The 139,393-nt window shown below is 55.3% G+C and overlaps 3 protein-coding genes, 1 long non-coding RNA gene and 1 other non-coding gene across 20 annotated transcripts; 2 read left to right on the top strand and 3 right to left on the bottom strand.

Annotated features, from left to right (window-relative positions):
* Positions 1-1,814: 1,814 nt before the first annotated feature.
* On the bottom strand, positions 1,815-6,469 carry LOC123464808 (odorant-binding protein 2b-like). Its single transcript, XM_045162427.1, has 8 exons — positions 6,363-6,469; positions 4,230-4,341; positions 3,980-4,075; positions 3,648-3,781; positions 3,314-3,384; positions 2,665-2,775; positions 1,937-2,038; positions 1,815-1,879 (listed from the first exon to the last, which is right to left on the bottom strand). Exons 1-8 carry the CDS (start codon positions 6,467-6,469, stop codon positions 1,815-1,817), a joined length of 798 nt encoding a protein of 265 aa, XP_045018362.1.
* A 21,684-nt stretch (positions 6,470-28,153) lies between these two features.
* Positions 28,154-39,669, bottom strand: LOC102406285. Its single transcript, XR_327880.4, has 4 exons — positions 39,419-39,669; positions 38,774-38,961; positions 37,964-38,266; positions 28,154-29,561 (listed from the first exon to the last, which is right to left on the bottom strand). It is a non-coding gene; the product is annotated as an uncharacterized LOC102406285 (long non-coding RNA).
* A 23,752-nt stretch (positions 39,670-63,421) lies between these two features.
* Positions 63,422-73,810, top strand: GBGT1 (globoside alpha-1,3-N-acetylgalactosaminyltransferase 1 (FORS blood group)). Of its 3 annotated transcripts, none has more exons than XM_025261965.2 (7): positions 63,422-63,547; positions 64,639-64,827; positions 65,410-65,475; positions 70,562-70,609; positions 70,693-70,728; positions 71,446-71,580; positions 72,520-73,810. In XM_025261965.2, the coding sequence occupies exons 2-7, from the start codon at positions 64,757-64,759 to the stop codon at positions 73,202-73,204; spliced, it is 1,041 nt and encodes a 346-aa protein (XP_025117750.2). In that variant the 5' UTR covers positions 63,422-63,547; positions 64,639-64,756; the 3' UTR covers positions 73,205-73,810. The 3 variants fall into 3 exon arrangements, with proteins under 3 accessions (XP_025117750.2, XP_006062243.2, XP_025117749.3); XM_006062181.3 differs by having other exon boundaries at positions 63,428-63,547; positions 64,728-64,827; XM_025261964.3 differs by lacking the exon at positions 63,422-63,547 and adding an exon at positions 64,065-64,638 and having other exon boundaries at positions 64,728-64,827.
* An 11,621-nt stretch (positions 73,811-85,431) lies between these two features.
* RALGDS (ral guanine nucleotide dissociation stimulator) lies at positions 85,432-127,985 on the top strand. 14 transcript variants are annotated; one of them, XM_044926605.2, is made up of 18 exons: positions 85,432-85,833; positions 113,763-113,873; positions 115,098-115,291; positions 116,095-116,154; positions 116,829-117,022; positions 117,352-117,650; positions 118,652-118,867; positions 119,080-119,183; positions 119,625-119,709; positions 120,925-120,993; positions 121,394-121,480; positions 121,939-121,971; positions 122,302-122,423; positions 122,595-122,690; positions 122,958-123,159; positions 123,301-123,543; positions 124,894-125,008; positions 126,934-127,985. In XM_044926605.2, exons 1-18 carry the CDS (start codon positions 85,447-85,449, stop codon positions 127,107-127,109), a joined length of 2,793 nt encoding a protein of 930 aa, XP_044782540.2. In that variant the 5' UTR covers positions 85,432-85,446; the 3' UTR covers positions 127,110-127,985. The 14 variants fall into 14 exon arrangements, with proteins under 14 accessions (XP_044782540.2, XP_044782535.2, XP_044782539.2 ...); XM_044926600.2 differs by having other exon boundaries at positions 116,709-117,022; XM_044926604.2 differs by having other exon boundaries at positions 116,059-116,154.
* On the bottom strand, positions 117,875-117,947 carry TRNAY-GUA. Its single transcript has one exon. It is a non-coding gene; the product is annotated as a tRNA-Tyr (tRNA).
* Positions 127,986-139,393: the final 11,408 nt, after the last annotated feature.

Genomic DNA, 139,393 nt, shown 5'->3' with positions numbered 1-139,393 from the left:
CCATGACCCCCGGTCGGGCTCCCGGCGTGATGGTCTCACACCGTTGCAGGGAGAGTGGGGCCAGGAGAGCTGTCACAACAGAAAGTGGACATACGCCACCAAGGCCTGCGATGGTCTGGGCCCCAGGAGCCCCCACACTGGTGAGAGGCTCACACCGCAGGGGGACCCCTGCCCAGTGTCTCCTTGTCAGGAAGGAACACTCCAAGTGCCCAGAACCTGGTATCTCCGCGTGGGGCCTGCTGTGTCCAGGAGGGCCTGGGAGAGCTGGTAGCCCCCACTGGGGACTGGTGGGGCCTGGGACTCGGGGAATCTCACCGACCCTGTGTGGAGGGACCCCTTGTCCCCAGTCTCCAGGGAGGCTGGGCTGGGATCCTCCTCCCACCACGAGAAAGGAGACCATGGTCACCATCAGCTGGCTGTCAGGAGGCACATTGCCAGGCCCCAGGGGGATCTGGGGAAACTGCGGGGTCAGCGTCAGAAGAAGCCAGAAGGTCCCTGCTGACACAGTCCCCTGCCCAGGGGCAGCGCCTGTGTGCAGCCAGGCCTGGGTGGGAGGACCAGCAGAGTCGTCCGGGTCTGGGGCCCAGTGTCGGGCCATCCTTGTCCTGTGAGCCCGGGCCAGCCTGGCCCCCTTCACTCCCACCTTGGCCTCCAGCTTGTGGGGGTCCGGGGGGCCGGGCGATCCCCACCTTCACACACGTCCCCACCTGGGGCTGGGGCTGACCCTGCCACCCTCACACCTTCCCCCAACTACGGGACCACCCAAAGCCTATGCTCCTGGGCATCAGACCCCTCCCCCCAACCACACAACCACCCAAACCTGGGCTCGTAGGTATCACAGCCCTCCCCCTAACCACGGGACCACCCAAACCTGTGCTTTTGGGCATCAGGTCCCTCCCCCAGCCACATGACCACCCAAACCTGAGCTTGTGGGCATCAGACCTGCAGAGACCCCCCAGGACCTCGGGCAGAACTGCCAGCACCCACCTCTCCCTGGACCCCCAGGCCCATCGGACAGAGACACACACCACGGGGACCCAGGACACGAGCGGGTCGTCTGGTCCTTCCTGCAAGGCTTCCACCTCCCTGTCCTCCCCTCTCACCCCCCGAGGGGCCCCACAGACAGGCAGAGCCCCTGGGGACACTGAAGCCTTTTATTTGAAGCCAGGAGAGAGGAGGGAGGGCTGGGCGAGAAAGCAGGGCAGGGAAGCAGGGGGTGGGGAGGCCCAGGTCCCAGGGGCTCCTCCCACGTCCCGCAGGATGGCGGGTCCTGATGGCGCTGCCGGGGGCTGCCGTGGAGCCTGGTGCCCCCTGCCCTGGAGAGGAGGGGAAAGGTCATGGAGGAAGGGGGCAGACAGGGCTCTCCCTGCCCCCAGGGCTGCAGCGTCGGGGGCGGAATGCACCTTCCGCCTGGTGCACAGCCGGGCGGGCACAGACATCCCGAGTTACCCAACAGTGAGCCTTGAGCACAGAGAGGGCGCCTGGGTGGAGTGCAGCCCAGGAACAGACCCTGCAGGGCGGGGCCGGCCGGAGGGGCCCTCAGAGCAGAGACGCCACCTCCTGGCCACGCAGGGTCCCTCCTGCCTGCCCTGGGGAGCCCGGTGGACCCTGACACCCCATTGAACCGGGACCCTCGATTGCTTCAAGGACCACTCACCCTAGTCACTTTCAGGCTTGCAGCTTTCTGTAGAGACCAAGACAAAGCCAGGAGTGAGAAGACGCCCCGCACAGGGGCCCAGACCCCTCACTGCCCGCAGCCCGGACGTGGGTCACGGAGACCCAGAGCGGGGTCCCCCAGGGCTCCCTGTGACCCATCACAGCGCTGATGTCTCCCCACAGAGGGGCTGGGGAGGGGTGGGAGGGGACGGAGGGAGGGACCCTGGGCGTGAAGAGGATGCAGAGGGGACCTGGGGGTGCCAGAGGGCCGGCCCCTCACCTGTCTGCTCAGGTGTGAAGACGTCCTCCGGGGACAAGCCCTTGCGCTGGACGAATTTCTTAAAAGCCTCCAGGGCCTCTGGGTTCATGTCGGGATTCCTACCTGCAGGCCAGGCGCCTGGTGAGTCAGGCCTCAGGGGATACCCAGAAGCAGGGTCTGTCCCAGCTCCCAGGGAGGGCGCAGGGCAGAAGGGCTCAGTCTGGGGTGGATGCCGAGCAGGTGCAGAGGAGATGGGCCCCTCCCAGCCAACAGGTCCGGGGAAGGAGGTGGGGAAGCCCCAGGGGACACCCAAGTCCCTGGGGGCTCCAGGGGGACCCAGGCCAGATTCCAGAGCCACCTGCAGGGTCAGACCCCTGACCTGGAAGGGCTTCTCTCCCAGAGGAACTGCGCTCCCTCTGACCAGAAAACCCTGGCCTTCACCCCCCGTGAGGGTCCCTGCCCCAGGAATTCCTCCGTCAGCGCTTCCTACCTCCCCCACACTGACCAAGCCCTGGCCCGAGACCCCAGGAAGCGGGACTCTGCATGTGCAGTGACCCCTGGGGGTGGTCAAGTCCCAGAAGGAGCCTGGACTGGCTGCCCGGGCTGTAAACCGTGCTGGGCGCACACGGACTGCATGGTCTGTATTCTGGAAACAGGAGTGACCGGTGCGGTTCCTCTGGCTTCTAGAGGCAGAGGCCTTGGAGTGGGTCAAGACACGGGGATCCGAAGGCAGGAGGACGGAGCCTCACCTATGAGCTTCCCCACATGGACCGATTTCCCCTGGCGCTGGCCTTCGCAGTAAAGGATGTAGTGGCCCTCAACGGGCAGTTCCAGAATGTGCATTTGCTTCTTGCCGCCATCTGAGGATGGACAGAGAAAACGCGCCTTGACTGTCTCAGTTCCTAGAGAACATACTGGAGACCACAATAAGGAACTTTCTGGAACATTTGGACTTCTTGACACCCTAGCCGTACTCAGCTCCCTGTCATCCAGGGACCCCATGAGCCTGTGCCCAGGACATGCTGCTGCCAAGGCCCGACCCTGGGGAGGAGCCTCCTCCTAGGAAAGTCTCAACAGGAGGTGTGGAGTCAGAGGCTGGAGGGTTCGCATGCTGGGCTGGACCCTGCAGGCTCCAGTGGCTTTCCCACGTGCTTCCCCATCCCGAACCTTGCTTCCCTGTGGAGGACGGCCAGGACCACCCAGAGGAAGTGGGAGGTCCCTTCATCCTGCTGTGGACAGACCTGTCCCATCTGGTGTCTGGTGTCAGGACGAGACCCCTGGGAAGGGAGGGGTCAGACTCTCTGAGTGGGGTCAGGGTGGGGACCCCGGGCAGCAAGGCCCCGTGGGGAGGGCGAGGCCAGGGCTCTGCTTGCGGGGCGGGGACGGGCAGGGACTCACTGGAGCTGTATTTGCCAGGCTCCCCGGTTGGCTGCACCCTTGTTCTCTTCTCATGGCAGCGGGCCTCCTTCCTGGGACACACAAGGAGCAAAGGAGCCACGCTCCGCAATCATGCCCAGGCCCGCCTGAGCTCGCCTGGCACGTGGGCCTCTTGCCCAGCGTCCCCCAGATGGCACTGTCGACCCCTGCCGCCCAGGACTCTTTCCCCTCGAGGTCCAGGGGACGCACATCCTAGCAAGCACCCCGACCTAGGGTGGGAAGAGGTGTCCTGAAGGGCATTTACTGGGAGGGGAGGGGACCGCAGGACCGGGGCCGGGGGTGTGGCGACACGTACAGGAAGGTGAATATGAGTTCCAGGTCCCCGCCGCCCAGAGCCGTCACCGTCACAGGGGACACCTTCCTGGGCCTCGTCTCCTTAGGCAGGTTCTCATCGGTCACCATGGCCTTCACATACCAAGTTCCTGCGATCTGAGCAAGATGGGGCCGTGAGCCTCCAGCGTGGGGCAGGCCAGGTTCGCGTCCGCACCCACCACCTGCCTCCCCCAGTGCAGGCTGTGCTCCAGCACGTCTGCACCCCGGGTGTTGGTCAGAACAACCCGGCGTGCAGGGCTCCTGGTGCTAGACAGAGGCAGGATGCCCATCTTCTTCGGGGAGCAGGCTCCACACCCGATGCGTCTTCTCTGCAGAGGGTGTAGCCATGCCATCGGGGGTCCCAGGAGTCGCTTCCCTGGGCCCTGAGATGGAGCTGTTCCCCGGGCAGTCCTGGGCCAAGCAGGGGCCTGACTGAGAGGCAAACAGAGAGCCCCCTGCTCCCCGACCCCTTCCTGTGGGGAGCCCGGGTCCAGAGCCCTCCTCCTGAGATGGGCCTGGTCACGCGGTCCCCACGGGTCACAGCCTTCCCCTCCACCAGGCTCACCTGCTGGGGCTCCAGAGGGCAGGATGGGGGGTCCTGGGCCCTAAGGGCGGCGAGCAGGCTGAGGGCAATGGGCAGGAGCAGGGCCTTCATCTCTGGGTCTTTGAGCTCCCAGCTACCGGTGGGTCTGGGGGTCTGGGGGAAGTTGTGCCCGCTCCACACGAGGCGGCTGTTTATACCCGGAGCACCTGGCACGGACCCCGCCCCACCCACCCAGCACCCCGGCCCAGTCCCCGTCAGGGGGGCGTGTGTGTGCTCAGCGCCAGAGTCTGGGGAGCAGGTGCCCCAGAGTAAATGACGTGCAATGCTGTCCCAGGTCCGCCTCCCAAGGGTGCTGGCTCAGAGAGAGCCGCCCGGAGGACAGTCAGCCGGGGAGTGAGGGGCGAGGGGGCCACGCAGGTCTCTGCCCCAGCCCAGAGCAAAGGGCAAGGCTTCCTCCCCTCCTCCACCGCGCCCCTCCCAGACCCCTGGGCTGGGATCTTAGGCGCATTCTCTGGGAGCCCTCCGAAGGGACTGAGCTTCAGAAGGGACGTGTGGGGTGTGATTTGTGGAGTCCCAGGGTCCCCAGAGCCGACTTCTCACCCACCTGGCACCCCTGCCCGGGCTGGTCCCAGGCCTGGGAAGCAAACCCCGGATCCTCGTGGGACTGGGGGCCCTGGTTTATGACCTGGGGTCAGTCTGGATATCTCCTCTTCAGAGAGTGTCCGACCCCAGGGCCCCAGAGGAGGATCCCAGCCTCTCAGCCCCTCACTCCGGACCCCGAGGAGGGGCTGGGTTTCCAGGTGAACGCGTGCTCTCCTCCCAGTGGGGCCCTCGTTCCTGCACACGTGGGTTCACCAGCCGTCTGCCCTGCTGCATCTGCAGTTCCCCAAAGTGCGGGCTCTGGCCACGTGGTGGGCGGTCACTGGATGTTTGTGGCTAAAAGAATAAACTAGTGAATGTGTCTCTGGGGCCTCAGAGGCTCCCCTTCTGAGGGGAACGCACACTTCTGTGGCTCTGGGTCCCGTGAGCCGTGGGAGGACCCATGAGTGCCGGCCCCTGGGCACGTAAGAGGCTCAGCGAACCTGGGCTCTGCCTTGCGTCCTCCTGTCTGGAGTGGGACCCACACTCATGCCACTTCCTGACTTCTTTCATCCTTCCAGAACCCCGACCACCCAGAACTTCCCCTCTCCCATCAGCTTTGACCCCCGTGTCCCTCCAGGACAGGACTCGCAGCCTATTCCATTTGGATAAATGGGCTGAGTGAGGCTCAGGGGTCCAGGCTGAGCCTCCCTGCTCCTGCCTCCGTTAGCCTCAGCGCTGGCTGCCCCCTAACAAGATCCTGGCCTCCCTCCTCCCTGACCGTGTGGGTCCTGGGTCTGAGTCACCCGCTCTGAGACCCATGCTGACCCAGGCCCCACAGGCAGGTGCTGGGGACACAATGGCATCTTTGTGCCTTGTTGGCCCAAGGTTGGACATGGCTGAAGATGGTCCGCCCCAAGTACTGGCTCAATAATAATAATCAGCCTCTCCATAACCCCCAGGGGCCGCACGGAAGGTGCTGACGGGACCCAGTAATTACTGCATCTGGGAAGGAACTGCTAAGCACAAAGTCCACCCTCCCTGGGAGCGGGAAAGGGCGGGGTCCTTGCTAAGAGCCTGACCTTAGGAAGCAGGCTGGTGTCTCCAGATCTTGAGAGGGCTTTTCCTGTTCCCTGTTCTCCTGCACGTTCCCCAGGGAACCTGGGTCTGGGTTGGTACCCGAGAGTCCCTGATCTAAGCGTTTATGACAGTGACAGACTTCGTTCAGGCCTTGAGGGAACCCTGGACACAGGCAGGTCTCCCGGGGAACGGGCTGCCCGGCCCCGCCCTCTGCGGGGGGCAACCCAAGCCCTCCAGGCCCTCCGGTCCTCCACCTCGGCGCTGTGCCCTGGAGGGCGGAACCCTGCCCAGGTGTCCAGCTGTGTTCTTCCTGGATCGTGGAGGGGCGTGCGTGGGGGTGGGAGAGGCGGCCGGCCATGGGCACTACCCCTTGACAGCGTCTCAGGGACTGTGGTCAGCGCCGCCCCGAACCTTCAGTTCCAGAACTGACCAGAGTGGATTTACTGTGAAGCCTGAGTGCATTGGAGCAGGGTGAGTGGTGACTGTGGGACTGACCTGATGGCCACCCTGCAGCTGGAGTGCGTGGCTCCTGCACGCAGACCGGACGCCAGCTTCCCGCCTCCACGCCCACACCACTTCTTCTGGGCCTCCCCGATACACATGGGTCATAGCCAATGAGCAGTGAATGAACACGCCCAGTCCGCATGGAACGGAGCTCAGGGGCTACATACCTTGGGCTTCTCACTCCGCAGTGGGACAATCTGACGTGATCGCACCCATTTCTCAGAGGTCCTCAGGAAGACTGAGTCCCAGTTGCCCACAGCGAGGACCTTCTCATTAAAACTCCCTTTATTGCGTTTTCTACCTCCCCATCTGGGCTTCCCTGAGAGCTCAGTTGGTAAGGAATCCGCCTGCAATGCAGGAGACCCCGGTTCAATTTCTAGGTCAGGAAGATCTGCTGGAGAAGGGATAGGCTACCCACGCCAGTATTCTTGGGCTTCCCTGGTGGCTCAGCGGGTAAAGAATTCGCCCACAATGCGGGAGACCTGGGTTCAAGCCCTGGGTTGGGAAGATCCTCTGGAGAAGGGAAAGGCTATCCACTCCAGTATTCTGGCCTGGGGAATTCCATGGACTGTGTAGTCTGTGGGGTTGCAGAGAGTCGGACACGACTGAGCAAACTTTCACTTTCACCTCCCGGTCTCACCTGACCTCAGATTTCTGGCTTCTAGAACTGGGAGAGAATGGAATTTCTCTGTTTATGCTGCAGAGTTTGTGGCACTTTGTTACAGAAACTCTAGGAAACTGACACAAGCTCTACCATTAAATATTCTGTCAGAATATAAGTGGACTAAATATGCAAATATAAGTGGACTAAATATGCAAATATAAGTGGACTAAATATGCAAAGTACAAGACAAAGATGGCCAGGGTGGATTAAAAGTCACGATACAGCTACATGTTGTTTTTCCAAAACCTACTTCAAATGTAAAGTAGTTGGAAGTTAAAATGCAGAAAAAAGTAACATAATTAAGATAGCTAAGTGATTCCAGTGCCAGCTGTGGGTGGACTGCCTCTGTAACCCAGCACCTGTCCCCACTGCCAGCTCGGCAGTGACGGAGCTGGGCCAGTGGGCATTCCTCCTTTGCTCCTGCCCTGAGTTAAGCTCTGTTGGTAGGAGGCTGAGGATGAAGGGGCTTCCTTCCTGGTTCCAGGGTGCTTCCATTTGATCCTTCTTCTTTCTCCTGCTGTATGGCTAATGGTGGCACCAGGAAGGGATGTCCACAGCCACTCACCACACTGAATACAGGGGATGCTGGCACCCCCACCAGTGGGCTCCAAGTGAGTCCTGTAGGTGCTCCAGCCTATCCCCTGGGAGGGGAGAGGGCCCTCCTGCTTGCTGGTCTCAGCCTGCATTTCCCTGCCTGCTGGCCACCGCCCAGACCATGAACCAGCTCTGGTCCAGGGCAACCCAGCAACTTCTCCATCCTTTGGGTTGCATGCTCCCTTCTCCCACAAGGTTGGGCCCCAGCCCTGGGGAGGGGGCTCCCCCAGATTTTGTACTTCTTTAGCTACTCTACTTCAATCCTGGGCTATGCTTCATGGTTCTTATTTATTTATTTATTTTATTTAACACCAAAACCATTTTGTATCGGGGCATAGTGGATTAACAATGCTGTGATAGTTTCTGGTGAACAGTGGGGAGACTCAGCCACACACAGACACGCATCCAATCTCCCCCAAACTCTGCTCCCATCCGGGCGACGCTTCATGCTTCTTCATAGTTAATTGTTCATTCTACAGACCATCTCTGCTCAGTCTATTGTATGGCTTCTGTATCCTGATTGAAGGCTGATTCATATAATTATATATTATTTTAAGAGGTGATAAGTGCTAAGGTGGAACAAGTGGAGTTGGCCGTGTGGGGACAAGGGAGTAGTTTATACTTTAAGTGGCAGGTCCGAGACAGCAGAGTGACCTTTGGACATTGAATAAAGATATTGGAGGAAGTGAGCCATGAAATCACCAGGTGGAGAAGCTTCCAGGTGGAAAGATCACCCAGGGCCCGTATTCAGGTGGGAGAGGATTGGTTATGTGTCAGGAACACTCAGGAAGGCAGGGGGCTGGAGCCCTGGACCACGTGTGAGTGGTCCCCGGACGACACCTGGACCACGTGTGAGTCGGAGCGGGGGAGGGCTGGGCCTGATGGCGTCAGATGTGCCGGCCACCACGCAGACTTTATCACTTACTCTGAGGAATGGAGATCCTACGGAGAGATTTTACAAAGTCAGAGACTGACTTTTGGATTCAAAGGGTCACTCCAGTTGCCTCCTTGAGGATAGAATTTGCGAAGGGGGCTGGCAGAGAATGAAGGCATAAAGGCAGAGGAATCAGTCAGAAAGATGCTGCTTGTAATCCAGGCCAGAAGGGTAATGCGCTGAGGTCCACCCAGCCATCAGGGAATCACAGGGTGAGGACCTACGCACCCACCGTGAACAAATAGAGAACCGGTCAAATTTGTGAAACAGTCTCTGTTTTTAGATGTTGGCCCACAGGCAACGCAAGGCTGCGATCCCTGGGAGGGAAAAGCTCTGAGTCAGAGGGGAGATCCAACACTATAGCCTGGGGAGGCCATCAAGGCAGAGCACAGCACAGACCAGGGTCTGGGGCATCTGCGACGACTAGAGGGAGATGACAAAGTACTGGAGCAGAGAAAGCCGTGTGGAGGAAGAGCTCCAGAGGCCTGCCGAGGATCTCACTGAAGGCCAGTCTATATTCTGATCAGTATGAGCTGAAATCTTATTGTAGTTTTGACTTACATTTCTCAGCCTCCCTGACGGCTCAGCAGGTAAAGAACCCACCTGCAAAGCAAGAAATGCAGGAGACAGGGGTTTGATCCCTGGATCAGGAAGATCCCCTGGAGAAGGAAATGGCAACCCTCTCCAGTATTCTTGCCTGAAAAATCCCACGGATGGAGGAACCTGGTGGGGCTACCATCCAAAGGGTCGCAGAGAGTTAGACATGACTGACTGACTAAGCACAGTAATTAGAAAAGATTTCTGAAGTGAGAGAGTGTTGATGATTACACAACCTTGTGAAGATACTAAAATCCACCGAATTGTACACTGTTAAAAATTCAAGAGTTTTTTTTTTTCATGCAGTTTCAGATTAACAGCAAAATCAAGGGGAAGGTGCAGAGCTTTCTCATAGACACTCTACAGCACATGATATAGCCCCCTGGCCTCAGTATTTACCCAGGGTGGTAAACATTTCATGACTGATAAGCCTACATTAACATGTCATAATCACCCAAAGTCCATAGCTTGCCTTCGGGCTCACTCTTGGTGTTTGGACAAACGTACGGTGTGTATCCATCACTAATATCATGCAGTCTATTCTCAGCGCCCTAAACATCCTCCCAGCTCCTGCCCCCACCAGTCTTTGGCAATCACCAATCGTTTTACCATCTCCCTGATTTTGCCTTTTCCAGAATGTCATATCGATGGAATCAAACCATGTGTACCCTTTCAGAGAGGTGTGTGTCACTTAGTCACATGCATTTAAGATTCCTTCACAGCTTCATGGCTCATTTCTTTCCAGTGTTGAACAATCCTCCTTATCTGTTTGTACTGCAGCTTAATGTTGAATAATATCCCATTGTCTGGATGGACCACAATTTAACAGTCCATCCACCTACTGAAGGACATCTTGGCTGCTTCTAAGTGTTGGCAATTTTGAATAAAGCTTTTATAAACATCCGTGTGCTGGTTTTTCCGGGGACATAAGTTTTCAATTCCTTTGGATAAATACCAAGGAGTACAACTGCTGGATCACATGGTATGAGTTTGTCAGCTTTTGCAAGAAACCACCAAACCATCTTCCAAAGTGGCTGCACTACGTTGCATTCCCACCAGCAGTGGTGAGAGTTCCTGTTGGTCCACACCCTCCCTGGAGTCTGTGATGTCTGTATTCCGGATTTTGTCCATTCCAGTGGGGGTGTTGCTGTTGTTCAGTTGTTAAGTCATGTCCAAGTCTTTGCAACCCCATGGACTGTAGCCTGTCAGGCTCCTCTGTCCATGGGATTTCCCAGACAAGAATGCTGGAGTTGGTTGCCATTTCCTTCTCCAAGGGATCTTCCCAACCCAGGGATCGAACCCAAGTCTCCTGTGGTTCCTGCATTGGTAGGCGGATTCTTTACCACTAAGCCACCTGTGCTTCCCCAACAGGGGTGTAGTGGTATCTTATTGTTGCTTTAATTTGCATTTCCCTGCTGACATAGGATATGGAGCATGTTGTTGTTCTAGAAAGTGCTTAGTGTTTTTTTATTTTTTAGAGTACAGCTGATTTATAACATCACATCCGTCTCTGCCATCCAGCAGGGCCCATCGGTTACACACACGCATATGTATTGTGCTGTGCTACGTTGCTTAGGCATGTCCCACTCTTTGTAACCCAATGGGCTGTAGCCCGCCAGACTCCTCTGTCCATGGGATTCTCCAGTTAAGAATACTGGAGTGGGTTGCCATGCCCTCGTCCAGGGGGATCTTCCCAACCCAGGAATCGAACCCAGGTCTCCCGAATTTCAGGCGGAGTAGCCTAGCCCTTCTCTGGGGGATCTTCCTGACCCAGGAATTGAACCAGGGTTTTCTGCATTGCAGGCGGGTTCTTTACCAGCTGAGCTATCAGGAAAGGCCCACATACACATACAGCCACTCTTTTTTCCAATTCTTTTTCTGTATAGGCTATTACAGAGTACTGAGAAGAGTCCTCTGTGCTATGCAGCATATCTTTATTAGTTCCCTGTTTTATATATGGAAGTGTGCATGTCAGTCCCAGTTTCCCAGTTTACCCCTCCCCGGCTCTCTGCTTTCCCTCCTGGTAACCATGTTTGTCTTCTCCATCTGTGTCCCTATTTCTGTTTTGTAAATAAGTTCATTTGTACTGTTTTTTTTTTTTTTTGAGAAGGAAATGGCAATCCACTCCAGCATTCTTGCCTGGAGAATTCCATGGACAGCAGAGTCTAGGGGGCTGTCCCATGGGGTTGCAAAGAGTTAAAATTCCACATGTCACAATATCATATGATATTTGTCTCTGACATGTTTCACTCAATATGACAATTTCTAGGTCCATTCATGTTGCTGCAAATGGTGTTATTTCATTATTTCTAATGTCTGAGTAGTATTCCATTGTATATATATATACATATGTACCACATCTTCTTTATCCGTTCATCTGTTGATGGACATTCAGGCTGCTTCCATGTCCCGGCTATGGTAAATGGTGCTGCAGTGAAGAGTGGGGTCCACGTATCACTTCGATTTGTGGTTTTCTCTGGATATACGACCAGGTGGAGTATCTTTTCATGTGTTTATTTGCAATCTGGATCTCTTCTTCCGTGAGGTGTCTGTTAAGATCTTTGGCCCATTTTTTAATAGAATTGTTTGTTTCCTTATTGTTGAGTTTCAAGAGACTTTTCTTTTTTAAAAACTTTTTTCTATCAGTCCTTTGTCAGAGGTGTCCCTGAAATCTTTCCTCCTGGTCTGGCTTCTCTTCTCATTCTCTCATCCTTGTCTCTCACAGAAAGAAATCCAGCTTACCAATTATTTCCCTCATGGATCGTGCCTCTTGTATCCACAAAGTCATCACCATGCCCAAGCTCATCTAGCAAACGATGGATGTGGGTGTGGAGGGGCTGGGCTCCCAAGCCTAGGATTTGTCAAAAGCTGGCCCTGGGAGGTGACTAGGACAAGTTTGGGGTCCTTGGAGGCTGAGGGAGGCGGCCCTGGGGGCGGTAGCAGAGTGTGTGTGGGGGAGTCCTAGGCTGCTCCACAGGGAGCCTTGGGGTGGGGGGCTTGGCGGGGGCTGGGGTGTTGGGGGAGTGGCTTTGGCAGGTCCAGGAGACTAGGCTCCTCACCTCCCCGACCCGGACGGCACAGGGGGCTGTCCCCTTCGTGGACCTGGAGCTGCTGGGATCTGTGGTGGAGGGCTCTCTAGGATGTGGGTCTGAGGGCCAGGCCGAGGGGGACCAGCCTGAGGGGGACCAGCCTGAGGGGGACCAGGATCCTCAGGTGTAGCGCAGAGATACCCTGCTCTGAGCCCTGAGCTCTCAAATCCCGCTCTGAGAGCCTCCCACCTCCCTGGAGGCTGGACTTTGGGCCCCTCTCAGCCTGGAGTGAGCGGAAGCTTCACAAAGCCTCCGGCCAGGCCGCGGGCTGGTGGGCTCAGAGCTGCCTGCAGAGCTTCAGGAGACTGGTCTACGCTGGACCCCAGCCTTTGCTCAGGTGGCACCGCTGGGGAGGGAACTGAGGCCCCCGCAAAGTTGGGGAGCACAGAACTGCCCCAGCAGCTCCAACCTGACCCCGGCCTCAGCCTCCTCCTCTGTCATCAGAGAGGGTGGGGCTGGGAGCCCCCTCCCCTGAGACCGGGGCCTGGGGCAGATCCTGTCCTGTTTCCGGGTATGCTCTGCCCCTGCTGGTCACTGTCGGTAATGCAGCCTCAGAAGGGACCCTGGTGGTGGTGGGCTGGGCCTTTCAGGGGAACATGAGGAGAGTGGGGTGTGAAATCAGAGACCCACCTGGGAGGACTCCCCCATCCCAGCTCCGTCCTCTGCATCTTATATTTATTGGGAGTTTGATGCACAGAGCTTATCTGTCCCACTGGCTGTGGGGGGGGAAGCATGGCCAGTGGGAGAATTTTCTGGAGGGGGTGGTATTTGAAGCCAGCTGTAAGAAAAGGGGAGGTCTGGATGGAATTGGAAGGAAGAGGGTCCCATGTGAGCAAAGTCCAGGAACAGCCCCCTGCCCCAGCCCGCACCCCCGACACGCCCGGGGTCTGTGCCCTGTCCTTTCTCAGCAGTGAGCGCACAGCTGGGCCCTCGGGGTGCCCTGGGCTGACTCCTCCCACTCTGATGGAAGGAGAGCCTAAGGAGCCTTTTTGGGGGTCCCTGAGGCCACATAGGGGCTTCCCTGATAGTTCAGTTGGTAAAGAATCTGCCTGAAGTGCAGGAGACCCCTGTTCGATTCCTGGGTTGGGAAGATCCGCTGGAGAAGGGAAAGGCCACCCACTCCAGTATTCTTGCCTGGAAAATTCCATAGATTGTATAGTCCATGGGGTTGCAAAGGGGCCACATAAGAGGGGAGGGGAGGGAGCTCCCCGCCTGTCTCTCGGGCAGCTCCTCCCCAGAGACTATCCTTCTCCAAGGGAGGAGCAATGTCTACCTGTTGTAAATGGTAAATGCAAGTCCTGATATCTTATTAAAGCCCAGGCTCCGTGAGAGCCGAGCAGCTGCGATTTTGCCCTTTCACTCCCTGTGTGTTTTTTTAATCTATTTTGATGGATGATGATTACTCTACAACATTGTGATGGTTTTTGCCACACATCAGCACGAATTGGCCATAGGCATACATATGTCCCCTCCCCCCGAACCCCTGCCCCCACCCCTGTGTTAATAACACCACACAGAGACTCTTAAATCTGTCTCTGAATAAAGACATTTGCAGGATCAGCTGGGTTTCATGGGCTCTCAGTGCACCTTCCACGGGTTTTCTCTTCCCCTTCACAAGTTTATGTCTCTTTGTCCTTCTGTCTGATGGACACAGTCCAAGGACACCGAGGGGCCAGTTCTGCCCCAGGCTTCTGTGCAGGAGTCACAGTAGTTGACTTGTTCGGTAGCCTTTGGGCTTTCAGGGTTCTGACCGCAAATACCAGGTGGGACTTCAGCGAATTTAAGCAGAAGCTGCTCAGGAGGAGGACCCCGCAGCTCATACAACTAGCAGGAACCTGGGCGATCGGACCAGAGGGTGAGCGGGATCCAAGGGGCAGAAGTCACAGGACACCCAGCCCAGAAAGAGCCAGGTCAGCAGCGTGTCCTGGGCCACAGACGTCACTGGTTAAGGCGTGCACTCTGTTAGTTTCCTGACAGCACCCGACTTTGCACACTGGGCCTCCACACTGTGAGAGCATAACTGTGTGTTATTTTGTGTGTGTGCACACACACATAGACACACACACACATAGACACACATACACATACATAGACACACACACACATACATAGATACACACAGACACACACACACATAGACACACATACACATACATAGACACACACACACATACATAGATACACACAGACACACACATACATAGACACACACACATACATAGATACACACAGACACACACACACATAGACACACATACACATACATAGACACACACACATACATAGATACACACAGACACACACATACATAGACACACACACACATACATAGATACACACAGACACACACATACATAGACACACACACACAGAGACTCACACACACACACATACATAAATACAGACACACACACATACATAGACACACACACACACACACACACACACAGAGGCCACTCTCCTGCCCACAGTGAGCTTGTCATCTCAAGCTGAATGGTGGTGCTGTTCAGTCTCCAGGTTGTGTCTCTGTGACCCCATGGACTACAGCACGCCAGGCCTCCCTGTCCCTCACCATCTACTGGAGTTTGTCCAAATTCATGTCCATTGAATCAGTAATGCCATCCAACCATCTCATCCCTTCTGTCGTCCCCTTCTCCCATTTTCAATCTTTCCCAGTATCAGGGTCTTTTCCAATGTGTCGGTTCTTCACATTGGGTGGCCAAAGTATTGGAGCTTCAGCATCATTCTTTCTGATAAATATTCAGAGTTGATTTCCTTTAGGATTGACTGGTTTGATCTCCTTGCTGTCCAAGGGACTCTCAAGTGTCTTCTCCAGCACTGCAGTTTGAAGGCATCAATTCTTTGGTGTTCAGCCATCTTTATGGTCCAACTCTCACACCCATACATGACTGGAAAAACCATAGCTTTGGCTATACGGACCTTTGTCAGGAAAGTGATGTCTCTGCTTTTTAATATGCTGTCTAGGTTTGTCATAGCTTTTCTTCCAAGGCTGGATTACCCACTGAAAAGCCTACCCGGTGACTTGAAAACATCTCCTGCCTTCAGTCCTGCGAGGCCTGGACCAGCTCTTCCCAGAGACCACCCCCACCCCGGCCTTTCCTGAGCCCTGCCCCTCGTGAGTGGACACCCAGACGCCCTCCTGAAGGGGCTGACGTGCTCCACTCACACCATCTGCCCGCAGACCGGCACACCGGCTCCTCCTCGGGCTCCGGGCAAAGCCCGTCTGCTCTCCTTCCCGGCGCTAGAGCCGCCAGCCCCACGGCCCGTGGCCTCTCCGTCCACCTTCAGACCCCGCAGCGCCCCGTGGAGCCCCCGGGTTGTATCCTCTGACTCGGCCCACCCCCACGTCCTCCCTGCCCGGCCCCTCCCGCCCCCTCCCCATATCAGGGGTGATGGCACTGGGCCCCGGATCACCAGGATCGTCTCCGTCTCATGCTGAGCTGCTCGGCCCACTGGTCCAGCCACACCTTCAGGTCTTCGCCACCAGCCTCAGCTGGGCCTCGACTGGCCAGGAAGGGCACACAGGTGGCGCTGCCAGGACCAGCGAGAGGGATGGTTCCAGGGCCTCTCAGGGGGCAGTGCCCACGCCAGGCTGACTGCATGGAGCAGACGTTCCTTCCTGCCATCTGACAGTGAGGAGGGGCCACTGTGTGTGAGGAGCCACAAGGGGGGGAGGACACACAGAAGGTTTGAGCCCCTCGGGAGCAGTGGGGGCACCTCCCAGGAGGGGAGCCCCGGCCTCGTCGTGACCTCAGGGTGATGCGCCCCCAGCAGAGGGGCTGCATGGTCAGGGGGAGGGGTCATAGAAGGTTCTGGGGTCTGGGGGGATGGGACCACCCACCACTGGAGTCAGAGCTGTGCAGCGTTGGAACAGTCTGGAGCCTTCCCCTACCTGTGCACAGGCAGACACACTCACACAGACACACATGCACATGGACAGACGTACATACACATGTGCACATGCATAGGAGACACACGGACACACTCACACAATACAATATGCACACAAACATACACACACTCAGACACACATATCACACAGATGTACATGCAGTACACACATACATACACACTTGGGCAGACAAGACACCATCCACACACATGTACATCCATACGCACAGAAAGGCACACATGCATAGACACATGTGTGCACAGGCAAACCCAGATGCACACATGTCACTCACACACACACGCACACACACATATGCACAAACACCTGCACAGGGCATGATGATGCCATTTGCACTTGGGTGGAAAGTTCTGGGCACAGAAAGGCAGAGGAATGGGGGCTGGGGAAGCGAGACCTCTGTGTTTCTGTCCGTGGAGTCGCCCCAGCACCTCGGAGCTGGAACCAGGGAGGAGCAGTAGCGATGGGGGAGGAGGTGGATTTGGGAGGAGGGCAGATGGCTCAGGCTGCGTGGGGAGCAAAGAAGTTTCCAGAGAGTCAGCGAGGCCTCTCGGGTCCACATTGGGGTACTGACCAGAGCACAGGAAGATCGATTCAGGCTGCGAGGGGTAAGGGGGTGAAGTAGGCCTGGTGGGCCGCCTGGAGGAGGTGCTTAGAGCTGACCTGAGGCTGCACTGGGGGCTCAGGAGGTCTGGGGATATCGGGGCATCAGCTCCAAGGTGGGAGCTGGAGCCTGGACAGGGACCAGCTCTCCAGGGGCCTCGAGGGACCAGGGTGCGTCCAGGCTTCCCGGGGCTGGTGCAGTGCAGGCCGCAGGGCGGGAGAGGGGAACACAAGGAAGCCGCTGTCTTATCTCCTGGCTCTGAACCCAGAGGCACTGCTTCCCGTTCTGATAACATTCTCCTCCCAGACAAGGCTTCTCCGGACTTGTCCGACCCAAGAGTCACGGGAGCTAATGACACAATTGAGAACCTCCATTCACGGGATCCAAAGAAAATGATGTCTCCCCTCCCACCCCGCTGGACTGAGGGGCCTTTGTGAAGGGGAGGGGGCGGGGCCCGCCAGTCCAGGGGCAAATGGGTGACCCCAAGGCCAGGCACCCCCAGAGCAGACACGGGGACCCCGGCCAGGCAGCTGTTCCTCCTGACGGCCTGGCTGGGTCTGCTGTCTGTGCTGAGGGCCCAGGGGCCCCAGCTGACCCCCACCAGTGCTCAGGAGGTGAGGGGCTCTGAGAGGGTGGGGTGGGGGGATGAGGCTGGCCCAGGTCAGGAGCCTGCGCTGGGCTAGGGTCCCAGTCCTGCTGCTCCTGCCCCGGGCGGACTTGCCTGAGTCCCCTGTCTGTGTCTTCAGGGACGTCTCTCACACAGAGGAGGGGTGCTGGGTGATGCCAGGGCGAGCCCAGTCCCCTGTTGGAGCATGGTGTCTTCCTGCCCACCCGGAGAGGGAGCAGGCTTAGGGAGCCTTTGGGGCAGATTTCCATCCACAGTGGGTCCTCTCGGCCTCTTAATCCTGGTGAAGTCACGGCCAAGGCGGGGGTGGCCTTTCTAAGACGTAGTTCCCTCAGAGGTCAAAGTCATGGCTTGCAAGGAACTTTGCATATCTCAAGCCCTTCCGTAAACATAAAGAATATTGTCCCAATTATATTTTGCAAGGCTTACTACATTTAGGGTCAGTATTAAAGATCACACACATTATTATCAAGCATGTTAAAACCTTGGAAGAATAATGGTGCAAGTGGAAGAGTATTTGAGGTTTGCATGTGTCTAGATGCCACCCACTCTCCGGTCACTACTGAGCTTCCCTGGGGGACTGTCACAGTCTCACCTTCTCAGGGGCCTTGGCGCCTCCTTGGCACATCCAGGGATGCGACCTGGATGTCCCCGAGACTCGAGCCTGTGCTCCTGGCGTCCCCAATACCTGGGCTCCTGGGTAGTGTCCAAGGCCCCCCCCACCTTTTCTGACCCCTTACTCCCCACGTCCACCTTCCCTCTCTCAAAGATGGTCAACTTGATGGCTTCTTGTCCGTCTGGGTCTAAGGACCCAAATTCCTCTCTCCTTCCCTTTTTCCTTATTAAATACCCGTATCTGAGTCCTCCCTCTTCCCCACCCATGAAAGGACTACACTCATTCAATCCTGAGAGTCATCCTCATTCTCCCAAGAAAGTGAGCTCCAGGACCCGAGGATGAGGCTGGAGCTGGTGCTGGGAAACCCAATGCTAGTCACCAGTCCTGCCCCAAACCCAAGGACTGCCAAGCACATGTGTGCTTGAACAGAACTTGAACAGTTCAGAACAGAACTGCCCTGGGTTTCAGGGGATGGGGTTTGGCAAGAGCAGTGGTTAGAGGGCTTGGGGCCCTCAAGTATGTCAGGACAAAGAAAGGTCTGGCCATATGGTCACAGTAATTCCTATGTCAGGTTTCTCAATGACCTAGAAAATGAATAGAAAAATGAATGGTAGATGAATGGACGGTGGGCAGAGGAATGTGAGAATGCAAGGGTGCATGGACCCATGGACGGGTGATGGATGGATGGCAGGTGGATGAAAGGACGGTGGAAGGGTGGGTGGATAGGGGAAGGATGGGAGGATGGTGGGCGGATGGATGGATTAATAGATAAATGAATGGTGGGTGGATAGATGGATGACAGTGGATGGTTGGATGGTAATGGTTGGATGGTGGATGGATGGATGGATAGTGGATGTACGGTGAAAAGGCAAAAGGGTGGTGGATGGACGGATGGACGGATGGTAAGCGGGTGAATAGACGAATAAATGAACAGATAAACAGTTGGAGGGAGGGATGGTGGATGGATGGGTGATGAACACATGAGATGAGATGAATAGACAGGGGGTGGATGCCTGCGAGACCAGGGCTGATAAGGCACACGTGGCACCTCTAAGGCCACAGTCTAAACTGACTTGACCGTCACTGTGAGCTCTCTGCACACTTGCTCCCTCCTCTCCTCTTGCTTTGCTTGTTGCTTCCCCCCTTCTGAATCCAGAACTGTCCCACTCTCAGGGGTCTAGTGCCTCCCACATCTCCACTCGATGGGCTCATCAGCACCCCCTCCTCAGGAGGTTAGGGCCGAGGCAGTCTCAGTAGTTGTGGCGACAGGCTTAGCTGCTCCGAGGCAAGTGGGATCTTCCCAGACCAGGGATCAAACCGGTGTCCTTTGCATTGCAAAGTGGATTCTTAACCACTGGACCATCAGCCATGTTCAGTCGCTTCAGTCATGACTGACACTTTGCGACCCCATGGACTGTAGCCTGCCAGGCTCCTCTGTCCATGTGGTTCTCTAGGCAAGAATCCTGGAGTGGGTTGCCATTTTTCATCTAGGAGATCTACTCCAGGGGACCTTCCCAACCCAGGGATGGAACCCCCGTTTCCTACGGCTCCTATGGAGCCGTATCATTGCAGGTGGATTCTTGACTCCTGAGCCATTGGGAAAACCAGGAGCACCAGGGAAGCCCCCAGTCATTTTATATTTTCCTCTCAAAAGCTCTTATTACAGACATCCTTTCCCCCCAGCTTTTAGGAGCACGGTATATAAAGCACTGGGTCAGAACCCTAGATATCCCCTGGGGTAAAGAAGCTTCACCCCCTGCCACCCTTCACCTTCGTGATGAACATCAACCCTGCTTTGCAAATTAGAATGCATATCATGTGAGTGCCCTTCTCCCCCGCCAATTCCTGGGGTCTGCCATCCTGACCTTGGGGCTGTTGGCCCTTCCTGAGCTCCGGAGCCAGGCAGCAGCTACCGGGGTCGATCCTATGTCTTCTACAAGGTTTATATGCTGGCTCTCCTGGCAGACTCCATGGGAGTAATGATGGTGGAGGTAATGAAAAATAAGGCCAAGTCGCCATCATGGACTGAGAAGGGACTAAGCCCCAGTTACCTGGGAAGTGCTTCACAAGCCTTGTCTCATTCGCACCTTGCAGAGCTCGGCACTGCGGGTTCGTGGGAGGACCGCCCTTACAGGCTCTCACTCGTGCTGGAAATGAATGGTTAGCTAGGCACACGGCAAGACTTCGGACTGGCTTCCACGGAGACGAGGAACGGAGGCCTCTCGTCCATAGGACAGGTGGGCCAGTGGTCATCCTGATGCGCCCAGTGGACCCCCCGGCAGGCTCATCCTGCAGCTCAGCGCTGTAGGTGGGACAGGTGGAGACAGGCTCGGGGCTTCACCATCGCAGGTCAACAGCCCGCTGGGATGGTGTTGGGTGCCATCAGCAAGCTGAGCTCGTGTTTCTGATGATGGACCCGATGGTGCAGTTCTGAAGGTCCTGTAACGAGAGGCTCCAAGCCCGTGTCCTTGTGGGGGGAGGGCAGCCAGTCAGGGCAGTGACCTTTGCAGCAGCTCCTCCCCACCCCCACCCCGGCCCCCCGCACGTTCCAGGTGCTGCTCTGTGCCTCCCTGGGCTCTGGAGACACACAGGTAAAGAAGATGTGTTCTCACCCCAAACCTTCACAGCCTCCTTGAGCGACAGGTGGGCAAGCTTGGTCCAAGAGAAAGGCCAGTCCTGCTGCCTGAGGCCTCATGGGGCTTGAGATGGGGGGACTTCATCCAGGCTGAGGTCTGGGGGAGAAGAAATTTGCAAGCTTCCTCGGATAACTTGTGACCATTCGTTCTGCATGGCCAAGTCGGTGCTGGCTGGGGACGTGGATGGGGGAGGCCACAGATGTCCACACGCTTTAGAAGAGCAGGACACCAGAGCATCCGAAAGGCGACAGCAGGGGCTAGTGTTGGAACCATCCTCTTGTTTTGTTTGAGCAAAGATGCTGTGGAATTCCGGGCCAAGGTCCTGGAAGCCTTGGGGAGGGTGGGGCGCTGAGGGGCGCTGACAGGGCAGGAGCCTGGCTGGGAGGATGAGCTGGAGATGACCCCTGGGTTGAAGGAGGCAGGCTGGGGACACAGCAGGGAAGGAGGAGGCCCTTTGTTTGAGAAGCCAGGGCCCAGCCCCTCCAGACTCTGGGACACTTCCATCACCAGACGTGGGCTCCACGGTCACTTCTGTTTTCCAAGAAGCCAAGCAGATGCCTTCTGTTTAAAATGCCCTTCCAGGAACTATCACCTGGGAAATTCCAATCCTGTAAGTGACCACTGGCTCAGCCCTCAGACCACTGGAGGGCCGGATCTCCAGGTCTCTGGAAGATGGCATTCCCATCGGGATGTCAGAGGGGACACCCAGGCCCTGAACGTGAGAGACTGGGCTTCTCTATCCCCTGAAAACCTTAGCTCTCCACAGGCGGGTGGGGGCTGGCAGTTTTCTGTCCTGCGCTCAGATCTGTCAGTCCCCTGGCTGCTCCCAACACTGGCTCGTGGTGCTTCTACACCGCACCTGAGAACCAACTTCCTCCAGTTTCCTGGAGCCAGGAGCTCCATTGCCAGGCCACCCCCCGCCCCCGGCGTTGGCCTTTCTCACTGAGGCTGGCCCTGCACCCAGGCACAGGACCCCTGTGCTCTCCCTACTTACCAGGTCCCATGCTTGGGGGACACGGCACCCTGTCGGCACAGTGCCTGCCATCCCCCCTTATTTCATCCGGAGACCCAGCCAGGAATTCTGGGCGCCATGAGTCAGCTGCTCACCTGCTCCCTGCAGCATTTGGGAGAACCCACAGGGATGAGCCTCCAGGAAACTTGGCTGCTGGCAGCCCTGCTGGGTCCAGTAGAGAGGGGGCACCGTGCCTGGTCCCCGCAGCCCCCAGCCACTGCCTCCCTCCACGGGGCAGCGGGAGCCTGTCCCCTCCTGACCTCAGGGCTCCCTGCACAGGCCTCCCTCCTCCCTCTGGCCGCCCTCCTTCGGGCTCCGGGACCCTCTCTGACCCCGTGGGCCCCAGTGAGTCTGATCTGCGTCCCTTCCAGGGTGGAGACCCATCATCCAAATCTGGTTCGTCAAGGAGAGGATGCAGACCCTAGCCTACTCCAAGGACGTGATGGACAGCCAGCACTTCCAGATGATGGCGCTCTTTGGTGAGGGGCTCCATGGCAGGAGGGGCCGTTAGGACTGCAGCCTGGCCACAGAGGGCCTGCCCACCTCCGCGGGCACCTCTGGTAACAGCGCTCAGCCTTTGGGTCAAACTGCATTGCACCCTGTTCACTGATCGGGGCGTGTGTGTGCACACGCGTGTGCGTGTGTGTGCACACGTGTGTGCATGTGTGTGTGCATGTGTGCATGCATGTGTGTGTGAGCCTGCACTGTCTGCCACCATCACTGTCAGCTGACCTCTCTTGGTCACTCTTTTTAAAAAAAAAAAATTTATTTTTGGCTGTGCTGGGTCTTTGTTGCTGCATGGGCTTTTCTCTAGTTGGAGTATGGGGGCTTCTCACGTGGGATCCTCCCGGACCAGGAATCGAACCTATGTCCCCTGCATTGGCAGGCGGATTCTTTACCACCGAGCCCCCATGGAAGCCCTCCTGGTCACTCTTCATCCCCCCTCCCCATGATCCTTCCAGCATCCTGAACCCTCAGGCCCTGGCCTCCTCCCTTCCTTCCCTGGACCCACACCGCTCACTGCCTCGGCCTCCCTTGACACGTTTCAACACCCGCGACTTGCTACCAGCCCCCCCTTGCCAGCACCTAACTCGGTGTCTTTCCCGCGGGTTCATCGCAGATTCCTGCCCCTTACAAGCCGCCAGCCTGCTGGATCTTTTCCTGCCAACCTTGCCCCATGCCCACTTTCCTTCCTTGGCATCACATCCCTCCCAACTCTGCACCTGCTGGGCTCTGGGATGGCCCCTGACACTTGTCTTCCCCTGGTCCTGGCTGGTGAAGCCCGCCCTGGGAGCCCAACTCTCGGCTTCGTGTGCAGCCGTGAGCAGGGCAGAGGCCAGGGCCACGCAGGGGCTGGTCTCGCCTTCACAGTATCACGACAGACCACAAGGGCCCTCAGGGACGCCCAGACCCCTCCCCGGGGTCCCCGAGTCGCCTCGCTCCTCCCTGCTCCAGGCGGCATCTCCCAGGTGCCTTCTCTCACCGTCCACCCCTGCTTTCCTGTGCAGGACAAACCTTTACCCTGAGCAAGGCCCCGTCCATCCCTGGATTGCGCACGCCCCGGGCGGATAGAGCTGGGAAGGCCTGGATGCGGGTGCGATGTGCCATTGCCCGCTGGGAGGGGCGTGGTGGCAGCTTCTGGGTCCCTGGCTCCTGCAGGGAGAGGCGCCCAGGCAGCTGGAAGGGCAAACGCCCTGGGGGGCCGAGGGCCGCAGCGAGAGACCAGCTGATTCTAGGATGCGTGTCTGTAGGGGGTGGGGGTGGGGGAGCTCCTGGCCATGCTGGGGAAAATGGGGGCCCCCTCAGGAGGGACTGGGGGGCTGGTTCAGGGTGAGGATGATGAGATGGGAAGGTCACGGGACCCTGGAGATCAGGCACAGAGAGCTGGGGCCCTTTTTATTGGAGTGGTACCTCCCACCCCCACCAAGCCATCAAATGCTAGAGGCCCTTCCTCCGAGGCTGAGGAAGACAGGACATAGGGAGGAGGTGTGTCTGGGGGCTTCCCCACCACCCACCAGCAGAGCAATTCTCTGCCCTCCAGGACCAGGGGGCAGGTGGGCCCCGTTGCCTTTGGAGCCTTCAGATAAGGGGACCACCCCAGGCCCCCCATCATGCGGGCGGCCCCGCCCCAAGTGGCACTCACACGCACCTTGTGCCTGAAGGCTCTGGAGGGCCCCACCTGTTTGGAGGCCTTGGCAGGGCAGGCTCCAGCCTGGGTTGTCCCTGGGGACAGTGGGCAGGTGTCCTCTCCATGCCCAGAGGGCCCTGGCTGAGACAACGGCCCTCCCGACACGGGCTTGGTCAGTGGGCCTCAACTTCCCAGACCCACCTTCACGCATCTCCCCTGCAGGCTGCACCCTGGATGAGAACCCAGAGGTCCTGAGAATCTTCGAGGGTTTTGTGGAACACAGAGGGTGGAACAAGACAGAAATCATCCACCCAGCTCAGGCTGGTAACGGGAATGTGTATGTATTTCTTCTGACCTTTTAGCTGTGATTTCCTAAACCCAGGAAGTGACTTTTGGCCTGTCCTTCCTCCTGTACCGTGGTGACCACGTGGAAAGCCTGGAGCAATGTACACGGCCCCTCACCGTGCTATCTGCAGGGATCTGTCAGTTACACCGTATTTCCTGGTGCACAGCAGCAGCTCAGGATGCAGAATCACAGGGACCCTGCAGCCCACCTCCTCCTGGCGGTGCCTCCGAGTGACCTGCGCCCCTTTCCTTTCAGAGTCAACCCCCCGGTACCCCTCAGTCTGAGTGCCCAGGCTGCCCGTTTTCTCTCTGTAGCCATTCCCTTCTCCACCCCCAGTTTTGCCCTCTGTAAGATGGGTGTAGGATGTTCTTTCCTAGGCTTCTCTGTGAAGTTGGTCTTGATCCTCTGAGACCCACAAGGAAGAACTCCCCGTTGCGTGTCTTCTCAATAGAACCCCCGAGGTAGGGTCTGCGTCCGTCAGGGGAGCTAGACAGTGTTTTCCTAGGGGACTGGTTAGAGTTCCCCTTTTGGTTAGTAGATGAGCTGGGCTATTTTTTTTAAATGAATGATAGTGTCTTTTGTGCATATTCCCTGCATGATTGCTTTTTTCTTTTTAAAATCTAAACATCTTTATATAAGGCATCAAGCCACTTTGCTTGTGACATGAGGCACAAATATCTGTCCCAGCGGATGATTTGTTTTTAATTTATGTGCTTTACCTTTACATATTGTCAAGATGTCAGTTCTTTCCCAATCTGTTAATATCTATACATTAACATAGCCTTTATAATACCTCAGCAGACATCTCGGGGAGAAACTGATGTGATGACTTGAATATTGACATAAAAATACAAAGGCTGAGGACACGCAGGATGATCTTGAAGAAGACAGCGGAAGGCTCCGCCACCAGCATTCAGACTTACGAAGCTCCAGGAACTGGGGCAGTGGGCAGGGACAGGCACACAGCAACGGGAAGGATGGGGTCCGGCCCAGACCCACACAGGGGGACGTTTGTGACTCTGACCAGCCTGATGAGGGAATCCACACCTAAAGAGCAGACTCTGCACCCTTCCATGGAAATGCAGTCCAGCACAGACACACAGGCATCGTGCTTGCAGCTGAGAGGGGCACTGCAGGGCAGTGGGAGAGGACGCTCTCAATAAATGGTCCAGGTCCACCTGTTCCTCATTTGGGAAAAAAAAATTCATCTTGGCTCTTACTTCACATCATAAGTAAAGATCAAGGTGGAGGCAGTGATAAGAGAACAGACTCTGTATGATTTCAATACCTGTAAGAACACAGGATTTGTGCACCTTGTTTTCTGTCCCTGGATATGTCAGTGTCTCCTACTTTACAGTCTATGGGAACTTGAATAGAATCTGTACTCTACTGTTGCGTGACGTTTGTATAAAGCTTAATTATGTTGAATCGGTGCATGTGCTTTTCAGGCCTACCATATCCTTCTATGTCTCTGTATATTTATTCTAGTAATTTTTGGGAGTTTGACGTTAATACTTCAACTAAAAATCTTAATTTATCTACTTTTTAAAAAATAGTAATATATAGTGGAACTATACTAGTTCTATATTTTCCAAGTCTCCTGTAAATATTAAATGTGTTATCATAATTTCATAATTTTAAAAAATTAAAATAAAAAGCTTTTAGAAAGGTTTTATAAAACAATGTAAAATGATGAAATACTAGATGTCAAAAAATCAGGTGTGAACACTGTAAACACAGCATGGCCTTAATTAGGCGAAATAAAAGCACAAATACTTAAAAAAGGAAAGACTGAGGTGGACATGAGATCTGAGTGTGAGAGTTTAAAACGATGACATTTCTAGTAGAATAGAATATTTTTGTTCTTGGAGTAAGCAAACACTTCTTAGAACACAGAGTACACTAACAAATGGAAAAATTGATAAATTGGATCTTTATAAAATTAAGAAATTCTCTACACCAAATGACACCATTACGAGAGTAAAAATGGCCCAAGTAGAGAGAGGACAAACACCTTCCCTATTAACACAGTCTGCTGGGCCTCATCCAGTATTTCTGAATCAAGAGGGTGGAGTGTGTGCTGAGTACCTGCATTTCTGACTAGTAGCTCATGCTGCTGGTGACTTGAGAACCCCTGTCTCAGAGGATGCGTGGGACAGCCACTTGACAGTCTTTGATGTGCTAAGACCATCATGAATCTGGACAAAATTTACATAAGATTCTGAGAACATTTTCTCTGCCTGAGGCAGATGATTTTTCATTCACTGTCTGGTTCAAATGCCCGGTTAGCCTTGTTCATATCCTTCCACTCCCTGGAGATGCACTTGTCCATTACATAGGAGCCTCAGGTCTCTTTGGGAGCTATCCCTGCTCTTCATAAAAAATAGGCTCCAAAATCATTTTTTCAAGCCATTAATGCACATGTAAAATGTAACCTTGTTTTACAGCCAAACTTTAAGTTACTAAAAATTTATATTTCTACAATGTTGAAAGTATCTATTATTATACAAGGTGGGCTCTCCTACACCAGCCGGAGGAAATGTACTGGTGAAATACACACCTGTGCTGGGTTGTATGTCTGAGTAGAAGTGCGGGGACAGAGTATGAGTATGTCCATCCTGAGAAAGGATTGAAACTGCATTCCTCGCGTGGGACTCAAACCCATCCGCACCTCGGGATGGAACTTAAACCCACAATCCCTGACTTAGGAGGGAATTGAACCCACTGTCTTTTCAGTGAAACCATTAACCAGGGCAGGTGTCAGGACTTACACCTGAGGGGTTTTTTGTCTCATCACAGAAAGAACTGAACGTGAGGCAAAGTGGTAGGCAAAGAGTGAGTTTACGAGCATCCGCGCCTGTGAGAGATACAAGCGGGCAGGTGAGCAGGCTCTGCCCTGAGGACTGAGCGGGCTTTATTTTTGTAAACAAAAGTGGGCAGGGGTGACCCCCACCTTCTTCCTCACTGGCAGACTTCAAGGCTTACATCATTAGTTCCTCTTCTGACCCTAAAGGGTCTAGCTAGGACTGTCATGGCACTGTTTAAATCATATGTATAGTTAGCATAACGATGGTAACACAGACTAAAACATGATAACTCATCTCAGCTTTCGGTATAATGTCCCCTTTCATCTACATTTCTGTCTTGGCTAATGCAGAAATGCTACCCTTCAAGAACTATTAACTCCCTGACTTCATGGAACAAGATTCAGAAACCCCAAATCTTATGCCTTGTGCCTTAACTACCTGGGCTTGTGGCTTGAGTGCTCCTGGCGCTTGGATGCACCTGTCTTCCTTCAAAGCAGTGCAGACTGTCACTAGGTTACTGGATTCTCTTCTTGAGTGCTCATTAGCTTACAACAGTCTCCCAAACTCCCTTCAAATTTCTGTTCTATCTCTAATCCCCTAGTGGGCTTTCTAAACTATTTAATTATCCTACTCTATCCCTATCAATGGTGGTGGTGATGGTGGTTTAGTTGGTAAGTCGTGTATGACTCTTGAGACTCCTCAGACTGTAGCCCACCAGGCTCCTCTGTCCATGGGATTTCCCAGGCAAGAATACTGGAGTGGATTGCCATTTCCTTCTCCAGGGGATCTTCCCAACCGAGGAATCGTATCTACGTCTCCTGCATCACAGTCTCCTGTACTGCAGGCAGATTCTTTCCTGACTAAGCCACTGGGGAAGCCATTCCTATCAATACAACCTCACAAAGGGCACTGAACAACTTATACTCAAACAGCCATGAAGGAGCGGCCTGACTGCCCACATCCTCACGAGCACTGCAGGATGTTTTCATCTCAACCGCTCCGGTGTGTGTGTGGTGACATCTCGCTATGGCTTTCATCTGCATTTTCCTAAAGCAATATACCTAAGGAGTAGTAATGTGCATATCACCACCATTTGGTGACTTTTTTGGTGAAATGCCTAGTCAAATCTTCTGTCCATTTTTTTCTGATGAAATTGTCCATATAAGTAAGTCTGTGTTGGTCTCAATTTAAACAGCTTCACATAGAATCACTCTCTTTTTATTGTATGTTTTTTTAAAAGAAGTTACAGCATTTAATTTGCCATCTTCACCACGTTAGTGCACAGGTCAGCACTGCTCACAGTACACTTACATTGTTGTGAAGCAACTCTCCACCCAGAGCTTTTCATCTTGCAAATGGGAAACTCCACGCCCCAGACAAGGCTCCCCGTCTCCCCTGCCCCCCAGTCTCCTGGTAAGCACCATTCTAGTTTCCATTCCCATGAGGAAGACTGCTTTACATGCCTCCCAGGAGTAGATTCAACAGTGCTTATCTCTTGTGAACGGCTTGTTTCACTTATCATAATGTCCTCAAGACTCATCTATGACATTAGCATATACCAGGATTTCCTTCCTTTATAAAGCTGAATAATATTTCACTGTATGACTCAACCACGTGTGTTATCCATTCGTCCACCACTGAACACTGGGTGCTTCCACCCCTTGGCTACTGGGAAATATGGGCATGCAAGTTTCTCTTGCAGACTCTGCTTTCAATTCTAAATATATACACAGAGTTTGGAATACTGGATCACAAAGCAGTTGTATTTTTTTTTTTAAGTCATCTCCATACTGTTTCCCATAGTGGTTATGCCATTTTAAAATCATATCAACAGCGCACGCAAGCTCCAGTTTCTCCGTATCTTTGCAAATACTTGGTATCTTCTCTATTTTTAATTAAGCAGTCAGCCTCATTTGATGTGTGAGATTTTATCTCTGTGTTTGGGGTTTATATTGCTCTAATGATTAGTGATTTTAAGCACATTTTCATATGCTTGTTGGTCATCTGTGTATCATTGGAGACACGTCTATTCAAGTCCTCTGCCCATTTTTCAACAAGCACAAGTACTTTACTCCTTCTGGATACTAACCCGTTGTTGGATACACGACCTTCACATATTTCCCGCCGCCCTGCAGGCTGTCTTTCCAACTGCCACGCCCTCTGGCGTGCGCCTATTCGCTCTGCTGTTGATGCTGTTTCCTGTGACTGCTGTCACATACGGAAAATCATTATCAATCTAGTGTCATGAGCGTTGCCCCTGTTTTATTTCGGGAGTTTCATAGATTTCAGACTTTTATTTAGGTCTTAAATCCATTTTGAGTTAATTTTTGTACAGTATAAGGGCCCACTTTTGTTCTTCTGCACATAAACATCCAGCTGTCCCAACATCATTTGCTGAAGAGACTGTCCTTTCCCCATCGTGTGCCCTGGCTCCTGTCCCTCTGCTCTGCTTATTTTTGTGCCAGTGCCACGCCATCTTGATTAACAAAGATCTGTAATGTGTTCTGGAGTCAGGAGGTGGCATCCTCCTACGTTGCTCTTTAAAATTTTGTTTTGGCTGCTCAGGTTCCCTTGAGATTGCAAATGGATTTCAGATAAATATTTCTATTTCTGCAAAGAAAACACAAAGAGACAGATTGCACTTTGTAGACTGCTTTTGGTAGTATGAACACTTAGTGACAGTCTTCTAATCTATGCACGTGAGGTTTCTTTCCATTTACTTGTGTCTTTAATTTCAGCCACGTCTTGTAGTTAGTTCTCAGTTTTCAAGTCTTTCACTTTCTTGGTTAATTTCCTCCTAAGTATCTTGTCCTTTTGATGTCCTCGTAAATGGAATCTAAATTTTAGATTGTTGACTTTTAGCATACAGAAATGCAACTCATGTGTGGGCTGGCTTTGTGTCCAATAATTTTGCTGAATTACTTTATTAGTCCTACAGTATTTTCTGGTGGAATCCTTAAATAAGAGTTCCCACATATAAGATCACATCATATGAAAATAGAGGTAATTTACCTCTCCCCTGCAAATTTGAATACCTTTCCTTTTTCATGCCTAACTGCCTTTGCTAGGACTTCCAGGACTGTGTTGAATATAAAGGGCAAATCAGTATCATTGCCTTGTTCTTGCTTTTAGAGAAAATATTTCAGTCTGTCACCACTCAGTGTTAATGTGGGTTTTTCAGAAATGGCCTTTATTATGTTGAAGTAGTTTCTGTCTATTCCTAGTTTGTTGAGTCTTTTTTTAACATGAAAAGGTGTTGAATCTTGTCTGTCCCTTCTCTACTTCAGTTCAGATCATCACTGGACTTTGCCCATCTGTGAATGAGGGGGCAATGGCTTGGGTTCATTCGCTTACTCTTGCATGCACTGAGCATCTGTGCACTGTTCCCTGCTGGGTGCAGCCAGCTGAAATGTCACATCATCTTAGATCCTAGATGGCACTGTTTCCTCGGCGCTCACGGCCACGGGGCGGGGGGAGGGCGAGGGCGGCATCTCAGCCACGGCCGCAGGTGGGGGGCAGAGCCAGGGCATCGCCAGCACAACATCTTGCACCAGCTGTGGAGCTAGAGCGGGCTCTGGAGTCAGCTCCAGGGCCAGAGCCCTGAAGGACTAGGACTTGCCCCATCCGTAGACGAGTGCCCGCCCTGACAGCAGCTATTGAGCTGCAGCTCAAACAGACCAGCTCCAGAACAAGAGCGCGCTCTGGCTCTAACTCCAGAGCTAAGGCCATCTCCATCACCAGCTCTGCCACCAATTCTCACACCACTGCCAGGCTTGGAGCCGGCCCTGGTATCAGCTCCCATTAGGGAGCCAGCCCTGCACTGCAGGAGAAGGCTGCGGGACGTGTCTCTCTTCGGGAAGTCACACGGAGGGCAGTCAGGCGGCTGGTCTTTCCTCCTCTTGCTGCTTCAGCGCATCTCAAGATCTAGAGCAGAGCTGGCTCCAGCACCAGGCCTATTACCATCTGAGATCTAGATCCCGCTGCAGAAAACAGCTACAGAACTAAAGGCAGCTGTAGACTAAGTCACTTCTGTCACTGGCTGTAGTGCCGCCTTCAGCAGACCCCCGGGAACTGGCACCCACAGCACAGCCAGTCACAGCAGCAGCTTGGAGCCTGGCCAACGTCTGCACCAGGACCAGTTAGAGAGCCAGAGTCATCACAGTACTGGTTGCCCCCTGGGTAAGCAGAGGCACATGTGGTACATGCAGGAAAGCTAGGGCTACCTTGACCTACAAAGCTAAGGTCACTGAAAGCCCCACAATTTGCACCAACCTGGGCTAATGTCAGCTCTGTCACCAGCTACAGAACCAAAGCCCCTTCCGCCCACACATGGGGACTGGCTCCACAATGGAAGCCTCTGAAGGTGCTGGTCCTTGCACCAAATTTGGGAGTAATACCGGAGACGTACAGTCAGCCTCAGCACTAGTCAGGTCGAGAGCCGGTTCCAGCACTACGACCGGAGACAGGGCCGGCTTCAGCCCCAGCACAGGCACTGCTCCCGGGCCAGACCCTCGGCTGGGCCAGCAGCATCCCAGCATCAGCCGCAGCTCCCACTCTGGGGCCGGCTCCACCTCTGCAACACCCTCAGCTCCAACCACTGACCTCCAGCCACACCAGCTCCAGCCCCAGAGCTCGCTCACTTGCCCAGGAAGGCAAGTTTTTCTTACTTTTCTCTTGTATATCATCTTTGGTTTTATATTTCATGTGTTCAAGTTCAAATTCAATGACAATTAGCCCTGAAATTGTTTTAAATTATACAATTCAGCAGCACTAACCACATTCTCTGTGCTGTGTGCACCACTGCCCTCTAATTCCAGACACTTTTATCTCCTCAATGGGAACCCTGTGCCCATTAAGCAGTCACGCTCCAGCTCTACTCCCTCAACCTGACAGTCACGAGTCTGCTTCCTGTCTCTAGGTGTTTCCATCTCCCTGCTCCGCAGCCCCTTCATGAGTTCAACTGACCCTCCATCACAGAAGTGAAGACCCTTGAAAAGGCCAACATGTTCCATCGTATGACCTCGACCACCAACTGTGACCGTGTCCTGACAAAGACGACCTTCAGCAAAGGGGTGAAGGTCAGGCACAGAGCCAACTCAACCCTCCCCGACCCAAAGCAGAAGGGACTCAAGATTGCGAAGGGCATCTTCTAATTGGTCCTCAGCACTGGCCAATCACATGGCTACCCTCCCCAGCATCTGTAACTAGGTAACTAGTTATTTACAGACTGGTCAGGTGGGCACCTGCCCCCCCACCTGCCAGCCCAGGTCACCTCCAGGCTGTTTCACCCTGAACCTCTCCGCTGCCAGTGTGATGCCTGCCAGTCAACAGGCTGACTGACCTCCAGTAGACCACCTGTAGCCTCAGGTACCTTCTCATCCCTGGGGTCCAAAGGACTACCTGACTTTGCCAGGGAGCACTGCCCACGGGCCCCGCCCCTGCAGGCAGCGCAGCCCGCGCGGCGCGCCATCCAGGCACTGCCGTGTGCAGCCGCCTCACAAGTCCCTAGTGCAGGCCGCTGCCATTTGTGCCCATGGGCCCCACCGAGCATCACTCACCCTGTGGATTGAACCACTGCAAAGCCAGCTCTGCCACGCAGTCACCAGGTCCCGACACAGAGTTCAGGACCAGGGGCAGCTCCCATCTTAGTGCTGTGACCAGCTCAGACGGGGGCAGAGGTCTGCAGCGGGGACTCTGCCCATGTGCTCACGGTGCACTGGGCCAGCTCCTCCAGCTTCGGAGTATAGGAATGATACGAGCTTTGGCACAGAGCCCTATGATGCCCAACCAAAGAAGGCTACTGCCCACACCTTCTCCCTGACATCCCTTCCCGGCCCCTCCATTCCTGGACTGGAGCTCCCCACTCCACACCCACAAAAGGGGCCAGGAAGTCCTGGCTCCTAAACAGAGTTTCTAGAAGCCCATGAGTGGGTCATCAGCCTCCATTGCCCTGCAGGGTCCAGAGACTCTGCTGACCATGCTGTCTCCATGATTACTGAGAAGATCTGGCATCAGCTCGGCCCCCAGCATCACCTCCCCCTTCTGAGCTTCAACCACACACCCACAGACTCTCTGTCTCAGGGGTCTGCAACCACACCTCCTCACTGCCTCCAGCACATGGGCAACACCGCATCATCCACTGTGGACACGGGCAATGGCAACGTGTGCGAGAGCATCCTGGTGAGCTCGTCAGGCTAAGTGTCCCCTTGATCCCCTCATTCAGACCCCTCTGGGTACCAATCTCTTTTCAATGGCTGCCTTCCTGCCATTCAAAATGCCCATCCCTGAAAGAAAGGATGCCACCTCTTCCCCTCACTGGAAAGTGAAAATTAAGTCGCTCAGTCGTGTCTGACTCTTTGCGACCCCATGTACTGTAGCCTACAAGGCTCCTCCGTCCAGGCAAGAATACTGGAGTGGGTTGCCATTTCCTTCTCCAGGGCATCTTCCTGACCCAGGGATCGAACCCAGGTCTCCCGCATTGCAGGAAGACACTTTAACCTCTGGGCCACCGGGGGGCCCTGAGGCAGGCCCAAGAGCCAGCACCGGCTCCAACAAGTACAGAGTCAGAGGCAATGCCAGGTTCAGAGGGCAACCTGGCTCGAGCATGGGCTCCAGGGTTCAAGCCCGGGCTGGCCCCAGCTCCAGAGCTATCGGCGGGTCTAGCAGCACCGCCAGGGCTGGAAACAGCTCCAGCATCAGCTCCAGCACCGAAACTAGAGGCAGAAAAATCCTGAATGCCAGTCTGAACACAAACTACAAAGAGAGAGGCAGTTTTATTACCAACTCCTGTGGAAACTCCAGTGATAGTTCTAGCACCAGGCCTAGAATTAGAACCAGCTCAAATCAGAGTCCGCTCCAGAGCCAGCTCTAGCACTACGTCCACACTAAAGCGTGTGCAGTCCCGAGTGTCAGGGAACATTTACAGGATTCCTGCATGCTGTCTTCTATTTCTCAAGGATTCTCTGTTCCTTATCAGTTCCTATTCCAAGAACGAATAGAGCTACCCTCAGTTCTCAGGACTGAGGTCATAGGATGAGACATGCAGTGACTTTTTTCAGCATCAGCGACCTTGTATGTATTAGACTATCCATATTGTGGCTATTGACAAAATTTCATCCTGTGTAATAGCTGAGTGATCATCCTACTAAAGATATGGGGATCTTCCCAACCCAGGGATCGAACCCGGGTCTCCTGCATTCCAGGCAGACGTTTTAACCTCTGAGCCACCAGGGAAGTCCTACTAAAGATATATAAGCCTGCATTTCTGCTAATAAAATACCCTTACTCCATCAGAGCTTGGGTCCCCGTATCTGTCTGTCTTTCTGTCTCTCTCTCTCTTTCACTTTCTTATTGCCGACTCCAGACCGCCAGGTTCCGGTCCGTTAAAGGATCACAACACCAGAGCCAACAGCAGCTGCAACAAGAGTTCGAGCTCCAACACCAAAGCTGGGAGGAGCTCCAGCCTCCCGTCACCATCATCCGGGAGACAGGTGGCTCTGTCAGCAATGCTGGAGTCCGCTCCATCCCCAGCTCCAGAGCCAGAACCTGCTCAACATCAATTCCAGAGCCAGAGCCACCGCAAGCCTCAGGACTGGAATCAGCCCCAGACCTAGCTCTCGCCCACCTGCTGCCACACAGCCTGCTTTGGGGGCCCATGCAGAGCTATGGCTGGTGCAGTCGATGCAGCAAGAATCCACAACAGCACAGCCCCAGAGCTCAGGCTGTTCCAGCCACCAACCCACAAAGCCCCAAACCCACCTCCAGTAGCTGCTCATGAAACCCAGCCGGTGTCACCTCCAGAACCAGAGTCTTCCTGTCCTCATCTGAGGGTATCCTTTTTCTGCTTCCTGTCTTTTTCTTTTCACATACTTTATGGTCTCTTCATGGTGCTTTACGAGTTAACTTTCAAGTAAAAGTTCATCTTTTCAGACATATTTAACTGTATGATTTGGTGGCATTAACTTCATTTACTATGCTGCGCACCATCACCATTATCTAGTTCTGTAACATCTTCATCACCCCCAAAAGAAACCCCGTAGCCATGTAGCACTCACTTCCTGTTGCCCACTCCCCCTATTCCACGGCACCCCCCACCCAGCAATGTACAAGAATTCCAATTCGTCAGCATCCGCGCCACCTGTTATTTTCTGTTGACTGCATTACAGCTGTCCCAGTGGGTGTGAAGCAGTGTGTCCCTGTGGCGCGGGCCTGCATTTCTCTAATACCTGGTGATACCATCCTTCCATGTGCTTCACGGGCCATTTGTGTATCTTCTTTGGAGAAATGTGTATTGTGTGCAATGATGCTGTGTTTATGCTCCGTGTAAAAGTCCTTTATGTATTCTGGATACAAGACCTTTAGAAGATTTATTATTTGCTAATATTTTATACCATTATTTGGGTCTTCTTTATACTCTTTTGAGATTGCCCATTCACAAAAGGTTTTCATTTTGATAAAGTCCAATTTTTCTGGGGTTTTTTGTCTCTTGTATAATTGCCATTCTATTAAATATCACATCAAAGGTATGAGATTTATCCCTATGTTTTTCTTCTAAGATGCTTCCATTTTAGGTCTTAAATTTAGGTCCTTGCTCTGTAATTAGTTTTTCTTTGATGTGAGGTAAGGCTCCATCCTTGTTCTGTGGCATGTGGGCATCTGGTTTCCCCAGACCATTTGCTGAAAAGACTGTTTTTCTCTTATGAATGATCTTGATATACAAGTTCAAAATCAATTGCCTGGATTTATTTCTCAATTCTATTGATATGAAAGTGAAAGTGTTAGTTGCCCCATCATGTCCGATTCTTTGTGACCCCATGGACTGTAGCCCGCCAGGGTCTTCTGCCCACGCCATTCTCCAGGCAATACCTGGCGTGGGTTGTCATTCTTTATCCAGGGGATCTTCCTGACTCAGGGATCGAGCCCAGGACTCCCACATTGCAAACAGATTTTATATCATCTAAGCAAGACATATATCTATATATCTATTGATAGATGTCTTGCTAATTGCTTGTCAGATTTCCATTACCATTTTGAAATGAAAAGCAAAAGTGGGCATCACCGACTTAGTCCCATCCTTAGGGAGAGAACTTTCAGCCTTTCTCCCGAATGTGATGTACGTGTTTTTCTCAAATATCCTAAATCATGTGAAGGAAATGCTATTCTATTTCTACTTTATTGAGAGCAGCTATTAAAAAAAAAAAAAGGCTTGTTTCTTCAAAGTTTTAAATGCTTTTTATACATCAGTTGAGATGACCACGTGTTTTTACTGAGGTGGTGTACGACACCCATCAACTGTGCTGAACAGCCCCGCTCACTCCTGAGATAGACAGCACTGGAGATGACTATATAGTCCCTTCAATATGCTGCTGGGTTCTGTCTGCTAGCCTTTTGCTGAAGATTTTTACATCTTTCTAATGGATTTTGGCCTGCAGATGTCTTCTCTTATGGCAACTTTCAGTTCAGTTTAGTCACTCAGTCATGTCTGACTCTTTGCGACCCCATGAACTGCAGCACACCAGGCTTCCCTGTCCATCATCAACTCCTGAAGCTTGCTCAAACTCATGTCCACCGAGTCCATGTTGCCATCCAACATCCCATCCTCTGTTGTCCCCTTCTCCTCCCACCTTCAATCTTTCCCAGCATCAGGGTTTTTTCCAATGAGTCAGTTCTTCGCATCAGATGGCCAAAGTATTGGAGACTCAGCTTCAGCATCAGTCCTTCCAATGAACATTCAGGACTGATTTCTTTTAGGATGGACTGGTTGGATCTCCTTGCAGTCCAAGGTACTCTCAAGAATCTTCTCCAACACCACAGTTCAAAAGCATCAGTTTCTCAGTACTCAGCTTTCTTTATGGTCCTACTCTCTTTACAGAATCTTTGGAGTTATGTTAATGTCATCACAAAATGAGTTTAAATGTGTTTGTTTTGTACTTTTTGAAGAATTTAGGATCTGTTTTCTATTAAGTATCTGAGACAAAACACCAATGAAGGCATCAGGTTCTGGTTTTTTTCCCTGTTGGGTTCTTATTACTGCTTCAGTTTGTTTACTTGTAAGAGGTCTACTCAGACTTTCCATTTCTTCTTGAGTCAGTTTTGCTAGCTTGTGTGTTTCTAGGAATTCATCCATTTCATTTAGGTTAAGCAACTTGTTGACATACAACTGTCCCATGTTGTCCATTTTTTAAATCTTTAAAAGAAAGCTATTGGTGTCATTGATTTTCTCGAGTGCTCCTCTGTTCTGTTATCCCTGCTCTAAATTTCATTATTTGCTTTGTTCTGCTAACCTTGGGTTTATTTTGCTCTTCTTTGCCTATCTAATCAAGGGCATCGTCTCACCAGCCCCTGACAACAGCCAGGGCCTCTCTCCAGATATGCGTCATTGGGTGGACAACAATCATAGATTGGAGTGGACTAGGCTACCAGGCACTTTTCACCCCAAACTGGCAGTCCAGGTCTCTCCCAGACTACAGTTTCACCGTGAACCTTGCCAGCCCCCAGGCTTTGGTGGCTGCCATGGACGGGCTGACCTGGCCTCTCACAGACCACAGCCTCAGGTGTTGTCTGTGATCTGGAAACAAGAGGATTTGCTGAAGTTTGCAAAGGGCACTGCCCACTGTCACACGGCCCTACCCACCACCGCCAGACTCTGCCTCTGGGTGCTTCCCTCATACCTTCCAGGCTTGGGTCCCTGGTGCCTATGCCCTTGGGCACTAAAGAGCATCCATCCGTCAGATCTGACAATGGCAAAGCTGGTCCTTCCATCCAGCCACCAGTTCCCCAACATGGAGCTCAGGACCAGTAGAAGCTCCCAATCCAGGATCTGGGACCAGCTAAGGAGATGATGGCCTGAACTCAGCGGCTGGGAAGGTGCCCACGTGTTCGGTGTGCACTCCAGGCCCAAGCGGAGAGGATCGTGAGCTTTTCCAACATGAGCTTGGCCCCCCTCGTGGCCAGGGGGAGGAGATGACTGCCCCACCCCTTCTCTGGGACAGCCCCTCCCGGTTCCAGCATACCTCACTCCCTCCATACCCAGAGGGGACCAAGACGCCCCAGCTCCTAGAAGCCCCTGGGGTTGGACGCTGGCACAGGGCACCCTGTGGGGTCTGGGCTCTGCCAATCCTCCACTCCTTGGGGGATAGGAGTATACGTTCCATCCTCAGCATCCCCATGGCCCTCAGCCTCCAGCAGCCCTCGTCTTCAGCTCCACATGCCCTTGGCAGCCTCAGGCACATGAGGGTTGGGTCTCAGGATCTGCAACATCAGCTTCTTGCTGCTCTCCAACCAGCAGATGAGGGACCCCCTGCATCCATGTCAGCCTGGACATCAAAAGAGCGACAAGGGCCAGAGTGCCCTGTTGATCCCCCCAGCCCCTCACTCGGACCTCTCTGGTCCAGACGGCACCCGAAGGGCTTTGACGAGAAGCCCCCTCTGGGCCCTCAGGGCAGCAGGCCCCTCCCTGAGAGGAGCAGGATGACTGCACAGCCTCCACTGAGCACAGGAGGAGACAGAGGCCGCCTCCGCCATCTCTGGGGGGTTCTCTGGAATCCATGCTATACGGGCTGGAACACAGGTCCAACAAAACACCTCTGAATCTAGGAGCTGAGAAGTGGGGGTTCTGACCAGACAGCCTGTACCTTGTCCCCCTTGCCCTATAGTGACATCTGACCCCTGTCCCCATACTCAAGAGTCCTGTGTGGTCTGGTCCAGACACCCTCCCTGGTGAGCACCTCTCATCCCCGCCCCAGGCTCCCTACCGCCTTCCTCCCCCAGGGACCCTCCCAAGCTCCTCCCCACCCCATCACCCCCATCCACAATGGACTCACCTCCAAGGCTGGGCTCAGAGCCTCAGGCTCCTGTGCAAGGACAGCCTTTGGGGCCATGTTGGCCTGGACTCAAACCCACGGCGGGGCCACGTCACGGCCCGTGACAGGCCAGCTCATATGGTGACTCTCTGAGCCTCCGTTTCCTCCACTGAAACCGGGATCGGTGACTCTGACCTTGGGAGAGGGTGCTGGGGATTAAAGCAGGGAGAGGAAGACACCCAAAGTGCTTGGACTCAGGAGGTCCCCTGTCTGGGGGAGCCCAACCCAGGCCAAGGTCTCAGCGTGGGCTCAGTGAACGTGAAGAGCCATGATCTGACCGCCCCAGTCACGGCTGGACTTGGTCACTTAGACTTGAATGACCTTGAGTGCTGGGACTGCTGCTCATCTACAAAGTGGGGTGAAATGACTGAGAGACCAGAGGCCTCACTATTAACAGCTACTGCCCCCCAACTCTCGCCCCTAGGGGTGCTGGGCGCCCTTCTCCATGGGCTCCCTCTGACCCCCGGCCACCGGCCAGGCCTGCCCTAGGGGACAGGCTGGACCTCAGTCTTGGGGTGCTGTCAGAAAGACAAGCAACGTGGGCAGAGGACGCGCGGACGTGGTGGCCTCCCCTTCTCCCTGCCGAGTCGGCGTCCAGCGACTCACCCAGCCAGGCCCTGGGGTCCAGACGGAGGGCTGGGGGTTTGCACGGTGACTGTCCTGTCTCCTGGTCTCCAGGACCACCCAGCCCAGCAGCGCTCGGCGGCCAGCCTGGCTGCGGTGGGGGTGGAGTCGGAGCTCAAGGGGACACAGGCCCCAGAGCAGGGGACTGGGGGGCCCGGCAGGACGATCACGACCGGAGGAGCCGTTGGCGGTGCGCGCGGCGGGAGGCGGGGACGGGAGACGCGCATGCGCGGCGCGGCTGTGGGCGGAGGGGGGACCGAGGCCCCGCCCCCCCGGCGGGTCAGCCCCACGCCCCATCCCGAGGCGGGGGTGGGGAGGGCAGAGAGCCTGCAGCGCACCCGCAGCCCCCAGGAGGGAGAGTCAGCGCAGTGAGCGCCCTGAGCCTCCTGGGCAGTTCCTGTCCAAGCCCTCACGGGACAGTTAGGAAACAGGCCAGGAGAGGGGCAGGGACTCGGCCCAGCACAGCGCGTGAGCCCCGCGCAGAGGGGCAGGCAGGGTTCCAGGCTCCGAGGCCGGGCTTCAGCCCTGCCATGGGGTTTGCTCTGGGAACCAGACGGCCTGAGGTCCTGGGTACCCACCCACCCTGCCCACCCCTCCCGCGTGGGACCCTTTCCTTTGGGCATCCACACGTGGGCTCAAGTACACACACACACACACACACACACACACACTGAATGCCCTGCTGGGCGTGGACCCTGGACACACACACACACACACACACACACACACACACACACACACACACTGAATGCCCTGCTGGGCGTGGACCCTGGACACACACACACACACACACACACACACACACACACACTGAATGCCCTGCTGGGCGTGGACCCTGGAAGGAGATGAGGAGGAAGAAAGAGGTGGGAAGTGGCCTGACGGGACCCACCGGTGGGGAGGGCACAGGAGGCGGTTCCCTGCTGCCTGGACGCCATTTTATCTCCCAGTTATCGAGCGCCTGTTCCATGAAGGCTTCCGCCTGCGTGCGTGCTCAGTCCTATTTGACCTTTTGCGGTCCCGTGGACTATAGTCCGCCAGGCTCCTAGGTCCATGGAATTCTGCAGGCCAGAATACTTGAGCAGGTTGACAATTCCTACTCCAGCGGATCTTCTGACCCAAGAATCGAACCCGCAGTCTCCTGCATCTCCTGCGTTGGCAGGCAGACTCTTTACCACTGCGCCACCTGGGAAGCCCCCTACCCCATGCAGGCGCCTCCTAAATGCTGGTGGCAGAGCCATGAACACAGGCTGACAGATAAGATCTTCATGCCCAGGCACACATGCCTCCCAGGCAGGTTTAGTTCTCAGGAGATGGGTCTGACAAGAGGCCTAAGTAAGGCTCCTGGAGTTCCATAATCCAGGCTGGAGGACAAATGAGCTCCCTGGGGACCTTTTAGCATCCTATCACCAGGACGGGGCTGGGAGGGCACAGGGCCCCCCTTGGGAACGTGAAGCCTGTGCTCGCTGCCTTGGGGAGAGTTGCAACATTCTCTCTCTCTGACCCTGGAACCCTGTGTCTTTGTCCAGCATCTGGGAAATGGTGACAGGCTCAGTTGTTAGTGTGCAAGTGGGCCCAGTCTCAGGCCCTCCTTAGTTCTCAATGGACCAAAACTGACGTTGCTCTCCTTGGTCCAGCCGACAGCATTGGGGCAAAGAACTGAGGGCTTGAGGAGGGCAGAAAGGGCTTAAAGCAACTCTTAAGAACCACGATTTGGACAGGAATGGGTTTGGGGCTCCAGCAAGTGCTGGATCATGGTAGACTGGATTAGAGGGCAGCCTCTGGACCAGTTCTTTGGGTCTAAATCATGTCTCTACCACTTAATTTGTGTAGGTCACTTCCTCTCTCTGGGTCTTTTAAAGGTAAGAATCAGGTGAAGATTAATGAGCTAATACAGGGAAAGCTCTTAAGAAAATGTCTGGCACACCAAGAGTTCTATAGAAGGTTTTGTGCAATTGGCTCAGATCAGGGCCCCTTGGGCAGCACAGGGGGCAGAGGCTTTGCTGGTGGGAAGGGCATGGAGGCACAGCAGGTCCAGAGGATGACGGGGCTAGCTATGGGCTGCCATCCCCTGATACCTGTCTAGCTGTCTGTCTGGTTCCGCAGGAGGCCAGCAGGGGTAACAGTGCCCTGCAGTAGAATCGGGGGACTGTTACCAGGTGGGCAGAACCTCTGGGAGAGAGAGGAAAGCACCCTGAAATTGATGGCTCGGCCAGGTCATCAGGTGCGGGAGAGATGGGAGGGGCTAGGGGAGGAAGAGAGGGTGAGGGGCTGATGGAGGAGCGGATAGTGAGAAAGAGTCGCAGCTAACTCAGGAGACACTCGGGGCTTCTGGCGGCCACCTGTGCTCCCTGTTACCAGATACACAAGGGAAGGGAAACTTGGATTTGAAAGAACCTGGCTGGGGTGACTAGGGCCAGTGGAGTAAGGAATCCAAATTTATTGAAAAGCAGACAGTGATTTTACTAACAAAGTGGGTTTCATCAGGAAAGGCAAGAGGATTGCTATCAGGACACGCATACCACAGCAAAGACTATAGGCAAGTCCGCGAAACAGGAGAATAGAGTTACTCTGCACAGAATAGTAGGCAGTTGGGAAACCAAGCTTTGGAGGAAAATCGATTGGAGGAAAGTGCGAGTTCAGGGCTGGTGAGGGCTTCCCATTGGCTGAGCTGCTTGCTTTCCCATTGGCTAAGAAAAAGTTACCCAAAAAGGCAAAATGGTTGTCCAAGGAGGCCTTAAAAATAGCTAAGAAGCTAAAGGCAAAGGAGAAAGGGACAGATACCCAACTGAATGCAGAGTTCAAGAGAATAGGAAGGAGAGATAAGCCTTCTTAAGTGAACAATGCAAAGAAATAGAGGAAAACTATAGAATGAGAAAGACTAGAGATCTCTTCAAGAAAATTAAAGATACCAAGGGAATATTTCATGCAAAGATGGGCACGATGAAAGACAACCTGTATGGACCTAACAGAAGCAGAAGAGATTAAAAAGAGGTGACAAGAATACACAGATCAGATCAGATCAGATCAGTTGCTCAGTCGTGTCCGACTCTTTGCAACCCCATGAATCGCAGCACGCCAGGCCTCCCTGTCCATCACCAACTCCCGGAGTTCACTCAGACTCAAGTCCATCGAGTCAGTGATGCCATCCAGCCATCTCATCCTCTGTCGTCCCCTTCTCCTCCTGCCCCCAATCCCTCCCAGCATCAGAGTCTTTTCCAATGAGTCAGCTCTTCGCCTGAGGTGGCCAAAGTACTGGAGTTTCAGCTTTAGCATCATTCCCTTCCAAAGAAATCCCAGGGCTGAATCTCCTTCAGAATGGACTAGTTGGATCTCCTTGCAGTCCAAGGGACTCTCAGGAGTCTTCTCCAACACCACAGTTCAAAAGCATCATTCTTCAGTGCTCAGCCTTCTTCACAGTCCAACTCTCACATCCATACATGACCACAGGAAAAACCATAGCCTTGACTAGACGAACCTTTGTTGGCAAAGTAATGTCTCTGCTTTTGAATATGCTATCTAGGTTGGTCATAACTTTTCTTCCAAGGAGTAGGCGTCTTTTAATTTCATGGCTGCAGTCACCATCTGCAGTGATTTTGGAGCCCAGAAAAATAAAGTCTGACACTGTTTCCACTGTTTCCCCATCTATTTCCCATGAAGTGATGGGACCGGATGCCATGATCTTCGTTTTCTGAATGTTGAGCTTTAAGCCAACTTTTTCACTCTCCACTTTCACTTTCATCAAGAGGCTTTTGAGTTCCTCTTCACTTTCTGCCATAAGGGTGGTGTCATCTGCATATCTGAGGTTATTGCTATTTCTCCCGGCAAATGTGTTTCTTCCATCCCAGCATTTCTCATGATGTACTCTGCATATAAGTTAAATAAGCAGGGTGACAATATACAGCCTTAACATACTCCTTTTCCTATTTGGAACCAGTCTGTTGTTCCATGTCCAGTTCTAACTGTTGCTTCCTGACCTGCATACAAATTTCTCAAGAGGCAGATCAGGTGGTCTGGTATTCCCATCTCTTTCAGAATTTTTCACAGTTTATTGTGATCCACACAGTCAAAGGCTTTGGCATAGTCAATAAAGCAGAAATAGATGTTTTTCTGGAACTCTCTTGCTTTTTCCATGATCCAGCAGATGTTGGCAATTTGATCTCTGGTACAAGAATACACAGAACTATACAAAAAAAGTCTTAATGACCTGGATAACCACGATGGTGTGGTCACTTACCTAGAGCCAGACATCCTGGGGTGTGAAGTCAAATGGGCCTTAGGAAGCATTGCTACAAACAAAGCTAGTGGAGGAGATGGAATTCCAGCTGAGCTATTTCAAATTCTAAAAGATGATGCTGTGAAGGTGCTGCACTCAATATGCCAGCAAATTTGGAAAACTCAGCAGTGGCCACAGGACTGGAAGAGGTTTGTTTTCATTCTGATCCCAAAGAAGGGCAATCGGAGCTGTTTCCTGGGGGGTGAGGCTGGTGTGTGTTCTGGAGAGGGTCAGGCTGCTTCCTTGGAGATGATCTGAATGACCAGGAGAATCTGGTATTCACACCGTAGACTGTGGTATTCCCTGGGCTGAGACAGGAGAGTCAGGCTTTATAAATAAACAGTAAAGGGAGTTCCATGGCAGGCCAGTGCTTAGGACTCTTGTGTTTTCACTGCGGGGGGCGTGGGTTTGATCCCGGGTCAGGGAACCAAGTCCCACAAGCGGCATGGTGAGGCCAAAAAGTAAAATAAAAATAAAATATATAACATATATAAACTAAGTGAATAATAAAACAAAACGACAGTGAAGACCTTTGTCTCTGCCCCCAGGCTGCCCCTCTGGTCCCAGGGTCTGCTCACACACTCGGACGCTCCCATGTTCCTGGCTCAGGAGGCATCTATCTGCTGTCTGTCTCACTTACTTGGGACTGGCAAATGTTATTCCATCGTGATCCCATTATTCCCACAGAAGTCCCACTGCAGCATGGAATCAGCCAGCCTCTCCTCCTCACCAGCTGCTTCATGAGCTCTGGGGGCAGAGAAGGGCTGGGGTCCTGCTGAACAAACCCAGCTCAGTTCAGTTCAGTCGCTCAGTTGTGTCCGACTCTTCGCGATGCCATGGACTGCAACATGCCAGGCCTCCCTGTCCATCACCAACTCCTGGAGTTTACTCAAATTCATCTCCATTGAGTCGGTGATGCCATCCAACCATCTCATCCTCCATCGTCCCCTTCTCCTCCCACCTTCAATCTTTCCCAGCATCAGGGTCTTTTCAAAGAGTCAGCTCTTCGAATCAGGTGGCCAAAGTATTGGAGTTTCAGCTTTAACGTCAGTCCTTCCAGTGAACACTCAGGACTGATCTCCTTTAAGATGGACTGGTTGGGTCTCCTTGCAGTCCAAGGGACTCTCAAGATTTGTTTTCTCCAACACCACAGTTCAAAAGCATCAAATGTTTAGCACTCAGGTGTCTTTATAGTCCAACTCTCACATCCATGCATGACCACTGGAAAAACCATAGCCTTGATGAGATGGACTTTTGTTGGCAAAGTAATGTCTCTGCTTTTTAATATGCTGTCTAGGTTCCTTCCAAGGAGTAAGCATCTTTTAATTTCATGGCTGCAGTCACCATCTGCAGTGATTTTGGAGCCCCCAAAAATAGAGTCAGCCACTGTTTCCCCATCTATTTGCCATGAAGTGATCGGACCAGATGCCATGATCTTAGTTTTCTGAATGTTGAGCTTTAAGCCAACTTTTTCACTCTCCTCTTTCACTTTCATCAAGAGGCTCTTCAGTTCTTCACTTTCTGCCATAAGGGAGGTATCATCTTCATATCTGAGGTTATTGATAATTCTCCCAGCAATCTTGATTCCAGCTTGTGCTTCATCCAGCCCAGCGTTTCTCATGATGTACTCTGCATATAAGTTAAATAAGCAGGGTATTGATATACAGCCTTGACGTACTCCTTTCCTGATTTGGAACCAGTCTGTTGTTCCAGGACCAGTTCTAACTGTTGCTTCCTGACCTGCATACAGGTTTCTCAAGAGGCAGGTCAGGTGGTCTGGTATTCCCATCTCTTTCAGAATTTTCCACAGTTTATTGTGATCCACACAGTCTAGGCTTTGGCATAGTCAATAAAGCAGAAATAGATGTTTTTCTGGAACTCTCTTGCTTTTTCCATGATCCACCAAATGGTGGCAATTTGATCTCTGGTTCCTCTGTCTTTTCTAAATCCAGCTTGAACATATGGAAGTTCACAGTTCATGTTCTGTTGAAGCCTGGCTTAGTGAATTTTGAGCATTACTTTACTAGCGTGTGAGATGAGTGCAATTGTGCGGTAGTTGAGCATTCTTTGGCATTGCCTTCCTTTGGAATTGGAATGAAAACTGACCTTTTCCAGTCCTGTGGCCACTGTTGAGTTTTCCAAATTTGCTGGCATATTGAGTGCAGCACTTTCACAGCATCATTTTTAGGATTTGAAATAGCTCAACTGGAATTCCATCACCTCCACTAGCTTGTTCGTAGCGATGCTTCCTAAGGCCCACTTGACTTCATATTCCAGGATGTAAACCCAGCTGCTCCAAAAAGCCATGCCATGGAAAATGCCCCAGGCTTCAGCCCCCAGGCCAGAAGAGCAGCATGCAGGGCAAAGAGGCAAAGAGAGCCACACAACCGCATGAGAACACTGGTGTGCACACAGGGAGCATGACAACGTCCTCTGTGGCAGACAGTCACTGGGGCAGAGATGGGAGCAAAGAATGAAAAGACCAAGTTTCCACACAAGATATGTGCTATGGTGTTTTATAGAGTTTGTGTTAATAAACTGGGGAAGAAGAAACATCTTAACAATACAGGAGGGCAAAGCACATAAATTTGAAAAGAGGAAATAATCAGCTGGAACTAATAATTGTCACCACATGTCAAAGCGGCTCACGTCCTCTTATATAAAAAGTCCCGAGGGACCTCCCTGACGGTCCAGGGGTTAGGACTCAGGCTTTTACTGCTAAGGGCACAGGTTCAAGCCCTTGTCAGGGAACTAAGACCCTGCAAGTGGCGCAGCTGAACCTGCTTGCGGCCTCTGTGCCCGCCCCTCGCCCCGGCCTGCGGCCCCCTCCAGAGCTCGGCTGGCCCTCCCGTGCCCCGCCCGACCAGAGGTGAAGACCTCTGACACCACCAATGTGTTCAGTGCCGCTGGCTCCACCGCCCACCACGACTTTGTCCTGGAGATGCTGACCTTCACCAGAGGGGTGAGGCCAGGCATGGAGCCAGCTCAACCCTCCCCTACATGAAGCCGGAGGGGCTCAAGGTTGCCAACAGCGCCTTCTCATCGCCCCCCCACACTGGCCAGTCACAGGCTGCCCTGCCGGGGTCTACACCCAGCTGGGAAGCCAAGCACTTACAGACTCAAGAGACCAAGACCAGCTGGGCACCTTGTTCCTAAAAAGACAGTCCAGACCACCCGAGCGCACTTCACCTTGAACTTCTGCTGCCAAGATGGCACTTGCTGCTCAACAGGCCGACCTGACCTCCGGTGGCCCACTCAGCCTCGAGCGCCCGCTCACCTTTGGACCAGCTCCAGGCTCAGAGCGCGCTCTGGCTCCCCCCAGCCCTAAGCCACGCCCATCTCCACTGGCTCGGGCATCACTTTGGGCACAGCTGCCAGAGGCAGAGCCAGCCCAGCCCTGGAGCCCGTCCACCAGGCTAGCTCCGGCTGACTTTCTGAGGAGCGCTGCCCACCAGCACGGCGCCCTGTCGCCCACCCAGGCCCTGTCCTCTGTGCACCTCCCCCGCACCTTCTTGGGTGCAGGTCACACGGTCCCTGGGTGTGCCCATGGACACCCCAGAGCACCACTCACCCAGTGGGTGCGACCCCTGCGGAGCTGGCCCCTCCATCAGTCACCAGGTCCCCCCCACAGACTCCAGGGCCAGGGACAGCTCCGACCCCACAGCCGTGAGCAGCTCAGGCAGGGCGCCGACCTCGGCCGTGGGGACGCTGCCCTGCGCTGCGTGAGCATGTGCCCAGCTCCACCCTGTAACGTGTCACGACAACGTGGGCTGTGACCCCGAGTCCCCTGATGCCCAGGAAAACAAGGTGATTACACCACCCCCCTCCCCGAACAGCTTTTCCCAGCTCTTCCTTCCGGTGACCAGTCTCCCCCTCCACACCACAGAAGTGGCCAAGAGGCCCCCAGTGCTGGATGCTGGCATGGGGCACCCCGCAGAGTCCAGGGCCTCTGCTGCTCTCGCCATCCGTGGGTTCTGGGAGTCGACACCGTCTTCATCCTCCGGGACCTCGGGCCCCCGCGGGGCCTCCAGCCGCACCTGGCTGCCCACATGTCCGTGGAGCCCCGGGCACACGAACGCTGGGTCTCGGGGATTGCAGCCCAGCCCCTCACTGTCGCTCTCCATCCGGCAGGTGGACGACGTTGCATCATCCATGTCAGCCTGGACATGAGAACATAACACGGACAAGAGCTTCATGCTGACCCGGAGGGCGATGCCTCGGTCCCCTCACTCACACGTTCCTGGGTACAGACCTCTGCTGAATGGCCGCCTTGAGAAGAGGCCACCTGTGGACCCTCCGGGCAGTGGGCCCCACCCTGAGACGAGGCAGACGACCACCACAGCCCCCACTGTGCACAGGGGAAACTGAGGCGTGCTCCTCCTCCTGGTAGGTCACTGGAGACCCATGCTTGGGGGCGGGCAGTTAATGTGCCCTCCATGCTCCCTCCAAATCTAGCATGCTGCGGATCTGATAGGACAGCCCCCTCATGTCCTGTCCCCACACACAACCCGCGGTGACCTCCGACCCCACACTCAGAGCCCTGTGTGGTCTGGTCCACCCTCCCTCCCCCGTGAGCACCCCCCGCCCCCACCCCAGCCTCCCTACCGCCTTCCTCCCCCCGGGACCCTTCCAAGCCCTCCCCCTCAGAGCCCCCTGCCTGCAGCGCCCCCTCCCCACTGCCCCCCAAATGACAGACTCTCCACCAACCTGGTTCAGAGCTATCTCCAAGGCTCCTGTGCTAGAACCGATTTGGGGGTCAGAATGACCTGGGTTCAAACCTATAGCAAGGCCACATCCCGGCCCTGTGACAGGCCAGCTCCTGAGGCGACTCTCAGAGCCTCAGTCTCCTCCACTGAAGATGGAGTCAGCGACTCCGACCTCAGGAGAGAGGGTTGGGATTTAAAGCAAGAAGAGGAAGGCGCTCAAAGTGCTGGACTTGTGTCCAGTGTCCTGCCATCAGACAAGGGGCAGGGTGCAGAGGAGGAGGGGCAGGGGACCGCCCCCCCACCGGCCATGCCCAGACTCAGTGTCTCCAGCTCCATTCCCTGGGACCCGGCCAGGCCCTGGGCGGGACAGCGGGGTGGAATCCGGGTACCAAGACGGGGGACACCTTCCGTGTCTCTCTGGTCCCCAGGCCTTCCCAGCAAACAGCCAGGGCCCTGTGGCCCTGCCTGGCTAGGGCGGGGGTGGCCCCAGGCCTAAATGGATGAGGGGGTTCAGAGCCAGGGGCAGAGATACGGACCCTGGGCCCACCGCTTGGACCACCGTTACTGGCGGGCATCCCCGCGGTGAGGCGGGGTCTGCGCGTGCGCCGTCCACCGGCCTGCGTGCGTCTCGCGCGGGGTCCACCTGCTTCGAGCCGTTGGTGGGAGGCCTGCGCATGCCCAGAGTGCTTCCTCACCAAACCCACCCGGGAGCCAGGAGCTGGGCTAACAGCATCTCCTCCAAATACTTCTAATGCGGCAATTGGTAAACTGAGGCCAGAGAGGCAGGAACTGGCCTGAGGCCACGACGTGGGCCGAGTCCAGAGGAGCTGGGAAGATTCCATCTCCTAGGTCAGGGATCAACCGTCCGGGGGAGGGGTTTACTTTGGGAATGAGAACCTCTAAGAACCTGGAGCTGCCTGCCCCTTCCCATCTGGGGTCCTTTCCTCTGGGTATCGCCATGCAAATGCAGATGCTGGAGCACACACGCACACACACACACACACACACACACACTCTCTCTCTCTCTCTCACTGCCCTGTTAGGGATCAGAGGGGAGTGAACACTACGGAGGGGACGAGAGAAAAAGAAGAAAGCGATTGTGGTTTTGAGGCAGCTCTGCCACGGGGGCAGGGGCTTCCAGTCTCTTGACAACAGGCCTGGGCTTATAGCGTGATGAAGGGAGAGATGCCAGAATGATGGCAGGGGGTCCCGGAGGTGCCCAGAGGTTTTTCTTGCATCCTAGAGACTGCACCCCGCCCAGCCCACTTGTCTGCAGATGCTGGAGGCAGCAACACGTTCTGCTGTGTCCCAGGGTCTGAGGCTCTGGCCTCAGCAAAGCCTGTCCTGAGAGCCTTTTCCAAAGCTGTAGACCTTGGCTCCGTCTGCACCCCGGATGCCTCAGGGTGTTGGCCCGGAGGCACCCAGAGGTGACACAGGGAGGACCAGGGCAGGCCACCACTCTGATCCCTCCTGGGCAGTCCTGTGTCCCCTGCCCCCACCATGTGCATGCGTGGAAGGGAAGGGGAGAAGGGGCTTATGTCAGAGCAGGAGCAGGCTGATGAAGAGTCAGTCAGAGGCTGGTGGGCTGGTCATATTCACCTCCCAAGTCAATGCTGGTGAGATGTCTGGGAAGACTTCCTGTTCAGAAGCCACCCAGGAATCCACCCAGGGTTCCACCAAGGGCTTTGCGTCTTGAGTGGCCATCGTTCCAACCCAAGGAGTCTGGGCACCTCCCTTCCTCCCCTCCCACCATCCAGCCCCTGGCTTGGCCAGGCGCCGAGTCAGTTTTCACATCTTTATAAGATTCTTCAAGCCAATTCCTTTATTGGAAATGAATTTCAGGACAGAAACGTGAGTGTTTTTGCACTGCTTGTTTTTTCGAACTGTCCCTCTTTGTCTGAAGATTAGCCCCGTGTGAAAAATGGATCCGCCCTGAACCTGGATGAGCCCCTCAGGGAGAGGGTGGTCACAGCAGACCCCCTGGAGAAGCCGCTGAAGCGCCTGGTGCCCGCCTTCCGGGCCAGCGACCTCTCCTATGTCACCAGCTTCCTGTGCGCCTACCGAGCCTTCACCACAACCCAGCAGGTCCTGGAGCTGCTGTTCAAGAGGTGAGCGCCTCACCCCTCCCTGGCACAGCAGCTCTCCGCCCACCTACCTGCTGTGTGTCTCGGGAATGTCACTTTACCTCTCTGAGCCTGAGTCTGTTCACATGAAAGCTGGGCTACCAAGAGTTGTCAGGATCGTCAGATAAGTGTGGACCATGCGGCCCCGTGCCCGGCCTTGTGAAAAGGGCTGCTGAGGGATGGGATGGTTTTCATTAAGATTTTCTTCCCTGCTCCCCGCCCCCCATGAAGAAGCTCTCTGCTTCCAGCCCTTGGGCAGAGGCATTTTCCAATTTGTAAAGGAAGCTCAAGATCCTATCTTGGGGTCCCCTCCTGGGATTAGCCAGAGCAGGGATCACTGGGGGCTGGCAGAAGGCCCCAGGCCACTCAGGTGTCTGTAAGGTGCTGGTTGGGGTTCATTCATTCAGCAGATCTGTATGAAGCACCTACTGTGTGCAGCGCAGCCAGGCCGGAGCAATGAACAGAGCAGGCACGGCCCTGCCTGCCCTCCTGCAATTCCCTTTGGTTGGGGGGGAGGTCAGAGTGGGGGTGGGGGGGGCGGACAGGAGTGAGTCAGGCTCCCCAGGAAAGAAGAGGTGGTCACCGTGGACAGAGGGCTTGCTCCAGCTGAGACTGCCCGCCCCCCACTGCTGACCAGGCCTTGGCGTCCAGATGGGCGGGGGGAGCCCAGAAGCCCGGCCCCCAGGGGGTGCCAGGGGAGGGCCAAGAGGAAGGAAAGGCCAGGCCCTGACTCTGCTGCCCGCCCGCCCACCCCCAGTGCCGTCTCCTCCATCCTGGGCACCTGGCTGAACCAGTATCAGAGGACTTCTTTCAGCCCCCCGACTTCCCCTGCCTCAGGCAGCTGGTGGCCTACGTGCAGCTCAACATGCCCGGCTCCGACCTGGAGCGCCGGGCCCACCTCCTCCTGGCCCAGCTGGAGCACGTGGACCTCGGCGAGGCAGAGCCGGAGGGTGAGGAGGTCGGGGTGGGTGCTAGACTCGGGGGAACCCCCATGGCAGAGCCAGAGGGTGAGGAGGTCGGGATGGGCGCTGGACTCAGGGGGGCGCCCCCACGGCAGCTGTCGGACGGGGAGCAGAGACTGGCCTCAGACCACCTGTGTGGGGACTGCCGTCGGGGACAACGTCGTGTTGTGGGTTTGGGGGCGGAGGCTTCTCCGGAAACCTCTGGGATGTGGTCCTGTCTTTGGAAAGGCAGGCGTGTGGGTGGTCTCTGCTCCTCTGCAGCTCCAGCGTCAGCTCCATCCGGAATCAGAGGTGACAGGAGCCAGGTGCGGGGGCAGAGAGGTCAAGGCGGCCCCAAAGCCTGCGTCCGCCTTCAGCTCGAGCGCTCCCCCTACTGGCGGCTCGAGAGCGGCGCCGACACCAGCGCCGGTTCCATTAGCAGCTGCGGAACGAGACGAGGAGGCCGCTCAGGTCCTCCCTTGGACCAGCCCCCGGGGCCAGCTCCCAGCCCACACCTTCCACCTGCTTCCCAAACAGGACTTTTCTTCCCCCCTCCCCCGTGATGGGGCTTTTTGTCTTCAGTTCAGTTCAGTGGCTCAGTCGTGTCCGACTCTTTGCGACCCCGTGGACTGCAGCAGGCCAGGCCTCCCTGTCCATCACCAACTCCCGGAGTTTACCCAAACTCTTGTTCACTGAGTCGGTGATGCCATCCAAGCATCGCATCCTCTGTCGTCCCCTTCTCCTCCCGCCTTCAATCTTTCCCAGCATCAGGATCTTTTCCAGTGAGTCAGCTCTTCGCATCTTTTTGTCTTGGGGCTTCTTTTTTTTCCTCTCTACACTCTTATATTAGATGATTTAGAATATTCAAATATAATATAGTATTTCAGCTGTCATCATTTTGAGTCGTACAATTCGTGAGCATTAAGTACCTTCACAATGCTGTATGGCCGCCACTGCTCTCTTGGTGGAGAACGTCTCACCCCCTGAAAGGGAACCCTGTGCCCAAAGCGCTCACTCCCCTTTCCTCCTTCCTCCAGCCCCTGGCCACACCTAATCTGTTTCTTTACCTATTCTAGATATTTCCTATCAATGGAATCATATAGTAAATGTCTTTTTGTGTCTTCCTGCATCTTTGAAGAAAGACTAATTTTTGGTTTATGTCGTTATTTGAAAAAAAAAAAAAAAGCACATTTGATTTTTAAGGGAAATCCCAGATGGATTAAAGCACTGTTAGTAAATTTGTGCATAACTTCAGGGTAGAGATCCCTGTATTGAGTGTGACACCAGAGTTAGAAGTCATAAGGAAAACGGCTGACCGTTCCTGTGGCAAAAACAAACCAAAAAAAATGCAGAAAGTGGAAAGATAAATCACAAACTGGAACGGCATTCCTCATATCTGTGCTATCTGCTTAGTCGCTCAGGCATGTCCAACTCTTTGTGACCTCGTGGACTGTAGCCCACCAGGCTCCTCTGTCCACGGGATTCTCCAGGCAAGAAGAGTGGAGTGAGTTGCCATGCCCTCCTCCAGGGGCATCTTCCCAACCCAGGGATCCAACCCAGGGCTCCCGCATTTCGGGTGGATTCTTTACCATCTGAGCCACCAGGGAAGTCCCCTCATGTCCCAGGGAAATGCTTAACACCTCTGTGGTCCTGGAAACTCTGCAGAGTCAGTGTTTTTAAAGGAGACAAACCACAAACACACGCAACGCCAACAAAAGGCAACACACACAGTCAGTATGCGCCACATGCCCAGCCTCCCCAGTGAGGACACGAGAACGTAAACGTGGAGACAGCGGTGCCACCGCCACCCTGGGTGACACCCAGCCCTGGGGACAGTGTGAGGCCCAGCAGACCCCTGGAGGGCAGTGTGGAAGGACACTCCGCTCTGGGAGAACCGTGTGTGGGACCCCAAAGCTCCACAGGTGCATCCCTTTACCTGCAGAGCGACTCCCAGGACCTCACCCACAGGGATCCTCGCGTGATGTGTATGCCCACGTGCACACGTGTGCCTGTGCACTTGGGGGTGTCAGGTGGGCAGGATCCCAAGGGCGTGTACCTGAAGAGCAAATCCTAGGACCTCACCCACAGGAACCCTCGCTTAGTTTTTCACGGATGCGTTGTCAAGAGTCTCCATCAATGCGCTGGTTGAAATAGCAGGGGACCAGAAACACTCATGTCTGTGGAGAGGGGATGGGATCCACCAGGTGTGGTCTGCATGGTCGAGTGAATGCCCTGTAGCTGATAAAGTGGGTGCCGGCAGGGATATCCCAGGATGGTCTTACCTGAGACTCACGTGGCCCAACCCTCTGCATCCAGGATCCCGGCTATGAGACCACATGGATGTGATGTCAACAGGGAGACACAAACAGAGGTGAATGAATCTGTATGTGAGAGGAAGAGCTAGCAGGAGAGACGCAGCTGAGAGATATGCGTCAAACCACTCACCAGGGTCACCACTGAGCGTGATCAATGTCTTCTCCTTGATGTTTCTGTGTTTTATAATGTGTATGTTACTTTAATAATTCTAGAAAGATTAAAAACCATTCTAAAGTTATTCCTCTCTCACTCCTCTGTGGAGTAACATTATTTAGTGCTTTTTCTGTTTGTTTTTGGAGAGCATAATACAGTTGGGATCACAGTGGGACTGAGATTTACAACTAAGGAATTCTAGTGTTGTGGTCTTCTTCTGTGGTGTTGGTTGCCAATTCTCTTTCATTTTTGATTTTATTGATTCGAGCCCCCTCTCTTTTTCTTGAGTGTAGCTAATGTTCATTTTGTTTAACTTTTGTTAAACGAATTTAAAGAACCAGATCTTCATTTCGCTGATCTTTTCTGTTGGGTTTTTATTTTCATTTCGTTTATTTTTCACTCTGGTCTTTGTTGTCTTCTTCCTTCTGCAGACTTTGGGCTTCATTCGTTCTTCCCTTTCTCATTCCTTGACATGGCAGTGTTTATTTGAGGCTTCTCCTGTCTCCTGATGCGGGCCTTTATCACAGGAGCTTCCCTCTTAGGAACTGCTTTTGCTGCAGCCCTACTTTTTATTTCTAAAGCTGTTTTATTAAGAGGACAATAAATGTTTATTACAGTGAAATAGAGAATTATAAAGAGATTAAGAATCAAGGAAACCAAGTCCTTCTGCCTAGAAGGAGAGCCGTAACAGGTGGTATCTGGTTCCAGCCCTTTCTGTTTGTGTGGGTGGTGGGGGTCCCCTGAGAGTGTCACCCATAGCAGGAATTCTGGGGCGTGTGCTCTTCCAGAATCTGACTCCCTCAGGGCTGGACACTGGTCCATCAATCCTCTCGCCTTTCTGTCCCCCGTGGCCCAGATCAGAATTTCTGGGGAGCCCCCTGCTTTGGGACCTGATGCCATCCCGATTTTTCACTTCCATTGTCCTTTGGAAAGGAACATCCTCGCCCATAAATTTTTATTTACCCCGGATCCGCAGAAGCGCAGTCTCTTTTTCCTAATGTAAAGGGATTTCAGGTGTCGGCTGCAGTTTTCCATGTCGGCGGTGTCAACTTTGCTCCCTGTCTAGGAAACCGGGGGTGCAGTCAGGAGTGTAGACTCTCGGGGCTGAGACCTTAGGGAGGCAGGAGAGGGAGGAGCTAAGAATGGAGATGGAGGAGGGCACCAACCACACCTGCCCCAGCCTGTTCTAGGCTCCACCCTGCCCTTCTCTCATTCTCTGCTCCCTGCCCTGACCTCCTTCCAGTCCCAGCACCTCCCCAGGCCCCCAAGCAAGCCTCGCCCCCAACACACCCCTGCCCCACCCCCAGGATCCGCCCCCATCCGTCTGTGAACTCCTTGGATCTACACCGCCAGAAAGACTCTGACCACCCAGTGCCCTTGGAAAGGGAAATGCTGCCTACCAAGTGCACAGAGAGACGGGTGGGTGGGGCACACTCCAGGGAGCTTGGGGCAGCAGGTTTGGTGGTTTGGAAAGGAAAGGAGGAAGGGAGGCTCACTATCCCTCCCTGCCTCCCACCTCTGGCCCCCAACACAGGTAGGGTAGAATTGTGCCATAAGCTGATGGAGAAACTGAAGTTGAAAGAGACTCGCCCCCTCTGTGCCCTATGGAGTGGCAGAGCCAGGATTTGAACCCAGTGCCTGTCAGACCCTGCAGGGCCCACCTGACATTAAAGCTGCATCCAGATGCTACAGGAGGGACCTCTGGGCTCTGACATTCCCTGAGCCATTGGTCCTGGTGCCAAGAGAGGAACCTCGTCCTCTGGTGGGGATAGGCTGGTCCAGGTACTGGGAGAGCCCACAGTGCCCAGGGCTGGTGGCCATTCCCCAGCCGTCATTCCCAGCCCCAGACAAAGAGATTAGCTTTGCCTCACACCCCTCTAGTTCAGAAAGGGCTGAGGCTGGGAGGGTGCGGCCCCCCAGGGAAGCCAGGACTCCGGAGCTCCAAGAGGCCACGGCCTGGGACAGTGGCTAGCGAAGAGCACAGGGTCCAAAGCCAGGGAGGCAGGGATCCTAGATCCAGCTCAGCCTCGTTCTAGCTGGTGACCTCAGGCAAAACTCTGAGACTCAGTTTTCCCATCTGTGAAATGGCCTGCCTGATGGGTTATTGGGAGAATTACTCAAAAAATGACATGTGGATCTCTTGCCCAAAGCCTAGAATGTGTTCAGAGACCCTGCCAGGCTCACAGTGGTCCTGCAGGGCCCAGGGTCCATGATGTCCCTCCTCAGGGGCACCTCCTGCAGTCCTGCCCCCAGGAATAGGCAGCATTATGTGAAGAAGGTCCAGGAGGTCAGCACAGCACAGGTGAAGGAGTTTCAGTGCTGGAAGGACAGCTGGAAAGTCTCCATTCTCCTGATTCCCAGAACCAGCAAAGAATAAATCTAGAATTAACTGCATATTTGTGACACATTTTTTCTAACCAATAAGAGCATTTCAACAAACATCTTTCAGGTCCCCCTAATTTTCCAAAGGGCCCTTTGATCCTCTGATTCTGAAATCTTTCTCTTTGGGAACCTCCATTCCATCTTTGTCCCTGCCTCTTCCACTTCTCAGGGCCTACCCATCACCCAAATTCCTTCCTTGGCCTTGTGTTTCTTTGGCCAGGTTTGGTTTCCACTCTGTGGCCACCTGGCACGGTTCTCTGCCTCGGTTTGCATTTTCACCGTCCGTGTCCCCTCAGGGGCCTCAGTGATGCGGGCCTTTTGTCCCCTTCTTATAGGTGAGGAAGCCCACCTGTCCACTGCTCAAAGCCAAGTGTGGAGCTGCGGCAGAGCAAATGGGACTTGGGGGCAAGTCGTTTGCTTGCAAGTGAACCCAGGAAGCCTGGGGGAGGACTGGGGTAGGGGGCCTGGAGGAGGGAGCCCTGTGGTGGGCATCAGTTCAGTCTAGTTGAGCAATCAGGTCCCAAAGGAACTGGCTCTGTCCCCCACAGGTGGAGGGTTATCCCCAGGATATTAACACTGCAGGCTGGCACTGATTTGCAGGACGCTCCCCAAGGCTGAGAGGAAGGACACAGGTGTTCCAGGCAGACGCTGTTGGCCTCTCGGGGACCGGTTCCCCCAGCTACAGGTGCGTTCAGGTGGACTGTGTGAGCACAACAGCAGCGTCACCACCCCAGGTTTCCCAACTCCAAGCCCTCGAGCCTCTGCAGCAGGTCGCCGCACCCTCCTCTGTTCTCAACCTGTTAAGTCCCGTTGTTGGTCCTGCTGTGGCCTGCTGCCTGCTCGGCTTGCTGATCTCATTCTGTCCAGCCCGGGAACGGGCACCACCACCGTGTGTAAACAAGGCTGCAAGAAGACCAAAGCTCAGGGAGGCAAGGGACAGCTCCAAAGTCACTCTGGGAGCGTGAGGATGGACGCCGCCCTGGTCCAGCCCTGCTCCCGCCGCCCCTGCCATGCAGACACACCAGGCGCTTTGACAGCTGGAAACCCCAGCATAGTGTCTGCCTCCCCTCTGTCACACGGGATCCTCCAGACACCTCCCTGCTCCTGCCAGGCCCTGAAGATCACATACAGGAGGCCAGGGCTGAAGATCTGGTCAGCCTAGTAGGACCCCAGCCTCCACAGGGGAAGAGGGCTTGCCCAAGAGCTGCTGGGGCCAGGCTGTGAAGTGATCCTAGAGCCTGCCTGGCTCCGAGAAGCTGGCTGGGTGAGATCACTGCCTGACGAGGCCCCGGGACAAAGGTTCATTGATCCTCTAGCTGCATTCACATGGGCCCGGAGCTTGAGGGCAGACCTCCATCATCTGTACAAGAGCCTCTGAGCTGGGCACCACGGTGCCCCCTTGTTCTAAGTGGACAATGAGATGCTAAATCCCTCCCTGGCCTGTGAGTAGCAGCCCTGGGGTTAAAGCAGCCCTTGGGGCTTCCAGGGGGCACTAGTGGTAAAGAACTTGCCTGTCAACGCAAGAGACATAAGAGACACAGGTTCAGTGTGGTTCGGGAAGATCCCCTGGAGAAGAGCATGGCAACCCGCTCCAGTATTCCTGCCTGGAGAATCCCATGGACTGCCTGCCTGGTGGGCTACAGTCCATGGAGTCACCCAGAGTCACCCACAAATGAGGTGACTTGGCATGCAGAGCAGGCGTGCATCCTCTGGTCCAAAGACACAAGCTTGCCCTCCCGTGCGTCTCCTTCCCCCTGACCGGTTTGGCCTCCACCTGGGGGACACCCGAGCAGGGGTGTCAGAGCCCCAGGACCTGGAATACCTCAGTGGCCTGTTCCCTAGCCCAGCCCCACCTGGGGCACACTTCACATCTGAAACAGTACGCACACGCACGCGCACACACACACACACAGTCCACGAAACACTGGCTCTTCCTCGAAGAGCTGCCCTCTGATGCTTTCTTTTCTTAAGATTTTTTTTTAATATGGACCGTTTTTAAAGTCTTTATTGAATTTTTTACAATATTGCTTCTGTTTTATGTTTTGACTTTTTGGCCACAAAGCACAAGGAATCTTTTTTTAAATATTTTATTTATTTGGCTGCACGGGGTCTCAGTTGCAGCATGTGGGATCTAGTTCCTTGATCAGGGATTGAACGTGGGCCCCCTGCATTGGGAGTCTTAGCCACTGGCCTGAGAAAGTTCCAGCATGTGGGATCTCAGCCCCTTGACCAAGGGTCAAAGCCGTGTGCTCTGCACTGAGGGGCAAAGTCTTAACCACTGGACCACCAAGGAAGTCCCTTTAACGTTTTCTATTTTACATGAAAGTACCAGCTCTTCCAATTCGGCCATAGCCCCCTGAGCAGCGGTGAAGACTGTGGGTGCCTCTGAATGTTCCCACTGCCATGATACCAGACCATCCTGCCCACCCCTGCGGTTCCCCTACAGAGATGAACAGTGATGTATATGAGCAATTTATATGTCTCAAGCCATTTCCTCTGGTTTCTAGAAGTAGATAAACCCAGTTGAAGGGGGGATGGGTCAGTTCAGTTTAGCCGCTCAGTCGTGTCCGACTCTTTGTGACCCCATGAACTGCAGTACGCCAGGCTTTCCTGTCCATCACCAACTCCCGGAGCTTGCTTAAACTCACGTCCATCGAGTCAGTGATACCATCCAACCTTCTCATCCTCTGTTGCCCCCTTCTCCTCCTGCCTTCAGTCTTTCCCAGCATCAGTGTCTTTTTCAGTGAGTCAGTTCTTCGCATCAGGTAGCCAAAGCATTGGAGTTTCAGCTTCAGCATCAGTCCTTCCCGTGAATATCCATTCACTCACTGGAAGGGTGAATATGAACATTGGAAGTGGGGAGGGGTATCAGAGTCCTATTGCAGGGTCACCCGCCAGAAGGAGAGTCCAGGACCTTTTATCTTCCCTCACCCTTTCACCCAGCTTCTCCCAGGCCAGCCCTGAGGCTGTCTTTGGGCTGGATTTATAGCAGCAGGGGGAAGGGGGAACAGGGAAAACAGAGAATGCTGGTTTGGCTGTTGATGGAATGCTGGCCTGCGTGCCAGGGCCCCAGGGCTGCATCTGTGCTTCGGGCTCACCTCAATGACCAGGCAAGGACCAATGCCTGGAAGGCACACGGAAGAACTTTGAAGACCTCTGAGTGAGACAAACCAGTCGGCTGGTCCCAGACCAGGTCCCAGCGAACCAGTTGTTTGCAGCTAAAAATGGAAGCACAATCTTTCAGTCAGTAATCACCAGCTCCCTGGCCTGTGCCAGGCCCCTGCAGACTCTGGGGAAACAAACCTGCCCTACAGGAACCTATGACCCTCAAGGGAAAGCCCAGGGACCCGGGCAAAGGCACCCACAAAGGATGTTGTGCCTGGTGCCACACAGATCTGCGTTTGCAACCTCAAACTGCATCATCGTGACCCTGACAAACCTATAGTTGCAGGGAAGAGAGTGGGGGCGAGAGAGGATGGTCACACACCAGGTCACATCTCAGTCCCTGGGAGAGCCAAGTGGCAGTTCTTGGCTTCTTGAAGGAAAGAATTCAACAGCGAGCCATGGTAAAGTGAAACAAGGTTTATTCAAGGAAGAAACACACTTCATAGACCAAATGCGCATCATCTGGAGAGGCACGAGAGGAAGCAGGATGCAGAGTCGTCAGTTTTTATAGGGGTGGGTGATTACACAGGCTAATAAGTGGGACATGAGTTTGAGCAAGCTCTGGGACCTTGTGGTGGACAGGGAGACATGGCGTGCTGCGGTCCATGGGGAAGCAGTCTGACACTCCTGAGCGACTGAACTGAACTGAACTGAACTGAATGAGTGGGAGAAGTATTATAGCTGTTTTAGGGAAGTGGTGGAGATTTTCAGAAATTGGGTCACCACCCACTTTTTGACATTTATGGTCACGCCTCCTCAGTTCAGCTCAGTCCAGTCATTCTGTCGTGTCCGACTCTTTGCAACCCCATGGACTGCAGCACACCAGGCCTCCCTGTCCATCACCAACTCCCAGAGCTTACTCAAACTCATGTCCACTGAGTTGGTGACGTCATCCAACCATCTCATCCTCTGTCGTCCCCTTCTCCTCCCGCCTTCAATCTTTCCCAGGATCAGGGTCATATTCAAGCCACTTGGGATATTATAATGAGCTGTATACCCAGACTCAAGATCAAGTGCGAGTTGAGTCTGCCATCATGGACCTAATTGATTCTAATCAATTTAGGTCGTGTCCTCAAGCTATGTCATCCTTTTAAAGGTTGTGCCCTGGCCCCTTCCTGTCTCACTATAACCTCTCTGAGCCACAGTTGTTATTTGCCTCCAACGCTATTTCTCTGCATAGATATCCCTTAACTTACGTTAGTCGCTCAGTCGTGTCTGACTCTTTGCAACCCCATGGACTGCAGCACACCAGGCTTCCCTGTCCATCACCAACTCCCAAAGCTTGTTCAAATTCATCTCCATTGAGTCCGTGATGCCATCCAACCATCTCATCCTCTGTCGTCCCCTTTTCCTTCCACCTTCAATCTTTCCCAGCATCAGGGTCTTTTCCAATAAGTCAGTTCTTAGAATCAGGTGGCCAAAGTTTTGGAGCTTCAGCTTCAGCATCAGTCCTCCCAATGAATATTCAAGACTGATTTCCTTTACAATTGACTGGTTTGATCTCCTTGCTGTCCAAGGGACTCTCAAGAGTCTTCTCCAGCACCCAGTTCAAAAGCAACAATTCTTCAGTGCTCAGCTTTCTTTATGGTCCAACTCTGACATCCATACATGACTACTGGAAAAACCATAGCTTTGACTATATGGACCTTTTTGGCAAAGTGATGTCTCTGCTCTTTAATACACTGTCTAGATTTGTCATAGCTTTTCTTCCAAGGAGCAAGCATCTTTTAATTTCATGGCTGCAGTCACCATCCGCAGTCATTTTGGAGCCCAAGAAAATAAAGTCTGTCACTGTTTCCATTTTTTCCCATCTATTTGCCATGAAGTGATAGCACTGGATGCCATGATCTTCTGCGACAAGATGATCTGCCGCAAGTGTTACGCCCGCCTGCACCCCCGTGCTGTCAACTGCCGCAACCGCAATCTTCATTTTTTGAATATTGAATTTTAAGCCAGCTTTTTCACTCTTCTCTTTCATCCTTCTCAAGAGGCTCTTTAGTTCCTCTTCACTGTTTGCCATTAGAGTAGTATCATCTGCATATCTTGAGGCTGTTATTTCCCCCCCAAATCTTGATTCCAGCTCATGCTTCATCCAGCCCAGTATTTCTCATGATGTACTCTGCATATAAGTTAAATAAGCAGGGTGAATACACAGCCTAGACATACTCCTTTCTCAGTTTTGAACCAGTCTGTTGTTCCATGTTCTAACTGTTGCTTCTTGACCTGCATACAGGTTTCTCAGGAGATAGGTAAGGTAGTCTGGTATTCCCATCTCTTCAAGAATTTTTCACAGTCTGTTGTGATCCACACAGTCAAAGGCTTTAGCATAGTCAATGAAGCAGAAGTAGATGTTTTTCTGGAATTCCCTTGCTTTCTCTCTGATCCAGTGGATATTGGCAATTTGATCTCTGGTTCCTCTGCCTTTTCTAAATCCAGCTTGTACATCTGGAAATTCTCAGTTCACTTACTGCTAAAGCCTTCCTTGCAGGATTTTGAACATTACCTTGTTAGCTTGTGAAATGAGCGCAGTTGTATGGTAGTTTGAACATTTTGGGGGATTGGAATGAAAACTGTCCTTTTCTAGTCCCATGGCCACTGCTGAGTTTTCCAAATTTGCTGGCATACTGAATGCAGCAGTTTAACAGCAGCATCTTTTAAGATCTGAAATAGCTCAATTGGAATTCCACATCACCTCCACTAGCTCTTTCTGTCATAATGTTTCCAAAGGCAAACTTGACTTCACACTCCAGGATGTCTGGCTCTAAGTGAGTGACCACCATCGTGGTTATCCAGGTCATTAAAACTTTTTTTGTATAGTTCTTCTGTGTATTCTTGCCACCTCTTTTTAATCCCTTCTGCTTCTGGTAGGTCCCTACAGTTTCTGTCATTCACCATGCCCATCCTTGCCTGAAATGTTCCTTTGGTATCTCCAATTTTCTTGAAGAGAGCTCTAGTCTTTCCCGTTCTATTGTTTTCCTCTATTTCTTTGCACTGTTTACTTAAGAAGGCTTTCGTATCTCTCTTTGCTATTCTCTTGAACTCTACATTCAGTTGGGTGTATCTCTCCGTTTCTCCTTTGCCTTTCGCTAGAAAAGACATACCCAACTGAATATAGAGGGGTACATTCCCTTCTTTTCTTCTTCTCTAATTTATTTGTAAAGCCGCCTCAGACAAACCCCTTTGTCTTCTTGCATTTCTTTTTCTTTGCGATGGTTTTGGTCACCACCTACTGCACAGTGTTAGAAACCTCTGTCCACAGTTGTTCAGGCACTCTGTCTACCAGATCTAATCCCGAATCTGTTCGTCACTGGCTCTTGTTAGGACTCCCTTCTTTACAAACAGGGTGCCTTCCTTTCTGTCTCTCTGAATGCTCCCTCCCTGACCACCCCTCTGCCTTTGAGGTCCACTATCTCTGCCCTTGGCCTACCCTTGGAGATATCTAAGACAGTCCTCCTGGGGCTCCTGTACTCCCTAGGATGAACCAGGGTCAGTACAACCTCTGGAGGAAAGTATGGCTAATTCCGTTCAGAGAGGAGGCAGAGGCTCCGAGAGATTCCGAGAGCTGCTCACGGTCTCCAGGCCGGCATTTCAGGCTCAGGGCTCCTAAGCAAGAGTGATGATCCCAAGTCAGAAAGTAAGGACGACGTCCTTCTGGTTTTCCCTTCCAGTGATTGTTTCAACGCTCTCCTAAAAACAATGAAGTTTTCTCCCCAAATCGGATCCCTGACTTCTCAAGCGCGCATCGCGCCGCATCCCGGAGTTCCCTGACCCACGCTCCTCTCACCTAAGATGGGTCTTCCGCCTTGGAAGCGTGGCCCACGTGGCCCACAGAGTGTAGAGCCCCAGGGGACCTCTAGGGGGCGGGGGCTGCAGCTGGTGGGCGGGTCGAGAGGCTCCTTTCCCCGCCCCCCTCGAGCCCGCCCGGGCCCGCCCACCGGCTGCGTCCGGCCCCGCCCACCGCGCTACCTGAGGCGCCCCGGCCAGCCGCGTCCCTGATTTCCGGGCCCAGCTGCGCCCCTCCGTTCGTCCCCACCTCGGTCCGGCCTCAAGAGGTGAGTCTGCAGGCGGCAGGGACAGTCGCGCTCCGTCCGCCGCGCCACGGGTCTGGCTGGGGCCCGCAGTGGCAGGCGGAAGTGGAGGCGCTCGCGTGCGGGCCCCGGGCTCCGGGGTGCAGGTCACCGGCTGGGGCGGCCGGAGTGCGGGCCGGGCTCTGCGTCGGCGGCGCGCCCCACGATCTAGCGGAGCCGACGCGTCAGGTGGAGCCTTTGGAGGAACTGGCGCCCCAAGCCCGGGTGGGGAAGCGGAGGTCCGCAGAGGGAGCGAGAGCTCCAGCGGGCTTGCCAGAGGCCACGGAGTGAGCGGGACCAAAGCCCCGAAGCTCCTGCCTGGGGACCTCGCTCTGACCTCGGGCGGACGCAGGGGTGTCCCGCGCTCCCTGTGGCCCGGACTGGGCCTAGCGCTTTCACAGCCCTCCCCCTCGTGTCCGGAGCGGCGCGTACTGCGTCTTGTCCCCCGCACCAACCCCTACTATAGATGAGGAGGACCACCCCACCCCCGCCCCCACCACCAGGCTGTAATGGACCGGGGAGGAGAGTGCCTTGCCCAAGGTTGGCGCCGAGCCGGTGGAGGTGAAACGTGCTCCCGGGAGAGCTCTGCCTCCCGGAGGAACGGAGGAACAGTCGGCTGCCACCCCTGGCCCCCAACCTCTGCCAGGGAGATCGCCGCCACCCATCTCTGCCCAGCAACCCCCTTCCCCAGGCCGCGTGTGCCCCCGCGGTGCCGGCTCCGGCTCCGGGCAGGATTTCCAGCGACCCGGCTGTTTCCCCCAGAATCCTTAAGGCTCCATGTGCTCTGGCCCTAGTCGCTAGGAAGGCCGGCTCATCATGGAAGATTTCAGGAGGGAGACCTGCGAGCCAAGGGCAGTGGGGGCGGCCAGTCGCCTTTCCGGCCCAATGCCTCTCCCAAGGCACAGCAGCAGGCTTTGGCTAAATCCTGAGCCTCTGTCCCCTGGAACTGCCAGATCTGGGCCTGGGGTCCAGCTGGACAGGACGACGCCTGGACTCCACATTCCCCTTGATGGTGGTGCCCAGGGGAGGGCAGAGCAGCGGTCAGTGTCCTGTGGATAAGGAGCATCCCTTGGCAGGTATTCCCCGACCCCGGAGACCCGGACTCTGAGCCTGACACCCCTGAGAGAGGTGGGCCGATTCACCAAGACCCACTCGGTCTCTGCAGGTGCCCAGGCTCAGAGGCCGCCCCCAGCGATGCACTGCCCGAGACTGGCCCTGGGCCTGGGATTCTGCCTGCTGCTGGGCATCACCCTCTACTCTCTGTGGTGAGCATGCCCCTTGCAGCCCTCTGTCCCCACCCCAGACTCCTCCCTCTCTCAGCATCTCAACCCCCAAACCTGCACCCCTTCCCAGGATTTCCAGGTCCCACCCTCCTCTCTAGGCACACCTGTCCCTCCCCACCAGCCCCAGTACGACTGACCCAGCCTGGCTTATGGGTTTTCCTTTGCACTGACCTCCCGGCCTCTACACCTAACTCTTGCCTCTGCCTGGACTATTCTTCTAGCCGTGTTAATGAGGAACTCCTGTCTATGCTCCAGAATTCACCCCATGTGTCCTTTCTGCAAAGCTCTGGGGGTTCCCCCACACCACCAGTCCCTTGTGGGACTGGTGTCAAGAATATTCCTCCCCCAGGAATGAATGGCTGCATAGCTGTATAATGACTCACTGCAGAAGGCCAGGAGGCTTTGTCCTCTGAGGTCAGCCAGACCCAAGGACTAATAGGTGGAGGGCGGGGGAGGGGGGACCCCAGGTGCGCCACTGGGGACCTGCATTTCCACTAACATGCACCAACGTGACTTCTCAGCCTCAGCTTAAAAATCAAGTCAACACATGTATTTCCTTCCTAGGGTGTATGTTGAGAACTGGCTGCTGGTCTCCTACATCCCCTTTTATCTCCCCTGCCCAGAGATCTTGTAAGTATGGGGCAGGCAGACTTAGGGGCCCCCGGAATAGGGAAGATGGGAAGGCTTTTCAGGTCACTTTGTAGGTTCTTAGATCCTAAACTCATGATTCTGAGCCACGAATGTGGAAGTTCCCTGTTTCCGTCTTCAGGTATCCTTGCAGTGCCCTCTCCATGGTGTGACTTTGAGCGTGTTGCATAGCTCAGAGCCTCACTTGCCATATCTGTAAAACGGGATGATAGAGTTTGGGGTGTGATGATGCCTGTAAATATCCTGGTGCTGCACCTGGTATATAGGAGGTGCTCAGGAAAGAATGGTTTCAGGACTTGACCTTTTTGCTCAATGTTGTGCTCTCTGTGAATTCGAAGGACAAATGCACACGTGGCCAGTCTCCCTCAGATAACAGATCTGACATTTGGACAGTTCAGAGTGATAAAGATGATTTGGGACGGTCTCAATGTGGCATTTGGCCCCGTGGTCTTCTGGTTTTCATGACACCGAAAGGAAAGTTTAAAATCTGGATCATAGACGACTAATTAACAGTAAGGTGTGTTTCGCTATTATAAACAGAATGTAGTAAATTAGGCAGGACAACAGAAAAGACAAAAGAAAACAAAAACCCTCTTGTGTCCGGGGGCCTGAATCGCACTCTGATTCCATGGTCAGCTTGTTGATTGCTGCACTTTCTATTCAGATTGTTCTGAAAGCAGAAAGTACGCTTGCTGTTGGAAATAGCTGTGACCAGAATGTTTTTGCAGTTCTTATCGTATTTCCCCAGAATTGGCTTCACTTTTCAGCATCTGGTCACAGTCACTTTACTCCACCCAGGGGCTGGGCCCTAATTCTTAAACCGTCTCCTTTTTCCACCAACGACTGTGGGCATTTAGGTTGTTTCTGGTTTACCAGCTTCTAAGTTAGTTCGTAATGAGCAACTCTGGATATAAAGCGTTCTTCATTTTTTTTTTTAATTAATTTATTTGCCTATGCTGGGTCTTAGTTGCAGCACGAAGGACCTCCCATCTTCGTCTCAGCGTGCAGGATCTTTAGTTGTGGGTGGCACGTGGGATCTACTTCCCTGACCAGGGATTGAATCCCAGGTCCCTCCTTTGGGAGCATGGAGTATAAGCCACTGGGCCACCCAGGAAGTCCCAGCTTTTTCCATCTTAGAAATCCTTTCATTTGGTACATTCCTGGACCAAAAGATATGGCCAGGGTCTTCATCCATCTCATCAGGCTGCTCTCTAGGCTGCCTGCTTAGTCGCTTCAGCGGCGTCCAACTCTTCATGACCCCATGGACTGCAGCCCGCCAGGCTCCTCTGCCCATGGGATTTCCCAGGCAAGAATACTGGAGTGGGTTGCCATTTTCTCCTCCAGGGGATCTTCCTGACCCTGAGTCAGAGTGATTCAGGCCAATAGGATGTGAGGGGTTTTGTTTGGACCCAGGGATCCAACCTGCATCTCTCTCGTCTCCTGCGTGGGCAGGCAGGTTCTTTACCACTAACATGACCTGACGCCCCGGGAAGCTCTCCAGGGGGACCGTGGCAAACACAGGTACACCTCCCCACCCTCCCCCACCCCCAGCAGCTGCACTGCACCTGGGCTGGGGCTGCAAGTATTCAGATCAGATCAGTCGCTCAGTCGCATCCGACTCTTTGCGACCCCATGAATTGCAGCACGCCAGGCCTCCCTGTCCATCACCAACTCCCAGAGTTCACTCAGACTCACGTCCATCGAGTCAGTGATGCCATCCAGCCATCTCATCCTCTGTCGTCCCCTTCTCCTCCTGCCCCCAATCCCTCCCAGCATCAGAGTCTTTTTCAATGAGTCAACTCTTTGCATGAGGTGGCCAAAGTACTGGAGTTTCAGCTTTAGCATCACTCCTTCCAAAGAAATCCCAGGGCTGATCTCCTTCAGAATGGACTGGTTGGATCTCCTTGCAGTCCAAGGGACTCTCAAGAGTCTTCTCCAACACCACAGTTCAAAAGCATCAATTCTTCGGCGCTCAGCCTTCTTCACAGTCCAACTCTCACATCCATACATGACCACAGGAAAAAACCATAGCCTTGACTAGACAAACCTTTGTTGGCAAAGTAATGTCTCTGCTTTTGAATATGCTATCTAGGTTGGTCATAACTTTTTTCCAAGGAGTAAGCGTCTTTTAATTTCATGGCTGCAGTCACCATTTGCAGTGATTTTGGAGCCCAGAAAAATAAAGTCTGACACTGTTTCCACTGTTTCCCCATCTACTTCCCATGAAGTGATGGGACCAGATGCCATGATCTTTGTTTTCTGAAAGTTGAGCTTTAAGCCAACTTTTTCACTCTCCACTTTCACCTTCATCAAGAGGCTTTTGAGTTCCTCCTCACATTCTGCCATAAGGGTGGTGTCATCTGCATAGCTGAGGTTATTGATATTTCTCCCAGCAATCTTGATTCCAGCTTGTGTTTCTTCCAGTCCAGCGTTTCTCATGATGTACTCTGCATATAAGTTAAATAAACAGGGTGACAATATACAGCCTTGACGAACTCCTTTTCCTATTTGGAACCAGTCTGTTGTTCCATGTCCAGTTCTAACTGTTGCTTCCTGACCTGCATACAGGTTTCTCAAGAGGCAGGTCAGGTGGTCTGGTATTCCCATCTCTTTCAGAATTTTCCACAGTTTATTGTGATCCACACAGTCAAAGGCTTTGGCATAGTCAATAAAGCAGAAATAGATGTTTTTCTGGAACTCTCTTGCTTTTTCCATGATCCAGCGGATGTTGGCAATTTGATCTCTGGTTCCTGTTCCTTTTCTAAAACCAGCTTGAACATCAGGAAGTTCACGGTTCACATATTGCTGAAGCCTGGCTTGGAGAATTTTAAGCATTACTTTACTAGTGTGTGAGATAAGTGCAATTGTGCGGTAGTTTGAGCATTCTGGCGTTGCCTTTCTTTGGGATTGGAATGAAAACTGACCTTTTCCAGTCCTGTGGCCACTGCTGATTTTTCCAGATTTGCTGACATATTGAGTGCAGCACTTTCACAGCATCATCTTTCAGGATTTGAAATAGCTCAACTGGAATTCTATCACCTCCACTAGCTTTGTTCGTAGTGATGCTTCCTAAGGCCCACTTGACTTCACATTCCAGGATGTCTGGCTCTAAGTCAGTGATCACACCATCGTGATTATCTGGGTCATGAAGATCTTTTTTGTACAGTTCTTCTGTGTATTCTTGCCATCTCTTCTTAATATCTTCTGCTTCTGTTAGGTCCATACCATTTCTGTCCTTTATCTAGCCCATCTTTGCATGAAATGTTGCTTTGGTATCTGCAAGTATTAGGTGTCATGAAAAACAAAAACTAAACACCTTGCTGATTTGAGAGACGGGAAATTTGCGCTGTGGTTTGAATTTCACTCCTTTGACCACGGCCCTCATCGCCCCACGCCTTCCCGTTTACTGAATTTCCTCTCGGGTGACCTGCCTGCTCCACCACCTCCCCGCTTGGCCTGTTGGTGGGTCCTCTATCACCACCTTTGGCTGAAAGTACTCAGTGCTTTTTTTTTTTTTCTAATTATTTGCAGTTTTTTAAAAATTATTTGCAGTCTGAGTTTTTTAAACAGATTACAGTTGGAGGTTTTTTGTTAGTTTTAAATGGTTACACCTTCCTCTCTGTTCATTTGGATTTCTTCTTTCAATGTTATTACCTTCAGAGGTCTGGAAACATGAAGTTCCTGTTTTTATTTTGGCTCTGGCTCATCTGTGCTTTGGTGTTCTTATGTCTGACTCTTTAATGTGGCCAGAACGGAGCGTGTCGGGGCTGGTGAGGCGAAGGGAGACACCGATGGCCAGGGAAGTGTGGGACGAGGGCCCCTTTCCTCTTCTCATTTCTGACCAACTTCTCAGAGTCCCGTCACTTTCTGAGCAGGACCTGAAATGTGCTTGTTTGTGTGAAACTGAGGCAGAGGGCCAAGTTGATGGATCAACTTTAAAAAATATATCTTCCAGAGTATAGGCTAATCACTATAGGACAAATACTGTAGGGTTTCATTTATAAGAGATCTCTAGTATAGAGAAATGGGACTTCCTGGTGGTTCAATGGTTGAGACTTCATACTCCCAATGCAGGGGGCACAGGTTCGATTCCAAGTCGGGGAACTAAGATCCTGCATGCCACATGGCGTGGCCAAAATGAATAGAGGTCTTATTGAAAAAAAAAAAAAAGAAGGTTTTTTTTTTTTACAGAGATGGAAGTAAGCATAATAGTTACCAAGGGTTGGGAGAAGGGATGGAGAGGCAGTATCTCAGGGAGAGAGTTTCAATTTGGGGACGATGAACAAGTTCTAGAGATGGGTGGAGGTGATCTTTGCACAGCAACGTGAGTGTACCTAATGCCCCGGAACTCTATGCTTTCAAATGGTTAAGGTCGTAAATCTTTGTCTTGTATATCTTACCACACACACAAAGCATAGCCGGAAGGCACCAGGACAGCTCCAGGAAGCTGAAGCCAGCCCACCATGGGTGATAGAATGAAGAGACCCAGGTGAATGGCAGGCACCCTCCTCAGGTGGTCCGAGCCTCACAGGCAACCTCAGGCCTCTGCTGGAAGTGGCTCTGACCGGCTCCCTGGGTCAGAGGAGCAGGCCTTTCCCGTCTCCAGGCCTCACTTCCATCCTGCGGAGCGACTCTGTTATTGTCCCCACTTTAAGGGAGAGGGGACAAAACCCCAAAGAGTGGGATGTCCAGCCCTGGGTCTCTCCAGCCGGAGGCGCCTCACCTGCAGCCTCGTCTGTCTGAGCTCCCGGGCTAGAAAGAGGCAGAACTGGGCTCACTTTGCAGCTTCTCAAAGCTTCTCCACGGTGCCCAGGCTCTTCCAGAGCCGAAAAAGACTGTGGAGACAAATGGCACCAGGTTGAATCACTGCCCTGCCACACGGGACCCTGGATGGATGGCCTCTGTAGGAGCCCAGCCCCCGGAGAGCGGGCAGAGCCATGGAGGAGGGGCCAGGGAGCCTGGGGGAGGGGGTGCCTGGCCCATGGGGGTGTTTTGTCCCCGCTTCATCCGTCCCTGCTGAGCGTCTGTACTGACGGCACCGATGGCCCTGTCTCGCCTCTCCCACCAGCAACATGAAGCTTCAGTACGAGGAGGAGCCGTCCCAGCCCGTGGCACAGTAAGCAGCCTGTCCTTTCGCCCTCTGTGGCCGCAGGGCGGGGGGCTGCCATCCCTTTAACCATTCGCCCTTCTTGGTTGCAGGTCACAGTACCCTCAGCCCAAGCTGCTGGAGCAAAAGTAGGTGTTGATTAGGGCCTGGGTGCAGGATGGAGAGATTCGAGGGGGTGGGGGTCGGGGGCAAAGCTCTGATTTAGAAGCTGGGGTGCCGGAGGGGTCAGCTGACCTCGGGGTCCGGGCACTCGGGGACCTGGGCTCCAGTCCAGCCTGATCACCAGCTGTGTAATCTTGGGTAGGTGACCCAGCTCCTCTGAGCTGCTTCTATACAGGTGGATGGTTAGTGATACCCACTCGACAGGGCAGAGGACCAGATGAAATGAGGTTGGCAAAATGCAGAGCAGCGATTCCTGGGAGCCCCAGTGGCTAGGACTCTGTGCTTTCACTGCCAAGGACCCTGACTCGCTCCCTGGTCAGGGAACTAAGATCCTGCAAGCCAGGCGATGCAGCCAAAAACAAACAAACAAACCAAAAAAACTGTAGAGCACTGTGCCTTCAGTGCTCAATCCATTATTAATTATGAGAATGATAACCCCCATCTCCGAGGCCCTTAGCAGACCCCAGAAATGCCAGGCTCCTCTAGACACTGGACGTGCAGTAACTCCTGGTCCTCTTGCCCTCGCTGGGAAGGAGCTATTATCATCCCCACTTGAGGATACGGTGGCCCAGAGACAGGGATGAAGCTGCCCAGGGTCACACAGCGTGGGAGGCAGGACCAAGATGAGATGGAGGCTTTCCCCAGGGGAGGGTCTCAGCCCCCTCGGCCCCCTCTGCTGCCAGGCCCACAGAGCTACTGACACTCACACCCTGGCTGGCGCCCATCGTCTCCGAGGGAACCTTTAACGCCGAGCTTCTGCATCACATCTACCAGCCACTGAACCTGACCATTGGGCTTACGGCGTTTGCTGTGGGAAAGTGAGTAGGTGGCTGGGGGTGGGGGTGGGGTCTGGGGAGAGACAGGACCCTGCCCGGGCACCAGGGAGGCTGTGCCAGGTGGGAAGCGACAGAGCAGAGTGTGATGGTGGGAGAGGGCTTCCTGGAGGAAAGAGGCGGTCTGGGCCTGGCATGCAAACGGGGAGGGGAGGCAGCCCAGTGAGGGAGCACCAGGAGCCTTTGTCAGGAGACACCTTGCCGCCTCATCCTGTCTGCTTCCCCTGAACCATCCAGGCAGGTGTAAAGGAATGGCAAGCCCCCAGAAATGGAGGGTCCACACTCAGGCCACAGGCAGGTCAGGAGAGAGCTGGCCCTGCCCTGGGGACCCTCTCTCCTCCACCCCCGGGCCTGCCTGCTCTCTGGACGCCCCCTGTTTTCCCTCCTCCTCCCTTACCCCACCTGGCCTTTCCTTTCTGGGACTCCTGAGAGAGGGACCCCAATGGGGGGGGTCGATGACTAAAGGTAATGAATGGCCCACCTGGAGTCGGGGGGCTCCCTCTCCCCCAGCCCAGTCAACACCCAGCACCACTCACTTCCCCTTGATGTGCAGCCACTTACCCGATTCTCAACTCCTTTTTTCTCTCTGAGCCTCAGTGTCCTTGTCTGTAAAGCGGGGAGTTTGTGAGGCCAGGAGGTAATCCCTTAGAACATTGCCTGGCACTTGTAAGTGCTCAGGAAAAGTCAGGGCGTGCAGCCTGTGAATATCATCAAGATATCGTTCTTAGGACGGTCCCTAGAGGTTGGTACTGTGATCAGGGGAACTTGACAGACGAGGGGCAGACCAGAGTGACTTCTTGAGACAGGAAGCTGGGAGGGGGACCCCAGCCTAGCCCTGGGCCCTGCGGGGTGTGCCCGCCCGGAGCGGGGACCAGGCAGTGGCCCTGCGGAGGCCGTGGTGCATGACGGGGTCCTCTCCGGCAGGTACACCCGGTTCGTCCAGCACTTCCTGGAGTCGGCCGAGCGGTTCTTCATGCAGGGGTACCGCGTGCAGTACTACATCTTCACTCACGACCCCCAGGCCATTCCTCGGGTCCCACTGGGCCCCAGCCGCCACCTCAGTGTCATCCCAGTCCCCGGGCCCTCCCAGTGGGAGGAGGCCTCCATGGGCCGGATGGAGGCCATCAGCATGCACATCGCCAAGAGGGCGCACCGGGAGGTGGACTACCTCTTCTGCCTGGATGTGGACATGGCATTCCGGAACCCATGGGGCCCCGAGACCTTGGGGGACCTCGTGGCTGCCATCCACCCGGACTACTTCACCGTCCCCCGCCACCAGTTCCCCTATGAGCGCCGGCCTGTCTCCACTGCCTTCGTGGCAGATGGCGAGGGGGACTTCTACTATGGCAGGGCGGTCTTCGGGGGGCGGGTGGCCAGGGTGTATGAGTTCACCAGGGGCTGCCACATGGGCATCCTGGCAGACAAGGCCAACGGCATCATGGCAGCCTGCCAGGAGGAGAGCCACCTGAACCGCCGCTTCCTCTCGCACAAGCCCTCCAAGGTGCTGTCCCCCGAGTACCTCTGGGACGACAGGAAGCCCCAGCCCCCCAGCCTGAAGCTGATCCGCTTCTCTACCGTGAACAAGGACACTGCCCGGCTGTGGAGCTGACGGCAGAGGTGGGGCCGCCGTGGACGGGGGAACCCCAGCGAGCGCCCGGCTCACCAGAGCCTCTGGGCTCCAGGGCCTCACTCCTCAAGCCTTAGGTGGGACCAGCCCTGTGCCGTCTAACCTCCACCTTTGCTGGTGGAATCCAGCGGGAAGACGGGCCTAGAAAGGCCTCTGTCCACTGTGAAGAGCGGTGTCTGTGTGGAGGAGAACGCAAAGATCACACTGTCTGAGGCCCAAGGAGGGGAGGCCAGAGGTGGAAGAAGACGGGGCCTCCGCCAGCTCACGAGCCTTCGGGGCAGCCCCACCCAGCGCCCCAAATCCCCTTTCTGCCACCCGCTCATTCGTTGCCTGCTGCCCTTGAAGTTGCACTTTCTAACACTTGTAGGAAAGGCATCCCCACCCCCCTTTTCTCTGGCTGCAGGGGTCCCCCCTGTGTCCCCGCCAGCCTCCGGAGCCAGTTTTTCACTCAGGACCCAGAGGAGCCTTCTAGGCCCTCTGGTTTCAAGTCCCTGCCTCACTCGAGGTGGACGGTCCCTGGCACCAAGCACCTCTTCTGTAAGAGGGTTTGGGCAGCGTTTAATAAAAGTAGCGTGTGCTAGGCTCTAACCGGGCTTTCTTCACCTGCATTTCTGAGCATCCGGGCTGCCAGGCCCCTAGGGATACAGGCAGCCTGGGCTGTAAGTACAGTCAGCCTGGGTGGGAGGGTGGGGTACAGTTTTCTAGAAAGCCTGGGCTGCTGCTGGCCGCTGCAACAGGCAGGATTTCATCCCAGTTCTCCTGGGAGATGGGTGAAGTGAAAACATCACCGGCTATGCAGCCCTCCTGAGTCGGGGGGAGCAGAGCCCCTGCCCCCCAGCTGGATGTCCTGTGGGCTCTTGGTCCCTAAGTGCGGAGCACGTGTGTCTGATGCATCTGCTATCAACCTCAGCCTGGGGGACTCCTGGTAGGCGCGGGGCACCAAGGCCACAAGGCAGGCCTAGGATTAGAGGGGCTTCAGAGCCCTGCAGTGGTCGCATCTGCCTGGTGGGACAGAAGCAGTGGGCAGGGGGGTGGGGGGCCCAGTATACACATCCTTGCCACATAAGGTAGAGGGCAGGGGGTATGGACTGTGGCCAAGTCAGGAGGAGCAGAACCTACCCACCTGGGCACCTTGGGCAAAGCTGGGGCCAGCCTGAAGCCTACTCTTCCTGCAGCCTGTGCTTAGATGGCAAGCCAGGACAGACTGCAAGAGCACGTGGGGAGATAGCCTGAGCCGGAGAGGACGAGTCAGAGAGGCTCTGGGGTGCTCCCCGGGCAGAGGGACAAGAGTGGATCCATGGCCCATGTGTCCCCACCTTCCCAGGGTGCCCAGCCCTGCCCTGGGGAGTGTATGAAGCTGGCGGTGTTGAAGGGGCAGGCCCTGCCTTCACCGAGCTTCTGTGCTGGACCAGGGAGAAGGCCCTTGATGTGGAGAGCAGAGGAGGAGGAGTGGCCCTGCGCCCGGGCAGCGTCACAGGAGAGAAATGAACCCTTGCTCCCTCCAGCCCAGCTCTGGGTCCAGCTGATGGGCCCTTCTCAGCCTCAGCTCAAGCCCCCAGGCACTGTGGCTACCCCAGACCACATCCCAGGCATGGCCCTCAGACACAGTTGAGTGAATGACTACCCAACTTCCTAGACCTAAAACAGGGTCCAGGCTACTTTCCCAGAGAGCTGAGGACTTGGGCCCAGAGCTGCTCTGTGGGTGGGAAGAAGTATGGGGCCTGGCAGGAGTGGGAGGGGTGGCAAGAGACAGGCCTGACCCAGTAGAGAGAGGGGGAGTACCAGAAATAGAAATCAACAGAAGCACAAACGCAAAATGTCTGCAGTGTCCCCTGCAATGGAGACCCCTGAAACGTAAGCTTCCTGTCCCCTCATGGCCAAATAGCTCCTCCCCACGCCTTACAGTCCAACATCACTGCTCTGCCACAGGGCCAGCACCAGCATACCTTTGCTTACGCTGCCTAGTGGTCAGGCCTCCCTGTCCAATCACCTGGCCCAATTCCAGGAACATAGTCATGACACCTCCTCTAGGAAGCCTGCCTTGATTTGTTCCCCCTTCCTTCCAGAGTGGGTGCCTTTTGGTGTTGCCATAAATACTCATCCCTATGTCATCAGTTACAATGTTCTGCCCATCTCCACCCCTTTCCCAGTTCATAAACCCCAAGAGGATACAGGTGCTGGTCAACCAGGTTTACCCCGGTACCTGAAACCCAGGAGGCATTCTTTGAATGTTGAATGACTGCATGAATGTGAGGCAGCTGAGAGAACACGGGTTTTAGTCTGTCCTAGCACACATGGGATGCTGGGCAGGCCACTCCACCACCCTGAGGCCCTGGGGTGACAATCAAATGGGTCTATGGCTGGGAGCCCTCTGGGCACTGCCTTCTGGGCAGGCACTTGGAGAAGAAGCCGGGCAATTTGCCCAGCCCTGAGAAGAGGCAGACAATCACCACAGCCCCCTCTGTGCACAGGAGGAGCAGGCCCCATCCCTGGTGGCATCGCAGGGGTGCACGCTTGAGTGGTGGGGTGAATACACTCTCGCTAAGCTCCTCCCGGCTGAGGTGCTGCGGCTCTGACAAGATCACCTGGAGACTGTGCCTTGCGGGCCCTGCCTGCGATGACCCCCGCCAACCTGCGGTGACTGACCCCCGACTTCTTACCCTACACTCAGAGCCCTGCGGAGGCTGGTCCAGACACCCTCTCCACGGAGCACCCCTCACCTCCCCCACCCAGCCTCCCTACAGCCTTGCTCCCTCAGGGACCACCCCCGTGCTCTCCCCCTCAGAGCCCCCTGCCTGCAGCGCCCCTCCCCACAGCCCCGCATCCAGCATGGACTCACCTCCAAGGCCAGGCTGAGAGGCCACCTCTGCAGGCTCCTGTGAAAGCACAGCCATTGGGGTCAGAACGACCTGGGCTTGAACCCACAGTGGGGCCACCTCATGGCCCTGTGACAGGCCAGCTCGAGTGGTGACTCTCAGGCCTCAGTCTCCTCCACTGAAAATGGGGTCAGTAACTCTGCCCTTGGGAGGGAGGGCTGGGGATGAAAGCAGGGAGAGGAAGACACCCAGAGGATTTGGGCTCAGGACGTGGCCTGGCTGGGAGAGCCAAACCCAGGACACGGCCTCTGATGGTCAGCGCCGTGGGCTGGGCAAAAGTGAGGGGCAATGATTCTGAGTCCTCTGTTCACAGCTGGCCTTGCTCACTTACATCTGAGCGACCTTGAGAGCTGAGGTCACTGTACATAAATTAAAAGGGGCAAAATCCCTGAGCACCCAGGGGTATCCTTAGTCACACTAATGCCCCCTGACAGGCATTCAGCCCAGGTGGGCCGCCCCCTCCTCCCTGGGCTCCTCCAGCCCCCCATTCACCAACCAGGGCTACAGCTGGGGAAAGGCTGGACCTCGTGTCTGAAAGTCCAGGAAGACAAGGGAGTGGGGGTGGGGGAGGGCACGATCTCCTTTTCCTACTCTGCCTCTAGGACTGCTGTCCCAGCCGTGCATCGAGCTGGCCCGGACACGAGGTGCAGGACAGAAGGATGCGGGTGCACAATCCATGACTCCCACATCTCCAGGCCTACACGACCACGCGGCCCAGCACCCCCGCCCGGTGGGGTTTGGGGTGGCCCGAGGCGCTAGGGAATGCCAAAGAATGCCAAAGAATGCTCAAACTACTGCACAATTGCATTCATCTCACATGCTAGTAAAGTAATGCTCAAAATTCTCCAAGCCAGGCTTCAGCAATATGTGAACCGTGAACTTCCTGATGTTCAAGCTGGTTTTAGAAAAGGAACAGGAACCAGAGATCAAATTGCCAACATCCGCTGGATCATGGAAAAAGCAAGAGACTTCCAGAAAAACATCTATTTCTGCTTTATTGACTATGCCAAAGCTTTTGACTGTGTGGATCACAATAGACTGTGGAAAATTCTGAAAGAGATGGGAATCCCAGACCACCTGACCTGCCTCTTGAGAAATCTGTATGCAGGTCAGGAAGCAACAGTTAGAACTGGACATGGAACAACAGACTGGTTCCAAATAGGAAAAGGAGTACATCAAGGCTGTATATTGCCACCCTGTTTATTTAACTTATATGCAGAGTACATCATGAGAAACGCTGGACTGGAAGAAACACAAGCTGGAATCAAGATTGCCAGGAGAAATACCAATAACCTCAGCTATGCAGATGACACCACCCTTATGGCAGAAAGTGAAGAAGAATTAAAGAGCCCCTTGAAGGAGATGAGTGAAAAAGTTGGCTTAAAGCTCAACATTCAGAAAACGAAGATCATGGCATCCGGTCCCATCACGTCATGGGAAATAGATGGGGAAACAGTGGAAACAGTGTCAGACTTTATTTTTCTGGGCTCCAAAATCACTGCAGATGGTGACTGCAGCCATGAAATTAAAAGACGCTTACTCCTTGGAAGAAAAGTTATGACCAACCTAGATAGCATATTCAAAAGCAGAGACATTACTTTGCCAACAAAGGTTTGTCTAGTCCAGGCTATGGTTTTTCCAGTGGTCATGTATGGATGTGAGAGTTGGACTGTGAAGAAGGCTGAGCGCCGAAGAATTGATGGTTTTGAACTGTGGTGTTGGAGAAGACTCTTGAGAGTCCCTTGGACTGCAAGGAGATCCAACCAGTCCATTCTGAAGGAGATCAGCCCTGGGATTTCTTTGGAAGGAATGATGCTAAAGCTGAAACTCCAGTACTTTGGCCACCTCATGCAAAGAGTTGACTCATTGAAAGACTCTGATGCTGGGAGGGATTGGGGGCAGGAGGAGAAGGGGACGACAGAGGATGAGATGGCTGGATGGCATCACTGACTCGATGGAAGTGAATCTGAGTGAACTCTGGGAGTTGGTGATGGACAGGGAGGCCTGGCCTGCTGCGATTCATGGGGTCGCAAAGAGTCGGACACGACTGAGCGACTGATCTGATCTGATCTGATCTGAGGCGCTAGGGGGCACAGGAGGAATGCAGCAAGCGGTGGTGGGTGGGGGACGCGCTGGGTCCACAGCGCGCGGTCAGCCCTCGGGGCGCGGCGCGCGAGCCCGCGGCAAGGCGGGGCTCCGGTGCACGCGCCGCCCGCGGGCCCGCGCAGGCCCTGGATGTGCACGTGCGCGCGCGCGGCCGCAGGCTCGCGGCCCGCCTGCCCCCGCCGGCGTCCACTCCCACGGTCCTCCCGCTGGAGGGAGGCCGCTGCGCGCGGCGGGGCCCGCCCCTCACACCTGCGGCGGGCGGGGGGCGGGACGAGCGGAGGCGGGGCCGCGGCGGGGCCCGCCCAGCCGGCCGGAGCCCGGGAGCCCGGGCGCAACCGAGCGGCGCGGCCCGAGCGGCCGGTGGCGCGGCGCGGGCGCAGACAATGGAAGCAGCGCGGGCGCCGGCGGAGCCCTGGGCCCGGCGGGGACGGGAGGCCGCGCCATGAGCCCCGCAGCCGGGCGCCCCCCTGCGCCGCGCGCGGGCCGAGGCGAGCGGCCTCTGCTAGCCCGGGGCCCCGCCCTGGGGCCGGCCATGTGCTGCCGGGGCTGAGAATGATGGTAGATTGCCAGGTGAGTGCCCCGCCCGGCCGCGGTCGCCCTCCCCGTCGTCGCGGGTGGAGGGAGGACCGAATGCCCCCCTACCCCGACTACCCCGCCCACACCGGACCCAGCCGGGAGGGAGAGTCCACGCAGAGCGCGCGCTTACGCAGTTCCGTGTCCAGCCCTTCCTGGTACGATTGGGAAACTGAGGCCAGGAGAGGTACAGGGGCTGGCCCGGGGCCCACGGCGTGGTGGGGGAGGGGGGTGGGCGGAAGGGCAAACTCCAGAAGAGAAGGAAAGGTTCCAGCCTCCTAGTTCAGGGCTCAGCCACTCCCATGGAGTTTCCTTGGGGAAGGAGAGCCCCTGACGTCCTGGGGGAACCCTTGTCCATCCCCTCCCACGAGGGGCCCTGTCCTCTCGGCCTCCCGACGTGCCCACAGACACACACAGTGACCTCACAGGTGGAGACCATGGCATACATTCAGGGGAGCAGTGGACACGGAGATGACAAGGGGGAAAGAAGAAAGCTGTAGGAAGCAGCTCCACCATGGGTCAGGACCATCCGGTCTCTTGGCAACAGGCTCAGGGCCCTAGGCTGAGGGACAGAGATGCCAGGGGCAGGTGGGCAGGTTCCCGGGAGTCGACCTGGGCAGGGAGCATCCCCAGAGCAGCCTGGAGAGGACACTTTCTGGGGTCCTGCATCTGGGCACCTGGAGCCACAGTGAGGCTCGCCCCTAGTGGAGAGGGAGCTACAGGAGAGACGTCCTTGGGTTCCTCTGCTGTAATATGGGGTGCATGGCTGGGGTGATCTCGAGGGTTCTACAGCTTGTAGAAGAGTCTGTTGGCCTTGGTTCTCCATCCCTGACCCACTGTGCTCCAAGTCCTTGGAAAATACTATCTGTTCCCTTCAGGTCCTTCTGAACATGTGGCAGCCTGGAGGGCTGAGGACCTGGGTGGTGCAGAAGGAGGCAAAGCCCTGGACCACTCGTCCAGGGGCAAAGTGCCATCTCTGTTGGCACCTGGGTTTCCTCATTTGGAAGGGGGTGGAGTTAGTTACCCCCGGTTGGGATGAGGAGGCCTCCGGAGGGACCTGGGGACCGGGACAGTGGAGGGAAACAGGGAGACGAGGGCAGCTTCTGAGGTTCTGCACAACGCCCCTGGAGCCAGCCGGTCCGGCTCCTTTGCCCCTGTGAGGGAGAGAGAGCCGCTGCCCTGACTACACCCAAACAAAGGTGTGGGTTTTGTTTTCTGGTTTTTCCCTGTCTGGGGCTGCAGTGCTCGGGCTGATCACTAGGGGGCGGGCTGTGCCCACAGTGCTCAGTGGTGGCGACTGGCGCAGGGAAGGGCCCCGGGGGAGTCCGGCTGCCTCTCACCCAACAGGCAGCTTTTATTACTAGCCTCCACATCCGCAATATGAGCGGCCCAGAGGCAGGAGGGGGCTCTGAGATCCTCTGTCGATTCAGCAACTGTGCCCCGGGCATTCACCCAGGAGCGTACGGCTCAGAGGGCAGATGGACAGAAAGCAGGAAAGTGAGTCCATGAGTGAGAGAACAGCACGTGCTCCTGGGAAATGAGTCAGGGTCCCAGAAGGAGGGGCAAGAACCCCTGGGACGGGGTGTCTAAAAGGCCTCCATGGTGACACCGATGCTGTGACCAGGACAAGAGGCGCCAGCCTTGCACGCTGAGGAGTCTGGAGGAAGGTCAAAGATGCAGATGCTTGGAGACAGAAGAGATGCTGGCGGGAGAGGAAGTGAGACAGGAGCCAGGGTGGCCGTGAAAGCTGTGGGCGGAGGGCAGAGAGGAGGGCAGGGCGAGACCTGGAAGGGTGTGCCGGGGTCTGCGCCATGTGACAGAATCCCCCTCCCTGGGCGCTTACAGGGACACACATCGACCGTCTCACAGTGTCTGGGACCAGGAGCTGGGCTGGGGTCTCAGCCAGGGTGGGTCCGTCTGTAAAACCATTCATGGGTTATTGGTGGGATTCACCGAGGCAGTGGATGTGCAGAGAGGTATGCATTCTGGAAGGAGACGCCCTGTGTTCGGGGGTGATTTGAGGCGGGGAATGTAATGCTGAATGTGAGGGTGGCGCCTGGGCCTGGCATCTGTTGAGTGCCCTGGCTGCACTTGGCCGGGGGAGCGGAGAGACGGCTTGGCCCCAGGAGCCCGGTGTGTTAGTTTCTTGTGGCTGCAGTAACGGTACCATAAACCGTGTGGCCCAAAACAACAGAGATTTACAGTCTCTTGGTCCGGGAAGCCAGAAGTCCAAGATCAAGGTGTCGGCAGCACCACGCCCTCTGAAGCCTCTAGAAGGGTGATCCTTTCTTGCCTCTGCCAGCCTCTCATTGTCGGCAATCCTTAAAGTTCCTCGCCTTGTAAGTGCGCCGCTCCACAGTCCGCTTCTGTCCTCACTTGGCCTCCTCGGTGTGTCTGTGTCCAGTCTTCCGTCTTGTCTTCTTATAAGGACACTGGTCATTTGATTAGGGCTAGGCAATGGCAACCCGCTCCAGTACTCTTGCCTGGGAAATCCCATGGATGGAGGAGCCTGGTAGGCTACAGTCCATGGGGTCGTGAAGAGTCTGACACGACTGAGCGACTTCACTTTCATTTTTCACTTTCCTGCACTGGAGAAGGAAATGGCAACCCACTCCAGTATGCTTGCCTGGAGAATCCCAGGGACGGGAGCCTGGTGGGCCACTGTCTATGGGGTCACACAGAGTCAGACACGACTGACGTGACTTAGCAGCAGTAGCCTACTCCTGAATGACCTCATTTTGATCACATCTGCAAAGGCCCTATTTCCAGAGAAAGACAAATATCATATATCACTTATATGTGAAATCTTAAAAAAAAAAAATGGTACAAATGAACTTATTTACAAAACAGAAATAGAATCACCAATGTAGAAAACAAACTTACGGTTACCAAGGGTGGAGGCGGGGGGAGGGATACTTTGGGAGACCAGGATTGACATATACACACAACTATATATAAGATAGGTAATTAATAAGAACCCACTGCATAGCACAGGGACCTCTACTCAGTACTCTGGAATGGCCTATACAGGAAAAGAATCTAAAAAAGAGTGAATATATGTATTTGTGTGCTAAGTCTCTTCAGTCATGTCTGATGCTTTGTGACGCCATGGACTATATAGCCCACCAGGCTCCTCTGTCCATGGGGTTCTCCAGGCAAGAAAACTGGAGTGGGTTGCCATGCCCTCCCTCAGGGGATCTTCCTGACCCAGGGACCAAACCGCAGTCTCCTGCATTGCAGGTGGATTCTTTACCACTGAGCCACTGGGGAAGCCTGAATATGTGTATATGTATCAATATAAAGTCACTTTGCTGTACAGTAAGTAGAAACTAACACAACATTGTAAATCAACCATCAGTTCAGTTCAGTTCAGTCACTCAGTCGTGTCCGACTCTTTGCGACCCCATGAATCGCAGTATGCCAGGCCTCCCTGTCCATCACCAACTCCCGGAGTTCACTCAGACTCACGTCCATCGAGTCAGTGATGCCATCCAGCCATCTCATCCTCTGTCGTCCCCTTCTCCTCCTGCCCCCAATCCCTCCCAAATCAACTATACTCCAATAAATTTGTTTTTTTAAGTGCTGCTAAAAAATCCTATTTCCACATCAGGTTTTATTCACAGGTGCATGAGGTTAGGACGCCAACTTATATGTTGTGGGAACACAGTTCAATCCAGGACAAGGGCATTGGAGTAATCCTACCCCCGAAGGCCAGGTTCCCACGTGTCCACAGGGATGGGGAAGCGTTTGGGTCTGATCAGGTCTCTAGGATGTGGCCCCCGGCACAGGGCTGTGGGGTGTGAGTGGAGCCTGGGGGTGCCCCCCGGCTTGGGGGCGTCCTGGCACAGCACCAGCAGGTGGCGCTGTGCCCTGCTTGTGGCCACCCTCAGCGGCCACACCACAGAGACAAAGGTCTCACCTTCCAGTTGCGAGGAGACGACACGCTCAAAATTGTAAACAGACCAGGCCCGCAGTCATTTCAGGGGTGACGCACGGTCGAGGAAGCCAAACAGGGCGGGGCCGCAGGGGAGCAACTGGGTGGCAACCTGGATGGGCAGCCCGTGAGCCCGGCCCGGGTCAGACCCACGTGGGTTGTCAGTTCTGCGTTTTTCCTGCTTCACCTGCAAGCCGAGCCGGCTGTTCTCAGCTGCTTGCAGGGGCCCCTGTGGCTATGATTACCCTGGCGGTTTCCAGACAGTTCTCCCGTTACTGCAGGGCCAGGGACCGTGTGTCCCAGATGTGGGGGGGCAGGGGGAGAGGGACCCTGAAGGCAGCCACGGAGATGGATGGGCATGCAGGTGGCGGCTGGAGAAGCCCCTTCCCCAGAGGCCCTGCCCAAAGAAGAGGCGATGCTGCGTTGATTTTCCCACTGCCCACCTGGGGGGGTTCTGCCCTGTTGTACAAAGCTGGGTGTGCCCTCTGGAGCTGAGAAGCAGGGGCCCTGGGCTCCCTGAGGGACAATGGGAGTCGCTGGGCATCAGTGAGATGCAGCAAAGTGCCCCGCGTGGCCCTGGCCTGGGAAACGGAAGCCATCTCTTACCGCGGCTCTGGGGCACTTCTGAATCTCACGAGGCCGGGGCCAACAGCCCTTGGCGGTGGGTCACTGATGGGTTCACACAGCAGACGCTCATCCACGGAGACTCAGAGCTGAGCACCTGGCCTGCACGGAGCACCTTGGCTCGCATCCGAGGGGATAAGACCCCGTAGAGGAAGAACGCAGGGACAGGGTACAGAGCAAGTGATAAATCCATGGGGAAGGTGCTGGGCCGGGAGCCTGGGGACCTGGCTCTGCTGGCCACTCTGCCATCAGGGGCACACTAGCCATGGGGCCACCCTCCATGAAGTGACCCCACACCTCCATCCATCGCAGGGCAGGTGCCTGCTAACGACAGCCAGCCCATGGCACTTTCCCTGTGCCCACGCTTTGGCCACAGTGTCTCGTTCTATCTGCAGGATGGCTCCTCTGCCATAGCCACTGATGGTTGCGGAAACTGAGGCCCTGGAAGTCCAAGGGAGCTCCCACAGCCAGGTGGTGGCAGGGCTGGTAGGGGCACGTCTCTGCGTGCAGACAAGCCTGGGAGGGGCTGGGCGTGGGTGCTGAGGCCAAATTCCTTCCAATTACAGTGGGCTCGCAACGGTCAGGGCAGGGCCAGCCCCAAGGTGGTGGTTAAGAGCCGGAGCAGAGACGTAAACAGAGCTAATGAACCCCTTTCGCCCTCTCCCCACTATAATGAAGGCCTTGGACTCTGTTCTCTGCATTTTCTCAGGGTTCTGGGTTTTTGAACCTCAAAGAGTCTTCTCTTAGGGTCACGGCTAGGAGGTCTCCCTGGGGAGTGAGGAATGAGGTTTGGGGACCTTGATGAATTCTCTCGGGGCAGCCAAGCCAGGGAGAGGGAGGTGGAGATAAGAGGGCTTCCCCCTAAAAATGATAAGCCCCGGGGAGAAAGAGTTCCCATGGCAACCTGGAGCAGTCACTTGGCAACTGAAGGTCCCCAAAATACTTGCCTGCAGGAAGGCTCAGGGCCGGGGCTTTCCCATGGCCTGTGTGTACGCCTTAGCTACTCTTTGTGGCTGACCCACAGCACCCTCTACTTCCACCCAGCAGCTCCATCCTCTGAGCCTTCCTGAGGGAAACCCTAGCCTGCTCCCCCACTCCCCATCACCCCAGCCTGCCAGCCAGCCACCTGGCATCAGGCCTGGCCCCTAGCAACGTCCCTTTCCTGGAGACCTGAGTGACAGCTGACGGTAGCAGAATGTCATAAAATGCAGGGTCAGAGGGCACAGTGGGCGGAGCCAGGCACCAGCCAGAGTTGGGGAGAGCACCTTGTGCTTTGTACCCCCTACAACCTGAAGCCGTGAGCAACCTAGCCTGGAGCAGGATGGCCAGGCAGGGTGTGGATGGAGGGGGGCAGTAGGTGGAGCCCCTGAAATAGGGGATTTCGGTTCTGGGCCAGTTTTGAGACTGGCTGTGTGACCCTGGCATGCCCCTTCTTACTAGCCTCAGTTTCCCCATCTGTAGCCCCATCTACCCTTGTATCTCTGTGTTCACCATTCAGTGCGTCAATTATGCCACTTATGGGGCCCTGGGGTGGGAGGGTGAGGGGCCAGGACCAGGCCAGCCACCATTTCTTCTTCCTCTGCCCACCTGTATCCATCTCCATGCTCAAGGGGAGGCAGGCGGCCTCGTGGGGTAGACCACTGGCTTTGGAGACGGACACCTGTGTCTGTACCCCAGCTCAGGGCTTAGCCTCGAGTGTCCTGGAACTGGCACTAACCCTGGGAGCCTCGCTGCTCCCCGGTGTGAGGACATTGGGGTGCCGTGGGGAGGGAAGACAGTCCGGCCCTGTGGGCCTCTCATGGGACACTTTTACTTTGAGGGAGCTGATCCTGTGTCCAGCAGAGCCAAGCCCATGGATCAGGGCCGTGTCTGGCCAGGATGGAGCCCCTGACCCCAGGACAGAAGGATGTGTTGGAATGGAGGGAGCCTGGTTGGGGCCAGGCCACCCAGGGGTTGGATTTGGGAGCTGGGCAGGGTGTGAGCCCCTCAGACGTTCTCTGGGGAGGGCAGTGAGGGATGGACTGTTGGTGACCGCCCCCCCCCCCCACCCCCATACGCACAGGGGTTTCTGGGTGCCCTCAGGGAGCCAGCATCCTAGTCTGACCGGGTCCATGCACTCTCTAAGTGACCTCAAGCCATCACCCTCTGTGCCTCCCTGGCCGCATCCCTCAAAGGCGGAGGGGGCGTGCCCACCTCCGGAGTTGGGGGAGGCTCCGGTGGTACCCGGTAATGTGCTGGGCGTGCGGGCTGTGCGCGGGGTGGGGGGTCCTGACTATCCTGGCCTTGACTGCCCAGCCCCACCCCCGGCCCCCGTGGAGCGCCGCGGGAGGAGGGGGCGGGGCGAGGGCGGTGCAGACAATGGCCCGGGTCCGGGTCGCCGGCGGCTGTGCCCGGAACGGGGCGCGGGGGCGCGGCCGGGCCTGGCGGCGAGAGCGGGCGGTGCGCCTCTGCCCGCGTTCATGCTGGTGGTCCCGCTGCCGGGCGCGCGGGCGGACGAGGTGAGCCACGGACCAGCGGGCGGCCCGGGAGGAGGGGCAGGAGGGAACCACAGGGCGGGGGCGCTGCCCACCTCCTGGGTTTTGCCCCCGGGAGGGAGCGCAGTTTACCGAATTGAAGCCTCTGGGCCCCGCCCCACTACCTGCGCAGGGTAAGAGGCGGAGGGTCCCACCCCGGGGTCTGGGGGCACCTCAGATCCTCCCCTACTTTCTGGCTTGGGGATCCAGAACCGGTTGGCTTGGGGAAGGCACAGGGCCTCTTCTGGTACCACTGGACCGTCCAGTTGTGCCCACCTGACTGTTTGGAGCTGGGGTGGGGAGGGGCTGACCTTGGACAGTGGAGACAAAGTCCTCTGGCCAGTGAGTGGCCCTGAGCCCAAGAACTCCCCACCCCCACCCCCACCATCCACCTCCTCCCCTCTTGGGAGTCTCCCCTGATCACCGGTCTTGTCCCAGGAGGCCATTTCCCAGTAACTGTCCAGCTTAGAACTGGGAGAGTGAGAATGTGGTGGGGGGGAGGGGCAGAGGACGCCCTTTAAGCCCCGGGGCTGCCAGCGCCTGACTCCATTCCAGGGAGATTCTTGCCTGGGTCCACTCCCATCTGTCTGGGCTGTGGCAAAGGGCGGGGGAGCCCAGCCCCAACCATCCTCATCACCATCTATCAGGGAGGCCCTGGCTCCCCCGGGCATTGGGAGGTGAGGCTGTCTAGAGGTCAGAAGGGAGAGAGAAGTCTGGGTTGGGGAGACTCAGGCCCTGGAAGGCTGCCTTTCCCCAGCGACGTCCCCGGGCAGGCAGGCTTCTGGGAACCTCCAGGCCCCTATTTCCCGGAAAACCTGGCTGACCCGCTGCTCCAACTCCCCTGACCGGCCCTGCCTCCCATCTCCGCTCCCAGCTGCGTTCTCTGGAAAGCATTGTAGGGACAGGTTGGCAGACTGGGCCTTGCCCTTCTGCTTTTACCATCCCTCATGCGCCTCTCCTGCCTTGCTGCGTCCTCCAGGAGGAGGCAAGAACCAGGGAGCCTGGCTAGGGTTTGCAGCATCCAGACAGGTGGGTCCCTCCACCCTTAGGTGTCTTGGCAGCCTCACCTGTGGACTCTTGGAGGTCAGGGTGTGTGAAGCCCCTGGCCCGGGCACAAGCAAGCCCTCTACAGGTGCCGTGCATGCGCGTGTTCAGTCGCTTCCGTCGTGTTCGACTCTTTGCAAACTTGGGGACTGTAGCCCTCCAGCTCCTCTGTCTATGGGATTCCCCAGGCAAGAATACTAGAGTGGGTTGCCATTTCCTCGTCCAGGAGATCTTCCCCACCCAGGGATGGAACCTGCATCTCTTATGTCTCCTGCATTGGCAGGTGGGTTCTTTACCACTAGTGCCACCTGGGATGCCCGCAGGTGGCAGGAGATGTCTTTTCCCCTCCAGGAAGGCAGGTGGCCAGGTGGCCCATCGGCTGTGTGGACAAGCCGTGACTGCCCTCGAGGAGCTGGAGGCAGGGCCCCCGACTTGAATCCACCCATATTTCCAGGTGGGGAAACAGGGGCCCCGAGAAGTTGAGACAGTTGCCCAGACCATACGGTGAGATGGCCTTCCTCCCTGAGGCTGGTTCTCCAGGCCCCTGACCTCCAGCACTCCACCACCCCACCCTGTCATAAGGTGTGCTGACCAGGAGGTTGCCCTTTGACCTTCTGGTTACTGGGAGTTGAAGTTCAAGGGCGAGGCAGTCCACCTGGCCTGAGGCCCTGTCTGGCTCTGGATCTGGCAGGTGGGCAGTGCCGGGTGTGGAAGGGCTGGACTGGCAGCAGATGATGGCAGTTTTCCAGGATTTCAAGAGCAGTTCCCTCCACAGCCCCTTGGGTCCAGGAAATCCCTGCACAGGGTCAGGCCTCCTTCCCCTCTCACTCACCCTGCCAGGAGCAGGCTTGGAGCATCCCTGAGGAAGTGTGCTTTCCAGGCCTGGGGACACAGGGTGGCGGCATCTGCCAGTAGGGCACCCAGCAGGATCAGGGTCCTGGGCCTGGGTGTGCCGTTCTGCACACGCGTATCTTGGGAGCCTCCCCGGCCTCTGAGTGAATATGTGACCATATGTCAACCTGGTGGTGGCTGAGTGAGCACGTGTGTGAAAGGACGTGTGCAGACACATGACAGGTGCCTGGGGAAGGGAGAGCGTGCATTGTGAAAGCGCGTGCACACGCGTGCAGGCATCTTGCTTGTTCAAAGCTCCAGGCCCGAGCCTTGACCGTGAGGAGGCCTGAGTGTTCATGCCCGGACCCCCCAGCCTCTCATCTTTAAACGGGTAGGCGAGCTTACCAGCTCACAGGGCTCTAAGGTGCTTGGCGCACGCCCGGCTCACGCTGGTGTGCTCTCGCCTGACAGTTGCACGGAGACCTGTCCAGCTCGTGGAGAGTCCCCTGGCAGGGGAGGCCACCTGGTGCCTTGGCGCCCTCTCGCCAGTCCCAGGTATGAGCAGGCGGAGGCCAAGAGGGGAGGCCCTGGCGTCTTGCCTTCTGTGGGAGATACCAAGGAAGGAGCAAAGTCCGGGGCTGGGCAGAGGGACTGTGGGTGGCAGGAGGGTGGGACAGAGGCTGTGCAGCTCAGCCCCAGAACCTGGAAACCCAAGGCGTCTTCACCCTGCCACCCCCACGGCCGGCAGGAACTCCGTTGCTGGAGAAGAAGTGTGGGAAGGAGGGCAGCGGGCACCCCCCCACCACCTCCTGGCAGCCATCTGGAGCTCCAGGTCCTTTCCAGAGGCCGGGACAGCTCAGGAGATCCCCTCTGAAAGGGCAGCCCTGGCCCCCCGCAGGCGGGTGGCGGGGTGGGTGGTGGCACCGGGCACGCAGTGTCCCTGGCACGGAGGGCAGCCTTCTCACAAGAGCCCATTTGTCCTGCCTCCCCGGCCCTGAAGCTCCCAAGTGACCAGGCTGCGCTGGGCACAGGGGCCTGACTGTGGGCTCAGCTCCCTGCCCTGCAGGCCTGGCTTCCCTTCGGGAAGGGGCTTCTTAGTGGTCAGACCACTGCAAAGCAAACTCTGTGTAGCCGGTGAGCAGAGTTCCATTCCCCAAGAATCATTACTGAGAAGGGAATTCAGGAAGGAGGAAAAAATCCCCGGATTGAACCAGAGCTGAACTGACTGCCCACCTCCCCCGACCGACATCCCCAGGCAGGTGGGCTTCTGGGAACCTCTAGGCCCCTGTTTCCTGGAAAACGGGGCTAACCTGCTGCTCTGACTCCCCTGACCGGCCCTGCCTCTCATCTCTGCTCCCAGCTGCGTTCTCTGGAAAGCATTTTAGTGATAGGTTGGCAGACAGGGACTTGCCCTTCTGCTTTACTGTCTATCATGTGCCTCTCCTGCCTTGCTGCCTCTTCCAGGAAGCTTTCCTGGTCATCTTCCCAGAACGAAGTAGGTGGCCCCGAGCTCTTGAATATTTTCAAGTCCTGGAACTTGGAAGCTGGAGGAGGAGCCACCTGGACCAGGGAGTGTTTCTTGAGAGCCCACAGTGTGCCAGGGGACCATTCTAGGCATCGATACGTCAGGGGATCAGAGCCCTGCTCTCAAGGAGCTCAACCCTGTTCCAATTTTTTAAAAAAGAAAAGAACTAAAAAATGCTCAGAACACCAGTATCTTTTGTGCTCCTGTGATGGTGTGTGCGTGCGTGTGTGAGTGACATAGTCATCCATCTACCGATTGACTGGGGTGGGCATCATTCCAGCCACTTGGGCGAACAGGGCAGATTGAGCTAGAGCCCCACTGAGTTGGGGGACACAAACCAATCCCACAGTGGATGGTTCTTTTGTTGACATTTTATTAATGTTACTTTCTTAGCTCATCCTTATTCAGAGTTGCTGCTCTCCAGTCCCATTGTTGTTCAGTCACTAGGTCGTGTCTGACTCTGCAACCCCATGGACGTTAACCTTCAGGCTCCTCTGCCATGGGATTCTCCAGGCAAAAATACTGGAGTGCATTGCCATTCCCTTCTCCAGGGGATCTTCCCAAGCCCGGGATCGAACCCCAGTCTCCTGCATTGTCAGGCGGGTTCTTTACCGTCTGAGCCACTAGGGAAGAGCCCCGGCTAGATCCTGCTGGGCACAAAGCCAGTGGGAGCGGCTGGGGCAAGGCCCGGATTCTCAGATTCTTGGCTTCTTGGCAACTTGTGTGACTCAGTGGGCTGGTTAAAGGAGCCAGCAGACGGGCAGCCGGAGCAGGGGAGCCCTGCGGTGGGTGAATCAGTAATCAGAGCAGCTGACTGCGGGGTTACTGTCCTGCCTGGGGTGGGGCCAAGCCTCAGCTGCCAAAATAAGCACCGCCCCCTCTGCAGTCCTGGTGGTTCAGCTGGTAAAGAATTTGCCTGCAATAAGGGAGACCCCGGTTCAGTTCCTGGGTCAGGAAGGTCCGCTGAAGGGATAGGCTCCTCACACCAGTCTTCTGGCCTGGAGAATCCCATGGACTGTGTAGCTCACGGGGTCCCAGGGTCGGACTGGACGACTTTCACTTTCCCCTGCCTTTCTTCCTAGGGCTCTGCTGCTCTGACCGGCCCCTACTTCTCCCCAGCCTGGGAGAGGGGGCAGAGCCTCCCCATTAAGGCATGTGACCTTTCATACAAGTCACTCTGAGGCTCTGGCCCCGATGGTCGTCCTCTAAAGAGGAACCCCTGCCAGTGCAAATAAGAGCAGAATCGTCCTCAGCTCTTAGAAGAAGCTGGGAGCAGTTTGGGAACACCAGCCTCAAAAGCCAGCCTGCTGTGTGGCTTTGGGTGAGTCTGGTGCTGTCTCTGAGCTTCTGGCCCCAGCTGCTCACCTGCAGACCTGCCTCATACATTGTGACTGTTAAACGATGCCCACACTGGCACATCAGTGAACAGCAGAGATAAGGGGGAGGGGAGTGGACCCCTGACTCCGGCTTAGGCTCTGAGTTGGGTGTTGGGGAGGCAGACAGGGACATGAAGCTGGACATCATACAAGGGACCAACCACCTTCTTACATCATACAAGGACCATCATACAAGGTCCCTGCTGACAGGGACCCAGCAGCGCCAAGCTGGACTTGTGCTGCCAGGAACAAATCCACTTTAACCCAGAACTGAGCAGAGGAAAGCAGGCTGCCCTGGGACCCGACAGGCCCAGGCATAGCCCTGGGCATGGCACTGACCCGCTGTGTAGCCGCAGGCAACTTGTTTGCCCTCTCTGGGCCTCAACTGTCTCAGTTTTACAACAGAGTGTAATTACAGCGGCTTCATCTGTTTCACAAACGCTGAGTGCAGAGGTGCTTTGTCCCACCGAGGAGCACCAGGGACAGGGCCAAGCTGGGTTCTGGGGTTGGGGCTGGGACTGGGGGGACGTCAGTAGCTGCTTCTGCCTGCAAGACTTCTCAATGTGGGCGTTTGCCTTGGAGGGAACCCCCGCCCCAGACCACAGCGCCTTTCCCGGTTTGGGGGGCTGGGTCAGTGGCGTGCATGGCCACAGCATCACCCCTACCTTGCAGAGCCAGGCCGGTGGTGACCGTGTGTTGAGTGACTTGATGATGGGCCTTGGGTTCCCGGAAACGAGAGGGAGGAGAACCTGGGCTGTCTCCCACCCCCAGCAGGACCCTGAGTCAGGTCAGGAGCCTGCAGGAAAGAGGAGTGAAAACCTGGCCCCGGGCCTCTGCCGTCTGCTTCCTGGACAGGATGTTGTGCTGAGCAAACAGCCTGAAGAGGAGTCACCACTCTGGCTCTGAGTCACAGCGCCTAGCGACAGCCCAGCAGTGTTTATAAACAGCACCCCGCCTCCACCCACGCCCTGAGCCTGGAGGGGATGCCCAGATGCAGGAGGCAGCAGGACCCCCGCCCCCGATCCTGGAATCCCTGCCCCCCGCAAGAGCGGAATTCAGGGCGCATGTCTGTGCGTACACATGTGTCCACCAGTGGGGTTTTGTCGGTCTGAGCTCCGTGTGTGGCTGGCCAGGTGCCTTATTCTGGGGCCACCTGCATCGTGGGCAGAGCGCTAACGGCAGGTCACGTGCCCACGGTATCCTGGGACAAGTGTGGGAGGCAGGTTAGCATCTCAGGGCTGCTGTAAATGTCCCCCCGAAGCCGCGCCCACCCAGAGCTCCATTCACGGTAGGGGCACGCGGATGGAGGTGGAGAAAAGTGTTGGGCGGGCGGCCAGTGTTGCAAGTGGAGCGTCCCTAACCGTCCCAGCCCCAGAGCCCTGGCCCTCCATGTCCCGTCTCCGTTCCAGGCCGTGACAGTGATGAGGTGGGCCATGTGGTGACTCAAGGCCGGCAGGGAACAAAGGCGCCTCTGCCGTCCCCCGACGCGGTGGGAGGCGGGGTGGGCGGGCCTGGGAGGCGGGGTGGGCGGGGCCCGCCCCAGGCCCCGCCTCCTCGGGGCTCTGGCCTTTCTTGCCTGCAGCTGGTCCTGTCCTGCCCCCCGGCCTGTGACTCAGGCCCTCGGCCTTCCCAGCGGCTCGGGGCCCACTGCTCTGAAGCAGCCCTGCCTGGGCCTGGTCTAGCTCGCAGAGGAATGGCCTAAATGGCTCCGAAGCCAGGTTGACCTGTGCAGAAGGTTGGGGTCGTTGGAGAAGAGCACTCAGGAGCCATGGGTGGTAGACGTGCCAGTTGGCACAGAGCTTGGTACCAGGGAAAACGCTCAATAAATGCCTGTCGAATCTAAGGCATGAACACACAGGCACACCTCACTGGGCAGCCTGGTTCCCTGTTGGTTCCTGTAACCCCACCCCCGCTTCCTCAAGGGCCTCTGGAAGCTCTCCCCCTCACCCCCAAATGTGTCCTCACAATTGGAAAGGCTTGTTGGTCCCCACACTGCCCACTGATCCCTGCCACAGGCACTGAGCCCGGGTCTCCTTTTTCATCCACTGTCCCAAAGGCTGGCAGAGCTCACTGGTCCACGTCCAGGGCAGTCAAACCACAAGGGATGCCCGAGGTCATACGACCAGTCAACTGGCAACATGGCAAAGAGAGGCCGAGGGTGGGGTCCTCCCAGGGCCCCGCCCCCCCCAAGCCCAGGGCTGTCCCCCACCTCACCCAGGTCCTACTGGGGCCTGCCCGGGGCTTCTCCCCAACTAGATTGAGCACTCAGGGGAGCCCTGCTATGCCAGCCTGTCCTCAGGAAGGTAGATCAGACCATATCTGCCAGCCCTCTTGGCCTCACCTTTGCGGGACCAGGGCTGCCTTGAGGTGCCCAGTGCATGCTTGCTGCTTTTAGACGACAAACGTTTCCAAGTTATCCCCTGGGACCCGGTTGTAGGGCTGCATGCCGAGCACCCAACAGGCCTCAGAGTGTCCTCTGGAGCTTGCTCTTGGAGGAAGAGCCAGGCCACCCTACCCCCGGTGCAGGGCTAATCTCCGCCAACATCCACTGAGTGTGTGTCAAGTGCCAGGCCCTGGGGCAGGCACATGACCATGGGAGACGATCAGAGTGCCGCCCAGAAACCAGGCCTGTGCTGAGTTCTTGTCGAATCTGGCAGTGTCTTTGTGCTCATTTGACAGATGAGGAAACCAAGGCCACTAAGTCGCTGGCGCAGAGTCCCAGAGCTGCTAACAGAGCCCAGTCACCTCTGCTGTTTCTCAAAGGTCCAGATTAAGTGTCTCTGTGTGCAGTAGGGCCAAGGCGGCTGGGGAAAAGGAGCAGGGGGCCCGAGGGGAGGTGAGCTTGGGGCGGTGGTCAGGGCTGACTCAGAGGAGCCTGGAGGCAGGGACAGCAAGGACTCTGAATTCTTCTGTGGGTTGGACAGAAGCCTTTGGAGTTTTAGTGCGGGAGACATGTACTGGGTGCAGGCATGAGGGAGGGTGTGTGGGAGGCAGGAAGGCTGCTGCCTCAGGGTCCACCTGGAACCCCCTGCCCCTCAGCCCACCCACCTCCAGATGCCCACCCACATTCCCTAGAGCAGAGGTCCCCAGCCTCCGGGCTGTGGACCAGTACCTCCCGTCAGATCAGCGGCGGCCTCAGGTTAGAAATAAAGTGCACAGTAAATGTACCACCGTTGAATCATCCCCAAACCATCCCCCTCACCCCCAGTCCATGGACAAACTGTCTTCCATGAAATCGGTCCCTCATACCAAAAAGTTGGGAACCTCTGCCCTAGAGAACCCCCGCTGCAGAGGCTCCCCCGTCAGGGCATCCTTCCTGCCATGAAAGAAATTCTCCTGCCCCAGCACTGTGGTTGGGTTATGTGAAACTATAATTTGAAAACCTCTGTATACCACACCCCCTCCCATAACGGATCAGAAACAGTGAGGCTCAGAGAGAAGAGGAACGTGCCTGTCCCAGAGGAAGGCAGTGTCAGGCGGGGGCAGGAACTAGGTCTCAGTTCCCCGGCTCTGAGCGGCCTCCTCTGCTGGGTCCCCTGCGCCCCCAAAGCCACCGGAAGAGGATGTGAAATGCTAGCTAGCTTGGAGAAGCAGGGCTTGGCGCCAGGCCGGCAGGCTGGGCCCCTGCCTCTCCTCCAGGAACCGGGGACCTGATGTGCCTGCGGGCTGGCTCCGGAGCCCCGGTCCACCCCCCTCTCCTCTCAGTCCCCACGATCCTGTGTGCCCAGCCGGCCGCCTGCCAGGGCCCAAGAAGGGTAAGGAGGCAGCCCAGCCTTTGGGTCACCCTGGCATCTTTAGGTGTGGGGATCTGAGCTCTGAACGCTGAGGCAGGGGGGATATGTATGTGGGCTCTGCAGAGGTGCGCAAAGACACAGGACCTGGACTCTCCCTGTGACATCTTGGGCAAGTCCCTGCTCCCCGCGGCCTCAGTTTTTCCATTTGTCAAATGGGTATGTTGGACTCAACTCGGGTTTCAGTGTCTGGTCTGCGGTGAAATGAGAGAAATGGAGACAAAGTCATGCGTTTGCCTTAAAGCCAAATATATTCATTTAGTGACCGTCAGTTTTTTTTGATCGTATGCCCTCTTAGTTACTTTTGGGGGATCTTTTCTGAAATGATGATGATGATGGTGGTGACAGTTTTTTGTTTTTCTTTTTAACTGCCCTACTTGGCAAAATAAACAGTTGCTAACCCTAGGTTGGTCCCGGCCGTTTAAAATTAAATCCCATGTCTAGGTGGCAGACGTGGAGGAGTTCTGAGGGCTGAGTGAGGGGGAAGGCTTCCAAAATGAGACAGTGGCTTAAGAGGAAACGGAGGGGGTCAGGCGGGTATCCTGTGCCCCACAGCACCCGGCTGGGCTCACTCCTGGCTGGTGGCTGAGCTGTTTTGATCTCTGTGACTTGTCCCTGGGTGGTGATTTTTTCTCCCAGGCAGGGCGAGTGAGGACAGGGCCTCAGGGTGTTGGGGACACAGCTGGGCCCTCCCCCCAAGACAGCAGATCTGAGCTGGAACTCCTGGCCGGGCTTGGGACAGTCCACCCACCCTTGGCTGGACCTCAGCCTGGTAGGAGCAGGAATTCCTGGCCCTGCTTGTCACAGGAGCAGGTATGACAGCCACGCGGGTGACACCAGGCCTAGGCACTCGGGAGCCTGACTCCACTGGGGCCAGCGGACGGGCAGGCAGACTGGCAGAGGGCCTCCCCGGGAGCCCATCCCAGGCCCACCTGCCTCCCCGTGATGGCCCGGCAAGCCAGGCCCGCCGAGCCCAGGGGCAGGAAGGGCTGGGTGCTCCTCGCCTGTGTCTCTGTGGTGACTGCCAGGAGGTGGGCCGTTGCCCGCCACGCTGCCCTCCGGAGCCCCACATCTTGGCCAAAGACGCCTCTGCCGGCACCCGCCACTGAGGTGAGTTTCCAGGGCAACAGGTGCTTCTAGGCCATGGCCGGGCCCTCGACTTCCTCCCCTCCCATCAGAACTGGTTGAAGGAGTTTGGCTGGAAATTGCCTGGAGAGGCTCCATCTCCCATTGTGGATGTGAGCGAGGCGGCTGGGTGGGGGGCGGGGTGGGGGCGAGGCTTGGTTGCCACTGGTACCCGTGTGTGCCCACCAGGCTGGCCGCCTGTCTACCTGCTCCCGCCTGGGCAGGGTGGCGTGGCTGAGGATTGTCTTAGCGGCTCCTGTTTGAGTGATTCTTCTCCGATCACAAAGCCTCTGTGCACTGTTTTATCATCTGCTCCCCTGAGCGCCAAGTGGTGGTGGTATTACTATTCTTCTTATTATTATTATCTCCATCCTCCTGATGCAGAAACTGAGGCTCCGGGAGAGGGAACTGAAGCTAGGAAGGTGCAGAGCAGGGACCCGAATACAAACCTGGGCTCTGCATTTTAAGAGAGTTTCCCAAACCCGCAGGCCCCCTCCTCTGCCCTGGGCGCGGAGTCTGCGTCAGTGTGGGCTTTTCAGGGGACGAGACCCTGCCTCTCCGATCGCTCTCTGTTGTTCTCACGTTTCGGGCTCGGTTGCAAGTCTCAGTGCGCGTTTCCTCCTGTTTATGTCCTCTCCCCGTTTCCCTGCCACACCATGCGGCACGCAGGATCTTAGTTCGCCGACCAGGGATCAAACCCGTGCCCCCTGCATTGGGATCAAGGAGTCTTAACCTATGGAGCCCCAGGGGAGTCCCTCCCCCATCTGTTTCTCTTCCTCTCTCCTCTCCTGCACCCCCACCTTGGGCCCAGCACTTGCTGGGCAGGTGGCCTTTGGGGGTGTCGGGCCCTGAGCGCTCTGGGAGAGGAGGACAGTTATCAGAGTGGTCCTTGGTCTCACTCTGTAAGACCCTGGACATCATGTGTGCTCGTCTCGAGTGCTCCCCACCCCCAGCATCCTGAAAGTCAGAGTCGGGGGGCCATGCCCACCCCTCTCCAGGGGAGGACGGGGAGCCAACTCGTGGCTGGTCCAGAATGCTGGAATCCAAGTCCTGGGCCGTTGCCACAGATCTGGGCATTGATTCATCTTGTCCTGCTCACGCTGGGACAGCAACGCCCTGTGAGGTCAGAGATTTGGGGTAATGATGTCAAACCCCTCCACCCCGGATGGTCTCCTGGTTGTTTGGAAGCTTCATGTCCCGCCTCCTGACCGTCTCTGAGTCTCTTGGCGTCTAGCCCCTGGGGACTCCCCGTTGCCCTGAGGAGGAGGCCGTCCCTGGAAGTTCCCAGGAACCAGGGGCGGAGGAGGTGGCCCGCTGTGCCAACAGTTCCCACTCAGCCCAGGTGCGTCACCTCCTGCCCACAGAGGGCCACCCCAGGACCCATGCAGCCAGGAATGGTGACATCAGGTCAGGGAAACGATCGAGGAGCCTGGCCAGGCCACACCCCATCTATGTCCTCCCCAGACTCTAAATATAGATCAGAAAAGACAGACCAGGTGACCTCCACCCGCTCAGTGAGAGATGAAAGGTTTTCCACAGCCTGACCTGAGTCTGGGTCAGTTCAGTTCAGTCACTCAGTCATGTCTGACTCTTTGTGACCCCATGGACTGCGGTACGCCAAGCCTCCCCATCACCAACTCCCGAAGCTTGCTCAAACTGAGTCTGGGTACCTGACTGCTGTTCCTCACTGGGTCACCAGCTCCCTCCGGCACCTTGACCGAAGTTGGAGGAGGTGGTGGCCAAGAACCTTGTCACCTGGATGTGGCCTTTAGCCAGTTCTTGCTCTGAGCCATCAAGGTACCTGGAGTGGTACCCTGGGCCCAAACCCCATTCCCTGGGACTTTGTGCCAAGCAAAGGGGTGGATAAAAAGTGGGAAGCATGGGCCAGGCAGAGAGAGGATGGCTTGAGGCTCTGGGGACCGCAGCCTTTCTGTGTGAGCCTCCCTGGGCATCGTGAGAGAGGACCCCAGAGATACCAGCTGAGCTCACACCAGGCAGTTGGTCTTTTGTCTGAAGGCGGAGGTTGGGGGTGGTGAGCTTTGAAGGGTCAAGACCCCTCTGGCTGCTGTATGTCTGGGCTCCAGTGATTGGATGATAGCGGGAAGGGAAAGGGGCCCCAGAGGTTTGGCCTGAGCACACCTTTCTCTTAAACCGAAGGCGGCTACTGAGGGGCCTGTGAACCAGGGAGTGACGGGAGGCCCAGTGGGGTCTGGGGCAAACCCATGAGCACAAGGCCTGGCTGCAAAGGACAAGTGCCCGTCAGCTCCCACCCGGCCTCCTGTCACGTGGGGACACAGACCCGGTGTGTCTGGATTGTCCCAAGTTACGGGAGCAGCCAGAAATGGGGACTTTTATATGAAGTCACCTGACCTTTTACTGTTGGCTCAAAAATTGAAAAACACTTTGCACGCCAACCAAAACACATGTGGGCTAGGTTTGGCCCGGTTCTCTTCCTGGCTGTCAGCTCAAAACCTGTCTTTTAGGCTTCCTGTGCTGGGAGCATCCTGATTACAGGAGCGGTCTGTACAGCGATGTTATCCAGGGCTCCTTGTGATCTCCAGGGAGGGACGGGTGCACCCCCCCGCTCCCCAGGGAAAGGTTGGGACCCTGGGATGGCTAGGATGGGGTGCGCTGTGAGCCAGAGCAGGAAAGCAGGGAGCGACCCCCATTCATAAAACCCTGCACTTTGTACATAGCTTGGTGTCTCCCTCCCGGCAGACCCTCCAAGGGCCTGGGTCAACAGAGCTTCGATTTCAGACTAGCCCGAGGTCACGAGCCCCATCTGAGCCTCGTGATTCCGATTCTGCCCACTGCCTTGGGCCATCATGTTGTCTGGATGCTCTGAGAGCCTCAGGAGCACGGGAAGTGGTGAAGCGGGTTGGGGTCACTGCGGAGGGCTCCAGGTCTGGGGATTGCTGCCCTCCCTTCAGGGCTGATGGAGCCTCAGCAGCATTAGAGGATGAATCGAAACAAACTGTGTCCTTTTTCTTTCTTAACGTCTATTATGAAAAATTCTCCAGAACACAAAAGTGGAGAAAATGGCATAAAGATATGCAGCTCCTCTCATCCCACCACGGGGCCGCTCTCGCTGCTTCTCTATGGGCCCTCCTTCCCCACCGCGGACGACGTTGACACAGACCTCAGACACACGGCTCCGTCCATCAATATTTCAATAGGTCACTCTAATAGTAGCCGAAATCCCATGATCACATCCAAAAAATGATGTCAGCTATCATCAGAGACCCAGTTGTTGTTCAGTCACTCAGTCGTGTCCGATTCTTTGCGACCCCGTGGACAGCAGCGTGCCAGGCTTCCCTGTCCTTCACTGTCTCCCAGAGTTTGCTCAAACAGATACCCCATAGTGTTCAAATCATCCCAGTTGTTCCTTAGGTTGTTTTGTGTGTGTGGTTGTGTGTTTGTTTTTTTAAACAGTTGCCCTGTTCAAATCCCAGTCCAGAATCCATATGTTGCCTTTGGTTGCGTGTCCCACCTTTATTTTAATCTACATTTTCCCTCTTGCGTTTTCCCCTGAAATGTATTTGTTGAAGGAACTGGGTGGTCTGTCCTGCGAAGATTCCCAGAATCTAGAATTTGTGGGGTGCGTCCCTGTGTGTGTTTAACGTGTTTTTCTGCACCCTGTCATTCCCCCAGTGGTCGTTGCGTGCAGAGGCCTGGCTGGATTCAGGTTAGGTTTTCAGCAAGAGCACTTTCCTGGGTGGCTCTTCCATGCGGTCCCTGCAGTGCCGGTTCCCTCTCTTTAGGGCTGCTCTGCCCTTGGGAAGACAGCTCCCTGGCAGCTTTGAGGGAACATCATGAGACGAGGTGCTTGGGGGCTGGGGAGGGGGCCTTGCACATGCGAGGTGCCCGGGGATTCTCAGTCCCTGGTTTGGTTTTTTTAATATTTATTTATTTGGCCACATTGGTCTTAGTTTGCGGCAGGTCCGCGATCAGGGATCAAACCCATGCCCCCTGCATCGGGAGCACAGAGTTTTAGAGTTTTAGCCACTGGACCACCAGAGGAGTCCCTTCTCAGCCCCCGTTAAGGTGCTTTACCTGTGCTGTCCCTTTGCTAAACAGGAGAAAGCTGTGCCTTGCAAATACAGTGATTTGAGGGGGCAGGGTGGGTGGGGGTGGGCATTGGCTAGAAGGGAGGGCCACACAATAAGAAAGGAGTGGAGTTGGGCTTCAAACCCAGGCATTTCGGTGCTGGGTTCTGTACTACACTGCACCCCTGGGAACTAGGACTGTGTGTGTGTGTGTGTGTGTGTGTGTGTAGCCAGCTGGAGCAGTGAGCAAGCTTCTGAGGACCCAGGAGGAGACCCCCAAAGCAAGGAGGGGGACAGACACTAATCAGACAGACACCAACCAGAGGAAACCAACCCCCCCCAACCTCCTCCAAGCAGATGATGTCTGGGTAGCTGGATGGGAGGCAGCCCCGCCAGCTGTGTTGCTGTGTAGTGTGGTGATGGAGAGCGCCCTGTTCTCACCTCTCCAGTCGGCTTGGGCCCCCTCACCCCAGTCCCCTTGACCTTCAGGGTCAGAGAGGTGGTGAGCCTGGTGTACTCAGAAGTCACTCGGCCTCTGTGGGCCTCTTTCCCAGTTGGAAAGTGGGCAGAAGCTTGCTTGCCAGGCCCCTCCCTGGGAGAAAAGAGATAAAAGGAACCCAGAAGAGATAAAGTGAGTGCAGTCAGGTGCTTAGTTCCCCAGGCTCTGAGAGACTGACTCAGAGAGAAGTTTCTAGCCTGAGGCAGTGTCCGGCCTGGAGGTCACCCCTCACTTCTCTTGGAGAGCCTCATTCCTCTCTGAACATACATGCCCTACCCATCTCACCCTCCCCTGGGGCTTCCTAGACAGCCTTCTTGGGATCTCTGCCCCAAGCCAAATCTTGCTTTAAAAACAAAAACAACAAACAAAACCCAGTGTTTATTATTATGTATGTGTGATTACTAAAATATTTTAGAAAAATTAGCAAATTCTGAGACTTAAGAAATGTGTAGCACTGCCCAGAGATAACCACCATTACTTTGGCAAAGTAGGTCCCTGTGGTCATATGCACACGTGTAATATCAGCTTCTGAAAGCATGTGCTGTATCCTGGGTTTCTGACTTGTGGGCTTCCCTGGTAGCTCAGATGGTGGAGTCTGCCTGCAGTGTGGGAGACCCCGGTTCAATCCCTGGGTCGGGAAGGTCCCCTGGAGAAGGAAATGGAAACCTACTGCAGTAATCCTTGCCTGGAAAATCCATGGATGGAGGAGCCTGGCAGGGGGTCACAAAGTGTTGGACACCACTAAGCGACTTCACTTTCACTTTCATAGCCGAGCATCTCCCTCTGGGAGATGGTGAAGGACATGGAAGCCTGGCGTGCTGCAGTCCATGAGGTTGCAAAGAGTTGGACACAGCTGAGCGACTGGACAACAACTCCCTGTGTGATGGTCCTCCTGTGGTGGGTCATGGCATGTGGGGTCTGAGCCTGTGCCGAGTGTTTGAGTGAATTCCCTTGAAAGTGAAAGTGTTAGTTTCTCAGTCATATCCGATTCTTTGTGACCTCATGGACTGTAGCCCTCTGGGCTCCTCTGTCCATGGAATTCTCCAGGTAGGAATACTGGAGTGGGGTGCTGTTTCCTTCTCCAGGGGATCCTCCTGACCCAGGGATCAAACCCGTGTCTCCTACGGCTCCTGCATTGCAGGAGGATTCTTTACTGTCTGAGGCCCTGTAGCCTGTAATTCCTTTGGCAGAGTAGTATACATCCAGAGCAATACATGGAAATCCACGTCCCCACTCTGAACGCTTTCTCAAGGTTACTTCCTAAGAGTGAGGTTGTCAAGTCTAAGGGCATGAGTGTTTTCTAAAGTTTTATTTTATTGAAGCAGAGTTGATTTACAATGTTATCTTAACTTCTGAAGTGTACAGCAAAGGGATTCGGTCATGCATATATGCATGCTTCTTCATGGCATGAAGGTTTTTAATAGAAGTCCTCAAGCTGTCTTCCGTGGGTCTTTGTCAAAGCCTTCCTTGTGCCTGAGGGAGGACCATGCACCTACTGCAGATGTGGGCTGCACATCTGGTGGGCACACAGGTCAGAGGGAGCGGCTGGGTCCCCGCTGTCCATGGATACCTGCGGTGGGGCTCAGGGTGGGTGAGCCAGATATGCTTATGGAGTGAGGAGCCCAGACCCGCCCCCTCGTTTTGCAGATGGGAAACTGAGGCCCAGCGGTACGGAACCAGTTCTGGAGAGGTGGGTGGCATTGCCAGGGCTGCTGATAGCAACCACCAACCGCTGAGAGGGCTGAGAACTGAGGCCAGGCGGGGCAGGCCTGGGCAGTGTGTTGGTGTGAGGAGGTGTTAGGTAGGTAGATTAGGGAAAAGGAGTCCAAAATGGCGGTGGCTAAAAGACAAGGAAGGTCAAAGGAAGGTCCGAGGACCAGAATGAAGACTTCAAGCAGAACAAACAGCACTCCTGGCTAAGCCCAATTTGCATAGGGCAGGCCCAGGTGGAGGAAAAACATATAAAAGGCGCCAAAGCGCTTTCTCAAGGACTCTCTCTCCCTCGTGCGTGCGCGCCCTCTCTCTCTCTCTTTCTCTCTCTCTCTCTCTCTCTCTCTCCCCCCCTCCCCACGCACTCCTCCACTCTCTTCTCTTCAAGTCTTGGATTCTCCTGCTATCTTCTAAATAAAATGGAGCTGTAACACTGATTTGCCTAAGAGCTATAGCACGGTTTGTCCAAGACCCGAGAGCTGTGACGCGCCAAGGGCTTTAATGTCCGTTGCTCCAAATCTTTGTTGTGACGAGACAAAGAACCGAGGAACATACACTCGCCTGACATCTAAGAAAAGAGCGCGCGCGCATGCAGGAGAGAGAGTCTGAGAGAAAGCGCTTTGGCTCCTCCTTTTATGTTTTTTCCTCCACCTGGGCCTGCCCTATGCAAACTGGGCTTAGCCAGGAGTGCTGTTTGTTCTGCCTGAAGTCTTCACTCTGGTCCTCGGACCTTCCTTTGACCTTCCTTGTCTTTTAGCCACCGCCATTTTGGACTCCTTTTCCCTATTCTACCTACCTAACAGAGGAACGTTCTCACTGGTTTCTAGAAAGAGCAGCTGAGGCTCCCCAGCCAGCCCTCAGCATCCTCAAGGGCAGGCTACCTGGAGACCCTGAGTACTCAAGCTTCCAGGGGTCCTAGCCAGCCAGGCTAGTGGCAGGTGCGTGGCTGGCCTGAGTCCCTCGTGACCCCTCACTCTTGAATGTGGACACCCAAGCTGGTCATGCTGAGTGTGGACTCTTCCCCCTTACTCCCCTGACTGCCTCTCCTCCATCTCCTTTCTGCCTGTACCTCCTCCGGGTAGCCTTAGGGCTGACAAAGCCCCTGCAGAGGCCCTTCCCCCAGCACCACACCTTGACCCTCAGTTCCCTTCAGTTGCTCAGTCATGTCCAACTCTTTGCGACCCCATGGACTGCAGCATGCCAGGCCTCCCTGTCCATCACCAGCTCCTGGAGTTTACTCAAACTCATGTCCATTGCCTCGGTTATGTCATCCAACCATCTCATCCTCTGTCGTCCCCTTCTCCTTCTGCCTTCAACTTTTCCCAGCATCAGGGTCTTTTCAGGTGGCCAAAGTATTGGAGTTTCAGCTTCAACATCAGTCCTTCCAATGAATATTCAGGACTGATTTCCTTTAGGATGGACTGGTTTCATCTCCTTGTCCAAGGGACTCTCAAGAGTCTTCTGCAACACCATAGTTCAAAATAATTCTTTGGTGCTCAGCTTTCTTTATGGTCCAACTCTCACATCCATACATGACTACTGGAAAAACCATAGCTTTGACTAGACGGACCTTTGTTTGCAAAGTAATGTCTCTGCTTTTTAATATGCTGTCTAGGTTGGTCATAATCCTTACCCTCAGGATGGCCAAATACAGGGGTGCAGGGAGGACCCGGTCCTGACTCCAGGACTCAGGAGCACATAGCCAGGTACAGGCACCTGGCTGGGAGTGTGCCATACAGCGATTACCAGCTGTGACTTTCCTGGATGAAGAACCCGAAGCTCAGAGAAGTTAAGCAATTTGTCTTAGGTCACAGAGCTAGTGAGGGGCTTCACTGGAGTCTGTAGCAGATGGACACCCACTGCTTGGCCACATGTCAACGCATACCCCACACACCTACACAACCCGTGCAGGGCACCCGCGCCTGCACAAAGGGCCGAACTGTGTTTAACTGTGGTGTGTATCTGGAGCCGCAACACACACACGCGCACACACACACACACACACACACACGACACATGTTCTTCCCTAAGACGCAAACAGGAGCCGCAATACACACACACACACACAGGACCGCAACACACACACACACACACACACACACACACACACGACACGTGCTCTTCCCTAAGACGCAAACAGCCAGCAACACGCGGCGGGTACGCTCGCGCGCGCGCGTGCACACGCCCCTCTAGCGTCTCCAGCCCCGCCCCCCCCGGCGACTCCAGCCCCTACCCTCGAAGCCGCAGGCCCCGCCCCCGGAGGCCAGCCCCGCCCCCGGTCTGACCTCCGCGGGGCCGGCTGGCGCGCGCAGAGCGCAGGCAGCGCCGAGCCGCGCGGCCCGCCGCCGCCGCCGCCCCCGCTGCGCGCCGGGCCGGCCCCGCGCCCGCGCCGCCCCGGGTCCCTCGGCCCGGCCGGCCGCCCGCGCCGCTTCGAGCCGCCCATGGTGCAGCGCATGTGGGCCGAGGCGGCCGGGCCTGCGGGCGGCGCCGAGTCGCTGTTTCCGGGCTCCAGGCGGAGCCGCAGCGTGTGGGACGCCGTGCGCCTGGAGGTGGGCGGCCCCGACAGCTGCCCGGTGGTGCTGAACAGCTTCACGCAGCTCGACCCTGACCTGCCGCGCCTGGAGGTGGGTGAGCCTCGCCGGCCCGGCGCTCGGCCGAGCGAGGAGTGGGTGGGGACGCAGCGCGCTTAGCGGATCGCCCACCGCGAGTGGTGGTGGCGGTGGTGGTGGTGGTTACCACCCCCCAGCCCAGGAGTTGTGCGGCGGGAGAGTCCTTCCGCAGAAACGCCCGTCCTTGCGCCCACTCCCAGGGCAGCCAGGTGGGCGTAGGGGCGACCGCCCGGCGGGCAAAACAGTTTCGGGACCAGATCCGGCTCTGGGATCCTCTCCGTTCCAGTGCCTGCCCGCCCCGCTGCCCCTGCAACCCGGGCAGACGTGTTCCCGCGGGCGGTCTCCGTCTGCTCTGAGTCTGCCTTTCCCGGCCGCAGGGCTGGGCCGTAGTTCATCCCCGTGGCCAGCCAGGGGGCCTGCTCAGGCGGTTTGGCTTCGAAACGCAGGTGGTGCACCAGCGATTAGGGCGGTGGCCTCCGGGAATCCTCAGGGGTGGCTAGGACCACAGCGGCCTTCCAGGCAGCCCCTTTGGAGGGCAGAAGTGGACTCTGATGTTCAGGGCTGATCAAAAGGGTGGGCGGGAGGAGGGAGAGAGGCCCCCAACCTGTGGGCCAGGTGTCCAGGCGGACACAAGGGCCTCTCAGATGGAGGGGTGACCTCCCTTCTGCTTGATTAGAAAATGCGCTTCCACCCTGAATTTGTGAAGGTCGGGTAGGATTCAGCAGGGGGGTGTGCCTCTCATGAACTTGGTGAGGGCTGGACTCCTGTTTCTAGTGCGCTGTTGGGAGGAGGGGGCCAGTGGGTCATGGGGAGCAGTGCCATCCCCCTCCTCCCGCCTGACCGTGACTCTGACCCCCTACCTGGGGCCAAGGTAGCAGAATCCGGGGGCTGGGGCCTGAACGGAGGGAGGCCGTTCCTGGGTCAGAGGGCTCAGTGGAGGTCCTGATCCCCCATGCTGGTATCCCCCACGTTGTTACTTTAGGCCCCGGTGAGCTGTGATTGCCAGCCTGGGTCTTGGGCCTCTCTCTGTGTGACCCCAGTGCCTAGACAGGGTCTGGATGCGTAGTTACAGGAGGATAAAGCACATCTTGTCCAGTGTGGGAGTGGGGAGAGGGGGGAGGTAACTCTTGGGAGGACGGCAGGCCTGGGAGACCCTTTATTGGTGAGCTAGGCGGTGGAGGGGCCAGGCCTCTTCCCCGACCCTCATCCACCCACAGCTCTGGTCTTCATTGGTGGCTGGAATGAGACCCCTGGGAGGGTGGGGGCGGGAGGCCTGACACCAGCCCAGCGCTCATCTGACTTTCATTATGTCTGGCAGCTCCTCGGGCTTTGTGTGCTGGAGGGTCCAGCCGGCGCACTCACAGGGGCAGGCCGCCAGGCTGCTTTTCCTCCCTCCTTCCCTCCCCCTATCCATCTGTATCCCCAAGGAACCGAGGGAGAGTGCAGATCTGAGGCCTACCCCTGCCCCGGGGTCTGCCTGCCTTTGCCCCCTCTCGCCTCTCCCTTCTGGCCCCAGCACTGGCCTCCAGGCCGCGGCCGCTGTTTAGATATCAAAGGGGAAGCTTCTGGCTAGTGCAGGAAAGCCAGGGTCCTGGCAGGAGAGAAGGCCACTGCCGGAAACCAAACACAATGACCATTTACCGTGAGCTGGGGGAGGGCGTGGGGAGTCCCTGTCCCTCCTGCCAACACCGCCCCCCTCCACCCCCCACAGCCAATTTCCTGGTTGCGGTGGCCTGCCAGAGCTGAGGCGGCCGCCTGTGGTCCCTGTCCTGTCTGGAAACCACGAGGCAGTTTCTGTTTCCTCCCCAGGCCCCCTTTTCCTACCAAGCCTCCACCCCGTCCTTCCCTCTCGGGGCTGCCAGATGTCCTCGCACATCTGGGCATCTGTTCGTCTTCATGATTCGGAGCCAAGCCACTGCTGACCCAGCTCGGCCAGCACGGTTCCGTGCTTCGTGGAAGTCCCTGGGCTCGCGCCCCTGTCTCCATGCAGGCCACCAACTCAGCCAGGTGGGGATGGGTCCCAGAGTCAGGAGCACATACTGGCTGCAGTCAGGACTCCCTCGTTCAAGCTCACTTTGACCAACCCTCTTGACTATGTGTCAAGCTCAGAGGGCTTCCCTTGTGGCTCAGGTGGTAAAGAATCTGCCCTCAGTGCGGGAGACCTGGTTCGATCCTTAGGTTGGATAGATCCCCTGGAGAAGGGAATGGCAACACACTCCAGTATCTTGCCTGGAGAATCCCATGGACAGAGGAGCCTGGCGGGCTATAGTCCATGGGATCAGAAAGAGTTGTACTGAGTGATTAACACTGGAGCTCAGAGAAGTAGAGTCCTTGAACATACGTGCAGCCAGTGAGAGTGCAGCCCTGATTTGAACCCGGGCTGTGTTCTCTGCTGGGCTCCTGTTGTGTACAAGAGCCCACGGGGATCGGAGAAGGACAGGGCTGAGTTCATGGTGAGATCATTACAAGTGTCCCTGGAGGACAGGGGAGCTGTGGAGGGGCCAGAACCAGGCCCAGGCAGCTCAGAAGCCCCCCATGGTCAGTGAAGGGTAGGGGTGCTTAGAGACCAGAGGTAGGTGAAAGTGCTTTGGGCCAAAAGACACGGGGAAGAGCTTCAAGGAAGAAATAAGCCCACAGCTGGACCCTGAGAGTTTAAATAATATCTCGTATGAGGCTGCATTTGGTGGGAGGCTCTGCGCCGAGTAGTGTGCATGCATGGGGTCTGTTTGGGGTCACAATTGCCTGCCGTCCTTTGAACAGATGGAACAACCAAGGCACTAAGTTGCACAAATTTGCCAGTAAGTGGCAGGGGCGGGATTCTGACCCCAGGCCATAAGCCTAGAAGCTCTGAGCTCAGCGTGGGCGTGGAATGAAAGGAGAAGGGCTTCAGAGATGTGAGGGGGAAACCTGTCTCCCTCCAGCCTCCCCGCCTCCTTCCCCATTGTCTGTTCTCTGGATTTCAGGGTGTGCAGGGTTCTAGTCTAACCCCCAGGGCTCATTAGCCTCAGGCCAAGAGGCATGATCTGAAAGGGGTGTGTGTGTATGTTTGTGTGTGTGTGCAAAAGCCTGTGTACCATCCTCTTCCAAGCAGGCCTCCTGGCAGACTCCAAGGGGACAGCCTCGGATAGCTGCAGAGCCTGTCAAGTTCAAGAGGGGGACTGACCGGCTGCCACCTGCTGGGCCCCCCACTTCCCATCTTGCTTTCCTCCTTAGGAGAAGAGGCAGGTGGGGGCCAGTCTGGCTGGTACTGCGTCTTTGTCTTTGTTCCTTATCTGGGGGAGGGACTTCTCCAGCACTGGTCTGGTCTTTTCCTCGGAGGCTCCAGGATGGCCCTGGAGCAGGAGTGAGTGGTGGGGATCAGCACTGGGAGGAGTCAGCCCTGTGCCCAGTCTGGAAGTTAGCCGTTTGCAGCAGTTAGCTGTTTGCAGGCCCCGTCTTCACTGCTGGTCAGGAGCTTTTGGAAGGGGACTTAGCACGGCCACCTACAGCCCTCGAGCGGCCAGTGGGGTGGTTTCAGGCGGCTGCACCCAGGCAGTCGAGGACCAGCTGCCCAGATGGTCCCCATGCGTGGCACCATGCTGCCCAGCCTCCCAAACCCAGAAGCGCTGCATTATTGGACCTGTGGCTCCAGCGAAGTCACTGTCCTCAACCCAGTGCTGCGGAGGTGGGAGTTGAAACCTGCAGCCTGGTGTAGGAGGGGGTCTCTGAGTGGCCCCAGTCTCCATCTGTTGGCCAGCCTGTGGCGGGGGTGGGGTATGGTGCTTGGGGAGCCGGGCAGGGGTGCCCAGCAGGGGGGCGGGGTTTGAGGAGCTCTTGGGAGCAGGTGTGGCCTGACATTTTCTTTGCCACCCCACCTCCCCTGGGAAGCCTCGGATGCTGGCACAGCCAGCTCTGTGGTCTCGCCTGGAGGCATGTTGGCTTTTTGACCCCGGAGGGCAGCTCCACGTAGGCTGGTCCAGACTTGGGCTCTGAAGGGAGGAGAGCTGGGCTGGAAGCCTGGCTCAGCCCCTCATAGCCCTCGACCTGCTCTCGTTTCCTGAACCTTGGTTTTCTTATCTGTAAAATGGGCTTAATGCCACTTTCTCCGCTTAGGGTTCTGGCGAGGCCTGAACAAGACAGGCAGCCTGACAAAGCGGTCCCCACCAGTGCCTGGCACCGTGTCAGGGCCGGCTAGGCATGCCTGCCACCATTATGTCGTCTGACAAGCTGCCAGGGGAGTGCCTGTGCCCAGGGCTCCGAGAGGACACTGGCCAGCCTGGTCAGCGCAGTGCTCCCAGGCCAGGTTCTTACAGCTGAGCTTGGGCCTTGGCTGCCTTGGCCACCCTGTGACAGGAGCCCTTACCAGATCCATTTCAGTGGAGAGGTGGGGGTCTGAGGGTGCTGGGCCCTGGTGCACGCCCACCCCGCAACCTGCTGTGTGATCTGAAGAGGCCTGTCCCATCTCTGGTCTCCCTCCAGTGTCTGTCTGAGCAGGGGCTGGACTCCACGTGGACGCTGTGACTGGCCGTAGCCACGGTCCAGGTGGAGCATGGAAGCCTGGGTGTGTCTTCATGGACACCAGGGGCCCAAGCTAAGGTTCAGTCCTGCCCTGGCTGCCTCTTCCTGGCTCCTGACGGAGATCAGCTCCCACCCATAAGTGAGGTGTCAGGAGGATTACATGTGACGGGTGTGCGAGGGGCGTGGCACCCAGGAGATGCCCACATGTACTGGATGCTGTGGCCGTGGTGGTGGTGTCAGCCAGCTCTGCCTGGCACTCCCCCCGCCCGAGACAGGTGCCCCTCCCCTCCGCTGCCACCAGTCAGGCCCCCTTGCAGGCCTGGTCCCTGGAGGCCTGACAGTCTGGAGCCGGTCCTGAGTGGGCAAGGCCAGCCTGGAGTCTGGTCCCTCCTCCCCCGGAAGCACGTTTCTCTTCTAAATGCTGATGAGCAGCGAAGCTCAAGCTGACCGGGAAGGTTCTTGGGAAGATGGGTCAGCCTCTGTGGGGCTCAGCCCAGGCCAGTCCCCAAATGCCAGTTTCTGGGGTCACTAAGCTCTCTGGTTGCCCTGCCACCCAGGAACCTCGTGTGGTTCCCCCTATCAAGGCCGCCTCTGGGGTGTGGTACCTGGGGACCAGGAGTGTGGCCCACCTCTATCCAGCACTGACTGTCCGCCCTCAGCTAGGCTCTATTCCGGCCCAGGGCCCAGGCCACCCACCTGAGGTGGGGGCAGGCTGGAGGGCGAGGCCCTGTTGCACACCGGGAGGGTCACGCACACTTGGCCTTTTCATTCTCCCTGCCTTGTTGGGCACACATTCTGAGAGATGAACCAGGTCCCTTGACCGTCTCCCCTGGGCCTCAGTCTCCATCTGTGTAAAATGGGCGTGCGACTTGGTCTTCAAACCCAGGAGCCTGTGTTCCTCACGTTTTTCAACAAAAGGCATTCCAGCAAAAGGCTGAGAGGTCAGAAAGCCGCAGGCCTGGTTCCCTCCTCCTGGCACTTTTAGAATGACCCACCGTCCCTTTCACCTGGCCCTCCCCCAGGTTCCCAGGGCGTCTGGCAGGTCTTCCCAGAGGCTTTCCCTGCCCCGTGTCCCGCGTCAACTCGCCAGTAACAGTGTCCTCACGCCCCGTTCCTGGGGCTGGTCCTTCCTCACACTTGTCCCTTCTCGTGACTCCCCCGCCTCATCCTGTTGAGTGCTGCTGCCCTTGGCCCCTCTCTCAGACAGGCTCACTGAGGCTGGGGGCTGCGGGACTCAGCCAAGCTGGGAGCAGAGCCCTGAAGGAGAAACAGCACCCTGGGGCCCGGTGGGCACTGGAGAGGGGCCTCGTGTGTCCAGGGCTGCAGGTGCTGGTGAGTGGCCGGCTGAGGGCCTCAGGGGACCTCTGTGACTCAGTGGCCCTCAGCAGCAGCTCAGCAGGGTGCCATCAGGTCCCTGAGCAGTGAGCTTGTGCATGTGGGGCCCACCACCACCCGCCTCACCCAGCCCGACCTGAGCGAGACCAGGTTTCTCCATGTGCAGCCCCTGCCCACCGGGGATCGGGGGGACAGGGAGACCGTGGTGTGGGTTCAAGCCTTCCTTTTCCACCTGCCTCCCCGCTCAGCCAGGTCCCCTGGGGCAGGGAGCATCCTGTAGCTGGAGGCATCCATGGATCTGGAGGCCCTGCATGGCTCTGGTGTAGTTTCCACCAGAAATGAACAGGTGAACAGGAGTGCAGGGGTCTCCAGGGTGGGAGAAGGGCCACCTCCACGTTTGCAGGCACGAGCACCTTCCTGCGGGAGACAGCAGGGCTGGGAAAGGCCCAGTGGGTCCTGGCGGGTCTAGCCTGAAATACGGGTGGAATCAGCTCCTGGCTGATCCGTTTTTTTCTGCCTTGAGGGGCTTGGGGCTCAGCCTGCAGTCAGCTGGGGACGCAGCACCTTGCTGCCCATCACCCTGAGAAGGCTGATCAGGTGGTGCCCTAACATACGCCACCACCCCAGCCGTTTCCTTGTCCCTGAGCCTCTGGGCTGTGCTCTGAGGGACGGGGTGGCGGGGGTGCTGTGGGGCGCCCTGGTGCCCATCCTGCCGGCCTCTGCTCACCAGGGCCCGGCAGTATCTCACCACCTTCCCTCCAGACCCAGGTGGTAGAAGACTGGGCAGCTGCCAGCTGGGTCCCATGGGGCCCCGGGGACACATCTGTGGGTGCCTGCTTGGGGCGGGATGGGAGGCACTGTCCTCTGAGGACATGGCCGCCCTCATGGAGTTGTGTTCCGCTGCTTCCCAGGTGGCTCAGCGGTGAAGAATCTGCCCGCAGTGCAGGAGAGTCAGGGTCAATCCCTGGGTCTGGAAAAGCCCCTGGAGAGGGAAGTGGCAACCCACTCCAGTATTCTTGCCTGGGAAAGTCCAGGGACAGAGGAACCTGGCGGGCTACAGTCTACAAGGTCACAAAGGGTTAGACACAACTGAGCCATGAACACTTTCAATGTTTTTCAAGAGCTGGGGCAACTCTATGGACACCTGCCTTCAGGGCATCTGCTGTTTGCTTGCCCACTCCCTCCCGCTGCGGCCCCGAGCCGCAGCCAGAGCATGACCGGGGCTTGGTACCGCCCACATGGGCTCCCAGTTCCCAGGCCTGTGCGCTGTCTGCTCTGCTAACAGGATGGGTCACCTGCTGGGGCCAGGGCCCTGCCCTTCCTGCCCCAGAGGGTCCCGGGGGCAAATGCTATTGGCCACTCTCCTTCTCTGGCCCTGGAAGAGCAGTGGGAGCGGGCAGCTGATGCCCCGCTCGACGTCTTTGTGCCCAGGCCCGCCGCCCCGCAGCTCTCCTGGGAGGCCTCTCCGCTGTTGTCTCTCGGTAGCTGGTTTAAATGGCGCCTGCTTTCTGCGCTGCTTGGACGATCTGGTGGTGGTGTTTTTTTTTCCTGTTGCTGCTGCTGTGAAGGGACCCGGGGTGGGGGGACAGGGTGGGTGGGCTCCGCGGGGCTGGTGCAGCTCCCCATCTGTGTGACGGGGCGGTGAGCCCCCCCTCCCCCCAGCGTAGCCTGTGCGGCTCTCAGCGTCCCGCCCCGCCCCCCACCCGGCTGGCGGGAGGGGGCCCCTCGGGTGGGGGCAGGGCTGGAGGATTACATGAATCCCGGGCAGGGCCGGCCAGCTGCCCCTTGAGCCCCAGAGGAGACTCAGAGGTGGGTGGACAGGGCCCTGGCCTGGCAGGTGGATGGCAGGCCCCTGACGTCACCCAGCACCGTGGCCTCCTCTAGGCGGGGGAGGGATGTGTGAGGCAGGGAGGACACTAAGCGTCTGTCTGGGGTTTTCTGCTTCAAGACGGGGGATTTCTCCTCCGGATGGCAGGGCTGGACCTCCCTGAGTGTGGGCTGTAGGGGTGTGCGGAGTGGGAGGGTGTGCTCGGACTGGGGGAACCTCCGCCTGTGGGTTCTCTGCTGACTTCCCAGAAACGCCTGGCTCTCTCTCCTGAGGAGGCGAAGGGCCAGGAGCCCCGGCATGTTGCCCTGGCTTTCCCGTTGGTGCGATGCCCGGAGTGGGAGGGCGGCCTCAGGTCAGAGGAAGTGGATTTCCGGAGGATGGCTTTCCAGGCCTCCCGGAACCCTCCCAGAGTCCTGGAGGTAGGAGGTGAGAGGCCCAGCCACCCGCCCACCTCAGCCCTGAGCCCCGAGGGCACTGATGTCCAGGGGTACAGGACCCTGGGCAACTGGTGCCTACCCAGGGCCCCCGCTGAGGCAGTGGGCTTTAGGGAAGGGCTGTTGGCGGGGCCCAGGCTGAGTCAGCGCTTTCACTGGGCCTTCTCTGAGCAGGGCCAGTGACCCGAGATCCCAGCTACCGGCTTTGACCTTGTGACTGATGGCCCCCTGTCAGCAAGCACCTCCCCGCTCCTCCCTAAACTCGCAGAGTTCTGTCTCTTTACTCCTAGCCCCCACCCCCCTCTCCACCCTCCCCAACTTCCAGCTCACCTCATCTCTGGTCAGGAGCAGTGGGAGAGGAGACAGTGTGGACCCCAGGGCAGCAATGACCAAGGCCTTGATCAGGCCTTGGTGAAGCCCCCCCAACAAAGCCTGTCTGCCCCGTGGGAGGGGTGGCTACCTTTTAAAACAAGGGCCTCTCTGCCGGGGGTCCAGGAGCTGCCAGATGACCCCACCCCCCACTTCTGGCCCAGGGCAAGTCCTGTGGTTTGTGGTTCTGTGGAAGTCCGGGCGCCATCCTTCTCATGCTGTGCCCATGCATATGATGACAGGCAGGGAACTGGGAACTCCTTGGTTGCCCAAGAGGCATGAGGCCATGAATGAGCAGAAGGGGAAGGAAGCGCCTCGGCTTGTGGCCATCGAGGATGCCCATACCTGCCGCAGAGCCAGGGTGCTGACTCCAGGGCAGGGGTCAGCTGTGGAGCGGGGCCCCCGGGGAGGGACCAGGGCCCCCAGGGGCAGTTGGCCGAGTCAGGGCCTTGGTTCCTGGGTCTGCCGTTTAGTTGCCCACGGTGGTGTGCCCGTGGACAGATGGTCCCTCCCAGCTCCGTCCACTGTGGTGTACTCAGCTGTGAAATGACCAGGAACCGTTCTCGTCTTGGCGCGGGAAGTAGGGGGGGCAGGGGCGGCGCCCAGGACCAGAGCAGACTGTGGTTGAAACTTTGGTGGGTGCATCTTGTCCAGTCGCTCTGGCTGGTGGGGTGAGGACGCGGGGCTGGGGGCAGTGCCAGCAGCCCCGAGGACAGTCCCCAGCCCTCCCGCTCTGAGCCTGTTCCATTCTGGACTGGAGGTCCCTGTGGCCACCCCCCTTTGCCTCATCCAGGGACAGAAGGTGGCACGGGGGTGTCCCCCCCACCCCCACCATCGCCGCACAGCCGGGCAGGCCCTGACACCCCCGCCCGGCGGCCGGGCACTGTCTTTGCAGAGCTCCACGCAGGAGATCGGCGAGGAGCTGGTCAACGGGGTCATCTACTCCATTTCCCTGCGTAAGATCCAAGTGCACCACGGCGCCAGCAAGGGCCAGCGCTGGCTTGGGGTGAGTGCGGGAGGGCCTGGGGTCCAGGGGCCTCCCACAGGGATCTGGGCCCCAACCCTGCCCCCCACAGCCCAGACCACAGTCCACTGCTCTCTTATTTGTGTGAAACATCAAAAAGACACTTTCATGCTCTTTCCCTTCACGTTAGGCTGGGATTGTGGGTAAGGAAGTTAGAGAAGGCAAGGTTGGAAAAAGAACAAGACCGGCAATTTATAGAAATGGATCGCCTTTAATGAGGCGAGAAGGGGCAGCAGTCAGATTAGTGAGCTGCTGCACTAACCCAAGAAAAGATAAGTAAATATAGGCATATATGTGGAAATCTACTGTATTAAGGGGGCCTGTTCTCCAAGGTTGTTACCCTGCAGGGATTATTTATGCATTTTGCCCCAGTTTTTTTTTTCTTTTTCTCTTTTTCCGTTGTGGATAATCGGTTGGTGTCCTCCTTTATTTGTTTTATTGTTTGGCCACACTACGCCGCAGGCATGCGGGATCTTAGGTCCCCAGTCGCGTGGGTTGGTTCTGCGCCCCATGCGTTGGAAGCGTGGAGTCTTAACCACTGGACCGCTGGGGAAGGCCCTGCCTCGCACTGTCACGGGTGGCCATCAGCCTGACTGCCCTTCCACATGTCTCCAACCTTACATCATTTGACTTACTAGGACTTTAAAAAAAAAAACCCGAAGGGCTCAGGCGACTGTATATGGTTCTCCATAATCACTGTGATGGAGCCCAGCCCCACAACCCTTCCAGGTCGGAGCAGGGGCCTGACGGATGCACAACCTTTCAGAAAGGAGGCCGATTGCCACTGTGACTCAGGCTTTCACTCCCCGGGACCTGGGCCGAATTCCTTTCTACAGCCGTTTCCCCAGTGCTGCCCCGACAGCCTCTGTGTCCAGACACACTGTTCCCGGTACCCGGGGGATGAGCCTCTGTTTTCTTACCTCTAGAATGGGTCTGTTTTGCCAGAGCTCATGGGGATGATACTCCTCATATTGATGAGTTACGACCACTACTCAGCTAATAAAATAACCTCAATGAGTTGTTTTTTATCATCCCCTCCTCCAGTCCGAGCTGAGACCCTCGTTCCATTCAGGGCACTCACGTTCCTGTCTCCGGCCAGAGGTCACCGAGCACTTGGGACTTCCTCTGAGCTCCACCCGCCCCCCTGCCCACCCCTTGGGCCACAGTGCTGCAGCTGACCATCCATTCTCCTTTGTGTCTCCGCAGTATGAAAATGAGTCGGCCCTGAACCTGTATGAGACCTGCAAGGTGCGGACCGTGAAGGCGGGCACGCTGGAGAAGCTGGTGGAGCACCTGGTGCCCGCCTTCCAGGGCAGCGACCTCTCCTATGTCACCATCTTCCTGTGCACCTACCGAGCCTTCACCACCACCCAGCAGGTCCTGGACCTGCTGTTCAAGAGGTGAGTGCCCCGCTCCTCCCTGCCCACCCACTGGCTGTGTGTCTTGGGAACGTCGCTTTGCCTCTCTGAGCCTCAGTCTGCTCCTGTGAAAGCAGGCTGCAGGAGGCCCGACCTCACAGCATTGGCAGGACCGTCAGATTAGCAGCCTTACACCCGGCCCTGTGGAAAGGGCTGCTGAGGGTTGGCGTGGTTTTAATTAAGGTGTTCCTCCACCGTGAAGGGGCTTCCCTGGTGGCTCAGACAGTAGAGAATCTGCCTGCAATGTGGGAGACCCAGTTCAATCCCTGGGTCAGGAAGATCCCCTGGAAAAGGCAGTGGCTACCTACTCCAGTATTCTTGCCTGGAGAACCCTGTGGACAGAGGAGCCTGGCGAGCTATAGTCCATGGGGTTTCAGAGAGTCAGACATGACTAAGCAACTAACGCTTTCGCTCTTTCCCCCCATGAAGAAGCTCTCTGCCTCCAGCCTTTGGGCAGAGTCATCTTCCCATTTGTGAAGGAAGTTCAGGAGCCTATCTTGGGGTCCCCTCCTGGGATTAGCCAGAGCAGGGATCACTGGGGGCTGGCAGAAGGCCCGAGGCCACTCAGGTGTCTGTAAGGTGCTGGTTGGGGTTCATTCATTCAGCAGATCTGTATGAAGCACCTACTGTGTGCAGGCACTTTTCTGGGGTTTTGGCTTAATTCAGGGAAGGGAGCAGATAGGAATCCTGCCCTCCCGGGCTTCCATGCAAGTCGGGGGGTCAGCCGGTAACGCTGGACGTCATAGCAGGTACGGTAGATGTGACGTCCTCACGGCCTCCTCTAGATACGGGTGCATCCTTCCCTACTCCAGCGAGGACGGCGGACCCCAGGACCAACTCAAAAAGTGAGTGTACCTTGGGCCTGGTGGGAGGGTCTCCCGTCTACAGGGTGGGGAATGGTGGGGGCTGAGGCTGGAGAGGCCTGGGCAGAACCCTGGCTCCCCTACATCTTGTGATTCCCGCTGGAGGGCCGAGGTCTGGGCGCTTCTGCAGGACGAAAGGGGTCGGAGGGCAGTGGCTGGGGTCCCAGGTCCAGGGAGCAGGGGGGAGGCAGGGGGCTCAGAGCTGGGTCCTGAGACCAAGTTCAGGTGTAGGAGGCTCATGATGGCCGGCAGGGGGCTCTGCTTGTCCCCTCCTCCCTCCCATGTTTATGCAGCGCCTACTGTGCGCAGCGCAGCCAGGCCAAACCAATGAACAGAGCAGGCGCAGCCCTGCCTGCCCTCCTGCAGTTCCCTTTGTAGGGGGTTCAGAGTGGGGGTGGGGGCCAAGAGTGGGGTGGGGGGCCCAGTGTGGGGGTGGGGGCAGACAGGAGTGAGTTGGGCTCCCAGGAAGGGGGAGGTGGCCACTGTGGACAGAGGGCTCCCTCCAGCTGAGACTGCCTGCCCCCCCTGCTGACCAGGCCTTGGCATCCAGATGGGCGGGGCGAGCCCAGAAGCCCGGCCCCCAGAGGGTGCCAGGGGAGGGCCAAGAGGAAGGAAAGGCCAGGCCCTGACTCTGCTGCCTGCCCGCCCACCCCCAGTGCCATCTCCTCCATCCTGGGCACCTGGCTGGACCAGTACTCGGAGGACTTCTGTCAGCCCCCCGACTTCCCCTGCCTCAGGCAGCTGGTGGCCTACGTGCAGCTCAACATGCCCGGCTCCGACCTGGAGCGCCGGGCCCACCTCCTCCTGGCCCAGCTGGAGCACGCAGACCTCGGCGAGGCAGAGCCGGAGGGTGAGGAAGGTGGGGTGGGCGCTGGACTCAGGGGGGCGCCCCCATGGCAGAGCCGGAGGGTGAGGAGGGCAGGGTGGGCGCTGGACTCGGGGGCAGCCCCATGGCAGAGCCGGAGGGTGAGGAGAGCGGGGTAGGTGCTGGACTCGGGGGAGCCCCCACGGCAGCTGCTGGGCTGGGAGCAGAGACTGACCTCAGAGTGCCTGCATGGGCACCGCCATCAGGGATGATGTTCTGTTGTGGGGTTTGGGGCCAAGGCTTCTCTGGAAGGCAGAGGCATGCTTTCTGTCTTGGAAGGGCAGGCGTGTCGCTGACCTTTTCTCCTCTCGCAGCTCTGTCCCCAGCTCCAGTTCCAGCTCTGAAACCAGCTGCCGAGGCAGAGCCCACACTAGGCCCAGACCTCGAGCCTGCTCCGGCACTGGCCCCAGAGCCAGCCCTGACGCCAGCTCCGACGCCACCTCCAGAACTCGAGCTGGCTCTCTCGCAAACCCTAGAGCTCGAGCCGCCTGCAGCCCCAGACCCCCCCTGGCCTTTGCTCGTGGCTACAGAGAATGGGCTGGGGGAGGAGAAGCCCCACCTCCTGGCGTTCCCTCCTGACCTTGTGGCAGAGCAGTTCACACTGATGGATGCGGTAGGCAACCTGTCTCGGCAAGGGTGGGCGTGGGCACCCCTTCCCTCTGGCCTCTGCCACCCAGACCCTCTGGGGCCCGTCCAGAGCAGCTGGTGGTCGTTTAGTCGCTAACTTGTGCCCGACTCTTGTGACCCCATGGACTGTAGCCCACCAGGCTCCTCTGTCCATGGGATTTTTCCAGGCAAGAATACTGGAGTGGGTTGCCATTTTCTCCTCCAGGGGATCTTCCCCACCCAGGAATCGAACCTGGGTCTCCTGCATTACAGGCAGATTCTTTACCAACTGAGCTATGAGGGAAGCCCAGAGCAGGTGTCCAGCCCCAAGTTCCAGTGCCACTGTTATAAACGTGTCACCTGGGCAAGGTTCCTCACCCCAGGGCCTTGGTGGCCCTCCAGGCTGTGGACCTGGGACCCTGCTCTCCACATGCATTGACTGTGGATGACATTGGGTGGAACAGTCGGAAGTTGGGTGGGGTCTGGCCCGCTTGGGAGGGGAGAGGAGGGCTCGCTGAGGTGCCGCCAGCTCCACGGACCACCCCCCGCCCCGGGTCTGCTGAGCAGGCCTCAGGAGCTTCTGCATTTATTAGGCGCCTGATGTGTGTGAGAGACCAGGGCAGGCAGCAGACAAAGGCTGTGGTTGTAGCACCCAGGTGAAGGTGCGTCTGCAGACGGGACAGGCCTGACCGTGGCCTGGGGCTAAGATGCCACTGGTCTGGGCAGGCATGAGCCTCTTCTGGTGCCGCGAGTCAGGATGGGCTGGTGACAAGGCCCAGCTAGTTCTCTCCTGCCAGTTTCATCCTGGGTCGTTGACGTGCCGGGCGCCCACAGTGAACAGGGAACAAAACCCTGAGACTTCACCCCCCAAGCCAGCTCCCCCCACCCCCTGCACCACCTCCCCAGCTTCCTGAGCTCCAGCTCTGACCAGGGACCTTGGGGAGGTTGGGGCCGGGGGGGTACCTGGGGTGCGGCAGAGCCAGGTGACCCTCCCCCTGCCCCCTCCAGGAGCTGTTCAAGAAGGTGGTCCCCTACCACTGCCTGGGCTGCATCTGGTCCCAGCGGGACAAGAAGGGCAAGGAGCACCTGGCCCCCACCGTGCGCGCCACCGTCACCCAGTTCAACAGCGTGGCCAACTGCGTCATCACCACCTGCCTCGGGGACCGGAGCGTGTCGGCCCGCCACAGGGCCAGGGTGGTGGAGCACTGGATCGAGGTGGCCAGGGTAGGCACACCCTCCAGGGCTCGGGCACCCACCCCTTTTCACCCCGGGATTGAGTTCAGACCTTCCCCCTGGAGGGGGTGCGTTACTCACAGGGCCCCAAGAGCGCCTCCCAGGGCGTCAGTCTCTTCCGGGAGGGAGCTCCCCGCCGAGAGAGACCCAAGCTGGAGCAGGCAAGCTGGGTCCCCCTCATGGCCTGTCCCCTTGCCCCCCAGGAGTGCCGGGTCCTCAAGAATTTCTCCTCCCTCTACGCCATCCTCTCTGCCCTGCAGAGCAACTCCATCCACCGGCTGAAGAAGACGTGGGAAGAGGTCTCCAGGTGGGCAGCCCTCTCCCCAGAGGGGCTCCGAGGGCCCTCCGGCGGGTTTGGGGGCCGGCCCCCAGTGAGCCTGGGACTTGCCAGAACGTGTGGCCTCCTATGGGCGGGGTCCCCCAGGGCCCACTGGCCTTAGGCCTGCGGTTCTGCCTCTGGACTCGGTTTCCTTCTCTGCCGGGTACTGGATTGAGCCTCACTGGAAGTTTCTCTGTTTACCTCACAGCCACACAATTCTGTCCACTTAATATCAACACAGCACCCCATGGTCTAACGGCCGTGGGGGGCCCGGGTGAGCCACAAGAGCCCCTCCCCAGGCGCGAGGAGCCCTTAGCGCCCAGTGGAACCCTGTTTGAAAACTATTGCAGGCAGAGGGGGTCTCTGGGTCCTTAAATATTTTTGCCACCCCCTACACACACACCATTCCCCACTCTCTCTCTCCTCCAGGGACAGCCTCCGCGTCTTTCAGAAGCTGTCGGAGATTTTCTCGGATGAGAACAACTACTCCCTAAGCAGAGAGCTGCTCATCAAGGTAGAGGAGGGGGCATGGGCTGGGGTGAGGGGGCTGACATTCCCATTGGAAGTTTCTGGGAAAACTCCTCCTGGGATCTGTTTGGACCATGGGCCAGTGGCAGGACAGGGGCACTTTGGGGACAGGAGGCCCTGGTACAGGGAGGGTGTGGGGCAGGGCTGCTGCAGAGCTCTGGAGGGGTGAGGGGCGAGATTAGAGTCCCCTGGGTCCGTGCTGGTTCCCCCCACCCTCAGGCACTCAGCTGCCCCCTCCAGGGGTAGTTGGGATCCAGGCTGCGGGTTTCTTCCCTACCCAGCCCAGCCTGTCCCCAGCAAGCCAGGCACTGCTGCTCCTCTGTCTACACTGTTCCTGGGGGGCCGAGCCCTCTGCCCACCCAGGGACCCTACTGCAGGGGCTCCCAGCCCAGGGTCCCAGTGAGCTGGCCCGGGAGGTGGGCCTGGGGGCTGGGAGCATGCAGCTGCCTGGGGCCTCACGCTGCCCCAGGGCAGACCCTGCCAATGCATCCTGGGGACACTTCTTGGATTCTCACCACGGGGCCTCTCTCGGCCATGACAAACACCCCAGATGGCTGGGGACAAGTGCAGGGGGTCTCCGCATTCACCGGGGCCCCTCCACAGAAGCTTCCACAGCAAAGGGGAAGCAGAGCGGCAGCCCCAGCGCCCCCTGTCAGAGGTGGCACCCAGGAGACCCCTCCGGAGTGGGCGAGGGCAGAGTTCTGTGCGGCAGATGTCCAGACGGGCTCCAGGTGGCTGTGGAGCCTTTGGACAGCGGACACCCCGCCCGAGCCAGGCGCCCCGAGTCCCTGTCCCTCTCGCCAAGGCCTGCCTGAGCTCTGAGCCAGGACCTGGTCCCCGGAGTGCGGCAGTGGGGGGTGGGGGTGTGGCAGAATTCCTGCTCTCCTCTTTGAGTCCTTCCGAGATGAGGGAGATGGGGGTGGGCAGCACAGGTGATGGAGGTGTGACCCAAGTCCTGGGAGACCCCGCGGGGGGGCTGTAGTCCTCTTTCCAGGTGAGGAGACAGGCTCAGGGAAGCCAGGCTGCCAGCCCAGGTTCCCACCCCCATGAGGACTGGGTCAGGGGTGCAGTTCTAGAAGCCGGGTATGCTGGGGTGCCTGGAGCATTTGCATCAGTGACCAAGGCCGAGGTCGGTCTGCTGGTGACGTAAGAAGGGGGGATGGGGCAGGAGGCCTCACCGACGCTGTCCTCGGCCCTGCAGGAGGGGACCTCCAAGTTTGCCACCCTGGAGATGAACCCCAAGCGAGCCCAGAGGCGCCCGAAAGAGGCGGTGAGTTTGTTTGAGGCTGGGAGCGGCGGGGGCCCCCCTCCTGGGGCTGCGTTGCTGGACATACCCATTAGCTAGACCCCCTCCAGGCCCTGGTGGTGTCCTGACCAGCTGGTGTCCCAGGGACTGTAGCCGCCAGAACAGGGACCTGGAAGAGCTGGGCTCAGTGGGGTTTGGTGGTGGGGGTGGGGGTCAGGGGCCAGGGACCCTGTGATCCAGGGGATTTGCCAAATATCAGCCTTGAGGGTGACTAGAGGGACTTTGGGGTCCGTGGACCCTGGTAGGGGGGTTTGGGGAAAATGACTAAAGGTGCCTAGGGTGCTCCAGGTGGGGGGCCTGGGTGGGGCTGGGGGAGAGGGGCCTTGGGCCTTGCTCATCAGGCCCCCCACCCCCCATGTCACAGGGTGTCATCCAGGGCACCGTTCCCTACCTGGGCACATTCCTCACGGACCTGGTGATGCTGGACACTGCCATGAAGGACTATCTGTATGTGAGTGCGCCCAGGGGCTGGGCTGGGCTGGGCTGGGGGTCCCTGGCCCTGCACTCTCAGCAGAGGGCGTGCCTCGTCTCACGAGAGCCTCGCCCCTGTGTCTAGGAGACACCTGCCTGTCTTAGCAACGGGTGACCAGAGCTTGGTGCTGGCGGGTGGGGCTCAGGGCTGCAAGGGGAACAGGCTACAGCCCCTCCCTCAGGCAGTGGCTGTGGGTGGAGAGAGGCTGGGCCCTCAAGTGGGGCACAGGGTAGCCGGGCCCTCCTGCCCCAGGCCTCATTCTCTCCAGCTGTCCCCAGACCCAGAGCCTCGGGCCACCGCCCTGATCCCGCCCAGGTCCAGCTGTGTGCTACGCTGCCCCCTGGCGTTTGTTCTGGGTAGCGCAGCCTGAGCGGGGGCGAGGGGGTGATCTGGGCAAGGGGACCCTTTCTGATGAAAGCTGGCTGTCTGCTTTGCAGGGGAGACTGATCAACTTCGAGAAGAGGAGAAAGGTGAGCGGCCGCAACATCACGGGAAAGGGGCAGGTGTTGGGGGGGAAGGGAGGTCAGAGTCCCACCCAATTAGAAACCTGGCTCCACCGTCCGCCTTCCTGTTACATTTGGGAGGAGAGTTGGATACAGAAACGGTGGGGGAGCTTCTCCCACCGGAGGGTGGGACAGGAAGTCGAGTCAAGAACAGCTTCAGGGAGGGGGGTTGCTGTTTAATCCCGGCTCTGAGGACAAGGTGGGAAGAGGGGACCCAGAGGCTGTCCCAGGCCCGGCCCCCCACCCCGCGCCGCCCCGGCCCGGCCGTCAGCATCCCATCCTCACTCTGGCCCCCAGGAATTCGAAGTGATCGCCCAGATCAAGCTGCTGCAGTCAGCCTGCAACAGTTACAGCATCACGCCCGAGGAGCACTTCGGGGCCTGGTTCCGGGCCGTGGAGAGGCGCAGCGAGGCTGAGAGGTGAGTGCGGGGCGTGGGGGCACGCCTGAGAGGCAGCGGGCTGGGGTCCTGGTCAGCCTCAGGCTCTGCCGCTGGTGACGGCCGGGGCGCTGGACTCCGTCTGGCGGACAGGCTCAGGGTCAGAGCCCCGAGTGGCTTCTGGTAGGCTCATGGCCCTGCTCTGTCCTGAAGCTACACATTGTCGTGCGAGCTGGAGCCCCCCTCCGAGTCGGCCAGCAACACCCTCAAGGTCAAGAAGAACCCGGCCATCGTCAAGCGCTGGAGCGAGTGAGTGCCCAGGTGGTGGGGGAAGGCTCCCTCGGGGTGAGGAAAGCTTCGAGGGGAGATCCAGACAGCTGGCACTGGGGTCGCAGCTCCTCCACTTACTGCCCTGGGATGGGGCCATCTGCCTCACTTCTCTCAGCCTCAGTTTTTGCCTCTGTGAAGTGGGCTGATGCTAAATGATCTGTTGGAGGCTGGAGCCCATGGGGTGATTGCCTGAGCACCCGGCACAGAGGCTAGGGGACAGGACAGTAAGTTAGCTGTTCTGTGCAGCCGCCAGGCCCCCAGCGCAGAGCTCAGTACCAGCGGCAGCTGCCACTCCAAGTCCTGTGACCAACTCAGGTATGGCCCCTACCTCAGCAGCGGAGACATTGCTGACGCACTCAGCGTCCACTCGGCCGGCTCCTCCAGCTCCGACGTGGAGGAGATCAACATGAGCTTCGTCCCAGAGTCCCCCGACGGCCAGGAGAAGAAGGTGACCACCGCCCCCTCCACTTCCCCAACAGCCCTTCCCAGCCCTTGGTTCCCTGGGCCAAGGTCCCCCGCTCCATGCTAGAAGCCCCTCCCGCGCTGGACACTGGCCCGGGGCACCTGCTGACCGTGCCGTTGCCCACAGTTCTGGGAGTCAGCCTCCCAGTCGTCCCCGGAGACCTCGGGCATCAGCTCAGCCTCCAGCAGCACATCCTCCTCCTCGGCCTCCACCACGCCCGTGGCCAGCACGCGCACCCACAAGCGCTCCGTGTCCGGGGTCTGCAGCTATGGCTCCTCGCTGCCCCTCTACAACCAGCAGGTGGGCGACTCCTGCATCATCCGGGTGAGCCTGGACGTGGACAACGGCAACATGTACAAGAGCATCCTGGTAAGCCAGGGGGCCGCCCCGGGCGCACAGACCTGTACTGACCACCGTAGCCATCCCTGCTCACTCCTGGAGCTGGCCTGCCAGTGGGCTGGTGAGCCGGGGGCCGCCCCGGGCACGTAGACCCGTACTGACCCCCGTGGTCATCCCTGCCCCCCTCCTGGAGCCGGCCTCCCAGTGGGCTGGTCAGCCGGGGGCCGCCCCGGGCATGCAGACCCGTACTGACCCCAGTAGTCATCCCTGCCCCCTCCTGGAGCTGACCTCCCAGTAGGGTGGGGAGGACGGAGGGCCAACCAGATACAGGACTAAAGAGGCCAGTGCTGATCACCGATGCTGAGCAGTGCTGGGGGTGGTGGACCAGGGGTTTCAGCAGCCGCAAGGCAGGGCCTCCCTGATAAAGGGTCTGAGTTGGGGAGGGGCTTGTGCCTGGAGCTTGGGGGGAGCAGCAGGAGGCCCTGGGTGAAGGAACTGGCGTCGGGGGACAAGTCCGGGGGTCAGGGGAGTGTCAGGGGCCTGGACCTGGGGGGAGGGAGGTGGGAGCCCCTGTAAGCTGGAGCAGAGGAGGACCACCAGGGACCACCCCCATCTCCCTGGGGGATGGGCAGGGAGGCCGGTTAGGAGGCTGCTGGGGCTGCACCAGGCTGGTGGCCAGCAGTCTCAGACACCGGATATAATTTGAAGTTCTGACATCTAGCCAGCGGGAGTCGCCCACAAACGCTGTGTGTGCTGGGGGGTGATCACTGGGGGAACTCTTCTCATTCTCCAGAACTCAGGGTGCTGATGAGCCATTTGCACACCACCCCCACACACACCACAACCCTCCTATCCACCCCCACTGGGTCAGGTACCCCTTTATAACACCGTCACCTGTGTGACCCTGTGTCCAAGGCCTGCGTATGATCTGGCCCTCGGGATCAAAGCAGCAGGGTCCACGCTGTCCACCATTACAGCCTGTAGGCCATGCAGGCCTGGCATGGAGGCAGCCACCGGGCATCCAGCCAGCTCCTCCTCTCCCCTCCAGGGCGGGACCAGATGCTGTCTGTACCCAGACCACATGGATACCATTGACCTGGGTGGGCGGGGTTGAGGGGAGCAGCCCCCCAGGGGCAGGCAGTTTCCCTAGGTGGTGTGGCAGGAGGGGGCAGGCTTGCAGGAAATGGGGGGCAAGAGTGATTGGGAAAGACCCCTCTCATCATTGCATGGAGGCCCCCCCAGAGGAGCAGGAGAAGCTGGTGTGACCCTCACGGACCCAGCACCCGGCCAGAGGCTGTGAGCCGTGCGCACTGCACTGAGACAGCTCTGAGGGCCCAGCCCAGACCCCTGTCCTGACGGCCCGGCCCCTGCTCTGTCCAGGTGACCAGCCAAGACAAGGCTCCGGCTGTAATCCGCAAGGCCATGGACAAACACAACCTGGATGAGGACGAGCCCGAAGACTACGAGCTGGTGCAGGTTATTTCGGATGATCGAAGTAAGTCAGGGCCGGCCGGATGGGTGTTGGAGCGGGGGAGAAGCTGGGGGGTCACCATGCCCCAGGCCTGCCACCCCAGAAGGTCCCACCGGGGTCAAAGTGGGTTTTGTCCAGACACTGACCTGCCCAGGGTCTCCCTATGGTCCCTGCTGGCCACTGGTCCCTGTCTCATGCCTTCCCTGGTCATGAACAGTCAGTGGGAGACCCTGATCAGCGCTGGCATTGTTGAGGAAGGGAGAGAAAAGGCTTTTCTCCTGGGGCAGGCAGCCAGATGGCTGAGCCCACAGGCCGTTCAAAGAGGCACTTTCTGGCTGAGATGGAAAGTGTGTCCTTCAGAGAGAACCGTGCTGGCCAGGACCAGAGCCTCGACTCTGAAAGTCCATGCACACGTGACCTTGTGTAAGCCTGTCCTGGCCGCTGTAACTATACCACCACGGTGGCTTCTGAGGCCTGGGTCAGGGTGCCAGCGTGGTCAGGTTCTGGTGAAGGCCCTCTTCTGGGTTCCTGGTGTCCCCACACAGTGGAAGGGGGTAGGGAGCTCTCTGGGATCCCTTTTATAAGAGCAAACATCCCCTTCATGGGGCTCCACCCTTGTGACCTCATGGCCTCCCAAAGGCCCCACCTTCCAATCCCATCACCTTGGAAGCTGGAATTTTGGGGAATTTAGAGAGAACACAAGTTAGAATTCGTAGCAGATACTGAACACAGAGACTACGGGGAAACAGCTCTGTATTCTAGAAAGGGGAAACGGGGAAAGATCGGGAACAAGCACAGACTTGGAGCCAGGCAGCATCGGCTTGGAGACCTCAGGCAACTGACTAAAGTCCTTTGTAGCTGTTTTCCCATCCCGAGATAAGATAGGAGATACGATGCTCACGCATGTACGTGTACAATCAACACACCAGAACCGCAAATATTGTCGTCACTCGTCCCGTCTTTCCCATGAGCTGATCGCCCACGCACGGCCATTACCCAGACAGTTAGCAGTGACCCCTACCGTCCCTAGAAAGCATCAGTAGTCGTTCAGTCGTGTCTGACCCTTTGCGACCCCGTGGGCCGTAGCCCGCCAGGCTCCTCTGTCCGTGGAATTCTCCAGGCAAGAATGCTGGAGTGGGTAGCCTTTCACTTCTCCAGGGGATCTTCCTGACCAAGGGATCGAATCTGGGTCTCCTGCATTGCAGGTGGATTCTTTACCATCTCAGCCACAGTCCCTGGAAGTTATTTTCTAAATCCTCTCTCACCTTCCTGCACCATTTTAGGTGAGGTGAACAGGGTGGGTGGGACTCGCCCATCTTACAGAAAAGGAAGACTGAGGCCTAGCCAGGTTAAGGACCAGAGTAAGAGCCACACCATGGAGCCCAGAACACACATTCCAGCCCAGCTGTGGGGAATAGATGGCTCAAGGCAGAGGAGAGGGTGGGAAGCAGAGCCAAGAGCAGCTGCCTGCTGAGATCCTGGCACCCAGGGGGCATGGAGGCCTCCCTGAAACGCTGCGCTGGGCCAGGGGCAAACCCTGCCCTTCACAGAAACCCAGAGCCCTTGTCCTAAGTTGGGTGGGTTTCAGGGGAGGTGGTCTGGGTTCTGGAAAACTTACTCCACCTGGAGAATCCTGTTCATTGGCGGCAGCAGGGGACAGGACAGGGCAACCCTTTGCCAACTGCAGGCTGAGGTGGGGCTTTCTAGAGTCAGAGCCTGTTTTTAAACAAGAGTCGTTGGTTTCCATTGGTGCCTCAGTAAAGCGTCCCAGGCAGGTGTCACTACGGGGGGTCCTTGGTGGCCCTGGAGTTGCACTGGGCGCCTCGTGTCTCTGGATCAGGCCTGCCCTCGGGCAGGGGTATCGGAGCCCCTGACTGGGGCTCTCAAGTGGTGCAGTGTGTGGTGGGGTTCCCGTAAGCCCAGCTGACCCTCTGCCCCTTCCTGACCAGAGCTGAAGATCCCTGACAACGCCAACGTGTTCTACGCCATGAACTCTGCCGCCAACTATGACTTTGTCCTAAAGAAACGGACCTTCACCAAGGGGACAAAGGTCAGACATGCAGCCAGCTCGACCCTCCCCCGCATGAAGCAGAAGGGACTCAAGATTGCCAAGGGCATCTTCTAACCGGTCCTTAGCTGCCAGCCACAGAGCCGCCCTTTCCAGGGTCTGGCTAGCCAGGCAGCTCAGCACTTACAGACTTTGGTGAGCCAGGCCAGGCGGACACCTCTGCCCGACCCGCCCAGCCCAGGCCACCCCCAGACTCCAGTCTCACCGCAGACCTCCCCCGCGGCCGGGATTGACGCCTCTGCCGACAGGCTGACCTGGCCTCCCGTGGACCACCCGCTGCCTTAGGTGCCTTCTGCTGTCTGGAACCGGAAGACTAGCTGAACCTTTGCCAAGGAGCGCGGCCAGTGGGCACAGAGCCCCGCCTGCCGCCGGGCCCGGCCCCCCCGCACACCGCCCACACACCCTCCCAGGTGTGGACCACTGCCACCCGTGCCCGCAGGCACCCCCAGGGCACCCACTGCTCCACCGGATCTCACCACTGCAGTTCTCTCCTCCCACCACTCTGGCCTTGTCTCAGGCTGCACCAAAGAGTCCATCATCAGGGCCAACCGAAGGTGAGGGAGTCTCACCCACTGCCCACTCCAGCCCTCCGCCGGGGGAGAGGAGAAAGAGAGAGAGAGGCCGCCTTCACGGACCAGACTCTAACTGGTGGGTGAGGATGGTCTCGGCTGAGTCCCACCGATGTCGGATCTCCTGACCGTCGGATCTCCTGACCCTGCAAGCGCTGTTCACTGCCGCATCCTGGGCTTAACGAGACCACGCGAGATGGGGGTTAGTGGGAAAAGGAGGGGTTGGGGGAGAGGGGAGGCGGACTGAATATTTGTATAAACGGTGAAAAAAAAATGTTTACCAGTTGGGGAGGGGCAATATTTATTTGTTGTAAATAGCAGATGCTAGACTTGAATCTTATATTAAAATCCTGTTTCTACTATAGCCTGAGAGTTGTAGTAAATTTGTTCTTTTCAGGGCCCGTGCTCATTTAAACGAGACACAGACTCTCACGTTCTGAGTTCAGGTAGGAAATCTGCCAGGGTTATTGGTTTATTTTGGGCAGGAAGAGCAAGAAGGGCCAGCCAGCCTTCTCAGGCTCTCTTTAGGAAATGGAGACATTCACCTTTCACAGACTGTATATTCACTTCAATATCATTAAACTGGGCCACGCGCTGAGACAGCTCCTCAGAACCCCTGGTATTTGAATTTGGAAGGGCTTTCACATGGCATAGTAACAACCTATGAACTTCCAGTGTTTTAAAAAATAATATTTTGATGGCTCGGAAGGTGAAGAATCTGCCTGCAGTGCAGGAACCACAGGAGATGCAGGTTCGATCCCGGGGTTGGGAAGATCCCTAGGCGTAGGAAATGACAACCCACTCCTGTGTTCTTCCCTGAAAAAATCCTATGGACAGAGGAACCCGGAGGGCCACAGTCCACAGGGTTGCAGAGTCATAACGCAGCTGAGCACTACAGAAAGTGATGGAGTGAGGGGCAGTCTCTCCACGGAAACAAGGATTAAGCTGGGGGAAAAGCTATCAGAATCAATTGTTTTGGGGCTCAGGTATGTTATCAGACACGACACCCAGGAGAGTGCTTGAAGAAAGGCAATGCTGCTGAACCTCAGCTGTTATGGAACTCTGCGCCAGGTCACACACTGACTCCCTGAGACGGGGGGCAGAAGATGCAGTGGCCACATACAAGGAACACAGGTCTTGCAGAAACAGTTGGGGAAAGTGACGCAGAAATGGAAAACAGCAGCCCTCAGGCAACACACGCAGATCCTGAGGAGGGGGAGGGTCTGGTTTCCAGAGCTGCCGTGTTATAAGTCTCAATATCCGGTTCTCAACAGATCACAGACCATATCAAGAAACTGAAAATAGGGCTTGTTCACAGGAAAAACGGCATTTGACAGAAACTATACCTGAGGAGGCTCAGATATTAAAATAATCACAGACATTAAGTGAACTGTCTTAAATATGCTCAGCTGAAAGAAACCGTGGAGAAGAAACTAAAGGAAATCAAGAGGACAATGTAAGAACATGTAGGGATTTAGTAAACAGGTAGAAATGACAGGGACTTCCCTGGTGGTACAGTGGATAAGAGTCCACCTGCCAATGCAGGGGACATGGGTTTGATCCCTGACCCGGGAAGATCCCACATGCTGTGGAGCAACCAAGTTCATGTGCCACAACTACCGAGGCCACGCTCTAGAGCCCACGAGTCGCAACCACAGAGCCTGTGCGCCGAAACCACCGCGCCCCTGTGCTGCAGCTGCTGAAACCCACACGCCTAGAGTCTGTGCTCGGCAACGGGAGCAGCCACCGCCGTGGGTAGCCCGAGCCCCGCAGCAGACAGGAGCCCCCACTCGCCACAACTAGAGAAAAGCCCGAGCAAGCGATGAAGGCCCAGCCCAGCCAAAAATTAAATACATAAAATTTTAAGAAAAGGTAGAAATTCCAAAAAGAAGTCAGATGGAGATTCTGGAGCTGAGAAGTACACTAACTGAAGTGAAAAGCTCACTGGAGGGGTTCACTGGCAGATTTGAGCCCGCAGAAGAAAGAATCTGTGAACTTGAAGTTAACAACTCGCTGACCAGAGAAGTACTAAATTATTTTTTGTTACCTGAACATTATTGACCGGAGACATTTCAGTATGCACTTACATGACAAATTGCTGGCCACAGGTGTTCATTTCAGCAAAAATCCCCTGGTCAGTAATGTGTTACAGCAATTGAAGTTATTCTGTCTGAGGAGCAGAAAGGAGAAAGAAGGAAGAAAATTGAACAGACTCAAGGGACTTTGGCAACACCATCGATTGTAACAACATATGCATAATGAGAGTCCCAGAATAAAAGATTATTTGAAGAAATAAGGGCTGAAAACATCTCAGATTTAATGAAAGATGTAAATCTACGTATTAAGAAGCTCAGTGAACTCCAAGCAAGATAAACTCAGCCACACAAAACATGTCACAACATAGTTGTTGAAGGACAAAGAGGAGAGCTTGAAAGCAGCGAGAAAGAAAACAGTCCTGTGGAAGGGCTGTCCCCAGTAAGATTAACAGCTGATTTTTTTTTCATCAGAAACCATGGCAACCAGGTGGCAGTGAAATTGTTGGGGTCCTTTAATGGACCGGAACCTGGCGGTTTGGAGTCAACAATAAGAAAGTGAAAGAGAGAGAGAGAGAAAGACACGGGGACCCAAGCTCTGATGGAGCAAAGGTATTTATTAGCAGAAATGCAGGCTTATATATCTTTAGTAAGATGATTACTCAGCTATTACACAGGATGAAATTTTATCAATAGCCACAATATGGATAGTCTAATACATACAAGGTCGCTGACGCTGAAAAGAGTCATTGAAGGGAGTTACTGAAAAGAATCCAAGTAGATACTGTTTCTCATGATCTCAGTCCTGGGAGGGGCATGCAGCTCTACTCATTCTTGGAATAGGAACTGATAAGGAACAGAATTTATGAGAAACAGCACATAGGAATCCTCCTGTTAAACATTCCCTGACAATTCCCCCTTATTTATTTATAATATTTGTAAAAAGGGTTCTGACCATTTGAGTTTGTTTAGTTTTAACAATTTTTGCATGAAGGCAACAGTAAACGACAAATATAATTGTCAAGACAATCACCAAAATTACAGTTCCAGACCTAATGCTGTGAGTAATGTTTTGAAACCATCCGTGTGGGTCTAGCCCAGATAATTGATCAGCTATTTGTTCAGCTAAAGTTTCCAAATTAGTGGAAGAGGGCAGATTTTTAGAAAAGGTCTCAAAGATTTCCTTTTGTAATAATTGTGCATTCAGAGAGGCATTATCGTGCATGTTTTGTAAATGAAATTTGATTTGTTCCCACTTGTAGGCACTATTATTGAATTGAACAAGAGTAACACAAAATTGAGTAGAATTCCAATCCCATTTTAGCATCACCTGTTTTTGTACATCTGTTAATTGTCTCCAACCCATTTGATGGCTGTTTTTAGTTCCTGTATTTCGTCTTGAATATCCTCATCTATCTGAGCCTGACTGGCCCACATAGTATGAGCATCTTGAGTCGAATTTTGGATAAAATTTTGTGTTTGAATTGAGGTTTGTAAAGCGACGCCAGTGACGGCAGCAGGGGTTGAAATAGCTATTAATCCCCAAATGCCAAGAACCAGCCGTCCGATGAATCGTTCAGATCGCCGGAGCAGTTTAGTAAGTCACCGGGAAGCAAGTCCAGCCATGGGGCCTTCTTCCCAGGGCCGCTGGAGATGTATTGGTAACCACAGACTATGTCGAGATGGAAGAATCAAAAGGGATTCATTTCCTAAGGAAACAGAAGAGTTAAGTATGTAATTTGCAATTTATACAAGTTACAGAACGTAAAGTCTTATTGAATTGTAAACTTCCTATAGCTAGAACAAAAGGAAGTGGAACATAGGCTTGTATAAATTTGATCGATTATAGCGAAAGAAATAATTACTGTGACTACGACTGGTCCCTGTGAAATGTCCGGTCCAAGTCCCAAGTTCTTCAGTGCTTGCAGCAAGTTTCTAGATGTCCCATTGTTCAGGCCCAGTCTGTTTATTGAGGACGATTGGAGGATGAGAGGGGGCCATTCCACCATCAGGCCGCCCAAGAAGTCCTCTGTCACGGCAATACCCCGTTGTAGTGGTCGTGACCCTCTGTGCTATCTGAGTGGCAGAGTCATACACAGTGCTGTTAATACCATCTGAGCAGCTAGATAACCACATACCGTGGGGTCCCCAGTCGACAACTGTATGATTAGCCACAAACATTAATCTTCCTGGTTGAGCCTGACGTTCGTCCCAACAAACAGGAGTATATTTAAAGTTCTCATTAGTAAACCCTTTGCATAGTGTTCTTTGTTCTTTCCCCAATTCTTTCCCTAAAGTTTCAGTAGTATAAACACGGTTCACGGACAAAGAAAGGGCAGTAAATAATCCAAGCAATGTGTGGAAGTTCCTTTTTGGAGGCAGGGACGAAAGCCCATGTTTGTCGACTAACATTAATACATAATTTTGTTGGGCCCGTGCATAAAGGAAGGATTTTGTAGCCTCAGATCAGATCAGATCAGTCGCTCAGTCGTGTCTGACTCTTTGCAACCCCATGAATCGCAGCACACCAGGCCTCCCTGTCCATCACCAACTCCTGGAGTTCACTTAGACTCACGTCTATTGAGTTAGTGATGCCATCCAGCCATCTCATCCTCTGTCGTCCCCTTCTCCTCTTGCCCCCAATCCCTCCTACCATCAGAGTCTTTTCCAATGAGTCAACTCTTCTCATGAGGTGGCCAAAGTACTGGAGTTTCAGCTTTAGCATCATTCCTTCCAAAGAAATTCCAGGGCTGATCTCCTTGCAGTCCAAGGCACTCTCAAGAGTCTTCTCCAACACCACAGTTCAAAAGCATCAATTCTTCGGCGCTCAGCCTTCTTCACAGTCCAACTCTCACATCCATACATGACCACAGGAAAAACCATAGCCTTGACTAGACGAACCTTTGTTGGCAAAGTATTGTCTCTGCTTTTGAATATGCTATCTAGGTTGCTCATAACTTTCCTTCCAAGGAGTAAGCGTCTTTTAATTTCATGGCTGCAGTCACCATCTGCAGTGATTTTGGAGCCCAGAAAAATAAAGTCTGACACTGTTTCCACTGTTTCCCCATCTATTTCCCATGAAGTGATGGGACCAGATGCCATGATCTTCGTTTTCTGAATGTTGAACTTTAAGCCAACTTTTTCACTTCTCCTCTTTCACTTTCATCAAGAGGCTTTTGAGTTCCTCTTCACTTTCTGCCATAAGGGTGGTGTCATCTGCATATATGAGGTTATTGATATTTCTCCCGGCAATCTTGATTCCAGCTTGTGTTTCTTCCAGTCCAGCGTTTCTCATGATGTACTCTGCATATAAGTTAAATAAACAGATCAAATTGCCAACATTCACTGGATCATGTAAAAAGCAAGAGAGTTCCAGAAAAACATCTATTTCTGCTTTATTGACTATGCCAAAGCCTTTGACTGTGTGGATCACAATAAACTGTGGAAAATAATGAAAGAGATGGGAATACCAGACCACCTGATCTGCCTCTTGAGAAAATTGTATGCAGGTCAGGAAGCAACAGTTAGAACTGGACATGGAACAACAGACTGGTTCCAAATAGGAAAAGGAGTACATCAAGGCTGTATATTGTCACCCTGTTTATTTAACTTATATGCAGAGTATATCATTTCATAGCCTAGAGAAATGTTAATTAGTCTTCCTTCCTCAGGATGAGAGGGCCCCTCCAAGCTCCAAGGAGGGGGCGTATGTGTTGAGCCATTAGTGGGTATGATTGGTCCTATATCTGTCCATTCTATAACCTACAATAAAAGAGGGGGGTTAGGTATATAAGCCCAATAAGTGTGATCAATCAAGTCAGCCTGAGCGGGGGAAGCAAAAGCAAGCAAAGCAAGCATAGCGACAAAAATATTTTCAGGATTCCGAGGCATTCCCTGTTGAGAAATCAGATTTTCAGCTTGATTAGTAAGGGTTTTTATCTGTCCCCAAGTAGGGAGATCATAAGGTCGATGATGTCAAATGCGGCGTTTTTTGGAAATTTCTAAAGCCTCCATGGCTTGTATTGGAATTTCTTCCTCTTGGGGTTTTTGTTGTTTCGTCTCTAGTTTGAATGCTGGGGGCCCCCTTAGGTCGAATCTTCAAAAGAGGAAGCCATGTGAGTTCGTTGGATCCATCTGGAGAAATTGAAGCATACCCCTTTCCCTGTAAAATTAGTTTCCTTGATTTCCATTGATCAGTTAACCCGCCTTGATACCAAATGGGCAAAGGAAGGGAGGTGTCCTTCAATGTCTTGAAATGTTTTTCTGCTTTTGTCAAAATATCTCCTTGCGGTAAGTTTAAAAATTTTGAACAAATAAAGCTATATTAACAATAGTTATAGGCTTAAAAAATATATTGCGTTGGACTCTAGTAACATCTGCTCTGGATAAGGAAGGTAAATGTGTTTCTGTGTATTCCCCCTTATTTAATTTTTTATTTGTAGTTTCAGTGTGTAATGTGTTTGTTTAATTATGTCTTGTGTTTGTGGATTATAAGGAATGTCTGTAATCTGTTTAATAGAGAATGAATGTAAAAAGTTGTTTGAACTGCTTAGAAATATAGGCAAGGCCATTGTCTGTTTTTATAGAATTAGGTGTTCTCGTTATGGCAAAGTAAGCTAACAGGTGGGTTATAACATGTCGTGTAGTTTCACCTCGGAGAGGTGCGGCCCCTATAAAAGAAGAATTTGTATCGATCGAGACATGTAAGAAGGAAGAGGAAGAAAGTTCAGGGCAATGAGTTACATCCACTTGCTATAAAATTCTCTTTCATTTGTTATAAACCTTTCTTATATTTTTGTATTTATCATTTAATGTGTTATACTTTATACCTTTTTATTAAAAATATACATCTTATTTTTCTTTAGCAACCATGAAGTGTCTTGTATATTAGCATTTTATAGATTGGTGAATATATTTATTATATATATTTATTTTAATAAATATATATTTATATATAAGTATATTATATATTATATATTTATTAATAGTCTAAAATCTCTGTAAGAAAAACTTTCTATAAGAGGAAGTTAATGTTCAGTAATTAATGTTTTAAAATCTTATTTTATTTGGAAATGACCTAGCTATTTAATAAACGTTTATTATTTAGTTTAGTACAATTCTAGAGATTTAAGTTACCCCAATCCTAAGAGATTATTTTAGATTATAATAATAGATTATTTTATTTAAAATGTAATTATTTTTAATAGAGTTTATCTAAAAGTTTTCATATCATTTATATATATATATAAAGAGTTATCCTTTTGTTGACAAATTTAGTTTACCTTAAACCTAGGCATAATAAAAGTATTACATAATGTTGTTGACTTAAGACATATCTTAATTAGATTAGTAAACAATTACATTTAAATTATATTTAAATAAACATATTTAATATTGAATTTTTTTCAGTTCATGTGAACCTGAATTTAAATAGAGCTCATTAATTTCATATTATTCAAAAACAAAGACAGACATTTAGACATAGATAAATTTAGATAGACAGGCATCATTTTCCGTTTGAAATTTAAAATATCTTTTTGCCCTTTTTATTTTTTGAGTTCCACCAATTTGTTTACGGCTGGAGTCCCAGATAGAGTGGGCTGTGTATCCCAAGGACATGATAAGAGTTAACTTTAGGTTTTTTTCTTAGACCTGTTTTTGTTTCCCAGGCAGAATTGGCACTCCAAAAAAGTATTTTAACAAGTTAACCTTTTCCTAACTGCATGTGTAAGAAGAACCATTTTTCAATTTCAAAAAAGATTTTATTTTAATCAGTTTTCTATGGAGTCTAAAGACTATCATGGCCATTCAGTGTGAAAACTGTCATTTGTCCTATTCGTGGCTACAGCACGTGATCAACGATGCACGCGTGAGGCAGCTGCTGTCCCCCTGGATGTAAAGCCTTGGCTACAAACTTTTGACAGATAGTAGGGCTGTTAAGCATACCTTGAGGTAATATAGTCTATTGAAATCTTTTATAAGGCCTGAAATGATTAGGAAAAGGGAGAGAGAAAGTGAATCTCTCCCGGTCTGAAGGGTGTTCAGTTCAGTTGAGTCACTCAGTCGTGTCTGACTCTTTGTGACCCCATGAATCGCAGCACGCCAGGCCTCCCTGTCCATCACCAACTCCCAGAGTTCACTCAGACTCACGTCCATAGAGTCTGTGATGCCATCCAGCCATCTCATCCTCTGTCATCCCCTTCTCCTCCTGCCCCCAATCCCTCCCAGCATCAGAGTCTTTTCCAATGAGTCAACTCGTCACATGAGGTGGCCAAAGGATTGGAGTTTCAGCTTTAGCATCAGTCCTTCCAGTGAACACACAGGACTGATCTTTAGAATGGACTGGTTGCAGTCCAAGGGACTCTCAAGAGTCTTCTCCAACACCACAGTTCAAAAGCGTCAATTCTTCGGCACTCAGCCTTCTTCACAGTCCAACTCTCACATCCATAACATGACCACTGGAAAAACCATAGCCTTGGCTAGACGGACCTTTGTTGGCAAAGTAATGTCTCTGCTTTTGAATATGCTATCTAGGTTGGTCATAACTTTTCTTCCAAGGAGTAAGCGTCTTTTAATTTCACAGTTAAAGGGTGTAAAGGTATATTAAAAAAGCAACGTTGTAAATCAGTAATAATAATGTACCGATTTTGAGGAACAGCAGTAGGCGATGGGATCCCTGGTTGTAATGCACCCATAGGTTTCATAGATGCATTAACTTTTCTAAGGTCTGTTAAGACATGCCATTTGTTAGATTTCTTTTTTATAACAAAAATAGGAGAGTTCCAAGGAGAGCAAGATTCCTCAATATGTTTTAATTCTAATTGTGTGTCTATAAGTTCTTTAGTAGCCTGTTATTTTTCTTTCATAAGGGGCCATTGCTCTGTCTAAATAGGCTCGTCATTCTTCCAAGTTATTTTAATAATTGCTTTGTGGTGAGCAGTGGCCCCTAGGAAAAATGTGGAATGTATATCTGAGTTTGCCATTGCATAAGTAAGTCCTTTCCTATTAAATTAAGAGGTGCATCTATCACTTATAATGTTGTAGGCTGGCCTTTTGGTCCTTCATATGGGTAGATTTGAACATTTTGATAAATTTCTTGTACTTTGGCTTGAGAAATTTCTGCAATTTGGCAAGAGATTTTTTGTATAGGCCAGGATTGGGGCCATAAGTGTTTGGAAATAATAGTGATATTAGATCCAGTGTCGAGGAGACCAGAAAATCTTTTACCATTAATTTTGATATTTATATTTGGTCAGGCATATTCAGATACCAATGATGTCCATAAGGATTGTTTTTGATCTGTACTGCTGAATCTGCCTGTCCGTACAAAATTAGAGGAGTTAATAGAAATGTGTAAGGCAAAAGAAGTAATTGAGCAATTTTGTCCCCCTTTCTGAATTGCCATAGAATCTGAGATGACATCATGATTTGAATTTTTCCTTTATAATCTGAATTAATTACTTCAGGGTGAACAGCAGTTTCTTTAGAAGTCAAATTAGATTGCATGAGTAAAAGACCGATGGTTTGTGGGGGCAGGGGCCCAAAAAGTCCGGTAGGTATTCTAGAAGGGACTGCTTGAGGGTAAAGGAGACAATCATTTAGGGCTGGTATAGACTAGCAGCACTGCCCCTGCCGGATGTTGAGGGTTTGAGGGAAAAGATAGAATTTGCCCCTGGTTTTTGCTGAAGGGGACCTGGGGGCTCCCCTGCTTGGAGTTTTCTGGAATAGGTTTTCCTTCAATATCAAATTCAGATTTACAATCTTTGGCCCAATGCATTCCTCTACGGCAGTGAGGGCAGATTCTTGGAGGTTTTTTATTAGCCTTCTTAAATGGTTTTTATCTCCACATGTAAAGCATCCTTCATTTTTCCCTTTCTAAAGGCCAGCTAGCATTTGCATCTTTTGAGTTTCTGATCCTAGATTGCGACAAGCCTTCAAATAATCAATAATAGTCCAAGTCTCATGAATTGGAGCTCTTTGACATTCCTGATTTGCATTCTCATAAGCAAGTAATTTCTCTAGCTGTTTTTTGGCTTCTTCTCCGATTACAGTACGGGAAATAGCAGTTTCCAATCTAGCTAAAAAATCAGCATAACTCTCATTAGGTCCTTGTAATATTTTAGTGTAGCTACCTGTAGGCTCTCCTTGAGGAGTAATTCGATCCCAAGCTTCAAGGACCACTGTTTTTAATTGTTGGTATAATAAGGGAGGGCACTGTATTTGAGCTTCTATGGTATCGAATTCTCTGGAGCCAGTTAACATTTCAAAAGTAATTTGGTTTGGGGAGTGCCAGCTCGAGCATTCGTGTTAGCATGATCCCTGGCTATATCATGAAACCACATTGTCCATTGAAGATACTCTCCTGGTTTAAGGAGAGCTTTTATTAAAGTTCACCAATCAATGGGAATAAAGTTTCCAGTAGAAGATGCCACAACATTTAGAAGCTCTTTAGTAAAAGGCGGATGTGGGCTTTTCATTTGTTGCATGTAAAAAAGATTAATACCGTCATATTGAGGTATTATGGGTCCTTGAGCATCAGGATTTCTTAAAACTGGAAAGGCAGAGGAACCATCGGCTTCAGAGATTTGTGATTGCAAAGCCAGTAATTCAGAGAGCCTCTGTCGTGGAGGAGAGTGAGTAAGTGCTGATTTTTTGCAAATATGAGTCTGTGTTAAGGACTTATTATTATCTAAAAAAGTATTGCCGGTTTTGGTGTCAAAAGGTGTCTCAGGAGAGTCGTTATCAGAACTATTAGGTTCTAGCAAAGGAGAGATCTTTGGAGTTGGGCCTGTTGGCAGAGAAGGAGCATTTGGAGTAGCTGGGGTAGGATTAGTGAGAAAATTTTGCAATATTTTATGTTGTTTTAATTGGGCCTTTTGTAAAGTTTTATCATTTAAATTATATTCATGTAATATGTGTTCTATCTGTTGTTGAATATTGGGAGGGTTAGAATTTACCTTGAAATGGCAGAATTACAGCTTTAATGAGAGCCCATAGGGGCCAGAAATCAACTGGAATATTTTTTCCCTGTTTGGTGGCTCGTTCAACATTTTCTTTGACCTGGTGCCAAATTTCTAAATCAAAATGGACCACTGTTTGAAAGCAAGGCTCTATTCATTGGCACGAAACCAAAAGTCCCTGAGCTTTAAACAAATGGTGAGGTAAAGCAGAGGAATGACGGGGCTTTCCCGCCGTTTGACCCGTGTCTTAGTACTTACCGGCCTCAGTAGGTCCCTGAGTCCCTCCGTCCGAAATGCCACATATGCCAGAGTCCCTGTTTGGGTGCCACTTGTTGGGGTCCTTTAATGGACCGGAACCTGGCGATCCAGAGTTGACAATAAGAAAGTGAAAGAGAGAAAGAGAGAGAGAGAGAAAGAAAGACACGGGGATCCAAGCTCTGATGGAGCAAAGGTATTTTATTAGCAGAAATGCAGGCTTATATATCTTTAGTAGGATGATTACTCAGCTATTACACAGGATGAAATTTTATCAATAGCCACAGTATGGATAGTCTAATACATGCTGAAAAGAGTCATTGAAGGGAGCTACTGAAAGGAATCCAAGTAGATACCATTTCTCATGATCTCAGTCCTGGGAGCTGCATGCAGCTCTACGTGTTCTTGGAATAGGAACTGATAAGGAACAGAGAATTTGTGAAAAACAGCACATAGGACTCCTCCTGTTAAACAGTCCCTGACATAACATATTTCAAATGCTGAAAGAAGAAGAATTCTATATT

Source organism: Bubalus bubalis, chromosome 12 (assembly GCF_019923935.1).
Source record: "Bubalus bubalis isolate 160015118507 breed Murrah chromosome 12, NDDB_SH_1, whole genome shotgun sequence".
In the NCBI taxonomy this organism is placed as follows: domain Eukaryota; kingdom Metazoa; phylum Chordata; class Mammalia; order Artiodactyla; family Bovidae; genus Bubalus; species Bubalus bubalis.
The sequence above is the reverse complement of the archived record's forward strand: the minus strand, read 5'-3'. Positions and strand labels throughout refer to the sequence as shown.

Bases quoted from the DNA above. Each gene is read 5' to 3' on its own strand.
- LOC123464808 (XM_045162427.1), bottom strand. From the start codon at position 6,469: ATGTGTATCGGGGAGGCCCAGAAGAAGTGGTGTGGGCGTGGAGGCGGG. The intron at 2,776-3,313 runs GTGAGTCCCTGC...GTCCATCCTCAG, and splicing joins GCCTGGCAAATACAGCTCCA to ATGGCGGCAAGAAGCAAATG. The intron at 2,039-2,664 runs GTGAGGCTCCGT...CCTGGCCTGCAG, and splicing joins CCATGTGGGGAAGCTCATAG to GTAGGAATCCCGACATGAAC.
- GBGT1 (XM_025261964.3), top strand. From the start codon at position 64,572: ATGGTGGTGCCCAGGGGAGGGCAGAGCAGCGGTCAGTGTCCTGTGGAT. The intron at 65,476-70,561 runs GTAAGTATGGGG...CTCTCCCACCAG, and splicing joins CTCCCCTGCCCAGAGATCTT to CAACATGAAGCTTCAGTACG. The intron at 70,610-70,692 runs GTAAGCAGCCTG...TCTTGGTTGCAG, and splicing joins CCGTCCCAGCCCGTGGCACA to GTCACAGTACCCTCAGCCCA.
- RALGDS (XM_044926598.2), top strand. From the start codon at position 85,447: ATGCACTCTCTAAGTGACCTCAAGCCATCACCCTCTGTGCCTCCCTGG. The intron at 117,023-117,351 runs GTGAGGAAGGTG...CTCCTCTCGCAG, and splicing joins CGGCGAGGCAGAGCCGGAGG to CTCTGTCCCCAGCTCCAGTT. The intron at 118,868-119,079 runs GTAGGCACACCC...CTTGCCCCCCAG, and splicing joins ACTGGATCGAGGTGGCCAGG to GAGTGCCGGGTCCTCAAGAA.